Here is a 144,179-nt window from a genome sequence, read left to right as displayed (position 1 = left end):
CAGATTCATTTAGTCGGCTACAAGCTGATCTTAAAAACTTTCAATCCTGGTGCCAGTTTAATCTACTAAATCTTAACACTAAGATAATGACTTTTTTTCGTAACTCTCCTCAACTGGTCACTTATTTTCTAAACAATAGCCCTTTAGAACGTCTAAATAATATGAATGATTTGGGCGTACTTATGGACCATAAGTTAAATTTTAACATCCATATTTCCACCACGGTCGCAAAGGCCATGAGTGTCCTGGGTTTCATTAACAGATGGTCAAAAGACAACTAAAGTTCTTTTTTCTTCGCTTGTCCGTCCTATTTTAGAGTATGGATCTTGCATTTGGTCACCTCAATTTGAGTCGCACCAGATTAGACTTGAATCCGTTCAAAAGCTGTTTTTGCTATTTGCTCTTCGTGACTTAAGCTGGGATCGCAATGTTAATTTGCCTTCGTATTCTAGTAGACTTCTCTTGATTAACCTTCCGTCCCTAACTAACCGTAAAATTATGCTTGGTGTCATTTTTACGCACAAGCTCCTAATTGGTGATATCGACTAGCCTGAGTTATTAGCTCAGGTAAATCTGTCGATACCATGTAGACGGAGTAGACATCCATTGATACCTTTATCCCTTAGTCGTTGTTCTTCTAACTATGCCATGCATGAACCTTTTAGGGTCCTCTGCTCTGATTACAACCTTCTAATCCCTGTAATCCGCCTAGAGTTTTCTATTAATATGCTTAAAACATCTATCCTATCCCATTTAGTTAATAGATAGCTATAGTATTATTTGTTTGTCTGTTTTGTCTATTGTGTATTTGTCCACGCGATTCGTGTCGTGCGTTATACGTCTGCACCCCTCGGTCGGTCGGGTGGGAGGTGGGCAGTTATCTGCTTGGGCTCGCGAGTAACAGGCTTTGTCCTGGTGTCGTATTTTTTTTATTTTTTCTCAAAAATAAAAATCATTAAATTATTTTTATTTATAATTATTATTATTGATTTTTTTAGATTTATCTTATAACAGTTACGGTCCCTGGAATATATATATATATTATTTAAATTTTTTTTACTCAATTTCGTGTCTTTTTCCTTTTTTTTTTTTTTGTTTAAAAAAATTTTATGTTTTTCTAGTCGATCAACACAGTGATTTTCTAGCTACATTGCCTCTTATATTCTGGGATAGATGTTGGAACAGGAGGAGTTACTGGTGTGTATATATTTTTAATCTGGCGGTAGGTGCAGGAAGGCTTTTGTTTTTTATTTATTAATTGCACTTGTTGTGCTTCACGAAACGAGCGCATTTCTTGTATGGAAACAGAATCGTTCCATGCTGGCGGGTTATCTTGATTGTTCAAGATTTTGCTGAGACGGTCAATTTACGACCTCAGTCTTTGTTTAACACCGCCGCACTTTTTATGTCGTTTTTGATTTTTATCCATCCACACTCTACTCACTCAGATATTAATTTGTTTTTGTCTCCCCACAACTATCCCTCCATCGCTGCTGTCTTAGTTTTTCTTTTGTAATTGTCTCGTTGCTGGAAATTTTGTTGCAGCTGCTGTTGCCATGGTTGTTGGAATGCCTGTTGCTGGTGATGGTTTTGATTCATTTGTTCCTCACAGTCACGGTCGGCATGTAGAAATTAAAAAGATTTGTTTGTTGTCTTCGGAATTGACGGATTCAGAATGAATCGTCTCTCTTTATTTAATAATGGACTTAGCCTAAAGTACATAAAGAGGTTTGGAGTTCTGTCGCCCAGAGTAGCGGCAGAAAGGGAGTATATAGCATGCCATATGTATTTGTATATATGCATATATATGTACGGATGGTACATACTCAAGAAGTGCTTACGGTAGCGTTCTCACGCTGCGGCCAGTCCGCATAAGTGGCGGATCCTATTACTGCACTTATGTATATTTGTTATTGTATAAACATAGCAACAAAGTGTCGTTATGTTATGAGGTGTTACTCTTACTTTATAGTTGGGCATATGACCACTTGTTATGTTGTATACTCTACAATACAGTGGGCATATGCTCATTTTGCATACAACATACTACAGTAGAGCTCTCAGTCGCCTCAGAGAAGCCTATTCGCAAGCATATTGCATAACGGTGAAACCACACGATGCGTATGTTTGCGATTTGGCACGCGTCACGATCTCCGTCTCTCTCCCTCGCCTGCAAGTTCTGTGCTTTTCCTTTTGCTTTTCCGATGCTGCGAGATTGCATTCTCAGCGACGCGTCGCTCCGCCGCTGCTATGCTAAATGGGTAACGAGAAAGAGTAAGGCGTAGACCATGAATACTGGCTCTCAGAGAGAAACTACAGTTAACTTGATATTGAATTGTTTCAGTGTACCCTCCATGGCCGTAGAAAAAATTCAAAAGGGGGTGCCCTACATGGGAGTAATTTAAATTGAATCCCACAACATGCCAGCTCATGTCCTATGCTGTCCTCACTAGCAACAGCTACAGAAGTATTGACCTGCCTCAAGCCGACAACACCAAGCCACCCAGAGTCAGCCACAACAATAAACTCAACGCCGTTTGTCCAAACTGGAATGGATAGATATATTAAAATAACTAAGCGGAAGCTAAGCCTGCAAAAAAAAAGAAGTGAAATCAGCTGAAAATAACAAAACCAAAAAAAAGCAAAGTACCCCTTAGCGGGAATCGATTTAAAATTTCATGCCGATCACCAAGGACAGAAATAACGTTGCAACAAGACTATGCAGTAACTGTGGAGTTAATCATACTGCCAAATCAAGGGGAATTCCTGCCTTTAAGGACCTTATATTATAATACCTTATTGTGGTAGTTTTTGCGACCTTTGTGTTGTTATCTTAAGATGTTATCAGGCTTCAGGTCATTTGTTCCAAATAAAAATAAAAAACGTAGTTTTTAATTTATTTTTTCTCCGATATATTACGGTTGCGCGGCGGCAACCGTCTTCAGGGCAACTACAATAAAATACAAGAACATTTAACAATTATGTGACATTTAACAATCTTGTAACATACATTATTTGACACGTCAGCACCGTTCGACATGGAGTTAATAACTAATTCTTGTCAAGTATATGTCTGTATATGTGACCGCAGTTCTCGGTATCAGTCTTAAAGTTAAGTCGTGTGGCGCTCGGAGTATTGATGATATGTAGCATCTCCATGGAAAACCTTTTGTTGTAGTGCCGCTTTTCATCTAATATTGTTGTCTCTTCGAAATTCGGTGCATGGCCACTAGTTGGACAGTGTGTCATTTGTGCTGTTTTTGGTGTGTCTGAATAATGTCTCATTTTATAGTCAGATTGGTGTTGGGAAATCCTAGTTTTTAATTTCGATTTGGTCGTCCCTATGTATATCTTATTGCACGGTGTGTTTCCTTTCCTGAAATTTTGTATATTACATTACCTCTATTTGTCATCTCTATCTTGGATTTTGTTTTGTTAAATATATGTTTAAGGGTATTGTCAGGTTTGTGTGCTACTTTTATTTGATCTTTGTCATAACATACCGAATGTGATAGTCTTTCTGATAATTTAGGTACATAAGTGACAGATAAGTAGGTTTTCTCATTTTTGGTTTCGTCAATGGGGGATTTATGTTTTCTGAATAATGTCTCGATTACGTTATCCGGAAAATCGTTGTCGTTTAAAATATTTATTATTTCCTTCTTCGTTTCTTCATGGTATATTTTATCCGAAAGGTTTAGCATCCGTTGGATACAACTCCTTGCTGTATTTATTATCATCGTCTTAGGGTGTTTTGAGTTGAAATTGATGATTCGTTCTGATGCGGTTGGCTTCCTGTACCATTTTAGTTTTAATTCTTTTCCACGTCTGATGACCATAGAGTCCAAATACGCCAGTTTTCCATTGTCTTCCAGCTCCATAGTGAATTTTATATTATGGATGCAGAATTTTACTATTTCCATAAATAATGCTTTTGGTATCCTTGTGTGTTCCAGTATTTTGGTCCATTTGTTCCTGATTGTGTCCAATGCTAAATCCGTTGGTATGCTTGGAAATAATGATACCACGTCAAAAGAAATTAATTGCTCATCGTCACAAATGTAAGTGTTATTCATGCGTTGTTTGAATTAAGTTGCGTTTTTTATGTTATATTTCGAGTCCAATGTTATATTCCTTAAAACTTGTATAATGTATTTACAAAGTCCATAGGATGGTGAGCCAATTGACACACAAATTGGTCTCAATGGTGTCCCTTCTTTGTGTATTGTTGCTAGGCCATATTTACTTGGAGAGATCGCCGTAGTTGTCATCATTCTGTTCTTTTCAATCTTTGAAATAAAACCCATCGTATGAAGTTTGTCCACCAGATTGTTGTTCTTTGTCTGTAATCGTGTTGTTGGGTCTTCCTGAGGATTCTATAGGTGTTTAGATCCGACAATATGTCCATCATTCTGTGGTCATAATCAGTCTTTTTCATTGCTTCCGTTTTATTTCCTTTGTCAGATGTTAATATTAATATATCGTCATGTTGTTTAAGAAATTTGTATGTCCGTTAAGTTATATTTAAAATTGCACGATCTGTTATATTTATGTATTTCATCGCTGTAGGCTCTTTAACCATTAAAGAGAACGCAGTACGCGCTGCCTATTGTTTCCCTTTTTCCTTAATCGTCTGAACTATTTCCTCTCCATCGGCAATGTATTTAATGAGAAGGAGCTTCTGGAGTTCTATGGGAAGAGCAAACTTTGGACCCTTTGCTAGTAATGATTTTATATCCGGCGGGAACTCGACTTCTGTCTCACTTACAAACCAATTGAAGAGAGCAAAGTTCCGTTGGTCTTTAGTTTCTCATGTTTTATCCCATGATGTTCCTGCAATGTTTTTGTTAGTCTTTTTACTGCGTTTTGTTCTCTCTCCAAAAATGCTCTGCTCTGTTCGTCCAGCTGTTTTCCAAGAGTTTTTGTTGCCTCAACTAATTTGTTGTTGAGTCTTTTAAAAGTGTTAAGTTTATGTTTTATAAGAAGGTTTAATATTTTTGTGTGAAAGAAATACGTTTTTTATTTTTATTTAGAACCAATGACCTGAAGCCTGATAACATCTTAAGATATAATACCTTATTAATAATAAATAATGGCTTCCCTAACTCTATGTCTTTGGAATGCTAAATGCATCTTCAAGCACAAAAAGAACTGGGGACTACAACGCCAAACATACGCCTAGTAAATTCCAAAGGCAAGAGTTGTGCAACACAATAATCAACCCACTCAATAAGATGTATTGCGTCTCACCGGGTAGCACTATATACTGAAACGTACATGAGTGCCCAAATTGACTATTCGCCGAAACTGGATGTTGCAGAGGACATTGACATGTGAGTCACTGCACTTGAGTCAATGCTCGGAGCTGTAACGCAACTAGTAACGGTAAAACGACGTCTGAGAAGAAAATGTTAGAGTACTCAATCACCAGCAGCAAAAGTTCGCCTAAGGCATGCCAATCGCACCCTCTCCAAGGCGTTATGACAAGAAGAAACTAGACCTAAAGGAAATACATAGAAAACCTCAGTCCAACCAGCACTAAACATCCTCTTTGGAAAGCTCACCCAACTTTGAGCGCTTCTAAAGAGATAGTTTTCAGTGGATGGTTCCTTAGTGACGAAGAAAGGGCATCCGAGTTTTCCACACATCCTAAAAAGGTTTTCCACGAGACAATTGAACAAGTCAATCGCATAACTACCGAAATACGAACAGCATTCGAACTAAAAGAATACTGTTGCGCTGTTTTTCTTTCGATAGAGTTTGGCTGAAGGGTCTGATGTTCAAAATCCGACAAAAACTCCCATAGTACACCCACAAGCTTATGGAATCTTACCTTTACAATAGGAAATTTGTTGTTAGATTTAATGGCTCCGTGTCGGCTGACTTTGAAATCAAAGCTGGTGTACCGCAAGGCTTTCCATTTGCCGAGACGACTTTACATTTGCCGATGACACTGCCTCAGCAGATCCAAATGCCCAATAGAGCATCTGCAAAATTAGAACTCCTAAAGGTGGTAAAGGAATGGCTACCAACCTGTCGTATCCGGGTCAACGAACAGAAATGCAAACATGTTACATTTACGCATAACAGAAGAAACTGTCCAGCTCTAATGCTAAACAACGTACCAGTTCATCAAGACAATGATTTCACTTACCTTGGCATCCAACTAGACAGAAGGCTAACTTGGCACAAGCACATCAAAGCAAATAAATGATAGATAAAACTGAAATAGCTTACATTGGATCATCAATGCTCGCTCCCATCTACGTCTGGAGTATAAGTCCTCCTATACAACTCCGTACTGCAGCCCATCTGGACTTACGATGCCGTACTGTGTGGTAATGCGAGTACCAGCAATATCGACATCATACAAAGAGCGCAGTCGAAGATTTTGAGAACAATCACGGGGGCTCCGTGGTACATACGGAACGACAACATTCAAAATGATGTAAATATACCAAGCGTAAAATGTGTAATAGGTATTCAGCAACTAAAGTATATTGCAAAACTGGATGCACAATTAAATACTCTTGCCACTCCTCCTACGCGAAATAATAATAGAACTCGTCTTAAAAGAAATGACAGACCAAACCAATAATAAGTGACTAGGGCCGCATGCAGTATACCCAGGATTTAGCTTAACCCTTTCGAACCCCAGCGTTGCCTGTGAGCAACATCAGCTATTTAAGAGCGTACGGTTTGCTCTTCTTTTGTTTTTGTCCGCTCTTTCGCAGTGATAACGCTACTTTAAAGTATGTACGCAAAATATGTGAAAAAAAAATACATTTGAAGATTATTTGGAAAAGTTATTTTCAATAAGCTGCACGTACATCGAAGAAAAATTGCATATGAAAATTATTAGTTTTTAAACTAACGGCTTTACATATCTTAAACATATATAATGTACAAAGTATACATATGTGCAATATATTTAGGTATAGACTTAAATTGACGGATCTGAAGTTAGATTTGATAATCATAAATAAATAATTAGGTGAGTAATTTTTAAAGTTTAATGTTGCTTGTGGGCAACGTTGGACCATTGTGGTCATTTGGTTATTATGTTATTTAGTTATGAGACCTAAAGAGAAAGGATTGTCGGATGATCATATTACGAGAATTATTTACTTCGATTGGAATGCATCGACTGACGAAGAAAGTGATAATGATATGGATGACATTTCTCAAGTGCAAGAGAAGAACTTGGAAGAAATGGTGGAAAGAGGGGAAACTGTAGAGATTGACCTTCTTGAAAATTTGAGTACGGAAGAATGTGAGCCGAAATCTTGTGTTGTCGTGGATAATTGCTTTGAAAAAGTTGACCCTAAGATAATAGTTGAAAAGACAATGCTGAGAAAGTCGCCGATTTGATGACGCCAGAAGCATATTTCTCCACATTTTTTTTATGTATAAGTTATCGATTTGGTCGCAAATCAAACAGATTTGTTTGCAATGCAAGAACACGGCTCAGAGCTGAAATGCACTGGTAATGATATCGAACGCTATATTGCTATTTTGTTGTACTTGGGCATTCTAAAATTACCGTGAAATTAAGAATATTCTTGTATCTGTCAAATGGTTTGACAACAAGCCAGTTCAAGTAGTATCTTTTTGTGCAAACCATGATTCCGTTGGAATATGCAAAAGTTGGAATCCAAAAGAAAAAGCTTATATTGATGTTCCTAGACCTGCGATTGTTCCTTTTTACTATAAGGGTATGGAAGGAGTAGATTTAGCCTATATGCTAATGGAGCTTTACAAGGTCAACCATCGTTCAAGCAAGTGGTACATAAGAATTTTTTATTGGTGTACATAAAGCATCTAAAATTGGCCAATCCGAGGCAAAAGCATATTCCACCACTTAAATTTCAATGTTTCGAATGTTGACCGGGCTAGCTCTGATGCAACCTTGAGCTCCACATCAAGCGACGTGTCTTCCCAACAGTCTAAAAGGTTCAAGTTCCGAATCCTCTCCCAGCGTTATGATAATATAGTAATAATGCACGACAGCGACAACAATGTCCAAATGCAGTAAATGTAAAGTCCACCTTTGTTGTATTAACAACAAAAACTGTTTTTTGACTTTTCATACCTAATTATTTGAAATAAATAAAAATAATTTAAAGTTGTTGAAAGAAAAAATTTTTTTGTTGTGTATACCACAATGGCCCATCGTTGCTCACAAGAAACTTTCTGTAGCCCCCAAACCAGTGGGCGTGGCGACTTAGCTTTTTGACCTAAATTTTTCTAAAATTAATATAAAAAAATTAAGAGTGTTCTTTTATTTCCTGCAGACTATATGAGTTTTTTTTGCGAACAAAAATTGGAAATGATAATCACTCCAAGTTTTAAAGTCCACCGAGAAACATTTTACAACAACAAAAAATATAATAATTATTATCATAAACAACATGCAACTAATCGGCCAAGATGGAGGCGTAGCGCATGGTGTCGACACTGTGGAACGATGCCATCCCACTAGTGGCATCACGCTTTGGGTCCTAGGATGAATCCATCCTTGGTAGAAGCAATCCGGATGGTGGAGGAGCGCAGGAACAAGGTGAATGGCGAGCTAGTGGAGGATGAGTGTACCCGTACCAGCCCAGCCGAGTACAAACCCGCTCCAAGGGTCTGTAATATCGACAAGGAGATCTAAGCAATAAAGGAGGAGGGGTGGTCGTCGGACATGGAGCTTTCAGAGAGAGAGTATGCGCCATGGGCCCAGGAGGAGGAAACCCCAAAGTATTAGAGGAAAAAATGGCATAGAACTGAATATAGCAAGGTATATTAGGTGGGCCAAATAAAAATAAAATGGGAACCAAAACAACACACAAATATATAATATAACAAAGGAATCAAAAATTGTAAAGATGCCCTAGTCTGGCAAAAATTAAGAAAAGACACTCAGATACTTGCCTTCACGATAAGCACACAAAGCACATAATAAACAAGGAACAAAGAGAGCGGGTCACAAGAAAATCTCATACAAAAAGAAAATAGTAATGCAAGGTACAAGAGACAGGGAAGGTCAAATCCCTCCCGAAAAAGGGGGAAATGTGATCAATCAATGTTCCAAACAAAAACCAAAACAAGCAACAGAATTAAAGGTAAATGCTTAAATGCAATAGAAACCAGTTGAGTCACAAACGACTGGCATGAGCGAAGACACAAATCACCGGTGTTGCTGCAATTTGAAAACCCAATATAATCTGGCACAACATGTTCGCTTGAAACCACCTGAAACCGCAAGGGAATTTTTCACATGGGGATGGGGATGGGAAACACGGAGCATAAGAATGGCGGCCTATGAGCGGGCGTGCAAGCGCGAAGGAGCATGAGCGTATGCATACAGGTATGCATGCTCACAACAAATAAGCATTAGACTGTGCATGAATAGCAAATTGGTTGATGAAAGGGCCTTCACGAAATAAAGTGAGGGATAGTGGGGGACGTTATGCACATGCAAAGCAAGGCAAATATGGGAAAACACATAGGAGCGTACTTGGGCAGCTGAGTATACCATCAAGACCACGGTCATATACTGGTTTGACGGAACTGAACACCCTGAAAACTGATTTCAAGTCAAAATCGAAGAGGAATAAGTTGTTTTGAAAAAATCAGGAAATATATCGGCCGTAGACTGATCAGTGTCAGCTTTATTGTTTTCGAAAAACAAGTAAGACGGGTGCGCTGATGTCTTACGTTTTGCGTTAACAAAGAAAAAAAATTGCTTAGGATAGCGAGAAAACACAAGTTTACATCGCTGAAGATAATCCTTATAGCATTGTGAATTCAGCACCACAAAATTTGATCGAGCGACTATATAAAGGGAACAATCGGATGCTTTACCCGATTTCGGTGGTTTATATAGCATATCAATTTTAAGTTCTTCAAGTTATATAACTCAGGAGGTCTATCAGACCATCCTTGGGTCCCTCACTATAGGGATATTTCAAAACTGTCCGCTATACCGAAAGCTTTCAGAAAATTATAGCATCGAAAGTACAATATTTTTGCAGCTCTATTATTTTGCCATCCCAACATGGTTTTGTGAAACGTAGATCTATAAACAACAAACTTTTTACAATTTGCATCTTTGACAATCAATGGATGCAAAAATCCTAAACAAACTGATAACATATACACTGGCTTCAGCAAGGCTTTTGATGCTGTTAAACTGAACGACATTGGGTTTCCACCTCTCTTCCATTAGTGGGTTCAAGAATATCTAACAAATAGAATACAGGAGGTACTTAATAAGTCTTCTTATTCCAATTCCATTCTTGTGACATCGGGGTGCTCTCTGCTCTCCACGATATTCAATGCTCACGATGTTAAGCCGTGTCTCACTTAAAAAAAACTGGTGGCAGTTTAGTCTATTAAATCTTAACACTTGCATATGTAAGGTAATGACTTTTCACCGTAACTCTCTTCAACTGATCAATGGTACACGATGAAATGGTACATTAAAATCGCCAAATTGAGACACAAAATTTGGTACGGGTACTGGCTTAGTACGAACTCAGATATTGTTTGTTTGTTTTTGTCTTTGTTTTGTCACGCCTGATTCCGCCCCTGCAAATTAAATAAAACTGATTTTCGAAAACTAACAAATTAAAGTCATCAAATTGGGTATGTAGACATGTTTAGTATGACCTTAGATTATGATTATTAAATCTATTGCCACGCCCACGCCCCACCATTATTTAGAAAAAACGATTGCCTTCCTCAATTTTTTGGCTATCGTAATCAAATTCGGCAGGCCTATACTTTTATTCTACCAACCTACCAAATTTTATTGAAATCGGACAAGAAACATAAAAAATATACTTATAAACGTGTTTTACAAGGTCCATAAGGCCAGAGTTGCCCGTAGGCTAGTGGCGGCGCTAGAGGGTTTGTGTGTTGGTAAGCGTGAGGGAGATAGCAAACACTAAGGCATAAATTGAAATTTTTAATAGCTTTTTACCTGGTGCATGGTAAACCGAAGTCGGCGAGACGACTTACTTTATTTCATGTGTGTTCTCTAAACAAAGCGATATATGTAGATCTGCTTGCATAAAAATGCTGTGTGAAACTGAAATCAACCCTTACGCTGTTGATTTTTTGTGTGAGATCTTCGGCATATGTATAAGGGATATGATTGTCGTGTGCCCTGCTTTAAAACGTTTGTTTCTGCGGCCAGGCAAACATTGGCATTAGTTGATTGACAAAAAGAATTATTTGCACACATTAAATTACTCCAGTCCTGAAATAGAATCATACTTATAGCTACAAATGCTTAATAATTGCTAAAACGTACTGTTGTAATTTAATAATATAACAGTAAATTTTTTACTTCACAGCTTTTTCCCAATATCTATAAATGGCGAATAAATTAACCGATTAAAAGTTTCGCCCTTTTTGAAAGAATTTTAAGTTATTAACTTCTTTTATAGTATGTATATATTTGCGTATTTGCCTTTTTTCAAGTATGTATATATGCCTAATCTTAAGTAGCACCTACGGTAGTTGCAGGACCAACGCCACAACTACTATTAATGGTGTTTTCTTCATCGGACGATATATCAATCATGCTTTCCACTCGCGATGGTGACATTACGTAAACAAAGTGCTCAGTAGATCCTTCTGTTGCCCCATGGGGCGGTGCTATTATAATTGCCGATCCATCTTGTATTGGAGGTGGCGGGGTATCCATGCTTCTAAAATATTTCAAATTTAACGAACCGTCGCTAGCTACGGTGCAATCATCCTGTGGTGGAGCACCATCATTACAGTGAAAGTTTTCCAACTCCAACTCAAGGTCGCTAACAATTCGCATGCATCGCATTTTAGCTAACGACTGAAATTTCATGGGCATTGCATTCACCTGGCGAGCCAGACTTAGAAAAAATAGGGTATTGGCATCAAGATCCCGATTCGCTTGTAACACTGCTGAAACATCCCATTCGCGTAAATCGGTAACTTTACGCTGCTTGCTTGGTAAAGGTTGGTGATAAGAGCTAGAATTGCCACTTGTGCAACTTAAGTTAATAGCTGTTGTTTGTGGCGATGGTTGCACTCTTCTTACTTTAGAATTTGGTGGCGCCGTTAATGATGTAGGTGGTGGGTCACCTTGTGAAAGAACTGGAATGATGGCGTTCATATTATTGCAGGTATTAAGACGGTTATTGATACTAATGGCTGACTGATTAGCCAAATTTTGAAAGAGTCCCAATGGGGCATTGGCAGCAGCTGCTGCACTTAACTCCTTTTTAAAATTATCAGCAGCCGCCAGAAGATGTGGTTCTATGATAAGACAACCCATATTGTTGCTATTGTTGCTGCCAGGAAGTGCCACACTAGTTGGTAGAGGCAATCCCGCAGCTGCGGCTGCTGCTTTCAGAGTTGCAAGAGGAAACATCTGATTTGTAAGACTACCCACACCTAAACCTATCTGTGGTATGTGACCAAAAGTATTGGCATTTATCTTTGAAACTGCTGTTGCTGTAGGAAGAGGCAGAACCACCGCACTGTTGCTGCTGCTATTACTGGTAGATGGTGGTGTCTGTGAACTAAGAGGAGCAACTGCAGCGCAATTACTATTTAAACTACTATTACTGTTGGTATTGAGAATCTGAGGTCCAAGCGGAACTGCCGTAATAGGATTGCTCGGTGAGATGACATTTGGTACCATACTTTTAGCGATACTGGGCGTTAATATAGGTGTACTATTTGATGACGTCGTATAAGTGTTGGCTGTATGAGTGATTAGAACTGAATCGCTTGAAGCCGTTGATATGGTAATCTTAAGATCATCCTCTACACTATTACTTGCAGCTTTGGAAAGCACTTGATAGCCAAAATCACATTCAGTATCATCTTCGTCATTGGATTTTGCATTGCCATTCGCGGAATTTCTGAAATAATTTACGAAATAAATAACCATGTGATTGAAATATAATTGATACTTACCTGCCTGGTCCCTGGAAGGGTTTTAGAAATTCCATATGATCTGCATGTGCCCAATACTGATATTTTTTTGATGTTTTTGTACCCACGCGGAAGGACCGTAAGTATTTGGTATAACTGTCTCGAAGATTTTTCCATTTTCTTTTGGAGGCCTCTGAAGAAAAAAAAAATATATATGCATATATGTAGTGCATATGTACATACAAATCGCTATTAGAGACGATATGAAAAAATGTAAACGTTACTCGCTTTCAACCTACAAACATAACATACGAACGGGTGAGGGCATCGAAATCTAAATACGATCCCGGATACCATTTGCATTTGCCGGTGCTGTGTGCAGTACAGTGTTTGCAAACAAAATGAAGTAAGTAAGTCGACTCGCCGACTTGGGTATACCATGCACCAGGTGAAACAAATGTTTTAAATTTCGAAAACCAAATGTACATATGTCTATTAAATTGTTTTTACATGCCTCATACCATATGCTATCTCGCTCACTCTACAATCACACGAGACCTCTAGCGCCGCCATTAGCCAAAGGCCAACTCTGCCTGTGACTTTAGCTTTGTTAGTTTTTGAGAAAATCAGTTTTATTTCATTTGCAGGGGCGGAAGTGGGCGTTTCAAAATGTTTATATAATTTATATCTAGGCGTCTATTGCTTAATAGTTTACATACCATATTTAATGTCGGTAGCTTTCATAGTTTTTAAGAAAATTTCTTTTTTTTTAAATTCCGGGGGCGGAAGAGGGCGTGGCAAAAAGTTGTAAACGAGTATATAAACCAATTTTGATGTCTCTAGCTGTTATAATTTTTAAGAAAAACAGTTTCATGTAAATTCTGGAGGCGTAAGGGGGCGTGGCCAAAATTCCAATTAACACTATGTATGTATATATTTACATACTACACGGGAATACCTACCAAATTTGGTGGCTCTAGCTCTTATAGTCTCCGTGATCTGCGTATTCGGACGGACGGCAGACAGACGGACCATGGCTAGATCGACTCGGCTGTTGATCCTGATCAAGAATATATATACTTTATGGGGTCGAAGAAGCTTCCTTCTACCTGTTTCATACTTTTTGGCAACTTTAATATACCATTCCACCCTATGGGTGCATGGTATAATGATTTGTTAGTATTAGTATTAGTATTAGTATTAGTATTAGTATTAGTATTAGTATTAGTATTAGTATTAGTATTAGTATTAGTATTAGTATTAGTATTAGTATTAGTATTAGTATTAGTATTAGTATTAGTATTAGTATTAGTATTAGTATTAGTATTAGTATTAGTATTAGTATTAGTATTAGTATTAGTATTAGTATTAGTATTAGTATTAGTATTAGTATTAGTATTAGTATTAGTATTAGTATTAGTATTAGTATTAGTATTAGTATTAGTATTAGTATTAGTATTAGTATTAGTATTAGTATTAGTATTAGTATTAGTATTAGTATAGTATTAGTATTAGTATTAGTATTAGTATTAGTATTAGTATTAGTATTAGTATTAGTATAGTATTAGTATTAGTATTAGTATTAGTATTAGTATTAGTATTAGTATTAGTATTAGTATTAGTATTAGTATTAGTATTAGTATTAGTATTAGTATTAGTATTAGTATTAGTATTAGTATTAAAGTATAGGATATACATACATAGTTGTAAACTATCAACCTAACTGTTATTTTTTAACATTGACCCCAAATTAGAGTTATTTTTATTTTTATACCCTTGCAGAGGGCTCCGATTTCAAGATTAGCAAGACTAATGAGTGGGCTGAAGTTGATTTCGGTAGTTAAAACTCTGCGATCGGTTTTACCTAAATTATGGAGGCGGAAGTGGGCGTGGGAAAAATGTTTAAATAATAAAAATAATATCACGACTTTGACTTTGTTAGAAATTAAACAAATAAAATCTACTAAAACAGTATACATACATACTAAATTTAATGACTTTAGCTAGTCTTTGAGGAAATCTAATTTGCAGGACTGGAAATGGGCATGGCAAAAATTTTAAATATACTTCATCACTGTACATACTTTTCGAGTCTACATTCCAAGGATCCAGGCTCTATAGTCTCTATAGATATATAAAGTCCGTATAGGTGTTATACGGACATGGATAGATCGACTCGGCTGATCAAGAATATATACATTATTGGGGTGGAAAAGCTTCTTTTAAGGTTTTCTTCTTATTTACATATTTATCAAAATTCAAGATGGCACCTGTATCTTAGGAACTAGAACTGATGCGAAAAAACAGAGTGCATGTGCTCGTGCGGATCTCTAATACCTGTATTTGTAGATTTACCCATATATTATTATTCAATATTATTTCGCTCGAATGTGCTCGTGCGGATCTCTAATACCTGTATTTGTATATTTGAAAACATATTACATATTATTAAATTCTATTTTAAGGGGATTGATACCTACAAAATTTTACTTTGTAAATCGAATTTAAACCTTAAGTAGAATAGCATTTTTTGAAACTACTGTTTTTAACTGGTCAATATTTTGAAAACGACTTGTCCGATCGTTTTGAAACTTTTAATATCAAAGAAGCTAACTTTGGCTATGCCGAAGTTAAAATACCCTTGCAGTCCTTGGCCATAATTTTTTTACATTTTGTAAAAAATTTGTTTCCTTGCAACTCAATTCATCAGTACACAAACAAAACATTCAAATTCTTACTCTTTTTGCTTCAATTTTTTCTTCTTCTTCCATCATTCCCTAAGCAAAGCACGGCACGCATACACATACAGTTCATAAGGCGTTGCGTCTGTGCGTGTATGCGTGTGCTCTGTTGATTTGATGATGACGTAGTAGGCAGCAAGCAGTGCTGCCGGCAGCGTTTGAACCGATTTATTTTGACTGTACCTTGTGTTTTATTTATCCGATCAGATTCAAATTTTGAAATCTGGGTTTTTATGTCCAATACTATCACAGTAGTAAATTTTATGGGGATACTCCAATTTTTATGAAAATATTTCTTCTAGAGCTATATGATATAGTGGTCCGATTTCATACTTTATCTTACCCGGGTAATAAAAAGCGTCGGACGGACGGACAGATGGACATGGCTATATCAACTCAGCTTCTCATGCTGATCAAAAATACATATATATACTTTATAGGGTGGGAAACGTCTACTTCTCTGTAGTACCATTTACAAACATCTGACCAATTTTATAATACCAATTTTATAATCTGCAAGGGTATAATGATATGTTTAGCTCGTGAATGGCTATGAGCTGAACTAGGAGCCAAAAAGTTTTTTATAAAATATTGTTCAAATATTATTGTAAAATAAAGTTCAAGTATTGACAGTAACCTGTGTCCTATATGTATATCCGACCTTTTCTTCGGATATTATGTTTTACATTAAAAACTATAGCATTAGTAAATTTTGTAGAGATACTTTCATTGATGATATAGTGGTCCGAACTTCACGATTTTCATACTTCATCGTCACAAATGTGTGTTGTTTACTTACTTTATGGGGTCAAAAACGTCTCCTTCTGTGTGTTGCAAACATCTTACCAATTTTACAAAACCCTCTGCAAGGGTATAAAAATGCAACAGAATTTAAACGAATAAACAACACACATTTGTGACGATGAAATATGTATGTAGGGGAGAGTGGGGCTAATCGGCGCATTTTTTTTAACCCTTCATATATTCTGATCGGGAGCTTGTATCCTCTCATATGAGCACTTAAATGAAAGGTTCATTCATTTTCCAACTATTGATCAAAGATACGTTTCGATATAATTTACCGTCACAAAGCTATAGCGGTTTTTTGAACATACCCCAAATTGGCGTTGTCAAAAATAGTGGGGCAATGAGGCGCATCGGCGTTTTACAAGTTTTTTATATAAAAAATAAGGGATTTAAAAAAAAAACTAATATAGTTTAATATTAAAATACTTGTTTTATAAAAAAACTTGTTTTTTCACCAACAATGTTGATTGGTTTAAACTTTCAATTATGATTGTTAATTTCATCGTTTGTATGGCAGCTATATGATATAGTATTCTGATCCGTTTAATTCTGGCAAATGTACTGTTTTTTATCAATAACTAGTTTATATATCGGACTTTTATTCAAATATAGTTATGATTTCAAAAACGCCATATTTAAATTTCAACTATTGCGCCACTTTGCCCCACCCTTAGTTTTAGCATTTAAAACTAAATATTTTAAAAACGTGTGAATGAAAAAAAAAAAAAAAAAAAAGAAGTGCACACCATAAGTTAATACATGTCGGAACCTGTTTTAGTTAACATCTATCAAATTAAAAATTTATTCAATGTTTTTAAAACTAAAAAAAAAGAAAAAAACGAAAAAAAAAAATGGATTTTCGAGGTTAAAAATTACATAATCCAAAAAATTTCTGATACTTCGAATTGGATACGTCTAAGTTTATGATCCAATTATAGCCTACCAAAATGCGATCTTAGGACACTTATCACTTTTTGGATCATGCTATTATATTTCAAGATAATTTGACTGCGCCGGATTGCCCCATGCGCCGATTAGCCCCACTTTCCCCTATGTATGAATTTCCTTTGAACACCTTGAATTCCTTTGAAGGAATTGCTACATTGGATAATCAGACGAGAAAACTTATTTAAACTTAAATAATACATAAAGCCCACAGCATGAGAACGAATTATTTATTATTATTTTTTAATAAAGGATAAATTTTAAAGCTTTCAATCTACATAATTATATTTTACAACCACCGCCAACTATCGACATCGGCTTAGATGCTTATCACAGGCTCTGTACACTACCCTGCGATTCGACAAATCATCTACCGAGGACTTCAGTAAATAAATAATTTGCATTTTAATTACATAAAAATTTAATTTATAATTCTATTAGGACATGGTCGTTATTGAAGAAACTCTCTATTTTGTAGTAGTTAACGTAAAGTGGCAATGCAGTGCTTTTTTGTATTAAAAGCTTTTATCTTAGCTTTTACAAGTGTTGTAAAATTTTGCACTTGCATCACTGGTTTATATTTTTTTGGGTACCAGTATGTTTTCATTACTTCCCCTTTTTGATATTCGCTGCGCTTTGACGACTGCGACAGTGGTTTACCCGCAACCGCCTACATGTGTACATACATATGTACATATGTAAATATACCTAAGCACATGTAAACATACATATGTATGTATGTAACTACATTTATACAACCATTTAAAATGCCTTGCAAATTTAACGATTGTACATACATACATACATACATACATACATATGTATGTATCTAACTAAACATAGAATTTGAGTTTTATAAATCTAAACTTACCTACTGATAAACCAATCTCGTCAGCGATTTGCGCCCACACCTTCATCTTTACCTCAACGTTTTTGTAATCAGGATTATGATTATTATACACAACGTCATATTTTTTGACAATATCGATAAAATCAGAAGTGTTGTCGGATGTTGTAGAAGATTCACTTATTGCGCGCGACACTTTCATTTCTTTCATAATAACTATCTTTAACAGGCGTTATAAGTTTTTGTATCTCTAACTAACTAACTAAATAATTTTGCATGTACCTTTGTATATATTTATACATGTACACATGCATATGTGTGTATAAAGCTGTGAGATTATTTTTTAATTGACGAGCCGTGTCCTCGTCATCCCAGACACATATATGTGTATGTACATACACACTAAGAGGAACCGAATATGTCGAACGTAGACTGCCGCCGTTTTTTTCGTATCTGACCGCTTCGACAAAAGTTGGACACTTGAATGAGCGAGCTAAAATGCATACAAAACCTAACAGCAGCGGTAGCGACAGCCGTCAAGCAAGGCAGAGGCTGTAGCAGAGACGACCGCAGTTAGCAGCAGCGACGCGAACGCGACCCCACCAGCAGCAAAAACAATAACAGCAACAACATAAAGCCGGAAAGCTTCGAGGATGTTTAAAGGAAAACATATGTATGTATGTATGTATGTATGTATGTATGTATATTCATAAATATATATACAACAGTCAACAGTGTATTCTCCTCGCTATTTTGTTAACACGACGCGACACATTTTAAACGCGATGGCCCTTACTAGCATCGGCCCAACTTTTAACGCTTTGTATAAAAACTGTTGCACCTCTATGTAGTATGTTCACGTGCACATTTGTCGCCATGAAGTTCAAGGTCGATTATGGTGTTCTGATTAATATCTCCTTTAAGTAAATACATATACATATGTACATACATATCTGTCTTTTGAAACAACATTCGGCCGCAATAAAGCTGTACTCAAGACACTCCTGTCATTGCAGAGCGGTTGTGTTTCCTTTTTGTAATTTTTTGTGGATGCCGTTAATGTTGTTTTTGTTTCCCCCATTTGGATGCAGCCAGCACATGCTTGTCGAGCGAAATTACGACCAGTTTCTCTACTCATCTCTTTTTTTTTTGCTTCAAGTATTGTGCCTGATGCTATGTTTCTCCACATGCGCGAAACCTTCCACTTTAGTTACTCATACATACATACATATTCATATATATTTATGTATATACATACATACTCATATATATGTATGTATATACATACATAGTCATATATATGTATGTATATACATACATACTCATATATATGTATGTATATATATAAATGCAAGTACAAACATATGCATATGTATGTTTGTATGTAGATATGTTCAGAAATATATACATACATATGTATGTATATTTGTATGATAGTAAATTTTGTATACATACATACATATATACACATATGTATGTATAAATTGCGTATGTATTAGATTTTCATTATTTCATTTCAGTTTTATTTGCCATTACGATGGTTACAGCTAAGGCAACATCAGCTGCTACTTCGTTTCCGATGGTAACAGCTCAAATACATATGTACATACATACATGTGTATGTACATACATACATGTTCAGATACATACATAAATATGTTTGTACATTCTTTATTATGTATTTACACATGTATGTATGTACATATGTATGTACATGTATTTATGTATCTTCACCCCCTACTGTTCCACGACCATGTGTAGCCTATGTACATACACATGTACATGTATTTATGAATGTATCCACTTTTGCCTGTTCTCCACAAATACAAATGTGTATGAATGTATGTATGTATGTATGTACATGTACATTCATATATAGACATCTATGTACAATGTACATATCGCAAACTGAAGACAGTACCATCAACAGCTTAGCAAAAAAAACCATAAAAAGGTTGTAAGAGGAACAGGAAACGGGATTTTTCTTTTCTATCATTGTGTTGAAAGCCTAAAATCAGCAAGTGGCTTTTGCCATTGCGTTTGCTGTACAACATTTGTTCTTGCATTTTTCAAATCGATAGACGATGTACGGCTGTCCAGTGTGTAGAAAATTTTTTTATACACAGAACATACGCAAATATTTATGTTCGAATATTTATACCCTTGCAAAAAGGGTATATTAATTTTGGTCAACAGTGTGCAACGCATAGAAGGAAGCATTTCCGACCATATAAAGTATATATATCAGCATGACGAGACAAGTTCATATAGCCATGTCCGTCCGTCCGTCTGTCCGTCCGTCTGAATCAACGCAAACTCCTCCTAGACCCTTAGAGCTACAGAGTTGGAATTTTGCATGTAGGCTTGTATATACTTCAGGGGTTGTATATTTCGGATTCAGCCGGATCGGACCACTACAGTCTTAGTCTAAGGGCATTGTTAGGTTTGTGTGTTATTATACCCTTGCAAAAAGGGTATATTAATTTCGGTCAAAAGTGTGCAACGCATAGAAGGAAGCATCTCCGACCATATAAAGTATATATATTCTTGATCAGCACGACGAGACGAGTTCAAATAGCCATGTCCGTCCGTCCGTCTGGATCAACGCAAACTCCTCCTAGACCGAAAGAGCTACAGAGCTGAAATTTTGCATGTAGGCTTGTATATACTGCAGACGTTGTATATCTCGGATTCAGCCGGATCGGATCACTATATCATATAGCTCCCATACAAATGCCAAAGTCACGAACAGTGACTTTTCTCAATAACTTCGTTATTTTTTTTAGCTATTGTCGTGAAATATTAATATTAGAGAGTTTATTACGCCTGTAAGCGACTGTGCCAAATTTGATCAAGATCGGGTGACTATATCATATAGCTCCCATAGGAACGATCGGTCGAAAACAGTGACTTTTGTCAATAACTTCGTCACTTTTGAAGCAATTGTCATAAAAATTTATATTTCTCAGTTTAGCATTTAATCACTGTGCCAAATTTGATTAAGATCGGGCGACTATATCATATAGCTTCCATAGGAACCATCGGTGGTGAACAGTGACTTTTATCAATATCTTCGTTATTTCCTAAGCCGTTCTTTCGCAAATATTAGACCTTTTACACAAAAAACTTGCAAGGGTATACAAACTTTGACGCGTCAAAGTTAGCCCCGGCCCTCTGGTTTAGTGTTAGTTTATGTTAAGATATGAATAATCTGTACATTCATATGTACATCTTGTTTAAACACATTTAATTCTTTGAATTCTATATATGTACTTATATATGTATGTAAGTATGTATTCTGATCCGGGGCAGCTCTGAGCGTCTATGAAAAAAAAGGGTTTGCGGTGAGCACGATCCTGGGTTACAGGATCATCAGAACGAACAAAATTACACTGTTTCTAAAAGCTATTAGATATCAGCTGGTAATGACGAAGGGTCACGAACTGCGACTTTTCTCAATAACTTCGCTATGGTCAAAAAATTTAATATTGGTGAGTGTATTACATCTATAAGCGACTGTGCCAAATTTAATCAAGATCAGGTGACTATATCATATAGCTTTCATAGGAACGATCCGTAGAAAATAAGTGACTTTTGTCAATAACTTCGTTACTTTCTACGCAAATGTCATACAAATTTATAGTTGTCAGTTTAACATAGCTATTAATGACTGTGCTAAAATTGAAATAGATCGGGTGACCATATCATATAGCTCCCATAGGAACCATTGTTTGTAAACAGTGACTTTAATTAATGACTTTATTATTTCCTATACTAAGATTGTAGGCCATTCTTTAGCAAACATTATACTTTTTAAATAAAACGTTTTTTCACTTTGACGGTCGAAATGAACAGAGCAGCAGACCACATGTGTATGCATGCCGCGTTTTGGTTAGGGAATGATGGAAGAGGAAGATAAAATTTTAGTAAAAAGAGTAATAGGTAACTGCAAGGGTATATAAACTTCGCCATAGCCGAAGTTAGATTCTTTGATATTTATACCCTTGCAAAAAGGTCAGAAGTGTGCAACGCATAGAAGGAAGCATCTCCGACCATATATAGTATATATATTCTTGATCAGCATGACGAGACGAGTTCATTTAGCCATGTCCGTCCGTCCGTCCGTCTGTCCGTCTGACCGTCTGTCCGTTCGTCTGGATCAACGCAAACTCCTCCTAGACCGTAAGAGCTACAGAGTTGAAATTTGCATGTAGGCTTGTATATACTGCAGGCGTTGTATATCTCGGATTCAGCCGGATCGGACCACTATATCGTATAGCTCCCATACAAATGGTAAAGTCACGAACAGTGACTTTTCTTAATAACTTCGTTATTTTCTGAGCTATTGTCATGAAATTTTATATTGGTGAGTTAATTACGCATATAAACGACTATGCCAAATTTGATCAAGATCGGGTGACTATATCATATAGCTCCCATAGGAACGATCTTTCGAAAACAGTGACTTTTGTCAATAACTTCGTTACTTTTGACGCGATTGCTTTCAAATTAAACATTTGTTAGTTTAATATATCTGTTAATGACTGTGCCAAATTTGATAAGGATCGGGTAACTATATCATATAGCTTCCATAGGAACGATCGGTGGAAAACAGTGACTTTGACCAATATCTTCGTTATTTCCTATGCTAAGATTGTAGGTCGTTCTTTCGGAAACATTAGCCTTTTTAGTTTAAACGTTTTTCCACTTTGATGGCTATAGGTAAGGGAAGAGTTACCAAAAATGTTGCAAGGGTATACAAACTTTGACGCGGTCAAAGTTAGCCCCGGCCCTCTGGTTTTAATTTGAAGTTAATATTTCAAAAGTGGTGCTGTTTTTAGTTTCGGGTATCTTTTGAGTATTTCAAGAAGTTCCTTCAAAAATTTGGAAACATTGGATATTATTATAAATTTTTTCCTTCCATTAGTAGTAAATATTTTGAGTTCAAAAACATATTCAATAAATCTATGAATCCTTTGAACACATTTTCTAAGCAAGTGGTGCTATTTTTCAGACCCAGTACGCAGACTTTTGAGTTGTGGTACTTTTGGTCGATTTTTTTTTTTATGAATTTTAAAAGGAAGACATAGAAATGGTAATAAATAAGCAATAAATTAAATAAAAAAGGAGCATAGTCATAGTACATGTGGCAACCATAGTTAAGCTTTTATATAATAAATTGAGCTCACTCTCATCTAAAAAAACGAACAGATTCTAGGCCTCAGTGATAAGTGTATTCACTAAAAAATGGTCAAGATTTGTGTATTTTTTCTTGGCATAACAGACTTTGCAAGAAAAATGAGTTCGATGTATAATATTGAAACGTTGGAAGACGCCAACTGTGACACGTGGTGAGAAGCATGTTGGTACATCAAGATTTGTGGTCAGTGGTTTCAGGTGAACTGGTGGAACCCAAAACTGACTTTGTCGTGCCAACGGAAGAATAAAGAGGGGCAACCATCTTTTGCTGGTGTTGCCACTAACAATCGGATGGATATCGATAATTTGGTTATCGATAGTGGCGCCACATCACACATGTGTGCGCACCGTGAGTTAATTAATCAACTTGTTGTAAAAAAATAAAAAAAAATAAAAATAATGAAATTATTGAGTTGGCAGGAAATTATTCTATGACGTCACAAGGCAGAGGAACTGTGATTGTGCACAGCAAACTTGGGTACACAATAACGCTCAGAGACGTTTTATTTGTACCAGGCTTGCAATGCAATTTCATATCGCTGGGAAAAGCGGTTTCAAATGGACGCACCGTACTTTTCAATTCGGGAACTCCCAAAGTTAATGATGATAAGGGCATCAATATATTAATAGTTAAAAAGTTCTGTGGATTGTTCCTGTGTAAAACTAAAAATCAAGAGAGACTGTGTGTTTCTAAAGCCTCCGATGAGCTCTAAAATTGGCATATGTGATATGGTCATTTAAATGTGCAAAGTTTGCGTTGGAGGTTTGACATCAAGCATTACTGGAGAAATCTAGATTGCATAGATTGCATGAAAAACAAGTGTCATGTAAAGCCGTTTGAAAAATCGCAATCTAGAGCTACGAAGTTGCTGAAATTTATTCATAGTGATGTATGTGGGCCTATGAATAGCGAATCAAATGGTGGGGCCAAATATTTTATGACAATGATCGATGATTTGAGTCGATATATTCATGTCTATTCCATGAAGTAAAAGTCAGATGTGGCCAAAATAATTAAAGAACAAGTTACCATGGTGGAGCGTCAGACAGGCCGGAAAGTGAAATCCATAAGGAGTGATAATGGGACGGAGTAAGTCAATAAACAGTTAGATGATTATATGAAGTCCAATGGCATAAAGAGATAGCTCACAATTCCCTACACTCCACAACAAAATGGGATAGCAGAACGCTCAACCGAACACTCGTGGAAATGGCAAGAGTAATGCTGAATAGTGCAAGTTTAAAAGCTTCTGGGCAGAGGCAATAGTTTGTGCTACATATCTAAGAAATAGATCTGATTTGACGTGTTTACTGGACACAAGCCTGTGGTTAAGCACTTAAAAGTATTTGGATGCGTCGTAGTTGCACTAGAAAAGGGACCAAGGAAAAAATTTCAACAAAAGGGAAGAGAGTATATTATGGTCGGATAATCGAAATCTTCAAAAGCGTATCGTTTATACTATAAGAAAACTGGCGATGTCAAAATAAGCAGAGATGTTTATTTCATTGAGAACTGTCAGCCAAGGATTAGAGAAAACTCTGAAGCTACAATGGTACTGGATGAATTAATATATGAACCTTAAAATATCGTGGAAGTTCAAGATGTTTCAACAGAAGCCATTAGTTCCGAGGGTACAGGTAAAGGTAATCTGACAAATTGTGTAGGCGATGAGGCTGCAGATAAGGATGTTTTGATTTATAAGGCACCAAAAAGAGCACCAGGCAGACCAACAATATTCAGAATGGGCCTACGAGGACGACCAACTAAAAAATATAATGTTCTGAATGTTGTAATGTTGGCAACTAACATAAGCAATGCAAGATGAATATGATCTCTTGCTACGCCACAATAAATTAAATTAACAGCTAGTGTGAAGCTCATTGGAGGTAAATGGATATTTACCCTAAAGGAGAATACAGCTGGGGAAATCGAACGATACAAGGCAAGGCTGGTGTCAAAACAGTGCAGCCAGAAATATTGAGGTGAGGTAGTGTGTTACGCTACAATCCGCATGATTCTTGCAATTACAGCGGAATATGTACTACACGTTCATTAAATTGATGACTCAACGGCATTCTTAAATGGAGATCTTGGAGACGAGGTCTAATGCAGCAACCGGAGTTCACGATGATAATCTGGCGGTGTGCTGAAAATGAAAAAGTCGTTATATCGTTATCTCTTCTGAATTTCAGTTTGTCGAGAAAAGACCGGTTACACACTTCCTAGGTCTCGAAATGCAACGTGATGGTGATGAAGGGGCTATACGTATAAGCCCTTTGGCTTGCATATCATGGGCCTGATGAAAAAACTGGCATGGAAATTTGCCGGTATCCACCCCGTTAGAAGCTAATTTCCAGGTTAAGTGCAAACGCATCGAAGTAACGGAGTATCATTCCGTAATAGGCTATTTGATGTATATTGCGCTATGCTCACGACTAGCCGTTTTGCACTCGGTTTGCAAATTATCACAGAGGAATACAGATCCCTCCCTATCTCTATCAGCGAAACAAGTGCTGAGATATCTGAACCAGACGGCAGATATGGCAATAACATACAAGAAGACCGGCGCTGCAATGACAGGCTATACAGACACAGATTGGGAGGTGACTCAACTGATAGGAATTCCTACACTGGATACACATTTATGTGGGGCGGCTCAGTAATCTCATGAACATCAAGAAAGCAAAAATCTGTGGCTCTAAGTAGTATAGTATATATGGCGCTTTCCGATGCAGTAAAAGAGGCCATTTATATAAGCAAACTGAGATGAAATTGTATTTTAAGCTTGATTGTATAACCCTACATGGTGATTGCTTTAAATCTTGTAAAAAACTCTGTTTATTGTGCTAGAAGCAAACATATTGATGTGAAGTACCACCATATAAGAAAATCATTTGAAGAGAATTTGATTAAGCTAGAATACTGACCAACAACCGAAATGATTGCTGATATTCTAACTAAGATCATTTTCATTTAAGATGTACGGAGTTGCTTGGACTAAATAAGTAGTAGAACCCTGAATTGAAGGGAAGTGCTGATATGGCAATTCTGTGCTGCATCTGTCAACCCGATACATGTGTCAGCCCTGGTTAGCTTCTGTTATAATAGCAGAGTTTACTGCGGTGGAGACACAGTCCGGAAGCTTATCGCTTATGAATAAGTCTCTCCAGTCCTTGGGGTGTATCTCTCGTGCACCATCTAATCCCAATTTACAGCAATTGAATCGTTTAAGAGCCTAGTGGTGAATTCTGTCAGTGAGGTATTACAGGTATCACCTAATAATAATTTCTCAAAAACGGTGACAATTGTAGTGTCCGATTTGTCCGGGCAATTACTCATTCCAATGGAAATTGATAGTTCCAATAGTATCGAGGGCCCCGTGAATAAGTTGACTGCTGCAGGGAGTGACACGTCCAACGTAACTGCTGCGGCTGACGCTTCGGGGCCGCAGCCTCTCGTTACCATACCACCAAAGAAACATACATTTGTTTCTAGGCTAGACCCTGTTGTCACATCTGATGTCACATCTTGAATCTCCAAAGACGAAACAAATGAGATCGACAAACGAGTACTCCCGGGAATGGAAATATGTACATATGTAATTGTGCATGCATTGATTTAAATTGATAAATATTCCTTCGTTGAAGTTTCTAAAAAATTAGGTTTAAATCAAATCTTGTTTTTATTTTTATTTCTCAATACTGTAAATATTTTTATGAAATCAGTTAATTTTCAGATGTTGCATATCAAACGAAGTATATGTACAGTCCCTTGCCATATTATTAGACTCAAGCTGCAAATCTACTTTTACTTTACATTTCTTGTTGTTATTATGAACAAGAATGTAGATATGTTTGTAGAACTTGAGTTTTTGAACATCGCGGGTACTTTTATCGTTTTGGCAACACTGATCATGTTGGTCAAATCGATTATCGCGAAATAGACATATAACCTAAAAAACAGATTTTCACTTTCTCAGTACAATTCAACAATTTAACGTGTTTCAATAGCGATTTCATAGATTTGATTTTCATGTAAATTTCTAATTTTCCATGTCACATTTTTTGTATCTATATATATAAAAGAAAGTCGGATTTGTTCAACCACTTATAACTTGAGATCTGCTGAATCAATCTTCATGGTTTTTGATTTGTTGGATTTGTCTCCGCCCCGAATATCAGAATACATCTTAAAAACAATAAATAATTGCCCGAAAACAGCTTAAAACAGCCCTTTTCTTTTCCCTATGCAAACGTTTTCTAATAGTCAATTTAAATAAAGTGCACTGTTGTTTTAATGTCATTGTAAAAATTCGAATATCACTGCACAAAACAGCAGTGTTTAGTAACCCATATTATCGAACCAAACCAATTAGCAATCTAATCATTATGCCACGTCCTAGAAGATCTAATCTTTTCCCAGCGGAGCCGTAATGCAATTAGGCTACGGAATATCGCGAGTCAATTATCCGATGAACAAGAAGAAATTATACAAGAAGAGCGCCGCGTTAGTATTTAACAAAGAAGGGCAATAATTCGTGCTTCTCAAACACAAGAGCATTGTGCATTGTGGCTCATTAAAGTTTGCTGGTAAAACGACTGGTTTGTGCTGCGTTAGTGGTAAAGTTAAATTGTTATTATTGGTCCCGCCACCAGAGCCATTGTGTTTCCTGCTTTATGGCGAAACACTAGAATTATGACATTTTCTAGCGAACACTTAAAAATACAATGTCTGCTTCCAAGTGACTTCGTTTGGGCTGAAATTATCGAAGAACACGATATAATCCATTTAAGGTTATTTACGTTAAAAAAAAAGTGTTTGTAAATCTAAATATACCTATGGCTTTTAATTTAAAGATTCAAGGCCAGATTTGCCATCGCATTGGATCATTGCAATCTATTAAAGATGCACAGCATAAATTCTTGCAAATATACTTTATGGGCAATACGGAAGAACAACTTAACCGGCGTCAACACAACTACGAAAATAACAATTCTCCAAGATCTGCAGCAAATTCTTTAGAGCGCATGCCAAGTGATAATGTAAAGTTACGATCAAAACAGATAAAAAAATAGCTGGAACACATGAACGCACATTTAATGACCCAACAATAGATGAAGTGGCAATGGTGACGTTCATATGACGCGTTTAAATACGGTGACGATGAATATAACTTTAATATTGTTTAAGATTAAACATCGTGTTCATGGCTTCACCAAATCAGATGCACCAAGAAATATACAAAACGAAACAAAAACATAATACAAAAATAAGGTTCCCGGGTTCATCAATATATCTAGTATTTTAAGTTTCGATTATTTCAATGTATTCTCAGCTTAGCAAGATTAGTAAGATATTCCCTATCGATTGCATATATCATTTTTGCCAAACGCGATCATGAAAAAACTGATTTTTTCAAGGCTATCCGAGCAGAGGCCCAACTGTGCGTCGTTAATATTACAAAGTTCAGTTGAATATTGCCCACATTGGTTCCTGAGTAATGGTTGAATTGAATTTATTGTATTTTTAAAATATGGGTTATTGTTTTGTTGGTTTTTTATATTTTGGGGGCGTGATGAATATGGTGTTATTTATGCTTTAATATTCCGGCTAGTATTTGGTTTTTGCGAATAGAAAGTTTTTTCTACGCGGCAGTATTCATAGGCTTCCTTACTATATTGAGGATTTCTTGATTTTTCTAAAGGTTTAGCTTTTTTAGTTGAATATTGGTTACCGTTTTGTAAAATGTGCGTTGGTTGAGATCTTTTTTTTTAAATACCATAAAAAAGTTGACCTAAAGATAAGCTATTAGAAAAGATTTGCAAATCGTGAATAAGTACAACATTACTTTTATTTGTTACCATAATGTTGAATCAGAGTAGCCTTGATGTCGTTCCAGGTAGGTCCAGTGTCGGACTGTTTTAATGTGTCGTTAGCTCTTTCTACAATTTTATTCCTGATGGCCCTAAGTAGAAGAGAACCGTATGGAGTCTGGTCGGTTCCTTGAATCAATGTGATAACTTCTTCCACATGAACGATGAAGTCTTAAAAATAATTTTAAAAAAATGAAGCAAGATGTCGCTCGCCGACTTAGGTATACCATACCAAATTGCGGGAGATAATCGAGTTTATTCAAATTACGGGGGCGGAAAGTGACGTGGCAAAATCTTTACACATAAAAAAGGTGCGCACTTACTAAGCAAATATACATACCAAATTTGGTGCCTCTAGTTAGTATAATGGTTAAGAAAATCGGTTTATTTAATTTGCAGGGTCGGTAGGGGGCGTGATTTGAGAATTTGAAACAAACTCAGCAACTGCAACTGTATGGTATAAAAACTGGTTGTGCGCGATCAAACTTTATGCATACGAACAATGAAATCGGTTGATTAGTTCTGCAAGTCTGAGTAAAAACACTTATTTTGCGAATCGGTCGACAGTAATTTGCGGGCTATGATGGTTGGTATCGTTTGCCGCAACGGCACGTGTTTCTGTTAAAATTTGTATACTTAAATTATAAATTAGATTAATTTCAGCATCTAATTCACTTAAATTAGATTTATTTCTGAATCGCTACCATCGCTTTAAGGATTGCTATTGCAATTATTTTAGTTCGGGGTCCTTCTATGAGCTCTAAAACTGCTAGACAAAAACTGCTAAAAACAGCGCTAGAAAGAAACAAATCCCATGAATCAAAAGAACTCTTAAAAAACATCTGTCAATTAGTTTATTCTCGTTTTTTAAAACTAGTTTATAGGACTTGTTTCTCGCTTCTGATGCCGTTCCTTCTAGACTTTCAACAAACATATCTGACTCAGTGGCGGATCTACGGGGGGTGAAATAGGGGAAATTTCCAATATATAGTTAACATAAACAGAGACCAAAACATTCTAGATAGCCAGTTGAGAGCTTGATGGGTGCTAAATTGCTGTCACTGAAGCACATGGTAAAAAAGATAGTCGTATGCGCGCTAATGTATTGAATAATCGATCATCGTTTTAACTCAGCTGTGCGTATACTGACAGATTTATCCACAAGTTAGATCACATCATAGTGAAAGAGCTTTTGTTTTTCGAGTTCATTTCAATTTATATTTAAACTAATTGTAAGTACTGTGCAATCGATTTATGCAATAGTATAGCTATTGTTTGTCGCTAGTGAGTGCTGAAGCGTACAATGTACTTCTTGGCACATGAAACGATCTAGAAAATGGTGAGTATAAACATATGCGTTTTTCTGGGATGGCCATAGTGGTTTTGAAAAATTATCCCTAATGAGTGATTAGAAAAAATGTAGAGTTGATTAATTTCAGTCTCGCCAGCAGCCTTCGATTGCCACTTTTTTTCAACCTCTCAAAAAATAAAAGTTAGAAGGCCACGCTTCAGATGAAACGTATCATGTTGACGAACATCAAGTTTCGGATACTACTTCCGAAAATAATACTACATTGACACAAGGAACTCAGAATTTGTCGAGAATTGACTCACTAGGCGCTTGTTCATCGTTTATGAGAGACGCAAATGAAAACCGAGCTTCTATGGTTATGCCAGAATTCTTTAGCGACATAGGTCATTTTATCGGCAAGAAGGTAAGCGATAGGGTTAAAGGAGAACTTTTGGAAAACCCTTGGATACCATCGAAGAATTATAAATTTCCTTTCTCCAGCAGAACTGTTTGCGAAAAAGAGATAAGGCACAATACATTTAGTTGATCACAACGAATGGTTGGTTTTTTCTGATGTCAAAAAGGGGCTCTATTGCAAATACTGTCCCTGGTTCACAACAATCAATTTAGGAGGTTACAAAAAAAATACACCTTTAGGTATACTAGTCACGCAACCGTTGGTTAACTTCAAGAATCTAGCCGGCAAGTTAGGACATCTGGAAAGCCATTCTCAACTCCTTTACCACAAGAATGCAGTTGTTGCAGCCAAAGATTTTCTGAAGAATTACCACTGTTTAAGATTAAACATCGTGTTCATCTAAAATGGCTTCACCAAATCAGATGCACCAAGAAATATACAAAACGACACAAAAACATAACACAAAAATAAGTTATAAAGATTCATATGACAATTATTGCTTAAAACCAAACAAAACATGCACTCTGTGGAAAACACTTAAGATTATACCAGCGGCGCGGTATCAAGTAGCCAACGCTGAGCATGAAATATAAACAATTGTCAACCCCCGAAAACGTGGGTCATTAGAATAAGTATTTTTAAGAACAATTGTCGCCTAGAGTCTAAGAGTTCATTTATATACACAACACTTTTGTTCATATTTTGAATTCAACAAATGAAGATTGGGTTATTTTCCTTCTCCCGGGAATCCCTATTCAAATATCAAAATGAAAAATTTATTGAATGGTAAAATCAATGTCGTTAAAGTATTAGGGGTTCTACAATACAATTTTGTTTCAGGTTAGGAAACTACCAAGAAGGTTAGGTCGATGAACAGTAGTTCATCATCGTTTGCTGATTCGTTAAAATTATGACTTCAACAATATTGCGTTGACATGTCGAAACAATACGTAGCACCTTACTTTTATTCGGTTAAATTAAGCTAAATTGCGTTCGGAAGTGTATATTCATTTCAGAAAATGTTGTTCGAATTTCACCGGCGACATACATAGTAATTTTAAGCTCTTGGATGTGCCGGGTTTACAACTGAAGGTTGGCTTGGTAATCATAATGCTTAGAAATTTAAACCAACCAAAACTGTGCAGTGAATAAGAAAACTGATGACCAATGTGATTCACGCGTCAATACTTAAAGAAAAATTTAACGATGAGGAAAATCTTATTTCAAGGATTCCGATGATCCCAACGGATATGCTTCTCTGACTTTAAACAAATTCAATTTCCGATTCGTCTTGCCATCGCCATGACGATCAACAAATCACAGAGCCAATCCTTGAATATTTGTGGCCTTGATCTAAAAAATTCATGTTTTTCTTATGGTCAATACTATGTTACATGCGTGTCGGCAAACCATCCGCTTTATTTGATCTTGCGCGTGACCAAAAAACAAAGAATTTCGTTTTGCCGTAAATGAAAATTTTGTTTAACTTTTCAAATATAAAACAAGAAAAAAATTGTTTCTTCATTTTTTAATCCCCAAACGAAATGTTAATAACTAAGCCGTCAGGAGTTTAAACGAAGTTCGCCGGGTTTGCTAGTTTATAATAAATTTTGATTTTTGATCATGAAATAGCTTTGTTAATGTCTACTGACATGTTATAAGAGAGGAAATCTTAATTTTTAAGCATGAGTCTAATAATATTGCAAGGAACTGTAGCGTTGCGTCTGTGTGTGTATGCTCTGATAATTCAACTTATATTGCATATAACTTGTGTTCTATTTATCCTGATGATTTTCATGCTTTACCTTACCCGGTATATACATAAGTAGCTTAAATATAAAGTATGTATGTACAATGTACATATTGGCATTTCCGAAATCACACACACGACTTTCAAAAGCAGAATAAAATTTTATACGTGAAATAAATCAAAGAAATTAAATTTTGTAGTTTATCACTAATAATTTTGTTAAGTATTTTTAAAGTACTATCGAACGTAAAGAACATCATTGCTAACAATCGGCAAACTCTTCGAATTGTGTGAGAATTTTAAACTTTGAATATTTTTAGCATAAATTAGAAATCTGGTTAGAGATTACGACCTATTGAAATTAAAATCGAATTTAGCCGGCTCGAGGTCAATCTTACAAAAGAAGATTATTTCAAAGGCAACACACAAAAAGGTGAGCAGGTTGTCTGTATAGCTACTTCAAGAACTACCAAGAGGCATAACATTCTAGTAGTAGTAGAGAGAGCAGGACATAAGATTATTATATTGTTGTTGAGAGAGAGCTTGTTAAAGAGGCCGTAAATCATTCGCAAAGAGACTGTCAACTGAGTCGCACGTCAAGGTCCATAAGCAGTCCAGTGTTATTTCTATAAGTATGTTTAAATCTTAACAATATAATGAACTCGATTGTCAACAAACAATTCAATTCGAAAAAGCTTCTGCTCTCTGACTTGACGGTCGTGTTTTTGCATAGCTCCTGAGTTTTTATTAATATTTATTGTTTTCTTTCAGTTTTTAATTGTGCTTAGTTTGTTTACGCTTTCACTGGTGTTCTTTGCTTGACACCCTTGTGTTTTATTTCCATAATTCGCCAAATTAAATAGTTTAAAAAGTTTTTCTGTTTCGTGATTCGTGTTTGGTGCATTTAATTTGTTTTCTTTTTATTTTTTTCTCTCTCGTCATTGCTTCTGCAGTTGCTCCCCTCATCGCCCCCATCATACCATCAGTGCTATCTGTTTTGTACTTGTGCTCGGCTTCTCTTTCGCGTAATCACTTTTGTAAGCCCGCCTCTCAAAGCTCGGCTTATAACTGTTCTTGCACTCTCTCTTGTGCTGTGCACTCTAGCTGTTCTCTTTGTTTTATTTGTAATTATTGATTTCTTATCAATAATTATCTTTGTGCTGTGTATTTAAATTTTTCTATTTATTCTTATATATATAAATTTATTTATTTTTTTTTTTTTTTTGCCTTGTGTTTCTTGTGTTTCTTGTTGTCTACCTACTTGCAAGCATTCTGATCGTTTTGATGATCAGTATAGAGCAATATCTTGTTGGCTTTGCGATAATCTTATTCACTTAAAATGTGCTGGCCTCAATGGCCGCGACTACGACAAATTTTCTGGTTTGTCTGTGTCTAAGCCTGAGCTTGGCTTAATGCGCTGGACTTGCCCATCTTGTGCCAGCCAGCAGCTTGATTTTAGCCGTATGTATAGGGATATTTGTTTAAAGTTTCTTTCTTTAAACAAACTGGCCAAACAGCTGTCTAACGAGTGTGACTCTATCGTACATTTTTTGTCGCAATTCAAGTTTGTTTCACCTTCTGAGAAGTCGCCCAAGAAATGTACCCTTGAGTTGCCACGCAAGCAGTCGCCAGCACTCTCTATTACATCGTCTCCCATTTTACTTTCGCCTACACCATCTTTTTGCCCCTTTTTATGCTCTTCTTTTCAGATTGAAGTACCCATTACAAGCCCTGGTGTACCTCGTTCTATCCCTCACGGGAACTCTGATCAATCACAGGATCATGCTAGCTCTCAATCACTTGCGGATCCCAATGCTCCTCCGCCTCCACTAACTGTAGTGCCTCATCGCAAACAATTATTTATCTCTAGTCTTGCTCCTGATACTTCTGAGTCGTCTGTGGCAGCTTACATTAGTAATATATGCCCTGCTAAAGTTTTAATTCAAAAGTTTAAGTTTTCTAGGCCTCGCGAAATCTCTTTTAAAATTACAGTACCTAATGAGTATTTCTCAGCTATGGTTGACACTAATTTCTGGCCAGAGGGCCTAGTTGTACACGAGTTTGCGCCCAATAAGCGCTCCCGTCCTTTGCCTGTCCACCTTCCTAATTTATCTTCTGCTTTCATTCAAAATGTAAGAGGACTTCTTACCAAGCTCTCGAACCTGTTCTGTGATTGCCAAACCTTTTCGGCTGACATATTAGCTTTCACTGAAACTTGGCTTAACTCCTCTGTTTTGGATAAAGAAATTCTTTCTAATGACTTTATTTCTTATAGGCTTGATCGTGTTGGTCGTCGTGGCGGTGGAGTATTCATTGCTGTCAACTCGAATCTGTGTTCAGATGTTGTGACGATTGATCTGCCCTTAGGTGTTAAGCTTATTTGCGTTAAAGTTACATGTTCCAACTTTATCTTAAATATTTCTTGTTCATATATTCCTCCAGCTTCTGATATAACGACCTATATGCACAATGCTAATGCTTTGCAAACTATTTTTAATCGTCTTAAAGATCGCGATTTCCTTATAGTTTTAGGTGATTTCAACTTGCCTAATATTTCTTGGCTTGTTGATGATAATCTATCTTTCTTAATTCCTTCATCTCAACATTATTTTCTTGATAGCCTACTTGAATGTCCGCTATATCAGTTGAATTCTTTCCTTAACTCTTCTAAAAGAATCCTTGATCTTGTTTTTGTCTCTGATCCCACTGTTAGTGCTGTATCCCGAACACAGCCCCTAGTGAAACCTGAAGATCCCTATCACCCTAGCATTGAACTTACTATTTCTTACAATTCCGTTACTAATTCATTTAATAACATCGCAAATTCTCGTCGTAGATGTTTTCGTAAAACAAATTTAAATCTTCTTAATAGCCTTATTTTCTCTTTTGATTGGTCATTTCTATTTGAGTGTTGCGATATAGATCGTGCAGTGAAGTTTTTCTACTCTGCTTTTAATTCTCCAATTAATAAATGCGTTCCTTATGTGAATGTCTCTACTGTCTCCAGCGCACCAGTCTGGTTCACACGTAGGCTCTCTAATCTCCGTAACATTAAATCGACATATTTTAATAGATTTAAAAAAACTGGTTCGCGACTTGACTATGCAAATTACTGTATAGCCAAATCTTCAATTTTATAAGAACCCCAAGAGATTTTACAACTTTGTTAATTCCAAAAGACGCTCTAATGTACTACCCTCCACCTTCAGACTTAATGACCAGACTGCTAATAATGATTCAGATATTGCAGATCTGTTTGCTAAATTTTTTCAGTCGACTTATTCTACTACTGTTTCGGAACCCACACCCTATCCCTTTTCAATCCCACATTTAAATTGTATGTTTTTTCCTAGTATTACTGAAGACTGTATTATCTCTAGCTTGTCATCAATGACGTCTTCCTTCGTTTCCGGTCCTGATAATATACCTAGTTGCATCCTTAAAGTGTGTTCGAATTCCCTATCTAAGCCTTTATCTCGGTTATTCTTTATATCGAGTGAGACTTGTAGCTTTCCCGATATTTGGAAGGAGTCTTTTATTATTCCGCTTTTTAAAAAGGGTAGCCAATCGGATGTTTCTAACTACCGTGGCATTGCCAAACTTCCGGCAATACCAAAGCTGTTTGAGAAAATTATTACGTCTTCCCTTCAACACCTATCCAGATCCACTATTTTTCCTTGTCAGCATGGATTCATGAAAGGTCGTTCGTCGCTTACCAACCTTTTAGAATTGACTACCCTTGTACACCATGGCTTCCGTAAAAAGTGTCAAACTGATGTTATTTATACCGACTTTAGTAAGGCTTTCGATACGGTTGATCATTCTATGCTTCTCGCGAAACTTAACATAATGGGTTTTTCCCCAAAACTATTGGCTTGGTTAAAGTCGTATCTTATTGGCAGAACCCAAAAGGTGTCTTTTCGTTCCTCGAAATCCAAAACTGTTCGAGTTACGTCAGGTGTACCCCAAGGCAGTCATCTGGGCCCACTGTTATTTACACTGTTTATAAATGATTTGCCTTTGGCCTTGGCTCATTCACGCGTGCTTATGTTTGCGGATGACGTCAAGATTTGTTATTCCTATGATGATCCTTCTTTCCAACATAATAAATTACACCTTAATGCCTCTAAGTGTTCTTTTATGACTTTCAGTCGTTTGTCTCCGTTCCTAGCTCATTACTCTGTTAAGTCTGTTCTGTTAGATTGTGTACCATCGTTCAAAGACTTGGGCGTTATGTTTGACCCAAAACTTTCATTTAATGTTCATATTTCTTCTATTGTCAATAGAGCATGAAGCCTTCTTGGTTTCATTAAACGTTGGGCCAAAGAATTTGATGATCCCTATGTAACAAAGGTTTTATACACTTCGTTAGTTCGCCCTACTCTAGAATATTGCTCGCCAGTGTGGAATCCGCAATATGATGTTCACCAGCGTAGTATTGAATCGGTACAGAAGCAATTCCTTAAGTTTGCGTTACGCGGTCTTAATTGGGACCCGAGTCTTCGCCTACCTTCTTATTCTGGCAGACTTCTTCTTATTAATCTTCCTTCACTTTACAACCGTAGGCTCGTTTTTGGCATTCTGTTTCTCCATAAACTAGTCAACGGCGAAATCATTTCTTCTAATTTACTAGATACGCTATATTTTTGTGTTCCCTCATTTTGGAAACTTTTATCCTATTCACCTTAGTAGATGTCTGACTAACTACTCTCTTCACGAACCTTTTCTTGTTCGTGTTCTTTGCCAATCTTTTAACAACCTTTCTCACCTAATTTTTCCTCATCTTTCTGTCACTTCTCTTCGCGCTATACTTTTTAATCATCTACAGCGAAACCAATAATAATACTCTGGACTTGGATTGGCTGCATCTCATCCTTGACCACATTGGCTGTGAATCGGGGCATAGCTGGCACCTTATGCAAATAAAACACCTCCACCGGGTCGGGGATGTTTAGTTGTGTATATAGCTAAGCTTTCATTTTCAATTAATTACTATCTGTAACTTAAGCTTTTTCGTCGACTGCTGTGTTAGTTGCTTAAATAAAGAAATAAATAAATAAATATTAATAAATTAATAAATATAGTAACGATCATGAAATCAACGCTACGTTTTTGGGGGCTCGCCCGAAATATTGTTTAATGAAATTAAACACTGCGTACATATAACACTGCGTGAGTGAAAGAGGCAACAATTAAAGTTCTTCGAAGTGACAAAGCAAAAACTTTTTGTGTCGGCATCATTGTGTAAGAGCAAGCGAGATAGGCTGTGCTAGATTTGTTCCATAAAATCGTTGATGCCCAAATACGTTACGGCGCAGACACTATACGCACGAGCATGTTTGGTAACGGACGGCGATCAGTGAATCTTTCTAGAACAGTCTAGAAATATTTGGAAAGAGCGAATCAAGACGGAGAGCGTTGGCAGTGACGAAACGTCAGCAGAGGCAGAGGCAACCAGTTGGCAGAGGCAAAGCTGGACGTAGCGCGAGGCAAAACGACGGCATGGGCAGAGGCAACCCGTTGGAAGAGGCAAAGCTGGACGTAGCGCAAGGCAAAACATCGGCAGAGGCAACCCTTTGGCAGAGGCAAAGGTGGACGTAGCGCGAGGCAAAACGTCGGCAGAGGCAGAGGCAACCCGTTGGCAGAGGCAAAACTGGACGTAGCGCGAGGCAAAACGTCGGCAGAGGCAGAGGCAAAGGTGGACGTAGCGCGAGGCAAAACGTCAGCAGAGGCAGAGCCAACCCGATGGCAGAGGCAAAGCTGGACGTAGCGCGAGGCAAAACGTCAGCAGAGGCAGAGGCAACCCGTTGGCAGAGGCAGAAGCTGGACGCGGCAAAAGACAAAACGTTAGAAGAGGCCAGACATCCCGCTGGCAGAAATTAAACGAAGACTTCGTGGGACATGAGCTGACTTGGGTAAATTTTTGGGGACTATAGATAGATCTAACCTTAATTGAATTTACTAAAACAAACCTTAGCATTAATTATTATCAGCGAACAAAAGAAAATATTGTAATATGGATTGACGAGGTTATGGCATTGCGAGTCGCAGATTTGCGAAATAAGTTGGCCGAATTGGACCTAAGCACAGTGGGAAGAAAACGCGATTTACGGAAAAGACTTCTTACTTATTACAATAATAGCGAGGAAGAAGAAGTAGAATCTGTAGTTACAGTTACAGGCGAATTGCCTACAAATAATTTTAGTCGATCTTGGTACACCTTAAAAGATGTCGAGGGCAGTGTATCCTATTTTTCCGGCTCAGGTAGTCCCGACATTGATTCGTGGGTGCAAGAGATAGAAGAGTGTGCTATTACAGTACAATGGGACAAGTTACAGACCTTTATATAAGCCAAACAGTTGTTAGTGGCGGCAGCTAAATCATTTATTCGGAGTCAAAATGGTATACACAATTGGGAGATATTAAAAGCAGCATTGCGCAAAGAATTTGGTTCGAAACGATCAGCTGCTGAGATTCATAGAATATTATCGCAACGTTCCCAGAAAAGACGTTCTTGGTGGAGGAGACTTTACATGAATATTTGTATGCTGTAATGTAAATTGCCAAACCAGTGAATTTGGACGATGAGAGCTCGATAGAATACTTTGTAAAGGGCATTCCAGATTCACAAGTAAATAAAGCTATTCTATTTCAAGCCAGGAATCCAGAAGAACTGAAATTTCAAATAGAAACGTATTAGAAAGTTCGTGATTTACACAAGTCGTTAAACAAGTTTGAGGCTGTCAGGAGGAAGGATTAATCAGGGTAAAATAATTGATACATCTAAGAATCGGAAGTGCTATTGTTGCGGTGATACATCACATATCAGACGAAACTGCCCAAAGAACGATCAAAAGTGTTTCAAATGTGGTAAAGTAGAACATCGAATGGCACAGTGCAAACCAGAAAATATAATTAAATACGAGAGAAATACAAACGTGGTAGAAAATGAAAATGTAACAATACAGCCGTCAAGCGAATTTACTCCGTCAGGGTTAGAACTTAAAGACATCGTATATTCTAACGTTATATTTAAAGGACTCGTAGATACTGGCGCTGGTTTATGTCTTATGCGAAGAAATATTTATTTTATGATTGGATCGAAACCGTTATTGGGAGAAGCCAGACACTTAACAGGAATTGGCGACAGTAAAGTATTGACTTTCGGTAGTTTTATAATACCAGTGAAAGTGGATGGTCTAGTTATGAACATAGAATTCCATGTAGTGCCAGATCAGGACATAACTTTTGATGCTATACTGGGTCGAACGATATTAAACACTGTCAATACAAATGTAACAGCAAATGGATCTAAGTTTGCTATGGGCAACGATATAGAAGTGTGTCACACCCATAGTATGCCAAAGAAAGAACAAAATGAGTCAGATATTCAGTGGGCAGGAGAGATTGAAAATATCTTCATCACAAATATTAAAGAGGAGGATAAGAGTCTAGACATCTTTCGCATTTGAACCATATGATAAAAGGGGAAGTAGAGAAATTAATTCGAAACTACCAGCCAAAAAGAAATGCAAACGCACCAGTAGGCATGCAAATTATATTGAGCGACGAAATACCTGTGTATCAGCACCCGAGACGTTTAGCCCTTTGTGATCAGGAAATCGTTGATAAACAAATTCAAGAATAGCTAGCAGAGAAAATAATTAAAACCAGTACTTCTGAGTACGCGTCTCCAGTTGTCTTAGTCGAAAAAGAAAGTATTAAAGACTTCTATATAGAAAACGAGATTCTGTTTAAAGACCCTAATTGTGAGTTGATTGTAGTGCATTCGTCAATGGAACATAATATTATTAGACTTGCACATACCCAGGGTCATTTTTTGGTCAAGAAAACGCAAGATTTTTTTTTTTTTTTTTTTTTTTTAACGTTTAATATATATTTGTTGAATCTACTCTTAAATTAGAGCCTAACAACAAGTTTGAGATATTTTTCTTAGACTAGTACTTAAGAAAAATCCTAGGGATATTGCAGGCGGCCCTAATCACTTGTTATTGGGTTGGTCTGTCATTTCTTTTAAGACGAGTTCTATTATTAGTTCGCGTAAGGGAATTGGCAAGAACATTTGGGTGTGCATCCAGTTTCGCAGAATACTTTAGTTGTTGAGTACCTATTTCAGATTTTACGCTAGATATATTTAGATCATTTTGAATGTTGTCGTTTCGTATATACCACGGGGCCCCCGTGATTGATCTTAAAATCTTCGACTGCGCTCTTTGTATAATATCGACATTGCCGGAACTTGCATTTCCCCATAGTACGGCCCCGTAAGTCCAGATGGGTGTCAGTACGGAGTTGTATAGGAGGACTTTATACTCCAGACGTGGAGGGGACCGAGCATTGATGATCCAATGTAGGCTACTCGCTTTCAGTTTAAGCTGTGACTTTTTTGCTTCGATGTGCTTGCGCCAAGTTAGTCTTCTGTCTAGGGGGATGCCAAGGTAAGTGACATCCACGGCTTGAGGAACTGGTACGTTGTTTAGCATTAGAGCTGGACAGTTTCTTCTGTTAAGCGTAAATGTAACATGTTTGCATTTCTGCTCGTTGACCCGGATACGCCAGGTTGCTAGCCATTCCTCTACCACCTTAAGGTGGGTGTGCATCCAGTTTTGCAGAATACTTTAGTTGTTGAGTACCTATTTCAGATTTTACGCTAGGTATATTTAGATCATTTTGAATGTTGTCGTTTCGTATATACCACGGGGCCCCCGTGATTGATCTTAAAATCTTCGACTGCGCTCTTTGTATAATATCGACATTGCTGGAACTTGCATTTCCCCATAGTACGGCTCCGTAAGTCCAGATGGGTGTCAGTACGAAGTTGTATAGGAGGACTTATACTCCAGACGTAGATGGGAGCGAGCATTGATGATCCAATGTAAGCTATTTCAGTTTTATCTATCATTTATTTGCTTCGATGTGCTTGCGCCAAGTTAGTCTTCTGTCTAGGTGGATGCCAAGGTAAGTGACATCCACGGCTTGAGGAACTGGTACGTTGTTTAGCATTAGAGCTGGACAGTTTCTTCTGTTAAGCGTAAATGTAATATGTTTGCATTTCTGCTCGTTGACCCGGATACGCCAGGTTGCTAGCCATTCCTCTACCACCTTGAGGTGTTCCTCTAATTTTGCAGAGGCTTGTATTGGGCATTTGGATCTGCTGAGGATTGCCGTGTCATCGGCAAAAGTGGACGTTGTAAGTCCTAAACTCGTTGGTAAGTCTGCAGTGTACAGCAGGTAGAGCAATGGGCCGAGTACACTGCCTTGCGGTACACCAGCTTTGATTTCAAATTCAGCCGAGACGGAGCCATTACATCTTACAGCGAATTTCCTATTGTAAAGGTAAGATTCCATGAGTTTGTGGGTGTACTGTGGCAGTTTTTGCCGGATTTTGAACATCAGACCCTCCAGCCAAACTCTATCGAAAGCCTGGGCAACGTCGAGAAAGACAGCAGCACAGTATTCTTTTAGTTCGAATGCTGTTCGTATTTCGGATGTTATGCGATTGACTTGTTCAATTGTACCATGTTTTTCGCGGAAGCCAAACTGGTGTGAAGGGATTGTGTTTTCCGATGCCAGAAATGAGTTTAGGCGGATCTGCAGGACCTTTTCAAAAAGCTTCGAAAGACATGGCAGCAAACTAATTGGCCTATAGGATGATGGCTGGGTTTTGTCAAATTCCTCTTTAGGAATCATGATGATAGTGGACTTTTTCCATGTTCTTGGGAAGTAGCCAATTTTTATTATAGCGTTGAACAGTTTGCAGATATATTGTATTGCAATGATAGGGAGTTCTAGGATCATTTTCGGTGTGATTAGGTCATGGCTACGGGCTTTTTTCGGCTTTATGTGGTTTTTAATAACTGCAGTGATCTCGTCCGATTGGAGTTCCGAGTACTCACTATCCGTTAATGTGTTCGAAGGGGGAAGTACAGATGAGTTTGATGTTGGATTTGGCTGGAAAACCATTTTAAGATGTGTGGCAAATACGGATGCCCTCTCTTCGTCACTGCGGGCCCATCCACCGGTTGGACTCCTTATCGGTGAAATTGTCTCTGTAGGAGCGCTTAAAGTTGGGTGGGCTTTCCACAGAGGATGTTTAATGCTGGTTGGACTGAGCTTTTCTATGTATTTCCTTTGAGCCCAGCTTTCCTCTTGTCTTAACACCTTGGAGAGGTTGCGATTAGCTTGCCTTAGGCGAAGTTTTGCTGCTGGTGATCGAGTAATCTGCCATTCTCTTCTTAGACGTCGTTTTTCCGTTACTAATTGTTCTATCCGCCGGTTCGTAGGCCTGTCAACAGGTTTGGTGTAAGAAGAGGCATGTGGAGTAGATACTCTTGCTGCAGCTCCCATCATCGACTCAAGTGCAGAGACGCACATATCAATGTCCTCTGCAGCATCCAGTTTCGGCGAACAGTCAATGTGGGCACTCATGTACATTTTAAATTTAAGCCAATTTGTTTTGTTGTTTGTAAGCCTATATGGGCGATCAAGTACTTAAGGTCTTGTTAATAATGTGAATAGCACTGGAGAGTGATCGGAAGTTAAATCTAGTAGTGTTTCCGCAGTGATCCGATTACGTGGAATCCTCTTGGTTACTGCGAAATCAATCAAGTCAGGCACTTTCTGTGGATCTGTGGGACAATAAGTAGGCCTACCCGGTGAGACGCAATCCATCTTATTGAGAGGGTTGACTATTGTGTTGTACAACTGCTTTTCTTTAGGATTTACCAGGCGAGATCCCCAGTGCGTATGTTTGGCGTTATAGTCCCCTGCTGCAATGAAGCGATCTCCGAGTGTGTTAAAGAAATCGGTAAATTCCTTTTCAGAGATTGAGAAGCGTGGTGGGCAGTACAGGGCAGCCAATGTAGTGTTGCCGCAGCTGGTTTGGACGGTTATAGCAGTTGCTTGTAGGTGCTGTGTTTCAAATCTGTTGAGGAACGAGTGTTTTATACGGTTTTTGATTAGGATACCGGTCCCGCCTTGAGCTTTTCCGTCTGGATGGTTTGTTGCGTAGAAGGTATATTTTGGTATTTGAAAATTATTTTTTGATGTTAAATGTGTTTCCGAAATCAGCAAAACGTCGATTTCACTTGAGTCTAGGAATAGTTGCAGTTCATTTTTGTGCTTGGAGATGCCGTTAGCATTCCAAAGACATAGACGTAGGGAAGCCATTATTTATTCTCGATAAGCTTCTGGATAAGCAGGTTTTGATTCCGCATCAGTTCGTGCATACAGTTTTGCATGAACGTCATAAAAGTGGTCATGTTTTGATTGAGTGAGATCAATAGGGCCTCTTGACCACTTGGAGTTTGCTGGCCAAGCTCTGGTGCGCTAGGTTGCGGATTCTGTAGATGGCGGAGTGACGGGGTCTCTTTCGCGGGCTCCGTCTGTCCAGTTCGGAGCACACTAGCGAAGGATACACTAGGACTGGTTGTAGCAGTCATGTTGGATGATCTAACAGCCTTGGCGAAGAAAACCTCCGGTGTATTTTTGGAGGCGTTGAAGATGATTTTTGGTCCAGCTGGGGGTTTGCACCCGTTTAGGTGTGATTTAAGATCCTTAAAGACAGGACATCCTCTGTAGTTGGCCGTGTGGTTCCCTCCACAGTTGCTGCATAGTCTTAGTGCGACGTTGTTTCTGTCCTTGGTGCAAATTCCATCTTCATGATGTTCGCCGCAGCCAACACACACTGACCTAAGATTGCAATTGTTAGAGGTGTGGTTGTATTCCTGGCAGTTTTTACACTGCGGTGGTTGGCGTCTCTTATGGGGCTCCTCTACGGTGATTCTTCTGTGCAATAGAAGCTGTAGGTTGTAGATCGGGTGCACTTCATTTGGCTTCGACCGCTTTGCATCTGGTTGGAGCTCGATTTTAAAGAGCGGCTGTGCGACTTTGTTCCTGTTGATGATGTTGACAACGAACTTGACCGCAAACCCTTTTTCGACCAACGCGTCTGCTATTTCTTGAGTAGGGACCGATGGCTCAATCCCCTTTAACACAACCTGGAGCCCTTTACTGCTTTTTAGTTGGTAGGTATAGAAGTTGATGTTAGCATTACGGAGGTACTTTTCGATGATGCGGAAATTGTCCTCAGTTTGGGCTTGACATTTAATTTGTTTAATGTTACCCCTATTGAGAGGGGTTACAACAAAGTTCTTTGCCCCTACTGTTTCTACTAGCTTCGAAATCAGGGCGCTGCAGTTGGCTCCACGGATGTATAAAGGGGGTGGCCTAGCCGATTTAACTTTATCTACAGCGCCGGCTTGATCGTCTTGCTGATCGGCAAGAATTTTAAAACGATTCCCGCTAAGGGGTGCTACTCGTTCATTTGGTTTCGTTATTTTCGGCGCATTGACACTTTTTTTCTTTTGCGGGCTTAGCTTCCGCTTAGTTATTTTAATATATCTGTCCATTCTAGTTTGGACAGAAGTCGTTGGGTTTACTATTGTGGCTGACTCAGGGCGACTTGTCGTTGACGTTGACGTTGACGTTGACTGTCAACGAGCTGACGGTGCTGGTTGCTGTCAACGAGCTGGCGGTGCTGGTTGGTGCAATCGGTGACCCAGTTATCGATATTGATGGAGAAGCACACTGCTCTCTCCACGGTAAGTTGCTGTTAATTGCTGAGTGGCTGGCACTTTCGGTGTTATTGCTTACGTTAGCATTCGGTGGGGTCGGCGACACCACCGAAAAGTACGCGTTGTTGCGTTGGACCGAGAGTCGACGCTCACGTTGTTGTTGTGCAATTAGTTCTTGTAGCTGTTGCTGGTGGGGATCGAGAGAGCTTGGGCCCGAATTGATGGACATGGCTTTTGTAAAAATTACGCCCTTTGTTGTTGCAACTTAGTATTTATTGCTATTAGATTGCTCTATTATATTGCTTTAGATTAGATTTTACAAAAGCCGTGTCCACCAATTCGGGCCCAAGCTCTCCCGATCCCCACCAGCAACATATGATTGTAAATAGGCGTCTCTGAGGCGACTGAGAGCCCTACACAACTTTTTGCAAACGCAGACTTTTTTTTTTTTTTACACTCAATTTTTGCGGAGTGCATTAAAAAACACGTCTGCACACGGCGGCAGTTGAATTGGAAGACGCAAGATTTGATCGAGAAATCATACTATATTCCCGAATTGAGAGATAAGGTTATTCGTGTGGTACATAGTTGTGTGGAGTGTATTGTTGTTAACGCAAAGGCTGACAAAAGAGAGGGATATCTAACGTCGATAGAAAAGGGTGACAAACCACTATGTTCTTACCATATTGATTACGTCGGACCAATGGAACTAACGAACAAACGGTATAATTACTTGTTGGTTATTATAGATGGTTTTTCTAAGTACTTCTGGTTGTATCCCACTAGGAGCACAGGCGTAGATGAAGTGATACGGTGTTTAGACGTTCAAGCGACCAATTTTGGGAACCCAGTACGATTGACATCTGATAGGGGCGTGGCTTTTACATCGCACATCTTAAAAAAGTATTGCGAGGATCACGTGCATTTATTGATTACCACCGGAGTACCCCGAGGAAATGGGCAGGTTGAAAGGATTCACAAGATTTTTATTCCAATGTTAGCTAAAATGAGTTTAGATAATCCAGCTTCATGGTATAAATACGTAGGAAAAGTTCAGCAAATCATCAACGATACGGCAGCTAGACGTACTAAGATAGCTCCTTTTAAGATCCTAACCGGTATTGACTTGCGTAGATCAGGGGATGTAAAAATTAAAGAACTACTCGATGATCTTCTAATCGAAGAACTAGCAGAACATAGGAAGAAAATACGAATGGAGGCAGTTGAAAATATAAAAAAAATTCAGGAGGAGAACAAGAAGTCAGCGAATCTAAAGAGAAAAGAGGGAAAACGATTCAAAATAAATGATTTGGTTGCTATTAAGCATAACCAATATGGTGTTGGTCTGAAACTTAAAGAAAAGTATTTAGCACCCTATAAAGTAACGGCAATTAAAAACATCAACTGTATCGGAATCGGTACGACAGGACGGCCGAATGTGGGAAATGGCATTGCGAGAGAGCAATCCAAAGTGATAGAAGAGAAGAGAGAAACACGTAGTGGCCGAACATTCTAGTAGTTGTAGAGAGAGCAGGACATAAGATCATTATATAAGTTGAGCTTGTTAAAGATGCCGTAAATCATTCGCAAAGAGACTGTCAACTGAGTCGCACGTCAAGGTCCATAAGTAGTCCATTGTTATTTTTATACCCTTGCAAAAAGGGTATATTAATTTTGGTCAAAAGTGTGCAACGCATAGAAGGAAGCATCTCCGACCATATAAAGTATATATATTCTTGATCAGCCCGACGAGACGAGTTCAAATCGCCATGTCCGTCCGTCCGTCCGTCTGGATCAACGCAAACTCCTCCTAGACCGTTGGAGCTACAGAGCTGAAATTTTGCATGTAGGCTTGTATATACTGCAGGCGTTGTATATCTCGGATTCAGCCGGATCGGACCACTATATCATATAGCTCCCATACAAATGCCAAAGTCACGAACAGTGACTTTTCTCAATAACTTCGTTATTTTTTGAGCTATTGTCGTGAAATTTAATATTGGTGAGTTAATTACATATATAAACGACTGTGCCACATTCGATCAAGATCGGATGACTATATCATATAGCTCCCATAGGAACGATCTTTCGAAAACAGTGACTTTTGTCAATAACTTCGTTACTTTTGACGCGATTGCTTTCAAATTAAACATTTGTTAGTTTAATATATCTGTTAATGACTGTGCCGAATTTGATAAAGATCGGGTTACTATATCATATAGCTTCCATAGGAACGATCGGTGGAAAACAGTGACTTTGATCAATATCTTCGTTATTTCCTATGCTAAGATTGTAGGCTTTCTTTCGCATAGATTAGCCTTTTTGGATAAAACGTTTTTCTATTTTGACGGCTATAGGTGAGGAAAGAGTTACCAAAAAAGTTGCAAGGGTATACAAACTTTGACGCGGTCGAAGTTAACCCCGGCCCTCTGGTTATAAGTATGTTTAAATCTTAACAATATATTGAACTCGATTGTCATCAAACAATTCAAATATTAATAAATAAATAAATATAGTGTAAGATTCCAATTATTTAAAGTCTGTTAAATACTCATGCATATATCGATTGTTAGTAATAAGTATCGATTGTTAGTAATAAGTATCGATTGTTAGAAATAAGTATCGATTGTTAGTAATAAGTATCGATTGTGAGCGATAAGTCCTCGATAGGTTGAGAGACGGCGTCTCTCTTCTCTTCCGGCGATGCAACGAGCAAGTTGCATCTGCGCAAAAAACCCAAAGATTGAATCCGACCAATACAAACTAATCTTTATCATTTTTACTTAATAAATAGGTGTTTACAACTCAGAAGTGGGATGACCACCCGAAAGGATACATATTTCGGGCCAACTGCCGCCACACTCGCCCCTGCCGGGCCAACTGCTGAGATACTCGCCTCTGCCGGGCCCGCTGCTGCTGGGCCAACTGCCGCCATACGAGCCCCTGCCGGGCTAACTGATGCCACATTCGCCCGTGCCGGGCCAACTGCCGCTACACTCGCCCCTGCCGGGCCAACTGCCGCCACACTCGCCCCTGCCGGGCCAACTGCTGATATACTCGCCCCTGCCGGGCCCACCGCTGCTGGGCCAACTGCTGATATACTCGCCTCTGCCGGGCCCGCTGCTGCTGGGCCAACTGCCGCCATACGAGCCCCTGCCGGGCTAACTGATGCCACATTCGCCCCTGCCGGGCCAACTGCCGCTACACTCGCCCCTGCCGGGCCAACTGCCGCCACACTCGCCCCTGCCGGCCCAACTGCTGATATACTCGCCCCTGCCGGGCCCACCGCTGCTGGGCCAACTGCTGATATACTCGCCTCTGCCGGGCCCGCTACTGCTGGGCCAACTGCCGCCATACGAGCCCCTGCCGGGCTAACTGATGCCACATTCGCCCCTGCCGGGCCAACTGCCGCCACACTCGCCCCTGCCGGGCCAACTGCTGAGATACTCGCCTCTGCCGGGCCCGCTGCTGCTGGGCCAACTGCCGCCATACGAGCCCCTGCCGGGCTAACTGATGCCACATTCGCCCCTGCCGGGCCAACTGCCGCCACACTCGCCCCTGCCGGGCCAACTGCTGATATACTCGCCCCTGCCGGGCCCACCGCTGCTGGGCCAACTGCTGATATACTCGCCTCTGCCGGGCCCGCTGCTGCTGGGCCAACTGCCGCCATACGAGCCCCTGCCGGGCTAACTGATGCCACATTCGCCCCTGCCGGGCCCGCCGCTGGTGGGCCAACCGCTGACATACTCGCCCCTGCCGAGCCCGCCGACGCTGGGCCAACTGCTGATATACTCGCCCCTGCCGGGCCCGCCGCCGCTGGGTCAACTGCTGATATACTCGCCTCTGCCGGGCCCGCCGCTGCTGGGCCAACTGCCGCCATACGAGCCCCTGCTGGGCTAACTGATACCACATTCGCCCCTGCCGGGCCCGCCGCCGCTGGGCCAACTGCTGCCATACTCGCTCCTGCTGTGCCAACTGCCGTCATACTCGCCCCTGCCGGCCCCGCTGCGGCTATATTCGCCACTGCTGTACCCGCTGCCACTGCTGTACCCGCTGCCACTGCTGTACCCACCACCGCTGCCACTGCTGTACCCGCCGCCGCTGCCACTGCTGTACCCGCTGCCACTGCTGTACCCACCACCGCTGCCACTGCTGTACCCGCCGCCGCTGCCACTGCTGTACCCGCCGCCGCTGCTGTCGCATCCACTGCTGTACCCACCGCCGCTGCACCCGCTGCCACTGCTGTACCCACCGCCGCTGCCACCGCTGTACCCGCCGCCGCTGCTGTCGCATCCATTACGGTACCTGCCGCCGCTGCCACTGCTGCACCCGCTGCCACTGCTGTACCCACCGCCGCTGCACCCGCTGCCACTGCTGTAACCACCGCCGCTGCACCCGCTGCCACTGCTGTACCCGCTGCCACCACCGCTGCCGCCGTTGCACCCGCTGCCACTGCTGTACCCGCCGACTATATGTCTGCCATGCGGGCTGCGGCCTCTCTCGCCGCCCCCGCCACTGGTCCCGACGCGGACCCATGGGAAGAGATGCCCGCTTTAGTGCCCTCCGTATCGACTGCCGCGGCCGCCATCACACCGGCCACTTCCGCCTCCCCCAGCCACTTAAGATTCTTATTTACCCCCCCTCCGTTGTTACCAATTGGAATCGAGGTCGATTCCTCGTCAGGACGGCCGAGTTGTAAGATTCCAATTATTTAAAGTCTGTTAAATACTCATGCATATATCGATTGTTAGTAATAAGTATCGATTGTTAGTAATAAGTATCGATTGTTAGAAATAAGTATCGATTGTTAGTAATAAGTATCGATTGTGAGCGATAAGTCCTCGATAGGTTGAGAGACGGCGTCTCTCTTCTCTTCCGGCGATGCAACGAGCAAGTTGCATCTGCGCAAAAAACCCAAAGATTGAATCCGACCAATACAAACTAATCTTTATCATTTTTACTTAATAAATAGGTGTTTACAATAGTTACGATCATTAAGTCAACGCCACAAGAATGTAATATATTATTGATCGTTTATTAATGGTATTATAAATCGTGTACATGCGTATAATGATCAAATATTCAACTTAAATCTCGGGTTCTGTATACTGCTATTATATCGGCTTCACTTCTTACTGCTGCTTACGATTGCCGACTGGTGATACTTCTGACTGCTGAACATCGATTGCTGACTTCATACGACAGCTGCTGCGTTGCCAATCTGCATAAGGGAGTTGCCACCCGGCTGCAACTACCTTATCCCATCTCACATGTGTTGTATATATGTTATCTGATATTCGATTTGTATCGGCGGTTCGCGCTATTTCTATTTTGTTTTCAGTGAAATGATTTGTCTTGATGCCAACGATATTCTTGGCTGCTTCCCATTTTGGGTTCATTTTTTTTTTGATGTTTTACTATGTCGTCTGATCAACAAAAACACAGGTTAACCAGTGGCTTATGTTGTTCCGTGCACATTCATAAAAGGAAAAGTCACTGACAAGAGCATCCTTAATAGTTTTTTGTATCTGTCACAATTTTTTTTTCAAAAACGGCACTTACTTTGCCATCGCTTCAAGCAGCCGCTGAGACTCTCTTGGTCCGGAGTACCCTGGTGCGGCAGTGCCCTCAGCGGTCCTCCTCCGAGTGGCCTGGAGTTTAATGTGGCCTCGACTGCCACTAGCACCGTCTCCATCTCCTCTGCTGTTAAGTTGGCGTTGGCTACCTCACGTAGAAGTAGGTGCTGTGCAGATTTGACACCTGCCTCCCAAAGACCCCCGAAGTGCAGCGCTCTTGGCGGTATGAACGCAAATTCACATCCGCATTTTGATTCGAATTCTCGAACTGCGTCCACCTCGCCTTCGATCTTGCGACGAAGATCCAGCAGCTCCTTGCTTGTTCCGACAAAATTCGTCGCGTTGTCGCAGTGGACCACTCGGGGTACTCCTCTCCGGCCGATGAACCTTTGGAAAGCCATAAGAAATGTGCACTTAAATCAGACACTAATTCCAAATGAACCGCTTTAGAAGAAAAGCAAACGAAAAGTGCAATATAAGCTTTGTATGGAGGCCTTGCTCGAATTCTCAATGTTATTTGTACTGGACCACAAAAAAACTACGCCACAAATGCTCAATGGGCGGAGCTTTCTAACTCTGTCTGCCGGCAAATTTCCCATTACTTGCGTTATAAGACGTGGCTTGTATTTGAAACATAATACACAAGATCTCCCTGACTGATGGCAGACTTCTAAAGCGTTAACAACCCGTAGCTGTTCACGCGAGTGGTCACTAAAGCTCTTGGGTCAACATGACAATTCGATAAATGGAGATGACGGACATAGTTTCGAACAAATTTGATAGCGTTTTCTTCTCGAAGTTCTTTATATTGCAATATTTTAATAATTTTTTGAAATGCCTCTTTTCGCTCTGATGGTGATGGAATCATATCATCAAACGCGGTCGATTTGTTTTTACATCTACGGATAAAACGGCACACATAACAAAACATCCTTATTAATTTGCCAAGTGACGAATAGGACTCGATGATCTCAACTAGAGGGTTCTCGTCAACCCTAAGAGTCAGCATGACAGCTGATTTTTTCACCTCCAAACTTCGCTTTTTGTCCGAGAGTTGTACATGTTGGTTGGTAGGCCACATACATTGAGATTTACTAAGAAACTCTGGACCTTTTAACCAAATCGAGTCAACTAATTCATTAACATCACCACATCGTGATACTGTGTCAGCTGGGTTTTGATTTTTTGACACATGACGCCAAACTACGTTCTCTGACCACTTTTGAGTTTCAGTCACCCTGTTCGACACGAACGTAGCCAGTGTCGATGATATCTCTATCGGTGATTGAGGTTTTGTATGGACGAATCTTGGAATTTTTATTTTCTTTACATTTACTATAAATGCTTTTAGATTGTTCCATGCTGTCTCTAAATTCATTGGAATTGATTCGTCCAATTCAAGTCCCTTGAGCCACAGTTCTTGCATTAAGTTTTTTCCTCTAATAATTAGGCGACTCAGAAAACCTAACAGATCAATTAAACGAGAAATTCTCCCGAGAGAATGTTCCGTTTTGTCGCTCGGAGGCTCATAAGCGAGTCATCGATTTGGAATTGGAATACGTCTTCCCCAGGTAACGAAACAACACCAGGTGCCTTGGTTGAATCTGGTTCTAAAATTGTTATCGGCGTTTCTATGCTATGGGAATCGGAGGCTACAGAACTGTTTGAGAACCATTTGGTTCAAAGCCTGCTTTGAACAATGACTGTGACACCTTAGACTTGATAGTCCTCATAACTTTAGCAGCTTTTGGATGTGACAATTAAACCATCTCACCCAGCTTTGTCAAACACCGTATTTCCAGAAACATTAAATACTCATGCATATATCGATTGTTAGTAATAAGTATCGATTGTTAGTAATAAGTATCGATTGTTAGAAATAAGTATCGATTGTTAGTAATAAGTATCGATTGTGAGCGATAAGTCCTCGATAGGTTGAGAGACGGCGTCTCTCTTCTCTTCCGGCGATGCAACGAGCAAGTTGCATCTGCGCAAAAAACCCAAAGATTGAATCCGACCAATACAAACTAATCTTTATCATTTTTACTTAATAAATAGGTGTTTACAATAGTTACGATCATTAAGTCAACGCCACAAGAATGTAATATATTATTGATCGTTTATTAATGGTATTATAAATCGTGTACATGCGTATAATGATCAAATATTCAACTTAAATCTCGGGTTCTGTATACTGCTATTATATCGGCTTCACTTCTTACTGCTGCTTACGATTGCCGACTGGTGATACTTCTGACTGCTGAACATCGATTGCTGACTTCATACGACAGCTGCTGCGTTGCCAATCTGCATAAGGGAGTTGCCACCCGGCTGCAACTACCTTATCCCATCTCACATGTGTTGTATATATGTTATCTGATATTCGATTTGTATCGGCGGTTCGCGCTATTTCTATTTTGTTTTCAGTGAAATGATTTGTCTTGATGCCAACGATATTCTTGGCTGCTTCCCATTTTGGGTTCATTTTTTTTTTGATGTTTTACTATGTCGTCTGATCAACAAAAACACAGGTTAACCAGTGGCTTATGTTGTTCCGTGCACATTCATAAAAGGAAAAGTCACTGACAAGAGCATCCTTAATAGTTTTTTGTATCTGTCACAATTTTTTTTTCAAAAACGGCACTTACTTTGCCATCGCTTCAAGCAGCCGCTGAGACTCTCTTGGTCCGGAGTACCCTGGTGCGGCAGTGCCCTCAGCGGTCCTCCTCCGAGTGGCCTGGAGTTTAATGTGGCCTCGACTGCCACTAGCACCGTCTCCATCTCCTCTGCTGTTAAGTTGGCGTTGGCTACCTCACGTAGAAGTAGGTGCTGTGCAGATTTGACACCTGCCTCCCAAAGACCCCCGAAGTGCAGCGCTCTTGGCGGTATGAACGCAAATTCACATCCGCATTTTGATTCGAATTCTCGAACTGCGTCCACCTCGCCTTCGATCTTGCGACGAAGATCCAGCAGCTCCTTGCTTGTTCCGACAAAATTCGTCGCGTTGTCGCAGTGGACCACTCGGGGTACTCCTCTCCGGCCGATGAACCTTTGGAAAGCCATAAGAAATGTGCACTTAAATCAGACACTAATTCCAAATGAACCGCTTTAGAAGAAAAGCAAACGAAAAGTGCAATATAAGCTTTGTATGGAGGCCTTGCTCGAATTCTCAATGTTATTTGTACTGGACCACAAAAAAACTACGCCACAAATGCTCAATGGGCGGAGCTTTCTAACTCTGTCTGCCGGCAAATTTCCCATTACTTGCGTTATAAGACGTGGCTTGTATTTGAAACATAATACACAAGATCTCCCTGACTGATGGCAGACTTCTAAAGCGTTAACAACCCGTAGCTGTTCACGCGAGTGGTCACTAAAGCTCTTGGGTCAACATGACAATTCGATAAATGGAGATGACGGACATAGTTTCGAACAAATTTGATAGCGTTTTCTTCTCGAAGTTCTTTATATTGCAATATTTTAATAATTTTTTGAAATGCCTCTTTTCGCTCTGATGGTGATGGAATCATATCATCAAACGCGGTCGATTTGTTTTTACATCTACGGATAAAACGGCACACATAACAAAACATCCTTATTAATTTGCCAAGTGACGAATAGGACTCGATGATCTCAACTAGAGGGTTCTCGTCAACCCTAAGAGTCAGCATGACAGCTGATTTTTTCACCTCCAAACTTCGCTTTTTGTCCGAGAGTTGTACATGTTGGTTGGTAGGCCACATACATTGAGATTTACTAAGAAACTCTGGACCTTTTAACCAAATCGAGTCAACTAATTCATTAACATCACCACATCGTGATACTGTGTCAGCTGGGTTTTGATTTTTTGACACATGACGCCAAACTACGTTCTCTGACCACTTTTGAGTTTCAGTCACCCTGTTCGACACGAACGTAGCCAGTGTCGATGATATCTCTATCGGTGATTGAGGTTTTGTATGGACGAATCTTGGAATTTTTATTTTCTTTACATTTACTATAAATGCTTTTAGATTGTTCCATGCTGTCTCTAAATTCATTGGAATTGATTCGTCCAATTCAAGTCCCTTGAGCCACAGTTCTTGCATTAAGTTTTTTCCTCTAATAATTAGGCGACTCAGAAAACCTAACAGATCAATTAAACGAGAAATTCTCCCGAGAGAATGTTCCGTTTTGTCGCTCGGAGGCTCATAAGCGAGTCATCGATTTGGAATTGGAATACGTCTTCCCCAGGTAACGAAACAACACCAGGTGCCTTGGTTGAATCTGGTTCTAAAATTGTTATCGGCGTTTCTATGCTATGGGAATCGGAGGCTACAGAACTGTTTGAGAACCATTTGGTTCAAAGCCTGCTTTGAACAATGACTGTGACACCTTAGACTTGATAGTCCTCATAACTTTAGCAGCTTTTGGATGTGACAATTAAACCATCTCACCCAGCTTTGTCAAACACCGTATTTCCAGAAACCGAGCTGGCGCCGCACCATACGTAACAGTGTTGAACCTGAGCACTTTCATAGAATCAACTGAGTTGTTTCTCCACAATATGAGCTGTAAATCTCGATCTGCTTCATGTACCATTACTTGACGATACATTTTCTTGACGTCAGCGGTCAAGGCATACTTATGCAAACGAAATCGAAGCAAAGTCGAGTACAGCTCCTTTTGAATGGTGGTTTGAATGGTCGGTCCGACCATCAAGATGTCATTCAACGATGTTTGAGACGAAGTTTTGCATTAAACGGCAGCTTCACCTGAAAACGACCCGACGGTAAAATTTTCAAATTATCAGCGAAATGTTTTTCGCGCAGCTGATGCGCTGGACATAGAATTTTGATGGGGGAAGGCAAATTTTCAATTGTCCAAAAATTTGTGCAAGAGACTTCGTTTGGATAGCTCAAATTGACCGTCCTCTTCTGAACTGATCCCACGTCAGAAGAGTACCGCCGGGATACCACCTATCCGAAGATGGTCTTTTGAAGGGTTGGAAGTCCTGGACCTTGTTTTACTTGACCTATTGATAGAAGGTCGTAAAAGGAATCTGCTCCAATGAGCATGTCTATTTTATGCGGCTTATAAAACTGTGGGTCAGCTAATTGCAGATTTGAAGTGGCTGATATGACGAAATGGACTTCAGAATTCCGAAATCCCAGGATACCTCACTGCGATTCATTCTCGACTTCACCACAGTGTGTAATAATTTCTTGACTTTTACATTGGACTCAGCGATCCCAAGCAAATCGATTAGACACTCTTCTATAGGTAACTGCAATCGTTCGGCCATTTCTTCGGTTATCAAGTTGGTCATAGAACAACTATCGAGTAAAGTTTTGGCCAGCTTGAAATCACCAGCTTTTGTTTTAACGCCAACAAGTGCAGTAGCAAGAATCACGTTCTTCGGAGTCGTAACATGCATAACATGTGAGGTGGAAGGTTGTTCGTCTTGTGAAGGTGATGGTAACACTCGACCACTGTTGACTGTGTATATGTGCAGCAACGTATGATGCGAATCGTTGCATACACGGTACTTTCTTCTCGGGGACTTTGAATGCCTTAACAGTTCCTAGAACTTCACCGGAGAGACACGAGATCAAATAATTAAATTTCTCTTGAGAATTGACCCGTCATTATGAACAAGGGTTTCAAACAACGAGATAAAATTTTTAAACTCTGAGTACTTCCCACTAAACTTTGGCAGTTGTAAATTCGGAAGACGATATCGAGCTCATGCCCTTTGGTATCGGGTGAATTGCTTAATGCCTAAGTTGTGATTTCGCCGAAATACACAACTCTTTTAACTCTGACCTATACTCATCATCGGAGTCAAATGTCTCCACTCGAGTTTGATATCTCAGCGCAGACTCGATATTGGTATTCAACATTTCCAATCTGCATTCCAAGTCTATTGCTTGAAACGAAATACTCCTATAATGAGCTCGTCGCTTCCTTGCCTCATCGTAATCTTTGGGAATTGTCCCAGATGGAGAAGCCATTGTTGCAAGATGAATAATTTAATAGAACAAACTCGAACCGATTTTAAATTTATTTACTTAGAACAAAACAAACTTGCTGAGCAACTATGAGCCGAATCGAATTTCATCGCTAACGAACAGAAATTTTTTCTTTCTATGTATATATGTGTATATATTTTTTTCTTTTTTTCCGTTAGGTGTTCTGGCTTTTTTTTTGTTTTTAAGTTGAGATTTGTTTCCAATTTAAAATTTTTTATTATAGCAATTATTTGTTTTATTAAGTGCTTTTATCAATGTTACCTAGTATTACTATTTTTATTTTTGATTTAAATAAAATATATTGCTCAAATATTGAATAAAATTTTTGATTGACAATCAGCAACTATGATGTCAACCGAGAATATATTTAGGGTATTTTTGATCAATAAAATCAAGAATGTATATACCCTACCAATTTGGCCGAACTATCCAACATTTCCATTCCATTTTATCCAAACGAAACGAAAAGTGTGAAATTGGCAGAAATATAGGATATTCGATCAAACGAAATAAAAAAAGTATATACCTTATTAGTTTGTTGGTTTCTAGGGTAGCGCGTCACCAGCTGTAAGCGCGCCAACGATGCAAGCACAACAACACTACGACAAAAAGAAATGGAACATCAAATCTCTGTAAGAAATTTTTCTGCAAACACCGACGAATAATTTTTATGGTAGTATCTTAACCAAAAAAAAATTGGAATCTAACGATTCGAAAATGCGCTTCTTAACAATGCAAAGGTAAAATCGACCACAAATTAGGTAAAGCGGTTCATTTGTTAGTAATTATTTATATAAATATGTGCATGCATTTGTTATTGTAAAGCTCAACTATGTATGTATTTTCTTTGCTAGAAATTGAAACCCTGCGCTCAAGATAGTCAGCACAATTACCAAAGAGAATTTCTCGTTTTGGGCTCTGGGTTTGGAATTAACTTTCCTTATCTCCTTGTTCGACATCGAATCTTTCGTAGAATTAAACAAGGGTATGAACTGCAACAGATAAGACAATTTATTTCACGGCAGAGGCGGGAATTTATTTATTGGTTTTAATTGCACTCCTACTCGACGCACTCAAATAATTAAATTGGCAATAGACTTATTACCAAATTTACTCACAACAGTGACCGTTATTTACTTTATGTATCAATGTATGTATAACCTTATTTTTTCATATATATATATACATGTATGTATGTTTATGTATCACCACCAAAAAAAAATATAAAAAAAATAACGGGTCACTTTTATATTCGATTTGCACTGTTTTAATTTTCACTGTCACTTAACTAGTCCCATAAGAGTTTTTATGATTAGTTATTTAGTTATACATATGTGTATAACTTGAAATGAAAATTTTGAGAGAGCATAAAGCACAGATGCGTTCGCTTTCATACATATATAACTTTCGACTCTATTCTTCATATTGTTCTTTCTACTAACGAGGCGGAGCGGGCGGATTCCCTTTATGCGACTCCCACGCTCTCGGGTCGCCGCCATCTCCAACATCAAACATTACATGACGACACGAAAAATACACTTGCGCTCATCTGCGCTAACAGAGACTTTTAGTTTTATAATAAATCCCGTAGTTTTCATGTATTTTGCAAAAAATGCAATGTTTGACTTTAAAAAAAAATATTTCTCTGTAACTGTCAAACATTTCATATTATTGTCGAGTGCCCAAAATATAATGGTAGGACTTCCATGTAGACGAAAAACAGCCACCGACAGGATGCCATTTTTGAATATTTTTGTCTTCCAGCAAGATGACCTGTTCAAATTTTGACGTTGTGACGCGTTTTTAACCTTAATTCAGCGGTCTCTGCAATTGAACGACCAGAGATTGCTAGTTATTTTTATAATTTACCTTTCTTTCTCTAAGGAATGCGTTCCGCGACCCATACATATAATGTTATTAAATTTTATGGACTTTTAACTCTTCAAATATTTTTGATTGAAAATATTTTTTGGAAAAATGATTCCAAAATAAATAATGCCGTTTCTATTATTTATTCCAACTCTGTACATTTATTTATTAAATTTTTGTTACATGCTTAATAAAAAGCATGTGCTAGCTAGCTCACTCTTACAAACACACGAGCGCTCCAGGGCGGTTAGCTGCCTACGGCCAACTAAATTTGCCAATATGGTATTGTCCGACGTTATTATTTCCGAGAATGTCGACCAAATCGCACTGCGATCTTTGCGTTTGCTGGACAAAGTAAAGGTTCCATTTTCTATTTGCTCTGTTATAAATTTTGAATTATTTTCCTCCATTTTTTCTGTTTTGGTGATGACAAAAATTCGATAAATATTGGCACGAGCCACTCAATCACACAAAATCGAAAAGTGTGATTGTGAGCAAACCGACGATAACTATTTCGGAACATTTCATACAGAATGAAGTACTAGCAATACATTCATTCAATAACAAGGACCGTATCGAACAAAAGTAAACTCAATGAATGAGTGAACCGTAAAATTTATTACTCATTGCAGTTCTCTGATACATACATACATACATACATATGTATGTATGTACATATTTTCAAAAATATGTATGAATGTGTTCAAATGAAAATAAACTTTGGAAAAGCATTGGGACTCAAAGAAAATGTTTTTTAATTATTTTTTTTTTTTTTATAAATTAACGGCTTGATGTGTTATAGGGTCCAAAGGCTTTATTATTTCCACTTCTTGATTCAAAATAATTTGTTCATTTATTTGCAGTTGCTGAAATAGTAATTGGACGAGAATAATCACGTAATTCGCTATGCCATTGTACACCTATAATAAAAAATTTACAAATTTATTAATAAAACAGAACCTGTTAAAGTTACCATTAACAGTTACTATGTAGATCATATAAATGTTACAGGGCAGTGTGCTTCCAATGATGGCCCTTATATGATTATTGTGAAGTTGCCAGTGTTGGATAATTTCCGCGTGACTGCGTACCAAAAGGTTTTGTTCAAAGTTTATATCAAGTTGGCTCAAAAGATGCATACAGTTGGCTTTCTATAATGGATGGACGATTAGAGTTAATAATAATAATTAAAATAATAATAATTATACTTACCTCCCGCTTAAGTAAATAACCATAAGCGCACGCTACTATGACTTTGTATGAGTGTAAAGACAAATGTAAAATCATAAGAGCGTATTCTGCATCCCAGAACTGCTTTGCAATAATCTTTTGGCAGACCACATAGACAAAACATATCATTAGAGTAAACTCATAGAATATGCCAGCTGCTGCTACAAAACTAAAAACTTCGTTTAATTTGATTACCAAATCGGAAACCCCTTGATTGAATTTCATCAAAATTAATATTTTAAAATGCGTATCGGTTGCAGTCTTATTCGTATGCGCTTGGTACGTTTGTTTGATTAATTTCTGGGCAAGACGAAACCGCAGGCGTAAATAATCCATAATGGCTATGTGAACGATTCCCAATAACCCCAAAGAACTGGTAATAAGACTATAACACGTTGCTATTAGTAAAGTGGATAAAACTCCACACGAACATTTAGTCAAATCAAATATCAACGATATAGACAAGGTGAAGTAGCATATTCCCACTAAGATAGTGCCGTACCAATACTTTAATTGAGTCCTCTGATAGTTCCATTTCACTTGGGGGAACTCCTGAAAGATTGGCAAATCTAATTCTTGAAGTTTGTGTACAAACTTAATATGTCTATGGTGTCGAAAGTCCATCGATAAGCAATATTCAACGTAGGTTATTATACAGCTCAGATACTCCCATGAAAATATCACTTTGACCACAGGCGAGATATCATTAAACATAGCGTAAGACATTTCCGGATCCAAGCGTTTGATTAACACACCACTTAGAAAGCCGGAAATTAATAGACAACGTATGCTCCATGCTAAAATTGAACGTTTTGAAGTTGTATTGGTGTTCTGTTGTGTGGTTTTAAGTCCAAACGAAATTACGCCCCAGTAAGACAGTATTTTGTAAAGATTATCAAAACAATACGTCAGACCGTCGACCTCCATGACTTGCGAATGATTACTTACTTAGTTACAGTCCTTAATTGCGTTATGGTCTAATCGAAAAATTTTGGTTTGGTCATATAACAAAGTCGATATTTTCCCGAGTTTTTTTATTTGCTTTTTTCATTTAATTGCTCAAACAAACGTATATTGACGTGTCTTACTTCTAGAGTTCATATTAGTACTGCTGCTACTGCTTAGGTTTCCATGTAAACTAATGTTGCCATGGGAATTAATGCGTCCTAGAGCCTTTTGCAGGACATGAGCATCCGCCGGTTCAATTCGTTTATAGTAATGCTCCTTAGTATCGACAATTTCAAAGCCAAACTTTTTATAAAATTCGATTGCGCCATCGTTGTTCACTTGCACATGCCTGAGAACGAAATAATATTTTAATCTGTAAAAACTGTGAAGACATTGTAACGACAAATAGGCCAAGTATGACTTACAGAAAAATGCTATCAAAATTGCCATCGTTTTTGACATAATCTAGAATATGTTCAAACATTACAGTACCAATGCCTAAACGACGATATGGCGACAAGCAACCCAAGGTCATGATATAAAGGCGGCGCTGATTTTCAGTTGTGTCTATTCGACAGCAAACAGCTCCCACAACTATATCGTTATAATACGCCAACTTAGCCAATTCGCCAGCTTCTAAAACATCCACGTAAAATTTATCATTGTATGAAACTGGAAATACTACAGTATTGAGCTTTTTTAACTGTTTTATGTTGTGCGGCGTAACATCGCCCAATTCAATGCTCGATCTAAATTTGCAAATATACGTTATGTAGGTCAAGCCAGAAAAATAAACAGTATTATCTAAAATATCCTCACCTAGTCATTATAATTATCAATAATTATCTATAATAGTTGCAATTATTTTTCATGTAAAACTTGATTGCTGTTTTTCGTATTTGGGATGGAAAATAGTCGATAACTTATCACGTGTTGTAATTTAGGTGGCAATGTCTATCAATTTAACGACGGTAGGTTAGAGTGAAACAACCAAACATGGCACATTTTTTGTATGCCTCATAATAAAACAGCGATTCCCACAAGCAACATCCAACATCACTTAACAGCTGATTTTACAGCTGCCATAAGCAGACTTGTTGCAAAGTGCAGAGTCAAAAATAAAAACCTTTTAATTTCTGCAATTGGTAGTGGCAAGTAAAAAATATCAATATTTTACATATAGGGTAGAGTGGGACTAATCGGCGCATTTTTTTTTAACCCTTCATATATCCTTATTGGAAGCTCGTATTCTCTTATATGGGCACTTAAATGAAAGGTTAATTCATTATCATACTCATACTTAAAGATACGTTTCGATATAATTTACCGTCACAAAGCTATAGCGGTTTTTCGAACATACCCCAAATTGGCGTTGTCAAAAATAGCGGGGCAATGTGGCGCATCGGCGTTTTACAAGTTTTTTATATAAAAAATAAGGGATTTAAAAAAAAAACTAAATATAGTCTAATATTAAAAAATTTGTTTTATAAAAAAACTTTTTTTTTCACCAACAATGTTAATTGGTTTAAACTTTCAATTATAATTGTTAATTTCCTCGTTTGTATGGCAGTTATATGATATAGTATTCTGATCCGTCTGATTCTGGGAAATGTACTGTTTTAATGAATAAGTAGTTTATATAACGAACTTTTTTTCAAATATAGTTATGATTTTGAAACGCCATATTTAAATTTCAACTAATGCGCCACTTTCCTCCACCCTTAGTTTTAGCATTTTAAACTAAATATTTTAAAACTGTGTAAATTAAAAAAAAAAACGAAGTGCCTACCATAAGTTAATACATGTCGGAACCTGTTTTAGTTAACATCTATCAAAATTAAACATTTATTGAATGAATTTAAAACAAAACAAAACGAAAAAAAATGTAAAAAAAATTGATTTTTGAGGTTAAAAATTACATAATCCCAAAAATTTCGGATACTTCGAATTGGATACGTCTAAGTTTATGATCCAATTATAGCCAAAATGCGATCTTAGGACACTTATCACTTTTTGGATCTTCTTTTTAGAAAGTATGTACACACACATTGGTCTATAAGCATCTGTTCAGTAGTGTTTCAACTAAATTGAACATGTACTTGTCGGCGCGGGCAGTTCGGGCTGTGTGTGAGTGTGAGGCATTTCGCAGGAATGTTATTTCATCATAATGTGAAAATTGCATCAGCCTTTAATTGAGTTGCGATTGGCTGATGGCATTTTGTAGTTTTGGTACCGTTTTAGCGCGGCGACAGCGCCACGACGCATACTCCGATTTTTATGAAAATGTTTCTTTTAGTTCTTCTAGAGCTATATGATATAGTGGTCCGATCCTTATGAATTTCATACTTTATTTTTCCCGGGTAATAAAAAACCCCGAACAAAAATTTCAGCCCGATAGCTTTTAAGACGGCTGAGTAAAACGCATACGCACAGACGGACGGACAGACGGACAGACGGACATGGCTATATCGACTCAGCTTCTCATGCTGATCAAGAATATATATAGTTTATGGGGCCGGAAACGTCTCCTTCTGTGCGTTACAAACATCTGACCAATTTTATAATACCCTCTGCAAGGGTATAAAAATTACATAATTATTGGTCGAGAAATATTGTCGCCTGGATTTAATGTCATAATTTCACCAGGGAAATTTGAAATTGTTAAAACAAAAACTGTTAATAATTGTGTTAACGAAGATAAATTTTATGACTTATTGTTAGACACAGGTATTGTTGGTGAAGACTGTGATGAATTAAAAAGTTTGTTGGAAAATTATTCAAAATATTTTATCAATGGGATTCCTTTGTCTAGAGTTAGTTCGGGTAAAATGAAAATTAAACTAAATGACCCAAGAAAAATTGTCCAAAGGAGACCATACAGGCTCAGTCCAAGTGAAAGGGAATTGGTTCGAAATAAGATTAGGGAGTTATTGGAATGCAAAGTAATAAAGCCGAGTTGCTCACCCTTCGCAAGTACCATAATGCTGGTAAACAAAAAAGACGGCTCCCATCGCTTGTGTGTAGATTACTGGGAATTAAATGGTAATACCGTTGCAGATAGATACCCTTTGCCCCTTATATCAGACCAGATAGCCAGGCTTCATGGAGCAAAATATTTCACATGCCTAGATATGGCAAGTGGATATTATCAAATACCCATGCATGAAGACTCAGTAGAGTGTACAGCGTTCGTCACTCCAGACGGACAATATGAATTTTTAGCAATGCCGTTTGGGCTTAAAAATGCGCCTTCAGTTTTTCAGCGTACCGTTATACAAGCCCTGGGAGATCTTGCTAATACATTTGTGGTCGTTTATATGGACGACGTAATGGTGGCTGCTTCAACGAAAACTGAGGCTTTAGAAAGATTAAAGATTACTCTTGACTGTCTTACGTGTGCCGGATTTTCCTTTAATATAAAAAAATGTTCTTTTCTTAAGTCAACAGTACAATATTTGGGATACGAAGTGAGTGCAGGTGAAATTCGTTCAAATCCGCTTAAAATTGCTGCGTTAACTGCATTACCACCTCCTCAGTCGGTCCCAGCTTCAAGACAATTTATAGGGCTGGCGTCTTATTTTAGGCAATTTATGCAAGGATTTTCTTGTTTTATGAAGCCTTTATGTTGACCTCAGGGAAGAACGAGTTTGTTTGGGAACCAGAACATGTCTTGGTAATTTTCGATCCGCAGTATCCAGTCGAGTTGCATACTGATGCAACTTCTCGTGGATACGGTGCCATATTGTTACATAAAATTAACAACAAGTCGCATGTCATTGAATATTTCAGTAAAGCTGCTTCACCTGCAGAGTCTCGGTACCATTCTTACGAATTGGAGACTCTTGCTGTTGTTTTGTCCATAAAACATTTTCGCCATTATTTACTGGGTAGAAATTTTGTTGTTTTCACTGACTGTAATTCCCTTAAGGCATCAAGGACTAAACATGATCTGTCTCCTAGGGCGCAAAGATGGTGGGCTTACTTACAATCGTTTACGTTTGAATTACAGTATAGAGAAGGTAAACGAATGGCTCAAGCTGATTTCTTTTCAAGAAATTTAACAACAACTAAGTTGCTGGCCACAAATTGTAAAACTTCTGAAAAACGAGTTTGCTTGGCAGAAATTTCCAGTAATTGGCTTTTGGCTGAACAACGTCAAGATTCCGAAATAGTTAGCATCGTAAAGAAATTAAAAGACAATTCTCTTTCCATAGACGTTGCAAAAACTTATGAGTTGAGAGCAGGAATACTTTATAGAAAAATTCAGCGTAATGGTAGAACTCGATCCTTATCAATTATTCCTCGAGTGTTTAGATGGTCCGTGATAAACCAAATTCATGAATCAATTATGCATTTAGGATGGGAAAAGACGCTAGACAAGGCCTATGACTATTATTGGTTCGATAAAATGTCCAAATATATTCGAAAATTTGTTGAAAATTGTATCACCTGCAAAATGTCAAAGTTCTCTTCTGGTAAAATTCAAGCTAGTCTTCATCCAATACCAAAAGCAAGCACACCTTGGCATACTATTCACATGGATATAAGTGGGAAGTTGATAGGGAAGTTGAGTGGGAAGTCTGATCAAAAAGAGTATATCATCGTTCAAGTAGATGCCTTTACTAAATTCGTTTTGTTAACTCACACCCTTAAAATAGATGCTGAAAATTGCATAGATGCTGTGACGGCGGCAATATCTTTATTTGGAGTATCAAATCGTATAATAGCAGATCAGGGTAGGCGTTTTGCCAGCACAAGATTCAGTGAGTTTTGTGCACAACAAAAGATAAATTTGCATTTGATTGCAACCGGTGCAAGCAGAGCAAATGGGCATGTTGAACGCACTATGGGTACTTTGAAAAATTTATTAACCGCAGTCGAAACTAGCAGCAGGTCTTGGCAAGATGCATTGAGAGAAATCCAGTTGGCCTTAAACTGTACGGTGAGTCGAGTGACAAAGGCAAGTCCTTTAGAATTATTTATTGGTAAAGTTGCTCGACCATTGGGGTTACTTCCACTCTGCGACACGGTTGATGAGATTGATTTGCCAGCAGTACGAGCTCAAGCAACTGAAAATATTTCGGCTTCAGCAACATATAGCAAGACACAATTTGATAAAAACAAAGCTAGAGTTGTGGAATGCAAAGTTGGCGATTTCGTATTATTAAAAAATGAGGAGAGGCATCAAACAAAGCTTGACCCAAAGTTTAGAGGCCCTTTTGAAATAACCGAATTATTAGACGGGAATGTGCTGAGGTCATTGACAAACAATAGGAAATATAAATATGCTCATGACGATGTGCGGAAAATGCCAGATGGTTATGTACATGTTGAATATGAAAATGTTGAAAATAAAACTGTTGAAACAGACAGTAGTCAAAATGTTGGAAATGAAACTGTTGAAACAGACAGTAGTCAAAATGTTGAAAGTGAAACTGTTGAAACAGACAGTAGTCAAAATGTTGAAAGTGAAACTGTTGAAACAGACAGTAGTCAAAATATTAAAAGTTAAACTGTTGAAACAGACAGCACAGGTGCCTGAAGGGCTAGAAATGAAATGCAAGCACAACTGCAAAACAGTTGTTTTGATCATGGCGTGTAGAGCATAAGATGATGTTTAAAAATTTTTTAAGTTATTGATAATGAAAATATATGAATTATGTTAAAATAAAATGTTTGTTTAAGAATGAAAAAAAAAAATAATAATAATGAATGAATTTGAAGATTACGTTTGTCAATGTTTAGTAGCGGTTTTGTAAGAAAACTTATCTTTGTTAAACTGAAATTTTTATAATGTGTTAATAAAAATGTTTTATGTACAGTGGCTCACAGCTTATTCGACCCACCTCATATTTCAAACTTTAAAGCAACATAACTTTTTTTCCAGTGGTGATATTAACAAAAATTAAATGCAGTTATGATTGTTAATGTTTAAACTTAAGAAAACAATTTTCATTTGTTATATATTATTTCAATTTTACGATAGGGTTAACAAAAACTAGAAAAGTAGAACAATTCTATGTCACAGCTTATTCGACCCAACTAATTTAAAGAGTCACTATTCTAGATGTAAGTCATATTTTTAATATTTCAATATTTGGTGTGGCCTCCCTTCTGTTCTACAACAGCTTTCAGCCGGTTTGGAACTCATGCAACCAGTTTTCGGGTAATTTCCGAGCCAATTTTGGCCCATTCCTCAATAAGGGCAGTTTTTAGCTCATTTTTGTTTTTTATTTGCCGCTTTCGGATATTATTGTATAGTATATACAAAATATACAAAAGTATATTATGGAAGTATTGCACGAGGTCGTGTAATGGTCAGGATGGCCGTGTCGGCGCGGGCAGTTCGTGCTGTGTGTGAGTGTGCCTTTAATTGAGTTGCGATTGGCTGATGGCATTTTGTAGTTTTGGAAAGTACCGTTTTAGCGCGAGCGTGGTTCGATGGTAGGCACAAAAGAATAAGTGTGCGACGCAAGTAGGTTCTATGCTAGACTTCGGCCATCGCTGCGCGATTAGAATATGCATCAGTTTAATGACGCGTCTATATACTCATATGAAATATTGTATGCATGTATGTCCATAGGTATACACATAAAAGTAAAACTAAATATATGTAAACAATTCAAATTATTTCTTGCTTTCGAACCAAAAATAAATACATACATATATTTTTATGTTTGAAAGTTCGATGCCACTGAAAATGTGAGACAAAATCGATATTTGCAAATCAAGTATACTAATGCCCACATTTGGCAGACATTTTTAACCCGTTGCAAAGTTATTTTATTTTATTTTTTATTTTTTCCTTCAAAGTCGCTATACAGACAACCTGCTCAACTTTTGTGCTGCCTATAATTTAAATTCTTATAAATTAGTAAGATCGATTGACCTCAAGCCGGCTAAAACACAGTTTTCATTAACTTCAAAAATTTCGAAATCTGGACAAACATAGCTTATTATATTTCTTTGATATTTGAAGTTTCGTGTGATATTTGGAATGTCTTTTTGGACAATTTTTCATGATCACGGTTGGCAAAAATTATTTATGCAATCGATAGAAAATACTTCAGAGATTATGAATCCAAAAAATTTTTTAAATCGGTTGATATTCATGGTATAAATAAATGATACCTTTTATAAAAAATCGCAACTTTAAAACTGAATATTGGGCGGTTTCAAAATTTTCTTGGATTTTTATCTGAAAAGTATGTTCTTTATTAATAGCATGTTTCATAAATTTAAATAATTACTTAAATCGTAATTGATCTAGAAGCGTTTAAAAATACACTAAATATTTGTTTTTTTTTAACTTTGGTGGAACAGAACTAACCGGGATCAACTAGTATCAATACCGCACTACATACATAAGGTAGGTGAAATATTTACTTTTCAGATGTGTATGGACCCAATATGCTGAGACCTGCGACACCGATGCATTAGCCATAAAACTATGGCAACCTTGCTTAAAAATGCGCTGCAGGTATAAGGAATAAGAGCGCATGCGTATTTGCCTGTAGCTTCTTTGTACTTAAATTATAACATTGCGTGATGCTGCTTTAACCTGTTTATATACATGCTTTTCTACAATGTTAGATTGCTAATTACCTGCTTTGGAAAAACTGTCAAAACAGGTAAATGTTATTTAAGTTGATGAAAAATTGGTCCTTGTTGTAGGTTGGTCCTTTTTATTTCCGTATACCTAATTGGATGCAAATATTAAGTTTTTTACATAATTTACAAAAAGTGTAATACCGATTTTGCGTTTTGCCTAGTTAATTGAAAGAATATAATATAAAGTGCTAAATATTCATCATGGTTGCGACAGTTTATTTTTAACTTCATAAGTAGAAACACCTTAAATCCGGACTGAATAGTATTCGTCAATATTGTAACGTATACGGCCTGGGTGGCAACTCACACAGTGGGCAAAGAGAAAGCGAGGAGAAGAGAAGGAGAGAAAGAAGCAGGGCTTGAAAAGTTTTCGGCGCCACCGAAAATTGAATCGAATTGAATAAACAAAAGAAAATAGCCATCTCGGTTTTTTTGCGATTCTGCTCAATTAACTGCGGCCTGACGATCGGACGCCAGACCGTAAACCAACCGCTCGGCCACGGGTGGCCGACAAACAAAGGCAGACACGTTACAATATAATTCAATACAGTTTTATTTATAAGTGCAAAAATGTTCTTAAAGAATGAAAGGATTTTTGAAGTTTTCCATGTCTGTAAAAAACCAAATGATTTTGAAATGGGATGGCTGAAGGTGATGGGCGTTTCGTTTGAAAACGCTAGTACGGAGCTTAACGTAAAGATCAAATATACACACTCTAACTTGGGGCGAAAATGGATCGTAAGCGGCAGAAATCGGCCACATATTGAATGTTATAAGATGCAAGGAAATGGTAAATGGTAAAACATTAAAAAAAATGAATTGTATCCGCAAAAAAAAACGTACCCCAACGGTACATAGGATTTTGGTTCACGGAAAGAATTTAATAGAACATCAGTGAACATCAGAACATCATCCAAAGAAGCACAGAAATGTAAAAAGGGACTACAAAAGGTTCAGATACACTAATACATTAAAAACTTCTTAACATGCTGGAAGCCTCTTCGGACCCACTTATTGCATCACTGAGACACGTGTGATCACGAAAGGATGGAAAATAGCATAGATATTGATATTGATAGATATTGATGTAAATATTGAAAATTATTTTGTAAAAAATCAGCCATCAATAGCAAATTTTCCAAATTAACCTAAAAGAAATATAAAAAATTTGTATTTTTTACTTTTTGTAGTTATGTTAGAAAATCAAATTAAAACATAAAAAGATGTTACATAGTCGTTTAAAACAATTAAAAATTCCGTTTGTGATTGAAAATAAGGGTTTCACTCCATTTTTAACAGAAAAACATGATTGAAAATATTTTCTGACTTTGACCGTGAATCATTTTGAAGCTCAAGGTATTATTTTTCATAAACATTTTAAATTTTTAAAATCGCTTTATCGGTTTAGAAGCTATGATTTTTGCAATATAAAATGCCAAAAGACCCCTCTGTGCGACGCAAGGATTGCATGATGACTTCTGCCATGTGGCTAACAGCTAGCCAATTGTTTTACGAGCTAAGTAGGGTATCCATAAAGTCGATGGCAATAAATGTCCTCCCAATGCCTAGGCTTAGCTCTTCCCGTTCAGCAGAAAAAAAATGAAGTACCTCTATCTGATGTGATATGGCTGCCCAAAAATACCAAGCGTTTGTAAATACCAAACATCACCAATATGCAAATATTTCAGATCTTGGTTTTCGGAAATGGTCCAATATGATGGATATTTATTGTCCGGAATGGTATCGGTATTACGTCTTGTACGTGCATTTCTCCATCTGGTTTTCCTTCTTTTACTACATTTCTCCATCTGGTTTTCCTTCTTTTACTTTAATGATACAACATTCGGGATATGAGTCTATGTATGACTTAATAAATCTACTCATCCAAAAATAACGACCAATTCGTTCAATTGTTTTGTGCCTACCGTAATGCCCTACACCATCATGGTTGCTTTTAGTAATTCTCCAACGAATTGCTTGAGGAACTACTAATTTATCGCCTTTATCGGCCTTTCATAGTAATCAGCACTTATCTTTCATTTTAAATATTTCAAAAATTTTCATTAGCTTTGAATCCTGCTTTTGCATGGTATACTTGAATGACTTTAAAAATTCTGTCTGTTTCCATAATTCTGCTTTGTTTTTTAAGTACTAACTTTTTCTCTCATTTCATATACAAGTGCTAGATCTAAGCCCGGTCGGTGCATACATATGAAGTCCAATTCTTGGAGTCTGAGCCACCATAGCACAATAGGCAGCTGAAGAGCGGTTGAGTTCTTTAATGTTGCTACAGCGTTGCAATTCGTTATTACCGAAGTGAGATCCAAGAGGATATACCCGGCATCCAATTATTCCAATTATTCAGCTATGGCTAAAACCTCCAAGGCATGGCTTCAATACCGACTTTCAGAATCCGTGCAAAGTCTACTGAAGTATAATACGGACTTGGTATCCTCGTCTTCTTGTTCTTGTTTGGGTAGTATAGCGTTAAGACTGGTTCTGTTGTAACAGCTTCTATTAAACTGTTGAAAGCCTCTTTTTGATCAACTGGTTGAATTCCCTTACCAGTTAAAATATAACCTAGAAATTTGACTTCTTTTTGCATGAACCTGCCCTTTGATAGACGTGGTATTAATCCCTCGGACTTAACTGCTTCTAAAAATTCACTTAGGATGACTACTATTTCGTAAATTGTTTTATTATTTTTATTATTGGGTTTTAGCCTGGTTGAGGATAATAAATCTTACTACTTACTTTATAAGATTTTTAATCATATGCAGCACAAAGGGTGAGCAGGTTGTCTGTATAGCTATTTCAAGAACCACCATATCATCAACGCTAAAAAAATTTGGGAATTCAAACTACATGAAGCGAAAAAAAACGGTAAAGTTTGCAACTGCAGTTTGCACCTTTTTAATTCCCAACCATTCTCAGCGTTGAAGATATGGTATGGCCATTACAACTATGGATTTTTTTAGCGAAGTCTGCTGATGATAAAATTTGGTGGTTCTTGAACTAGCTATACAGACAACTTGCTCAACGTTTGTGCTGCCTATGATTTAAATTCTTATAAATTGGTAAGATTGATTGACCTTAAGCCGTCTAAAACGGGAGTTCATCTACTACTGTTCGTAATGCATCTCTTTTCGCAAATGGGACTTGATATCGCCGGCCCACAATTGGATTTGCGGTTGTTACTTTGATATCCATCTTTGTTAATTTGCATATGACAATATATGAAAAATTTTCGGCAAATCATTCCGTATAAGCTTTAAATAGATCACTTACCTGTTTGATGTCAAACTCGCATTTTACCAAATCGGAGTTTAAGTTGAATTCGTTTCGACCTTTGTCTTCCCATTTGCATGTAAAACATCCCTTCCTAAAAGGACTTCATGGTTAAGTTCCTTATTTTAAACTACGTAGACGCATACATCTATCCGGCTGTTATTCATCACGATCTCCGTTAACAGGAATTCCTTTGATTCAATAATTTCTCCTCCAAACCCCTGTAGAACTGAATCCTTTAGTACCTGAGACTTTTGCATGAATTGTCTCGTATTCGTGAAGTCCAATAAGTATTTTCTTCAAGATTGGAGGCCGTTTTTTATCCTTTATGCTAATAACTTGCGACACCGTTGATATTTTAAGTCCACAATATTTTCCATCATGTCCTATCTTAGACCAAATCGAACTACTTCGCCTTTTCGATTCAACCCGACAATTGGCAGCGATGTGTCCAATATTTTTACAATTAAGGCATCTTGGACCCTTTGCCTTATTATCCCTCTTCACTTTCATGGTTTTTGCGGTATCTGAAGACGCATATTCCGTCGTACGGTATGACACCATAGTGATGAAGAATTCATTTTCTCCAGTGCACTATGGGTAAAAAGGCCGAATTTTTGGCATTAATTGTCCCTTAAGAGATAGAAGCCTGAAATTTTTTATGTATATTAGTATGTGTTTTTAGTAATTTCGGATTTTGAAATTGGCCACGCCGACACCCCCGCCCTTTTTTAAAAATTTATTTTAATATTAAAATTAATATTGTTGCTTACATATTCGTTGTGTATATGCTATGTGTGGGAACCAGCACCGAGATGCTAAGCGGCAATCGACGCTTACAACTCTAACTCTCTCTCTCTCTCTCTCTCTATGATCCATTATTACCTCTCTCTCTTGGTTCTAATTAGTATATATGTATTTAGTATATTTGTGACAATCAAAGCAGCCGCATCGAAGCGGGAGAATATACCTGTGTTTATGAATTTGGAAGTAACGTGTTTTTATTGGAAAGTACCGGGTTATTACACTATGTTAATTATATTATAACCTATATATATTATATATATATTTTATTAAACATTTAATATATTTATGTACTTAGATGTCTACATTAATGCTAGTTTTGATTCATTTAGATTGGTAGAAAAAACAAAATAGATTAGCATAGGTCAATCAAATATTTTTTCAATTTGCTTTTCTTACCTGGTCAAATGCTTCAACTTATTCATCATCTTCTTTTTCTGATTCTTCAATTAACTTCAGTGTCTTCATCACTGTCTTCATCATCCTGGGAATCATATTCCTCTTCTTGGCTTTCTGAAGTATACAGGTGTCCATTATTTGATGACCATGCACCAAAATTTTGTGTATAGTTGGAGGCATTGGATACCAAAAATATTTGCCTAAATACATGTTAAATGTCTTCTCACATAGATCCTTAAACTTTCTGGAGTTCACTTCATACTCGCAAGAGATAGCAATTAATATTATATAAAAGTTTTTAAGAATTTCCTTATCAAAACTTAAAATGCTTGAGAAAGTATTAACATTTTCAAAAGCTCTTCGTGCTGTATTGCCATCATTTGTATTCCCACCTCCATTTTGTTTGGGACTGCCCACATTTAGACCCATTTCATTCCAAAGCCTTTTTTTGGATGTACTGTTTTCGTTGACTTATTTCTTCCTTTTCAGATCCCTTAACAAGCCTTTTTTTTATTTCTAGTCTGTATGATATTTTCAATACAAACTCCAGAAAGCTAATCCATGCATGTAGAGGGCTAATTCCATATTGTAGACTTTTGGAATTAACAGCAAATATTCCTGATTTGAAGTCGAAGGTCTTTAGCACTTGACTTTGCTTTGCTCCACAAAATGGGCACACTTGGCATGAATTCGTACCAGCTAACACGTTTAAAATCAACGAGGATCCTTTTTTCTTTGAAAATATACAAATGACTGAAGATTTTTTATCTGTCCATCCAAATTAGATTTTTCTTGTAGTATGAGTTCGGTTGTTTCCTTAATAAACTGAAGTTTTAATGGCCGACAAAATCTTACAGATTGTGGAGTAGAATTACGCCAAATGACTTCATTGAACTCATCAACTAATTGTAATGGGATCATCGTTGTAACAAATAGTGAATGGTCTAATCCGATAAGGTCATTTTCCTGAAATTTCTGTTTGTAAATGCCTTGTCCAGTAGAACCATCGAAGCCGTAGCTTAACATCAATGTACAACGTGAAGAATTGGATATTTCAAGAACGTCTTGCTGCATCTCCAGAATACGATCCACTGTGTGGTTTAATAAATTTTGAAACGGGACTTCCACTTTAGTTTCGTAGTACATGATTTCTTCAGGTCTACATTTCAGCTCACTTTCTCTCACTTTTGCGTAAGGTGGATAAATGTCACATCCTTGCTGTTTGTTAAGGGCCTTGATGCTCAGGTATTGCTGTTTAGTCAATCCGTTTTCAATCAGAAAAGCTAATGCTTCATCAACACTTAGTGGCAATGGGTCACGTTTCTCCAGTTTTTTTTTTTCTCACTTAAATTCTCGTTGCTTATGGCTTTTTTCAGAACAAAGGATGTATCTGTCTCTTTTAATTTTTTTGACGAAAGCAATGCGGCATGTATTAAAATAGGAGTCGAGTTGTCGTCTTGTGAAGCAAGTTCAGATGCTAATTTCCGTTTTAAACGAGGACCTGCATCGTTATAGTTTAAATGCTTTCGACCTGCTCTTTCAAGTGTTCTATCACTCGAAGTAACTTTGATACTTGACTCTAGCCAACGTGTGTGCTTTGTTTTAAAGCGTTCCACCATCCGATTGCATTTTGGCAAATTAAATTTGATGAATTTGACGAATTGTTTCACTTTCAGCTTAATTACATTTTGTTGATCCACCGATAGATTTTCCTGACCTATTTGCTGCACAATATAGTTTTGAACAGCGTTTTCTTCGCGACTGTTGCTGTTCCACACTTCCAACAAAATGAAATGGCAGAACTCGTGTGTAACTGCAACATGTCGATTATTTCGAAAAGGGGCAAATATGAGCAAGAAGTCTTTTCAGTATTGGATTAGTCGAAGATTAGTGTACAACCTGTTATTTATACATTTTCTAACCTTTTCTCGCTTCAAAAGTTAGGCCTGACGAAACACACAAACAAGTTTTAGTTTTGATCTACAAATACACATAGCAACACATTGGACAACTGGACAATAAATAACAAAAACTACAAAATCTACACAAACATCTCATTTTACATACCTTCGTGGATTTTTTCTTTTTCACAAATGCAAATACTTTTGTTTTGTTTACTTTGAAAGTCAAAGAAGCTTTCCCGCGTTTTTTTTCAATAACCAATGCAACCGTAAAACAGCTGACTTTGAATAAGCGTAAAACATTAAGGGCAATCCCTAAAAATTTTTAAAAATTATTTTTACACTTATTGGAATGTTTTTAATTAGAAAGAAATAAAAAAAATCAGATTTTCCAAAAAAAAATTTTGTAATTTATGCCAAAATTTTGGGAATTTTATCCAATGTGCAGTGTAAGGCTTTTGTTGATTCTTGCTGATTTAATACATTGATAATATATGAGTTGATGGATCTATCGTCTATATTAGCTTTTTGACCTATCGCCATTATTTATTCAATCAAAGTTTCGTTGTTTTTTCTCTTGCGGCGCGTCATTTGCGAGATATATTAATTACACTTGGAAAATCTTTTAGTAGAGCATCCTTAAATTGACCCCAAATCTGCTATATCCAGCCAGTCTTTAGTTACACCTCCTAGCTTGTGCTGTACAGCAAACAAAATGTTGGCATCTCTAAACTCATATAAGAAATAGGTGTGAGCCTCAGGATTCGTGAACTGCCTATTTTTAAATTATGTGGCACGTTCTACGATTGGAAAACCGATGCTTAATGATTAGTGGTAGTATCATGAAGTAAAATAAGTCAGTAATAATTACCAGCCTTAAAAAAAATAATTTGACCATAATTCGTAATATACCAACTTTTTTAATTGGCCAAATCTAGTGTTAATTTGAAACTGTAACTATGGTCCAATACTTGATTGAATTTACTGAACACATTTAGAATTGTGAATACTGACAATTATTCTTGTTAAGTTGTTCGATATTCGTGGGCCCAGACGACTCTGTTTACCTGCAGGACTCTACACAGGTGTTGCACCCTGTATTTCCGTTTTTTTCGTAAAAATTGTGTGCTGTTAAAAGTTCTTACTAAAATTAAGGTCCAAAGTTTTATTTTTCCACTCAAGGTACCAAGTTGTCAGGGTGTTTATCTTAGAAGCTTGTTAAAAAATGTTACCCAGTTAAAATCTTCATCAAAAAGATGAATTACGGTTTTCAATAAAATCTTTCACAGAAATTTGCCTAATTTTGGAAATACGAATGAGTCAAACAAATTTCTTGGTATGGAAAACCACTGGACTGCCAAACCACTAGACTGCCGATTCGCATACCCGAACTCAATTTCTTGGGCTTCCCCTTTTTCACACCGCAAAAAGTTCCAACTAAACCTTTTTTTTCAATATTATCCCCTTAAAAAAGTAGCATTTGGGAAAAATTACCTTTTTTATTACATTTTTTTCATCATGTCTAAAATATACCTATTATTGTGACCAGGCCGTTTTTGGGTTAACCGATTCGAATAGCCCACATTTTTTTAAAGCGTTTCTTTTATACTTGGGACTTACTTATTTTACTTCATGATAGTATTAAGAATATTTAAGAATCAGTTATATGAACTTGTCATATATTTTTTTTGTATGGACATTTGGAAAGCCCCGCTCACACCTATTTTTTTGTAGGTGTATAGTAAGCTAATTTGCATTCCATGTTCCTCCGATCTCTAAAATTTTCAACTTTTCTCTACTTATGTGAGAGGTAAAGAAAAGAAACAGTAAACAAGCTTGAGTCGCGTTGCCGGCCGTTTAGTCTAGTTTGATATATTCTAGTCGAGTTTGATATAGTTGTCGAAACAAGTTGTAGTTGGAACCCTACTGCAAGGATCCCTATAAGACATACACATATGTACATATGTAAGTATAAATGTATTTGTATGTGTGTATTGACATACCTAGGCATAGGCCTACAGTTATATAAAGTCTTTAAATTAATAAAACTACTGCAGAACTTTAAAAATTTTTATTTTTCGTGTAGCGCTTTGCAACAAGTCTGCCTGTGGCAGCCGTAAAATCAGCTGTTAAGAGATGGGATTCACTATTTAACATTCACCGTTTATTCCAACTGTTCCCGGAGATGTAGTTAGTGGGAATCGGGCCTAAATACAAAACAATTTCGATATTTAACCTTCAGAAAGGTTCCGATTTGGTATGACCAGTTTCATCGATAGTGTCATCGATAGAAATCCCAGCTCTAAAGGTAATGCCTGTGGACATATTTTAATATTCCTTGTATTTGGAAATGTTTATATTCATATGTATTATATTCATACATAATATCATTTCTTGATAAAAGTACACGACGTACATAGATACATATGTATGTATGGATGTGTGTATGTTCATACATACATAGGTAATATTTAAAATTACATAACGAATTCCTTTACCCAAACTGTCTACGCGTAAAAGGTGCCTCTGAAGAGACAGTGTGTGTTAATGATAAAGCACATATTGGCAATTTTAAATTCGAAGAGATGGATGTGGGCTGCAAGTTTCGTACACGGCCCATGTTTTAAAATAAAACCCAACCCCCTACTGTATGAGCATCTTTCATATTAAGACAAAATTTTTATACCATCCACCTTTAGGGTGAAATATACCTATTAAAGTCGGCAAAATGTATGTAACAGGCAGAAGGAAGCCTTATCGACTCCTTAAAGTATATATATTCTTGATCATCTCTTGCTATTTTCCCCATATACCGGTAGATCGGTAAGAAGTGCGTCCAAAAGAGGTCGGTTATGACCCGTCATAAAACGAGAGACACTAGAGATAAATTTTTGTGTGCGTCGACTCGCAAAAGTAACCTTTTTCTATGCCCTGCCTCTGCCGGTATAGAGCCAAAAGAGCCACTACGTGGCCATCCTAAATTATGGCATATAAATTTTTTCAATTCTCAATGCAGTTTACCGGAAGAACGCAAAAACCTGGTCGTATGTAGAGTTTTGTCCGCAACCGTATGTATGTACATATGTTCATACATCCACTGCGCTCGGTGAGTTGATTTCAATGTATTTTTTTTCCTTACTAAAACGCGTTGTTGTTGATACAGGACAGACAGCTGCAAAATTAATTTTTATCTTGATTTAATCATACGGTAAAATTCTTACTCAATTCCACTCACTGGGCGTAAGTCAGCGTTAAATGAAAATCAGCTCATGCTGATGAGCATATGAATTGTTTACATACATGTATACATGTATATGCACAGCCTTCGGTACACATTTCGGTTCCATAATCGTTCCATTCGTCTCAAACGATCAAACATTCATATGTACACGAACTCACTGTTGAGTTTATTCATGCTCAATGTGCAAACCGATCATTTGGGCGTACGTTCATTCGGCTCAACATTGATTTGAGTAAAGAATATAATTAAAAGTCAATAAATCAACGCATATGAGTTTGTTCATGTACGAAGTCAAAGAAATCAAAATACGTAATTTCACAACAGATTATATATTTTTACATATATTGAATGGCAATGACTATAACCTGTCACAATTTTTTCTCAAGTCTATTTTGCACTCATTCTTTTGTAAAATTTTCTTCGGCTGATGGCACGTCCTTATTATTTGTATTTTTTGCAATGGCCCTGATGAAAATTTAATACAATTAGTGTATTTCAATTATAGCAAGGGTAAGACAGCGCAAAATTGGCCGATATGTTTAATTTTAAACTTAGAACTGTGTATACAGCAATAGGCGGAAATTGCACAGTTCTAAGGGCACACCAAGAAAGCTTTCTTTACGAGATTGTTCCTATATTCTAAAAGTGAAGAAAAATAAAATGGATACAACCCTCCGAGAGTTGGCTAAGGATATTCAAATAGAGCTAAAAACCAGACGGCCGGGGCTAACTTCGACCGCGTCAAAGATTGTATACCCTTGCAACTTTTATGGTAACGTTCAAGCTAAAAAGGCTAATGTTTGCGAAAGAATGGCCAACAATCTTAGCATAGGAAAAAAACTAAGATATTTATCAAAGTCACTGTTTTCCACCGATCGTTCCTATGGGAGCTATATGATATAGTAACCGGATCTTGATCAAATTCGGCAGTCATTAACAGATACATATATTAAACTAACAAATGTTTAATTTGAAAGCAATCGCGTCAAAAGTAACGATGTTATTGACAAAAGTCACTGTTTTCGAAAGATCGTTCCTATGGGAGCTATATGATATAGTCACCCGATCTTGATCAAATTTGGCACAGCCGTTTATTTATTTATTTACGTCAACTAACACAGCAGTCGACGAAAAAGCTTAAGCTAAAGACAGATAGTAATTAATTGAAAAAGATAGCTTAGCTATATACACTACTAAACATCCTCGACCCGGTGGATGTGTTTTATTTGCATAAGGTGCCAGCTATGCCCCGAGTCACAGCCAATGTGGTCAGGGATGAGTTGCAGCCAATCCAAGTCCAGAATATTATTATTGGTTTCGCTGTAGATGATTAAAAAGTATAGCGCGAAGAGAAGTGACAGAAAGATGAGGAGAAATTAGGTGAGAAAGGTTGTTAAAAGATTGGCAAAGAACACGAAAAGGTTCATGAAGAGAGTAGTTAGTCAGACTTCTACTAAGGTGAATAGGAAAAAAGTTTCTGGTACGACGTGAGGGAACACAAAAATATAGCGTATCTAGTAAATTAGTAGAAATGACTTCGCCGTTGACTAGTTTATGGAGAAAGAAAATGCCAAACACGAGCCTACGGTTGTAAAGTGAAGTAAGATTAATAAGAAGAAGTCTGCTAGAATAAGAAGGTAGGCGAAGACTCGGGTCCCAATTAAGACCGAGTAACGCAAACTTAAGGAATTGCTGCTGTACCGATTCAATACGCTGGTGAACATCATATTGCGGATTCCACACTGGCGAGCAATATTCGAGAGTAGGGCGAACTAACGAAGTGTATAAAACCTTTGTTACATAGGGATCATCAAATTCTTTGGCCCAACGTTTAATGAAGCCAAGAAGGCTGCATGCTCTATTGACAATAGAAGAAATATGAACATTAAATGAAAGTTTTGGGTCAAACATAACGCCTAAGTCTTTGAACGATGGTACACAATCTAACAGAACAGACTTAACAGAGTAATGAGCTAGGAACGGAGACAAACGACTGAAAGTCATAGAAGAACACTTAGAGGCATTAAGGTGTAATTTATTAACGTGGCACCAATCACAGAACGCATCGAGATCTGATTGCAAGTACTGTTGGAAAGAAGGATCATTATAGGAATAACAAATCTTGACGTCATCCGCAAACATGAGAACGCGTGAATGAGCCAAGGCCAAAGGCAAATCATTTATAAACAGTGTAAATAACAGTGGGCCCAGATGACTGCCTTGGGGTACACCTGACGTAACTCGAACAGTTTTAGATATCGAGGAACGAAAAGACACCTCTTGGGTTCTGCCAATAAGATACGACTTTAACCAAGCCAATAGTTTTGCGGAAAAACCCATTATGTTAAGTTTCGCGAGAAGCATAGAATGATCCGTATCGAAAGCCTTACTAAAGTCAGTATAAATAACATCAGTTTGACACTTTTTACGGAAGCCATGGTGTACAAGGGTAGTCAAATTGTAAAGTGGTTTAATGCCATCTATTCTATTAATTTGTTTTAACAAATTTGAAGTTTTACCAAATACTAACTCATATGGACAATAGTAATTTGCCATAGAGGGTGTTGTGTTAAAGCAATATGCGAAGTATTGTAGCCATACATCCCAATCTGTTTTATCGACTGATATGTATAAACGTATAAACTCATTAAGTGTTCCGACGCTTCGCTCCACGGTACCTACAGTCTGGTGATGATGTGCGGTTGATGTTATGTTTTTAATTTGCAGATTTTTACATAAATCTTCAATTATGGAATTTGCATATTCTGTTCGCATGTCTTTAATGAATGTCTTCATTGGACCGTACTTCAGAATAAAATCTTCAAATATCGATTTTGCTATTTTTTTTCGCACTTTTGTCTCTAGATGGTATTGCTACAAGGTGTTTAGTTAAATCGCAGATTAACAATACTGCATATTCATTTCCTTGTTAATCAGTTAAGGTAGTGGACCGATCGTATCCACAATTACCCTGTCAAAAGCCATTTGTGGCGTTTCGGTAATGAATAATGGAGTTTTTGTGTGTTTAGTTGTTTTTGCTTTTTGACTTTTTTTTCCATGTTTTAGTTTACATAGAGTATCTGTAATTCGCAAGGTCAGTACTTTTCGTACCTGGCTGACATTACAATGACTTCGTATATGTTGGGCTGAGAAGCATTTAGAGTTTGCTTATGCAAATCTCTCCTGCGCAGGAGTTTAACTGTTTACTTTGAATTCTGGTAGTGACTTTTACAATTTTATTATTTAGTTGTATGTTTTGTAAGTCCTTGATTGTAATTGTCAATAGGGCATCAGCTACGTAGTTGTCCTTACTCTTTACTACGTAGTAAACTCTACTGTGAAATTGTATACCTGTAATTCAAGTCTCATTCGCGTCAGTTTGGAACTGGAGCTTACCATTGAAAATAGATAGGTAAGTGCTCTGTGGTCTACCATAAATATATGGTCTGAAATGTGTCATTACCCAATGAATAGCTTCTAATGTTCTGTTGTGCTTTTGTTGCTTTAATCTTCTGTGAATGCTCTTGATGCGTATGCCACTGGGAGTTGGAGTCAGTTTTTATTTTTAGTTAGGTTGTACCATATGCTTGCTTACTTGCATCTGTGATTATGCAAAATTCTTTGCTGAAATCTGGGTATTGTAAAAGAGTGGGATTCATTAGTGCCCATCTTAGATGCTCGAAGGCGTTTTGACAGTCAAGTGTCCATTCGAATTTTATATATTTTTTACATAATCTTGTTATGTGACGAGAATATTCGCCTAAATTCTTTATGAATCTTCTGTAATTGTTGCAAAATGCAACAAATATTCTAGCGCTATCCGCATCGTGTGGGACCGGATAATTTTGAATAGCGTCATATTTGGTGTCGTTGAGCAAGATTTCTTTGTCAGTGCATTTATGTCCTAGAAAAGTGACTACACGCATGAAAAATGAACATTTTGAGTTTTTGAGCATATGATTTTGGGAACAACCAATGACTACTAAGTATATATAAAGGAATGTTTGCGAAGGTTCAAGTGCAGTGAATGCTATAGTCATCGTTTTCTGAATTGAATTTGGCGCTATTGTTAAACCAAATGGTAATCGCGTGAAGCGATACGAACCATTGTTTGTTGAAAAAGACGTAACATCTCTTGATTCTTCTTTAAGTTCAATTTGCTGGAAACCTGACATTAATTCCAGGCTTGAAAAATATTTTGCTACCTAGTTGATCCAAGATGTCGTCAATTATAGGAAGTGGAAATTTATCGACAACAGTTTTTTTTATAATTCTGGCGATAGTCAATTACTAATCGCCTTTTTTTTTTTTTGGAATTTGGAAGCGACTTTTTTGTTACCAGCAAAAGTGGACTTGTTTTTGGATTTCGTCTTTTTGACTTTGAGGATGTCCAATGAGCTCAATTTATTACAGAAGCTTTACTAGTGTTGCCACATGTATCGGGTTGACAGATGCAGCACAGAATTGCGAAATCATTTATCTTTATCATCCGTATATCTTTAATGATTAACTTTACATAGATTCTTATTTAGAATATCAGCAATCATTTCGGTTGTTGGACAGTATTCTAGATTAATCAAATTCTCTTCAAATGAGTTTCTTATATGGTGGTACTTCACATCAATATGTTTGCTTCTAGCATAATAAACAGGGGTTTTTACAAGATTTTAAGCAATCGCCATATCAGGTTATACAATCAAGCTTAAAATACAATTTCATCTCAGTTTTCTTATATAAATAGCCTCTTTTGCAGCATCGGATGTATATATTCTGCATCGGTATTACTTAGAACCACAGATTTTTGCTTCCTTGATGTCCATGAGAGACTTAGCCGACTGACTGAATGTGTATCCAGTGTAGGATTTTCTATCAGTTGAGTCATCTCCCAATCTGCGTCTACATAGCCTGTGATTGCGACACCCCTCTTCTTGTATGTTATGGCCATATCTGCCGTCTGGTTCAGATATCTCAGCATGTGTTTCGCTGCTGCGAAATGCTATCCATGGGGATCCGTATTCCTCTGTGATAATTTGCAAACCGAGTGCAAAACGTCTGGTCGTGATTATAGCTTAATATACATCAAAGAGCATAGTATGGATTGATACTCCGTTACATCGATGCGTTTGCACGACTTGTTGTCGCACTTAACCTGGAAATTAGCTTCTAACGAGGTGGATACTGTGCGGCAAATCTCCGTGCCCAGTTCCTTCATCAGGCCCATGATATGCATTCTTTGGCTTAGACGTATAGCCCCTTTGTCACCATCACTTTTGATTTCGAGACCCAGGAAGTGTGTAAGCGGTCCTTTGTCGACAACCTAAAATTTAGAAGAGATAGCCTGTTTAGCTAACATATTACTCTTGTCTAAACACGCAAGCAGCAATTTATCAATATATACGGCGATTACGTCAATCGTCTTATTCGGTGTACATCTTGTGTACAGGTATGGCTGCGTCCAACGTTGTGTTTCAAACTCGGCCAGCTTGTGTTAGACCGTATATCGATTTTTTCGGCTTCAGCGCACCGCCAGATTTGTCATCGGTAAACTCCGGTTGCTATATATAGACCCCTTCTCCAAAATCTCCATTCGAGTACGCCGTCGATACATCAATTTGATGAACGTATAGTTCATATTCCGCTGCCATTGCAAGGATCATCCGTATTGTAGCATAGTGCACCACCGGTGAATAAGTTTCATTATAATCTATTCCATATTTCTGGCTGCACCCTTTTGCCACGAGCCTTGCTTTGTATCGTTCGATTTCTCCAGCTGCATTCTCTTGCAGGGTAATTATCCATTTGCATCCAATGGGTTTCACACCAGCTGGTGATTAAACTTGTTCCCATGTATTGTTTCGCATTAAGGCTTGAACATTATATTGTTTAGTTGGTCGTCCCGTTATATGTTTCAAAATCATGTATTTATTAAGTAAGTTGTAATGGATAAAACAAGCTTTTTAGCATTTTTTGGTAGCAAACGATTACGCTTTTCATTGTAAATTTTACCTTTCACTATTCACGCTACTTCCAGGAGAAGAAAGATAAACTTTAACGAATTTTGAGAGATTTGGTTTATATTTTTTATTGACTAACCACTGCTTGTAAGGCTCGGCCTTCCTATTTGTGCGAACTGTTTTCAAACAAAAAATATCAAAGAAGCTAACATCGGCTATGCCGAAGTTTATATAACCTTGCAGTCCTTGGTAATAATAATTTTACATGTTTGTTTTCTGCAACTCAATTCATCAATATACAAACAAAACAATTTTACTTTCTATTTTACAATTTGTTCTTCTTCTTCCCTCATTCCCAAAGCAAAGCAACGCACGCATACACATACAGTTTATGTAGCGTTGCGTCTGTGTGTGTATGCATGTACTCTGTTGATGACAAAAGACGTAGTAGACAGCAAGCAGCGCTGCCGGCAGAGCTGGGAGCAGAGCCGATTATTATATTGACTGTAACTTGTGTTATATTCATCCGATTACATTCAAATTTTGGGATCTGGGGTTTTATATCACATATGTAAATTTCATAGCATACAATTTTTATGAAAATGTTTCTTCTAGTTCTTCTAGAGCTATATGATATAGTGGTCCGATCCTGATGGTTTTCATACTTTATTTTTCCCGTAATAAAAAACCCCGAAAATAAGACGGCTGAGTAAAACGCAAACGCACAGACGTACGGACGGACGGGCAGACGGACAGACGGACATGGCTATATCAACTCAGCTTATCATGCTGATCAAGAATATATATACTTTATGGGGTCGGAAACGTCTCCTTCTGTGCGTTACAAACATCTGACCAATTTTATAATACCCTCTGCAAGGGTATAATAAAAAACCCCTTTGCTACAGTATTTTTCTCTACGTCCTCCTCAAATCAGTTCCAGAAACTGCGTGTATTCCAATAGTTCTATCATTTTCATTCTTCTTTTACCAATTGTAGAAGAGCTTGTAGAAGAATTTTTTGTTTTGCTCCTAATCCTAGGAAACTGGTTTTGAAGCGAGGATCCAGAAAACTAGCTACCAGATATTTTTTTCTCATCGAAGCTGCATCGTCTTTTAAGTTCGGCATGCTGCGATAATCTCATTGTTTTTTGCTTTCCCAAGACACTTTAATAAAGTTACTGCATGTGAGCTGGTTATTGTTTATCTCTCCAAATGGTTTGACGAATTTGATACATTGTTCCAATAGTTCCCATTGCGTATGCGTCAGACTTATTAAAGTTTAATGATCTGTTATATACAAGGATATAGCTCGCTTGGATTGTGGCTCCATTAAATAATACGTAGAATTTCAGCCTGTGCTTACATCTTGTACTAGTTGGTGGTTGGGCACGTTAAGTTCTTCTTGAATGAATTATGTTTCTACTCTGCTAAGCGTGATTGAAATGGGTAACAATTTGTCTCCCAGCAACTATCATCTGTAGTTGAGATTTTAGCGACTCCTCTATAGCTCTTTGCAGTGAATGAATAAAGCACCTGCCTGAATCATTTTCTGCCACTATCATGGACAAGTTATTGGATCTTTGATTGAGGACTATTTGATCTTACTGTAATATCAATGATTTCATAGGTAAAACGTCATGTTTCACAATGATATCCAATGATATGCGCAGTTAAGATCAGAAAGCTCCCGTCATTGTGCTGGTATGTCGATATATCAGATGTTACTGATAATGATGCTGTTGAATATATGAAGAACAGTTTTCTCAGTCATGTAAGTGCGATTAGGTACTTTATAATGCCATAAGCCTGGTTCGTTATCTTAAGCAATCATTTCGCCAATGAAGTAATGATATTTTATTGATTTGGGATCCTTTCAGGGTTAGCTGCCGTTCATTTGACCTGGACGTTCCAGAAACTGCTGCCACTTAGCGATGGAACATTAATTCTTTAATTAATTCTGCTTTTAGCGTATTGGTCAGCATGTTTGATTTTAAGATGGTTTTTTTAGTACTCGGCACTTCAGCCGACAGCGTTGTCAAATATACCGTATTTGGTCAATTTACTATTCGTGGCAACTTTAATTGATACGTGTCTATAAAGTCTTGAAACTCATGACTGGTATTTGGCAAAGAGCTTTCAATATGCGAATAAACAAGTACACACATAAGTATGTATGTATGTGAATATTTTTCCATGTTGATTATTGCTTTGTGTTCTGTAACATTCATTGCATCAGATTAACGGTTGCGCTCGTTTTCTTGATTTTAACACAAAATTGTTTCTGTTTTCATTTTGCGCAGTGTAATGCAACATACGCACACAAGCAAGTGCACACATATATTAACAATTATTTTGGGCTCCCTTTGTGCCGAACTTTGATCAGTGATATACCAAAAATAGGCAAATGAATTGGAGTATCCAAATCAGGAAAAGGACAAGGCTAGTTCGGCTCGGCTGTTGATGCTGATCAAGAATATATATACCTATATGTATGTACATGGTCCTATCTTAGTGTAAGGATCTTGCATATGGCCAAAATAAAATTAAATCTGTTCAAAGGCAATTTCTGTTTTTGCCCTTCGCGATCTAAATTGGGAACGCAAATCATACTTCAATATGCTTCTTTTAATCAATCTTCCTTATTTAATTAATCGTAGAGTAATGCTTGGTGCTATCTTTATACACAAACTTGTAATAGGTGAATGAGACTTTCCTGAGCTATTGAACCAGTTAAATCTATCTACCGTAGACATACAAGAAATTTTATTCCTCTATCTATAACTATGCATGAACCTTTTCGAGTCCTTTGCTCTGATTACAATCTTCTGTATCCCGAAATCAGTTCAGAAGCCTCTCTTTCTTTTCTAAAAACCTCTATTTTATCACACTTAGCTCGTAATTAGCTGTAGTTAATCATATTTTATTTTTTTGTCCGTTTATTTTGAATTTGTCTACGCGATCGTGACGTCCGATATACGGCTGCGCCTCACGGTCGGTCAGGCGCGAGATGGACAGCCTTCTACTCTGCCTCACGCAAAACAGGTCAGGCCCATGTCCTGATGTCGTATGGGCTTCTTGTACGTACTTCGCATTGTACGCGTCAACGTCCAGTCAAAAAAGCCTCCAGAGGTCGACAAGATTCCTTCTGCCTGTTACATACATATTGGCGACTTAAATATACCACTTTACCCTATAGGTGCATGGAGAGTTATGTAAATTCTGGGAACGGAAGAGGGCGTGGCATTAATTTTAAACAATTAATATCTGCGCGCTAACTAAAAGAGTGTACATATATATGTACATATAGTATATACTACACTTGATGTCTCTATCTGTTATTGTTTAAAAAAAAATAAGTCTTATGTAAATTCTGGGGGAAGCTTTTCCGACCCAATAAAGTATAAAAATTTTTGATCAGAATCAACAGCTGAGTTGGTCTATCCATGTCGAATACCGAACTCTATATATTTACATAGATGTAGACTCGTGTATACATACCAAACTTGGTGACTCTATCTTTTATAGTCTGCGAGACCTAGGTGTTCGTACAATCGGAGTGGAGATCCCAAAGATTTAATCCGATCGGACCAATAGACCGCATGTTACAGTCAATATAAGTCGGCTCTGTTCAAACGGCAGCGGTGCCCGGTCTACTACGTAATTGTTTGAATCAGCAGAGCACATGCTTACTCAGACATACAGACGCTACATAAACTATGTGTGTGTGCGTGCCGGAAAAAAATTGCGAGTATAACGAAATAATGTCCAGGTGAATATTTTAAATTTCAACGTAAGTATGCACTTTTAAATCTGTTTCATAGCATTCGTTATCTCGCTCACTTTTACCAACACACTAGCACTCTAGTTACTAACTCCTCTACACTCTAGTAGCTAGCTCACGTATATTTTCCATGTTTTTTTTCCGATTTTAATCAAATTTGGTAAGCTGTTAGAAATTTAAAAGACAAATTAGTGTGCTCAATTTTATATCGATAGGCAAAAATTTGCGAAATCCAATTTTTTGAAGTGAAAACTTCTTTAGAATCGTTGGGAGTGATTTCAGACTCGATGAAACGAAAAAGCGACACTAAACAGAGACACATATAGATCTTATAGTATTTAGCCTGCGAGAGAATGAGATGCAAATATATAAAAAGCATTATAAATAAAAAGCATTATGAAAAAACTTCGACCAAGCTGGGAGTCGAACCCCGGCCGCCCGATCGCCAAGCGAGCACACTAACAACAGAGAGCCACGTCGACACTTTGTAAATTGCCGTCGAGTTCTGTAGTTAGTGTGCTCGCTGCGAGAGAATGAGATGCAAATATATAAAAAGCATTATGAATAAAAAGCATTACGAAAAACTTCGACCAAGCTGGGAGTCGAACCCCGGCCGCCCGATCGCCAAGCGAGCACACTAACAACAGAGCCACGTCGACACTTTGTAAATTGCCGTCGAGTTCTGTAGTTAGTGTGCTCGCTGCGAGAGAATGAGATGCAAATATTTTTATTCATAATGCTTTTTATATGTTTATATATTTTTTTGTGATACATTTTTATTTACTTTTTATTTACTTTTTATACCCTTGCAGAGAGTATTGTAAAATTGGTCAGATGTTCGTAACGCACAGAAGGAGGCGTTTACGACCCCATAAAGTATATAAATTCTTGATCAGCATGAGAAGCTGAGTTGATATAGCCATGTCCGCAAAATGTTTTCTTCTAGACCTATATGATATAGTGGTCCGATCCTAAGGATTTTCATACTTTATCTTACCCGGGTAATAAAAAACCCCAAAAAAAGATTTCATCCCGATAGCTCTTAAGACGGCTGAGTAAAACGCATACGCACAGACGGACGGACAGATGGACATGGCTATATCAACTCAGCTTCTCAAGTCGTAAACGCCTCCTTCTGTGCGTTACGAACATCTGACCAATTTTACAATACCCTCTGCAAGGGTATAAAAAGTAAATAAAAATGTATCACAAAATATATAATGAATGAATGCACAGCAACTAGAATCACTGTCTGTTCAGCTCTCTAAAGTGGGAGAAATATGTGCATGCGAAACCAGATTGAGCAATGGAAAAACTGTTTTAATTGTGGCAATTTATATTTCACCCAATCAATCAATAAATAGCATCACGGAATTCATTCATGAAAATTTAATAAAGTATACACCAGAAGTATCGCGGATACTTAGAAAAGATTACGATAAAGTTCCAATGATTTTAAGTGGCGATTTTAACGTAAATTTTGCATTGGACACAGCGGTTCCTTTAATTGACTTTCTCAATACAACATTCACTTTAAAAATGTGTAACAATCGCACTGAATCAACAACACGATCAAAAACAACAATTGACGCGGTATTTCAAAGATATGTTGACAACATCGAAACCAAAGCATTTGTATCATATTTTAGCTATCATAAGCCACTCGTATCATTTGTTGAAATTGAAAACATTGAGGATGAATAATAATAAAATGAAGAAAATAAAACATGACCTTTATAGCAATATTATAATGAACCTATAATTATCCCGCTCCTAATGCTGCTTTCGTCTCATTCTCTCTCAGTTTGTTTTACGGAAGGTTTCACTTCTATCGTGTCTAACCGTTAGACGCCTTCTTTTTTTTTTTCTAAATTAACTTTAAATTTGTTCATTTTTGAGAAAATCAGTTTTATTTAATTTGCAGGGGCGGAATTCGGGGTGGCAAACTACTACTACACGAGTCTACATACGAAATTTGGTCTAGCTTTTACAGTCTCTGCCAGTTACATACATTTTTTCGACTTTAATATACCATTTCGCACAATGGGTGCATAAAAGGGAATTTGAAGGTTTTGTTTTGTGCTCTGATAAGTTAATTTATGGAAAAAAAAGTAAATTTATAGTTTATATATATAAACTTAGCTTCTTTGATTTTTTTACACGCTTGTGCTTTTTATTATTATTTTTTTTTTTAATCTGTAACATTTTAAGAATGTTCTATGAATTTGAAGTAAATTCGTGGAAAACTGTCAAAGCTATAGCATTTAACAATTATTAAGTACTGCCAATCTATATGAACCATTTGATTATTGTTCAATCGAACAGGCACTGAAATAACTCTGTGGAGGAAAAAGTGGTATTTTTGCATTTATAATTAGTTTTCTGTCTATAAAAAGACCTTTGCTTGCAACAGAGTATATATTTTTTTAACTCAGTACCTGTTCTTTTACCTGGTAGCATACTTCGGACAACTTGTCCTTCATTTTTCTTTTTTCCAACTTTATCTATCTTGGTTTTAATATGTTAGGGTTTAGCCTACCATGGTTAATGTCTATCAAAAGATTTATAATTCCTGTCTGAATTTTTTTACATTTATCATCCACGGAATTCAATTGCCTTACAATCATGAAGAACTAAATGGATTCTCTATATACGTAATAGCTTTCTTTTAGTAATTCTGTCATATTTTTAATTTGGTTTTTCATGTTGCGTTAATTATTATACTTACATAGTTGCCTTCAGAATGTTTGTCGTGGGTCGATGTTTGCTTTTCTTCTAGGTGTTTCAAAATTTGGCGATTTGTCAATAAACTTCTTATGTTTTCTTCCACCTGTACTCTGTCATCCGCATCCATGATCCCAAATAATATATGGTACAGTGAACCCATAAATTCAAACGGTGCTTGCTTGCTTCTAGGCTTATTTTTACTCATAAACAATCTATTATTTTCTTCGAATTCCGTAATTTGTTTTACCGTGTTCGTTAATAAGAAATGACACTGGTCTTCGAAATTATATAACTTTGGACAAGAATCCCTCATTATAGGGATCGACATGTCAACCTGTTCCCAAAAAGCTCCAAAGTGAGGTCCTGCCGGGGGGCTAAAATGCCAGCTTATCATTTTTTGCTGTAGGACAGGAGCAATTTGGACGTTATCTTGATCAGCTTTTTTAACTCTTCTACGAGCCTTCTAGCCGCTTCCACTAAAATCGTCATACTATCGGAATATATATTAGCGCATTTAACCTGCTGCTAGGAAGTTGTCAAGTAACTAACAACTTATAAATGAATTGCCTTAGTTGATAATACTGCTATATAACCTTTGTAAGTTTTTTGACCTCGGTTTTTCGAGCACCTTATATGATATGGGCCGGCAAAATATACCCTTGTGTTCTGAAAAAGAGACGATACCGTTACTCTGTTTTTGGGTAGGTTACCCTTAATTTTTTCCGTAGTTACTTGACGATATCTGGCACATGTAACACATTCCCTCAGGTATTTCTTAAGGGCGTTTCTTAAACCGAAAATCCAAAATTTGCTTTGAATCTTGCCCTAAGCGTAATATTCAATCGTTCTCCAAAAATGTACTTAAGCTTAGAGTTTTGCTTTTCATGTCAATTTGCTTGTTCTGCGTAGGACATGATATCCCTCTGCTATGTTGGTATGGCTGTTGGTGTTTAATAATACAATTTTTAGCATTCTTGAGCTCATTGACGGTTAAATATGATGGATACACCTAGCTCAATAAATCTTAATACATACCTATATCGTAATTCTGAACAGCTTATTCATACAGGAATACTTTTCACTTAGCTCCTGCATACTACTATTTACTGTATTAGACAAGGCGGTATTTACTATAACCTCGAAATAATCTGTTTTTTCTCTAGGCCATTTTTGTTTTCACTCACCAAGCCATTTTGGCCCATTCCACCATATTTCACAACTTTTTAATTTAATTGAATAAATTCCCCTTGAAGCTACGTTAGGGTTATCCTCAGATTTTTTGATTTAATTTTATTTTCTTTTACATACTTTTAAGATATCTTCTATTGTCTGGACGTTGACGCGTACAATGCGAAGTACGTTCAAGTGGCCCATACGACACCAGGACATAGCCTGTTTCGCGAGAGCCCAAGCAGAGCGCTGTCCACCTCCCGCCCGACCGACCGTGGGGCGCAGCCGCATATCGGACGGCACGATCACGTGAACAAATAAAAATAAAACGGACAAACAATTAAAAATATGATTAACTACAGCTAATTACGAGCTAAATGTGCTAAAATAGGAGTTTTCACAAGGGAAAGAGAGGCTTCTGATCTAATTACGGGATACAGAAGATTGTAATCAGAACATAGGACTCAAAAAGGTTCATGCAAAGAATAGTTAGAACTACAGTGTTTTAAGGATAGAGGAATAAAATTTCTAATAGGTCTACGGGGTACAGATAGGTTTAACTGGTTCAATAGCTCAGGAGAGTCTATTTCACCTATTAAAAGTTTATGAATAAAGATAGCACCAAGCATTACTCTACGATTAATTAAAGAAGGAAGATCGATTAAAAGAAGCCTACTGGAGTATGATGGCAAATTGACATTGCGATCCCAATTTAGACCGCGAAGTGCAAAAAGCAGAAATTGTTTTTGAACAGATTCAATTTTACTTTGGTGCGTCTCATATTGAGGTGACCATATGCAAGATCCGTACTCTAAGATAGGACGGATTAAAGATGTATACAGAATTTTGGTTGTGTACGGATCGTCAAACTCTTTTGACCATCGTTTCACAAACCCAAGAACATTCATAGCTTTACTAACTGTAGCAGAAATATGAGGATTAAAAGTTAATTTATGGTCCATAAGAACACCTAAGTCATTAATAATATCTAACCGCTCTAAGGCAGTGCCGTTAAGATAATAAGTTGCTAAGTATGGAGTGCATCTATAAAAAGACATAACTTTACATTTAGAGCCGTTAAGGTTTAATAGGTTTGTTTCACACCAACTCTGAAGATCATTAAGATCCGATTGAAGTAGGCAAGAAGACGATTTGTCTTTAAAACTAAGGTAAAGCTTGACATCATCCGCGTACATAAGCACCCGAGAATGTGACACTACCAATGGAAGACAATTTAGAAATACCCCTATAATTGGAGGCTTCGGACTTCTTCCCCTTTTTATGAAGAGGAATAATTTATGATTCCTTGCAGATAGGCGGGAAGGCGGAAGATGTGACGGACAGTGTAAACAACTTAAGTATTGGCTTAGGGCCTCCGCGTAAAACCTTAATGCGCAGCCTGGTATTCCATCAGGGCCAGTTGCATATATTGGTTTGACGGAACTGAGCACGCTAAGAACCGAACTTTCATCAAACACAGGGTCTAAAATGCAATTAGACGATTGCAAGTGATGAGGATAAGGAGGATTTGCTTGATAAATCGAAGAGGAATAAGTTGTTTTGAAAAAATCAGCAAACATGTCAGCAAACATGTGGGCTTTATTGTTTTCGAAAGACAAGTAAGACGGGTGCACCGATGTCTTACGTTTAACATTTACAAATTTATAAAATTGCTTAGGATCGCGAGAAAACCTAAGTTTACATCGCTGAAGATAATCCTTATAGCAATGTGAATTCAGCACCATAAAATTTGATCGAGCAACTACATATAGGGAAAAATCCGATGCTTTACCGGATTTTTTAAATCTTTTTTAAAAACGTTCTATCAGACCATCCTAGAGTCACACGCGGGACACAAACATCAAAGAACGTCTCAAGGGTTTTATAGAAGACAGAAATGACAGAGTCCATATCCGTGCAAGTATACAGATATGTCCAATCATTAGTTAACAAGAGTTTTTTAAGTTTAGTAAAGTTTGTCTTGCGAAAACATCGGGTTGGAGGCATCGAAATATTATGTCGAGACAGCACACCAAAAGGAAGGTCAATGGTTACATCCAGAGTTGGATGAAAGTTGTCTTCGGGGATAACTAAGGGATCAGTCCTGGAAACATCGCAGTTGGAAGAATCCAACACAAATACCAGATCTAGTGATCTGTTACGACTATTCCGGACAGGATTTATTTGAGTTAGGGACAACGCAAGCAGACCATCTATGAAACAATGTGACAAGGAGGGTAACAGTAATAAAGAGTCAAATGAAAGGGTCCAGGCAATCTCCCAGAACAACGAGCAAGTCTTTGTCGGAGAGATATGAGGAAATAAGTTGAATAGCTTCCAAATGGTGAGTGTATACTGCCAAGTCGGACTGTGGTGGAATATACGAACAAGTAATATAGACAGAAAAAGAATTAAAAGAAATTTTAACACAAACAAATTCAATCTCCTGATTTTAGGACTGGACAATTTCAGACGAGAACGCCGAGTCAACAGCGATCAAAACGCCACCACCATTACGGATAGTCCGATCATGTCTATATGTTAAATATTTTTAGGGGAAAATTGAAGCATCGGCAATATCAGGCTTCAGCCAAGTCTCAGTAAAGGCAAGAATATGAAAGTCAAAAGCTAGACTATCTACATAGAGTTTAGACAGTTTAGACTTTAGTCCCCGTACGTTCTGATAGGCCAGAGTTAGGGACGAAATTAGTTTTTTGACTCGCCAACAGGTGCAGACGAGCCGAAAGGAACGTTATTTACAGAGGCAGGTAGCAAGCTAATCGGAGGCCGATTCTTCTTTTTAATTGTATACTCTTTTACAACAAGGTGTTCCGGCCAAAAATCTTTATGAAAGAAAAGATCTGGGGAGACACCTATTTTAAAGGACGAAATGTCCCGAGTATATGAAAAACGGAACTTTTCCACAGCAATGTTTGGTGCTTGAACTTTGCCCAGTATGTAGGCTATGACTTCTTCAGAAGTAGTATTGGGATCAAGCCTCGAAATAAAAATTTGCTTTTTGGGTGGAACTACAACAAGGGAACTAGGAATACTAGGCACAGCAGTAGCGGCTACAGCAGACGCAGCAGCAGCTGAAGCAGCCAGCACTTTACTAGCTTCTCTTGTAACTACTTTATTGGCAATATTCCTGGAAACGGATGTTTGCCCGGACGGTTCCGAAACTACAACCGATATCGTGTTAGTAGGTGGGATACTCTCTCCAGGGGAAATGGGAAGAGACTCCACACCTGCCAAAGCCGGACTCCTAAACGATATCAGCAGCTGTACATTTGGTGACATAGGGTCAATGTTGAAAGCCGGAACTGGTAGAGACGAATGTGCCGACGGACTGAGGGACGCGCCCTGAAACCTGGCCCTCTTTCGCGTCGGAGATTCAATCAAAAGTTTAGAACTTCTGAATTGGACCTCCATCGCCAAAAGCTCCTCTTGGAGCTTATGAACGCCAGCTGAAAGGGTTTTAAATGCATCCCCAGTCCGTTTCATAAAACTTCGCATCTCGAGCTCCAAGCCACGACACGAAACACAGCCCCATTTAAGGCCGCCACCCTGTTCAATACTATCCCGCACCTTGACTGTGTAACCAGCACATTTAAAGTGCATTACATAGTCACACAGCCAACAGTAAAGAAAATCTTCACTGGTCTTGCTGGGATTATTGCAATTATATTTGCAACAGACAGACATTATTAAATAATTGATTTATACAAAAACAAATTATAAATCAATATGTAAATAAAAAGGGAAAAATGTATATATATGTTAAGAGAGACGTATACAAAGCAAGGCAAAAGCTAACTGCAATATGCAAATTAGAAAGAGAAAAGAAAAAGAGAGAATATTTGTACTTATCTGTATTAAAACACACAACAACAAAAACTTGTCACCAGCGCGAAGTTAACGGCCGCGAGCGCGATCAAAAGAGAAAACAAAAGAATAGAGAGCACCAACACCACACAAACAAAAACAAACTATGACAGGGCCCGGCACAAAGAGAGCGCTAAAAAACTTTAGTTGTATGTGTGCACTTGCTTGTGTGCGTATGTTGCTTTACACTGCGCAAAATTAAACTTCATCGAATTCTGCCTCAAATCAAGAAAACGAGTGCAACAAATAATCTTATGCAAGAAAAAGATAGAGAAAACAAAGCAGCGATCAATTTTTTCATGTGTGTTCTCTCAACAAAGCGACATAGATCTGCTTGCGTCGAAATGCTGAGGGAAACTAAAACCCACCCTCTCGCTCATGATAATTTTGTGTGAGGACTTTGGCAGCCGTTCGGTTACACGCATACGAGGTGCCGAACAAGTTCGTCCCCCGGGGGATATGAGTGCCGGGCTCTGAGCTATGAACTGTAAATTAAGAGCGCGGGTGGGATCAAAAAATAGAACGAAATCAAAAACTAAGCAGCGCAACAACAAAATTATATTTGCGTTTGTTAAAGTTTTGATTATAAATTTATATAAATGTTTGTAATTTACAAACAAATTTGTAATTTACAACGCAAACTTCGCGATGAGTATAGCAATTTATTAAGAATTAGTAAGACAATGAATTTAAATTGAATATTATAAATTAGCTTCAAGAAAAAATGAAAGACAAAAATTAAGCGAGAGCGCAAAAAAACACGACCGACTTCGATGAGTGACAATAATAACTTCTATGCTAGGCCTTACGAATTTTTTCTTACTAGCACCGTTTTTTGTCGAGCACAGTTGCTTTACAGTCGCTTTATGCTTTAGAGTCGCTCCAAGCATATATATCAGCTGAAACAGCAATAGATTGCTGGACTCTTTGTAGCAATTTCGAAACCAAGGGTGCTGCACATAATTCCAATTACGGAATAGTCTTCCTTTTTTTTTATAGGATTAAATTTGCTCTTACTGGTAACTGCCGCACCTATTTGCATATACCATCGCTGCATGTGCCTTTTCTGAGTGGATCATAAATCTTGGCTAGTGAGGATAGCACCACCCTTTTATTCACTTTTTTGTTCTCGTCACAGTGTACCTTAAACTTAAATTCGTCTTTAAATGGTTCCCACTGTAACTCCAAAGTTTTAATTGCTTCGTTCTGATCTATTTTTAACACCTCATTATCGCCTGTATCAATAACCTTTAACAATTTCGGATCTATTCGAATGCAATTTTCTCAAATTCATGCCTGCCTTTTCCAGCTCTTCAGAAACCTGCTCGACTTTGTACTTTGATACTTGCAAGGTCATTAAATCATCCATGTAAAATTCAATCACTCAAAAATTTAATCACTTTACCTGACATCTGTTTGCTATCTCCGTTAGTACCCTTGTAGCTAAGTAAGGTGCTGATGCAGTACCCTACGTAACCATTACCATATCATCCCTACCAGGCTAATTGAAGGTGTCTTCATTTCAACATTTATTTTATACTTGAAGGTTTTAGTTTTCGTTGAAGATATGCCACTTATTTCCGTTTGTTGCTTGATCTTCGGTAATTTTAACATTTGAACAGCTTCTTCAGATAAGATAGTGCTCTGAGAACCACTTTCAATCAAAGCTCTTAATGTTTCATATTCTCCATTTATTTTCTTAACTTGAATTAGGGCTGTAGGCAACAGTGTTGGTTGTGCCGTTACACAAGTATTTACCCTCTTCTCTTGTGCCCCAAAATGGAGAGGGGTATGGTGTACCTTGTTGCACAATGAGTAGCCCATTTCATTAGTGTACTTCATATTGCTTGAATGCTTAAAGCATCTGGTCACATTCTCCACACTTCTTTAGGTATTAGCGCTTTAAACTTGTAGCAGTAAAGTGTGTTATGCCAGGGAACTTTGCAAATCGGACAATTATCTCTAAACACCGCAACCGACGTTTTTTGTAATGGTTTTTTCTCTTCCTTTCTCATCGAGCAATATCTTTGCTCCAAGTATTCCATGACATCAGACAACAGTTGTATCTGCCTGGTTTTTTTAAACTGACTCTCGAATAATTGCAGAACCTCTCTGTCAAATGTCCTTAGCAGCAGTTGAGCGAATAGTACGTCAACTTCATCGGACAAATTTGCTTTAATTTTAATTAAGTGTATTGACTCATTAATCAATGTCAATCACTCCCTTTACACTAGAATCAAATTAACCTTAAGAGTAAGACTTAGATCCTCTCTTTTTTGAATCAATTTCGCAAATAATTCTACAAACAGGTCCCATTTTCTCGGATCTCCGGAAAATGTGGGTACCTGAATTTTCAGCAACACCGGTAGTTCGCCTTTCATAGTAACATTCTCAATTTTACTTTCCTAATTGTATATTTTCATTTCTAACACTGACAAAAAATTCTAAATCGTCCATAGTATTCTTAAATCTTTCTCCCATAAATAATTTATTTTATTAATATATATTATCCATGTCCCATTGCCTGTATAAGTTATGATGTTGAATATTTCCACTGGTTCCTGTTAGGGGTTGCCGTTGGTGGGATCCAGCTTATGGATTGATTTATGTTGATTAGGATGAGATTCGATTAGGTATCTGAATCACCGTCCTTGTGGATCTGCAATATATTAGATATGATAAATTGTGATTCGGCTAAGTGCCGGAGTTATGCTTCTTTATTGTTAAAGGGTTATACAAAAACTGAATATATTGAAGGAAATAAAAGAGAACTAAACCTAAGTACATAAATTGGAATATGAATCTAAAGCTAAATACATAAGAAGTAAATATGTAAGGCGTATGGTCATGCTATGAGCTCTTGGTCAGACGCTGTGTCAGCGTATTTATGCTTATGTGGAATTCGTCACATCGACGTTGCAGCTGCACAGATTCTTCTAAGACTTAGTGCAGGGGCAGTTCGCTAGATTGTTTGTTAACTTATATTCGAACTCTACTACCTCTAAATATTGCAGGAGTTTTCGGACTATCCATAATTATCTCCTGATTATTATTAAAGTTCTCATTACTGGAGGTCGCATGTCCGCGCGACTCTCGGTTGCTGTCTTCACCCCTCTATCATAGTTGCATCTGCCTTCCGAATCACCAGCCACGCCTACTTGGCTCTTCTTTGGCTATTAATTTGGCTGCTTTATTTAAACCTTCCTCATATTTTCCATCTGTGAAATAGTCGTGGTCGGTTACTTCACTCTTTAGCATTTGGTTATGGTAACTAACCATTGCTTCGGTATCCCACTTGCTTCTCTAAGAATCGTGCTAGTTAGCTTACTAGTTTCTTATCTAACTTCCTTAACTTTTTATGCAACTCGTGCTGATCGCTAACAATTTTTCAGTCTTATTAGGGAACATTTTTTATGGTGTATGCATATGATATAAGCAATAGATTGATTTTTCTTTACATGTATTTAAATTTATTTAGAAATATATATTATCTGATGATTATATTGTTAACACAGTCCGCTGCTGCTTGTCCGCTAATTGTTACAGCTCGTTAGCTCGCTGATAGGTTGTCGTCCCTTTAAACTCGCCTCGCCTCCGCTTGGCTTTGCTTATTCCGATTGCGGGCACATGCCACCGTCCTTCTTTCGTCTCTGCAACTATCTTGTTGCCTTGCTGCTTCTTTGCAACTGTCTCTTTGCTCTGCTGGTGTTTCTTGTTGCTGACGTGCAACTACATATAGTGTATATATAATTATATATCTGGTCTTTCCAGATAGGAAAAAAAAATATATTGTTTTTGTTGAGTTGAAAGACGGGACTTTATTCAATGAATGAATACTCAAAACTAAAGTACAAAGATGTCTTAGAGTAATATTTATAGGCTAAACTTGTGAGCTCCACTAAAGGGCTCGTGATCGATATTGGTGTGATTTGATTGGCCCGAATTTTAATGCTTAATTAGCGTTCTCACGCTTTTGACTTTTAGGGGGACAATTGTTATTGCAAGTGTCCAATTGTTTATTATAAAAAATGGATGTTTACTTTAAAGTTTGATTTTAGGGGGCGAAAAGTTTATAAGGTTTTGTGTATTGAAGTTAGATATATGACTCCCCCATCCTAAAAAAAATAGGCGGATACATAGGGATATAGCGAGGGGTTTTTCTCAGCTGTAAATATTGGAGTATCAATTTCGTTTATAATTTGGGACTCAATTTTTTCAACAATTGGGGTTTCGATTATTTCTGTGGGACCACGATTGTTATTTGATTATTAATTCTTGTGGCATTGCCTTAAACTTATAGATTAAGTATGTAATCAAACTTATTATAGTAAGCTTAAAAGTGGTTAATGTAATAGTTTGAAATGCAGTATAATATTTCGTATATTCTTTAATTATCTCTTTTGTTTGGATAAAGGAAATAGGTTCTAGCCTGGTGATATTGTTTGTTATATAAAATCATCAGAAGCTTCTGCTCTCTGACGTGACGGTCGTGTTTTTGCATAGCTCCTGAGTTTTTATTAATATTTATTGTTTTCTCTCAGTTTTTAATTGTGCTTAGTTTGTTTACGCTTTCACTGGTGTTCTTTGCTTGACACCCTTGTGTTTTATTTCCATAATTCGCCAAATTAAATAGTTTAAACAGTTTTTCTGTTTCGTGATTAGTTGTTGGTGCATTTAATTTTTTTTTCTTTTTATTTTTTCTCTCTCGTCATTGCTTCTGCAGTTGCTCCCCTCATCGCCCCCATCATACCATCAGTGCTAGTGGCTTTGTTGTTCTATCTGCTTTGTGCTTGTGCTCAGCTTCTCTCCCGCGTAATCACTTTTGTAAGGCCGCCTCTCAAAGCTCGGCTTATAACTGTTCTTGCACTCTCTCTTGTGCTGTGCACTCTAGCTGTTCTCTTTGTTTTATTTGTAATTATTGATTTCTTATCGATAATTATTATTGTGCTGTGTATTTAAATTTTACTATTTATTCTTATATATATAAATTTATTTTTTTTTTTTTTTTTGCCTTGTGTTTCTTTTGGCTTTATAATGGCTTGTTGTCTACCTACTTGCAAGCATTCTGATCGTTTTGATGATCAGTATAGAGCAATATCTTGTTGGCTTTGCGATAATCTTATTCACTTAAAATGTGCTGGCCTCAATGGCCGCGACTACGACCAATTTTCTGGTTTGTCTGTGTCTAAGCCTGAGCTTGGCTTAATGCGCTGGACTTGCCCATCTTGTGCCAGCCAGCAGCTTGATTTTAGCCGTATGTATAGGGATATTCGTTTAAAGTTTCTTTCTTTAAACAAACTGGCCAAACAGCTGTCTAACGAGTGTGACTCTAGCGTACATTTATTGTCGCAATTCAAGTTTGTTCCACTTTGTGAGAAGTCGCCCAAGAAATGTACCCTTGAGTTGCCTCGCAAGCAGTCGCCAGCACTCTCTATTACATCGTCTCCCATTTTACTTTCGCCTACACCATCTTCTTGTCCCTCTTTATGCTCTTCTTTTGAGATTGAAGTACCCATTACAAGCCCTGGTGTACCTCATTCTATCCCTCACGGGAACTCTGATCAATCACAGGATCATGCTAGCTCTCAATCACTTGCGGATCCCAATGCTCCTCCGCCTCCACTAACTGTTCGCAAACAATTATTTATCTCTAGGCTTGCTCCTGATACTTCTGAGTCGTCTGTGGCAGCTTACATTCGTAATATATGCCCTGCTAAAGTTTTAATTCAAAAGTTTAAGTTTTCTAGGACTCGCGAAATCTCCTCTTTTAAAATTACAGTACCAAATGAGTACTTCTCAGCTATGGTTGACCCTAATTTTTGGCCAGAGGGCCTAGTTGTACACGAGTTTGCGCCCAATAAGCGCTCCCGACCGTTGCCTGTCCACCTTCCTAATTTATCTTCTGCTTCAAAAAACTAATAACGTCTAGTCTTTGCATTCATTATCAAAATGTAAGAGGACTTCTTACCAAGCTCTCGAACCTGTTCTGTGATAGCCAAACCTTTTCGGCTGACATATTAGCTTTCTCTGAAACTTGGCTTAACTCCTCTGTTTTGGATAATGAAATTCTTTCTAATAACTTTATTTCTTATAGGCTTGATCGTGTTGGTCGTCGTGGCGGTGGAGTACTTATTGCTGTCAACTCGAATCTGTGTTCAAGTGTTGTGCCGATTGATCTGCCCTTAGGTGTTGACTTTATTTGCGTCGAAATTACATGTTCCAACTTTAGCTTATATATTTCTTGTTCATATATTCCTCCAGCTTCTGATATAACGACCTATATGCATCATGCTGATGCTTTGTAAACTATTTTTAATCGTCTTAAAGATCGCGATTTCCTTATAGTTTTAGGTGATTTCGACTTGCCTAATATTTCTTGGCTTGTTGATAATAATCTTTCTTTCTTAATTCCTTCATCTCAACATGTTTTTCTTGATAGCCTACTTGAATGTCCGCTATATCAGTTGAATTCTTTCCTTAACTCTTCTAAAAGAATCCTTGATCTTGTTTTTGTCTCTGTTCCCACTGTTAGTGCTGTATCCCGAACACAGCCCCTAGTGAAACCTGAAGATCCCTATCACCCTACCATTAAAGTTACTATTTCTTACAATTCCGTTACTAATTCATTTAATAACATCGCAAATTCTCGTCGTAGATGTTTTCGTAAAACAAATTTCAATCTTCTTAATAGCCTTATTTTCTCTTTTGATTGGTCATTTCTATTTGAGTGCTGCGATATAGATCGTGCAGTGAAGTTTTTCTACGCTGCTCTTAATTCTCTAATTGATAAATGCGTTCCTTATGTGAATGTCTCTACCGTCTCCAGCTCGCCAGTCTGGTTCACACGTAGGCTCTCTAAACTCCGTAACATTAAATCGAGATATTCGCTAATAATGATTCAGATATTGCAGATCTGCTTGCTAAATTCTTTCAGTCGACTTATTCTACTACTGTTTCGGAACCCACACCCTATCCCTTTTCAATCCCACATTTAAATTGTATGTTTTTTCCTAGTATTACTGAAGACTGTATTATCTCTAGCTTGTCATCTATGACGTCTTCCTTCGTTCCCGGTTCTGATAATATACCTAGTTGCATCCTTAAAATGTGTTCGAATTCCCTATCTAAGCCTTTATCTCGGTTATTCTTTATATCGAGTGAGACTTGTACCTTTCCCGATATTTGGAAGGAGTCTTTTATTATTCCGCTTTTTAAAAAGGGTAGCAAATCGGATGTTTCTAACTACCGTGGCATTGCCAAACTTTCGGCAATACCAAAGCTGTTTGAGAAAATTATTACATCTTCCCTTCAACACCTATCCAGATCCACTATTTCTCCTTGTCAGCATGGATTCATGAAAGGTCGTTCGTCGCTTACTAACCTTTTAGAATTGACTACCCTTTTACACCATGGCTTCCGTAAAAAGTGTCAAACTGATGTTATTTATACAGACTTTAGTAAGGCTTTCGATACGGTTGATCATTCTATGCTTCTCGCGAAACTTAACATAATGGGTTTTTCCCCAAAACTGTTGGCTTGGTTAAAGTCGTATCTTATTGGCAGAACCCAAAAGGTGTCTTTTCGTTCCTCGATATCTAAAACTGTTCGAGTTACGTCAGGTGTACCCCAAGGCAGTCATCTGGGCCCACTATTATTTACATTGTTTATAAATGATTTGCCTTTGGCCTTGGCGCATTCACGCGTGCTCATGTTTGCGGATGACGTCAAGATTTGTTATTCCTATAATGATCCTTCTTTCCAACAGTACTTCCAATCAGATCTCGATGCGTTCTGTGATTGGTGCCACGTTAATAAATTACACCTTAATGCCTCTAAATGTTCTTTTATGACTTTCAGTCGTTTGTCTCCGTTCCTAGCTCATTACTCTGTTAAGTCTGTTCTGTTAGATTGTGTACCATCGTTCAAAGACTTAGGCGTGATGTTTGACCCAAAACTTTCATTTAATGTTCATATTTCTTCTATTGTCAATAGAGCATGCAGCCTTCTTGGCTTCATTAAACGTTGGGCCAAAGAATTTGATGATCCCTATGTAACAAAGGTTTTATACACTTCGTTAGTTCGCCCTACTCTAGAATATTGCTCGCCAGTGTGGAATCCGCAATATGATGTTCACCAGCGTATTGAATCGGTACAGCAGCAATTCCTTAAGTTTGCGTTACTCGGTCTTAATTGGGACCCGAGTCTTCGCCTACCTTCTTATTCTAGCAGACTTCTTCTTATTAATCTTACTTCACTTTACAACCGTAGGCTCGTGTTTGGCATTTTCTTTCTCCATAAACTAGTCAACGGCGAAGTCATTTCTACTAATTTACTAGATACGCTATATTTTTGTGTTCCCTCACGTCGTACCAGAAACTTTTTTCCTATTCACCTTAGTAGAAGTCTGACTAACTACTCTCTTCATGAACCTTTTCGTGTTCTTTGCCAATCTTTTAACAACCTTTCTCACCTAATTTCTCCTCATCTTTCTGTCACTTCTCTTCGCGCTATACTTTTTAATCATCTACAGCGAAACCAATAATAATATTCTGGACTTGGATTGGCTGCAACTCATCCCTGACCATACTGGCTGTGAATCGGGGCATAGCTGGCACCTTATGCAAATAAAACACCTCCACCGGGTCGGGGATGTTTAGTTGTGTATAAAGCTAAGCTATCTTTTTCAATTAGTTACTATCTGTCTTTAGCTTAAGCTTTTTCGTCGACTGCTGTGTTAGTTGACGTAAATAAATAAATAAATAAATAAATAAATAAATGCTATGGTTATAGTCAAGCAATGAATTTATTATTGATATTTCGTTTAGTTGTAAGGCACAATCGTAAATTTTTAATATGTTATTGCCTTCTATTATTAATTCGTTGCTTACGCAATTTTGATTAAGTTTAGTTTTTGGTAAATTCCATGTTACAATTATGTTTGGTTCAATGTAATTAGTTTGAAAATTCTTATATGCCTTAGTGTATTTACAAGTGGTTGGAATTTGATTTAAAACGCCTATTATACATTCGTTAGTTTCTATTTGTTTTGTATTTTTATTGAACAAAGTGTTGTTGTTAAAATAGTATTTAAGTGATTATGTTTTAAAAGTTTTGGGTTGAAAATTCCTAGTCTAGTGAGCTGCATGCCCATTTCTATGTCTTCAATGTATTCTGTGAAATGCTCAAAATTAACGATTAGAACTTCTAATTTTACTGATTTTTCGTTTTCTTTCTTGAGGTTGTTTAGTACTTCTAAACCTTTATTAATAGTATCTATTACGTAATTTAGTTCGTTTGCTTGTACGCTATTGCTTTCCAGATTATTTATTTTTTCTTCTAATTCGTCTTTATCGTCTTGATCAAGAGTACCAAAAAGATATTTGTATATTGAACCAATTCCGTTATTTAATCCTCGTTTGTTACGTTTTACAATTTGTATTCCATTAATTTTCCTACTTAGTTTTTCTGTTAGGTATTGAATATGAATTATGTCTTTAAATTCCTGTGCTGGTTGCTTTAAATTATTATAGGTAATGTCTTTTAGTGTTAAATTTACTTTTAAATAATGATATTCAAAGTTTGTCGGTAAGTCCATGGTTCCTGTTTTAAATATTAAGTAACCGTTCGGTGCTTTTACTGGGTTTATGTCAATGGATTGACTGCATGTTGATTTTAATGTTAAGAATAGCATGATGCACAAAAAAGTCATCTTGAGTAATGTATCAATTGTCGTATTTGCTTTTATTAACTTTCTTTTTCTTTTTGAATTTTGATTTGTAGTGTGTGACCTTTTGTCCTCTATTTTTTTCTTCAAAATGTTTCTCATCTAACTGATTTATTTCTCCTGTCTTTTTGAATGGATTTGTTGTTTTTGACTTTACTAATGGTGCTTGTTTAAATCTAGTATCGACTTCGAAGTCGTGTCTATCTTTAATTAAATTGTTTAATTTATGTATTTTATTCGTTTTGGTATTATAGTCGGGTGATCCTGCAGATAAAAATGTCCGCTGGTGTTCGGTTAGTTGTTTTATGTCTCGTCTTATGGTTGTATATGTAGAGAATTTTTTCAAATTTAAGTAATTTAATCAAAAAAATTTGTTTGAGCGGGGCTTCAGGTCAATCTTACTGATTTATTTGTAAGATTTTAAATCATAGGCAGCACAAAAGGTGAGCAGGTTGTCTGTATAGCTATTTCAAGAACCACCAAGTTCTATCATCAGCAGACTTCGCTAAAGAATCCACAATTGTAATGGCCATACCATATCTTCAACGCTAAAACTAGTTGGGAATTACATTGCCAACTAAATGAAGCGAAAAAAGAACGGCAAAGCTTGCAACTGCAGATTCCACCTTTTTTGTGTGCATACCCAAGGGCGCCAGCTGAATTAGTGTAAAGGGCTTCGCCCTAACCAACTAATCGTCGCGCCCAAATATTTTATAATAGTATATTGTACTATATGCAAAAAAGAGGGTTTTTTACAGCAAGTGTAAAACGGCGGGCCTTCCGTTTTTGGTATTTGTCTAGATTTCGACCTTATTGAAGTTAATCAAAAAAATTTGTTTGATCGGGGTCGATTTTTTTTTGATTAACTTCAATAAGGTCGAAATCTAGACAAATATTTAAGTAATTTATTTATTTAGAATTCTGAGTTTTTCATTTACTGTTTTATGGAGCCAATTTTTTAGTGCTATACACAGAAATGCTGAATCTTTGTCTGATTTTATTTTTATTATTTTTTTTTTTTTTCTCTGACATTAAAAGTTTCTGGTGTTATTTCAAAAGTTAGTTTTGTATTTCTATTTTCTGCCATTGCGATATTGCATACTGAGCATTCGTTAATAATGTTTTGAATCAGGTTTTGAAAATCGGGGAAATAATATTTTTCTTTAAACAAATTAATCGTTTTTTCGATTCCTGGATGTAATAATTCTTTATGTTGTTTTAGGATTATTTCTTTGAATTGTGCAAACGTTTGAACGTTTTAACTTAATGCTTGATTTCTAGGTTTTTGTATTTGCGTTCGATCGTATTATTTCAATAAAGGCTTGTTGAAATATGGGATAATCTTGTTCATTATGAAAATACAGTACAGTTTTCTTACCGCAAAGATATCTTTTAATTATATCCCTTGCGTAACCATTGGTCATTTCTTTGTATGTTATTTTTATGTTTGATTTATAAAAATAGGTTGATGTTTCTGCTTTGTCTTCTGAACCTCTAATGTATTCTATTTGCCTGTTAAAATAATTAATGGGTTTTTCTACTATTGGAATGTAATTTCCATTATCCTCATGAGCACTATGTATTGAAGCTGCGGTGCTGTCTGTTGATCCTAAAAAGTTTTCATCTGTTTTAATTCTGGAAAGGGCATCTGCTACGTGATTTTCTTTGCCGGGTAAATATTTTATTTTATAATCAAACTCTTTAGTTTTATTCTCCATCGTTGATGTTTCATATTTGGTTCTTTTATATTGCTGAGCCATACTAAAGGCTTATGGTCGCTTAGAATTTCGAACTTTCTACTGAAAAGGTATGGTCTGAAATACTTCGTTGCCCAAACTATTGCTAGTAATTCTTTTTCTATAGCTGAATAATTGATCTCATGGTCGTTCATCGTTCTGCTTGCGTAAGAAATAGGTCTATGGTCCTGTGAGATGAACGCACCTAAAGCTATATTGCTAGCATCTGTGGTTAGGAAAAATGGTTTTTTAAAATCGGGGTATGCAAGTATGGGGTCGTTATAAGAAGATATTTTAATTTTTCAAAGGATGGAATATAATGTGGGTCGTCTATGTTAATTTTAGCTCCTTTCTTTAATCCAAGAGTTAAAGGTTTTGCAATATGTGCGAAGTTTGGTATAATCTTCGGAAGAATCCGCATAATCCTAAGAATGATTTTATTTTTTTTGGGGTTTTAGGGATCGGAAAATTTTGAATTGCTTTGACTTTATTTATTATATGACCAAGGAATTCTGTTTCTTTTTTCATAAATTCGCATTTGTCGAGTTGGAGTTTAAGATCAGCTTCTCTTAGTTTGTTAAATACCTTTCTGAGTGATAGTATGTGTTCCTCCAATGAAGTGGAGTACACTATAATGTCATCCAGATAAACAAGACAATCCTTATAAATAAGGTCTTCCAAAAGATTATTCATGCATCTTTGGAAAGTTGCAGGATCATTTTGAAGAACAAATGGCATACGTGTGTATTCGTAATGGCCATGTTTAGTTGAGAAAGCTGTTTTTGCAATAGATTCAGGATCCATTTGAATTTGATGAAATCCCTTAGCTAAATCAATGGTGGTAAAGTACTAACATTTTCCCAGTTTGTCAAGAGTTTCATCCATGACTGGAATTGGGAATTTGTCATCTATTGTGATTTCATTTAAATTTCGGTAGTCAATGACTAATCTGAATTTTTGTTTCTTGGAAGCATCTCCTTTTTTTGGAACGATCCAAATGGGTGAACAGTGGGGTGAGTTCGATTTTCGAATGATACCCTGTTCGATCATTTCATTTATTTGTTTGTTGATTTCTATATCAAATGCTTGGGGATATTTGTATGGACGTTTATAAATTGAGTCCTCATGTTTTGTACAAATAGAGTGCTTTATAGTACTCGTGAAAGTCAACTTTTTATGGATATAAAATTTTTGTTCTGTCGGACAAAGTTTGCTGGATGCAAGAAAAATGATTTCTTTTAATTCTACTGCTCCTTCAATCATGTGTATTTTGGAATCTCCTAAATGGGTTTTGAAACTAAAAAAGTTTTAAGAAGAAGATCCTGAGTCGACTACACATCTTTATCGTTCATTGTTATTCTGATGAAGGACTTGTGTCTATCCCTTCTTCCGATTCTTCCGAGGCATTCTGATGAAAACTTTCTGAAGTGTCAATTTTGTTAATTCCACTATTACTTTCTCTTTGCCTTTTTGTAGGCTGGTTTGCTACATTATTTTTTGGATAGTTATTTTGCTGTTGATTATTCATTGGATTTTGAGCCCTGTCAATATTTAATTTTTGTTGAAATTCTTGGAAAAGTTTTTGGCTTTTTGTTGTATCTGATTGTTTTGTTTGTGACGGAGTTGTACTATTGGGTACAAAAGATTTTCCACTTTTTTGGTTTTGATTTTGGCTTTGATTTGATTTTCTGATTTCTGTTATACTATCCTCGTATAACCCTTCTCTTTGAGCTACTTGTTTCAGCTTGCTAACTGTGGTTATATCATATCTAGCTAACGTCATAAATATTCTATCGGGTAATTTTTTGTTGATTACATCTTTTATAGTGTTATTTAAAGCATTTGTATAACGAGTAGTGTTATTTGCATCGTTTTCAAGACTAAGCTTGTTTGTGATAATATAGGATTTATATTCTAATTCTGTTACAAACTTACGAAGGTTTCCCGTATAGTTGGTGTTGTAGAGGCGTCGAAGAAGTTCCTCACATGGGGTCTGCATCTTCAATTCATTGATGAGGAATATTCTTAGTTCCGGCCAGGTGTTGGCTTGTCCGATTTGCGAAAGTCGTTGTGCTTCTCTAGTGAGCTGCATCTCGATTGCGCTGACCAATATGTTATGTTGCCTTATGTCATGGGTTGGATATAGGTGCATGATGAAATCTATCCTCCTTATGAATGATGTCAGATTCTCTGGAGCTCCATCATAGTTTGCCACCTGTCTTAACGAAGACAGTGCTTGATTGAGGTGGGCTTCGGTGAGTTCTACGGCCATTTTTGTTTTTAGTGGTTTTTTATTTTGTTCGCACAGAAGTTGGCGTTTTGTTCCACAATTGGAGTTTTATGGTTGTAACACACACACAGTTGATATTTCCGCACACAGTTGGCGTTTTTGTTCCACAATTGGAATTTTATGGCTGTAACACACACAGTTGGCGTTTTTGTTGCACAATTGGAATTTTTTGGTTGCAACACACAGTTGATATTTCCGCGCAAAGTTGGCGTAAATTTTTTCACTGTTGTAGACTTTTGAGCGTTCCCGTAAGTTCTTGATGTCGGATCGGAGTTTTATAGTGATTATTCACTAATTCTATGTAACGCACGGATAATAATTCTATGTGTCACACGGATAGAATAACAAGTTCACTTTTACCGATCCTACCGACTGCGCCAATTATATATCTGGTCTTTCCAGATAGGAAAAAAAAAAAGATATTGTTTTTGTTGAGTTGAAAGACGGGACTTTATTCAATGAATGAATACTTAAAACTAAAGTACAAAGATGTCTTAGAGTAATATTTATAGGCTAAACTTGTGAGCCCTTTAGTGGCGTGATCGATATTGGTGTGATTTGATTGGCCCGAATTTTAATGCTGAATTAGCATTCTCACGCTTTTGACTTTTAGGGGGACAATTATTATTGCAAGTGTTTAATTAAACGGATTTGACTGGCCCGAATTTTAATGCTTAATTAGAGTTCTCACGCTTTTGACTTTTAGGGGGACAATTGTTACTGCAAGTGTCCAATTGTTTATTATAAAAAACGGATGTTTACTTTAAAGTTTGATTATAGGGGGCGAAAAGTTTATAAGGTTTTGTGTATTGAAGTTGGATATATGACTATATACACTAGTTAACTTTTTTTTTACTTTCGACATTAGGGCTTCGAATACGCCATACACAGAAACACTTCCGCCGCCGAAATTACTACAGTTGCTCCACTATCCAAGCTGCCTTTAAAATCGGACGCACGCACTTTATTATTTATTAAGCAATACTCTGTCTCTTACCTTATCACTGGTGGGGGAATGTATGTATCTCTGAGTTTCTTACTGATGGTGGGGGAAAACTGCAGAGTTTTTTTTCTCGAAGGACCAAAAATGATTCTAGAGAATCTTCATTCGTTAAATTCAAAATATTAACTGATTTTATTTAAAAAAAGTATGGAGTGTATACAGGGAATCTTAGGCTCTAGCGGATGACAATTGTTCTTAGAAGATCTTATTCTAGTGAGATTCGAACCCACGGGTTGAAAATTATTATTATATTGGGCACGGCGTCGACCATTTGACATCCTGTCATTGTGATAATTTGGTTGGTTTAGAATTACAATTGTTTTTCCACAACGTGTGTGGCTGATTGTAATGCTAATTACACATATTGTTTTTAATTTTGTTTTATTAAATATATGTCTGAGGTATCCTGACAATTTGGGCGCTATTTTTTTTTTTTTTTTGGCATGACATTGCAAATGCGATGTCCTTTCTGATAATTTTGGTACATATGTATGTGACAGTTAAGTAAGTTTTTCCATTATCAGGTTTGTCAATTTTTGATTTTTGAGTACTGTCTTAATTATGTTATCCGGAAAATCGTTGTCCTTCAATCGTCTTTGAGTGTTTGTAATTTAAATTAATGATTTGTTCTGATGATGTATGTGGGCTGTATGTGTCATTCAAGTTTTAATTAGTTTCCTCGTCTGATGGTCATAGAATCCAAATAAGCCAGTTCTAAATTTTCTTCCATCTCCATAGTTAATTAAATATTTCGCTCAAAAGAATCCAAGGTGTCCAGTGTGCTGTCGATGTTGTGTTGTGTGCTCCTATATCTTACAATTAGTCAATTCCTGATTGTATCCAAGGCCAGATCCGTTGGTGTGCTCGTAAATAAAGATTCCACGCCAAAAGACATTAATTTTGGCGTCACAAATGTATGTGTTCTTTGATGCAGGGGGTATTATAAAATTGGTCAGATATTTTTAGCGCACAGAAGAAGACGTCTTTGACGCTATCGATATAGCCAAGTCCGTCTGCCCGTTCGTCCGTCGGTGCAAATCAACTTCACACCGCCATCTTAAGAGCTATTGAGATGGAAATTGATATTTGAGCTACTTAAAAACCGGGTAAGATAAAGTATGAAAATTGTCAGGTTTGGGCCACTATATCATACGAAAAATCTATGAAGGAGTGGAAGTATCTATATCAAATTTATTCATGAGGTAATAATAGTTTTGTACGTAACATATCATATCCCACAATTTTAATAAGCTCGGATAAATGGAACATAAGTTACAATCGATATAAATCGGCTCTGCTCAAACGCTGCACTACACTACAGCGCTTCCAGCAGCGCGATCTACCTTTTGAGAAGAACGGACGTGCATCGACAGCGTGGAGTACATACAAACCAACAAAACAAAAGTGTAGTAAAGAACTACCGCTAACCGCGAGTAATTGCCTCCCACGCTCGTTCTTACGAGTGAATGCCTACTTGAACGCTTTAAGCACTCAGGTTTCTTAGACAGAAAGCTATAAAGCATTGAAAAGAAAGAGAGAGAAGAAAAAAAAAACTAAGCTTGCATTGGCGGTGACCCGCCTAGTGGTACGGTTAAAGGTATAGTCAAATAAAAAACAAGCAAATAAAAATGAGTACCAGTAAAACATATAAACAAATGTATAGCTGCGAACTTAAAAATAGCACCTCTTGCTGAGGTTATGTGTTCAAGGAACATGTGAATACAAAAAAATTTATAATAATGTCCAACGTTTTCAAAAGTTTTTCAAGGATTTTCTCGAAATACTCAAAAAATACCCGAAACAAAAAATAGCACCACTTTTTAAATATTTACTTAACATTCAAGGAAAAAAGAAAAAAACAAATTTAATTTATAATTTATGATTAGCTATTAAAAATAAATATTAACAAATTAAAAACTCAATACTTTGTTGCGTTGCACTTAGGGTCAAAATCCGCTACACAACGTCTTGGCATTAAGTCAACCAGGTCTTGACAGCGTTTGACCGGAATTTTCTTCCAGGACTCCGGGATTACTTCCCAAAACATCCTATTTTTTTATTGGTTTTGCAACAGCAACTGCTTTTATAATGTCAGCCCAAAGATGTTTCAGGGTGCATTTGAAGTTCTGTGAACGCCAGACGTATACTCTAGAGCCTTTTCCACCATACATGACAACATTACTTTCATCAGTTCATAGCACGGGTCTCCACTTTTGGACAGGCCAATTCTCATGGTTCCTCATGGCAAACTTAAGGCGATGTGTTAAGTCGAGATGTTCAAGTCCTTTTCCAGATTTGTACAGCCTTAAAAGGATCCCTATTGCTCACTCGCTGCTTCTTGCTGCTTCAGTTTTGGCTTTCGTATGCGAGTTTCAGACTTCTGTTTGAAATTGATCGCATTTCGAATCATTTATTTGGAAATACCAACCAATTTTCAACCTTAGCGATACGATTATCCCTCAAAAATCTGGTTTTGGAGTTTTCGATTTTCCACAAAGCAGTGTTTCCCCAACCTATTATATTTAAAAGTTTTAGATATTTTTGTGCTAGTGCTTTTAAAATTGACTTCGATCCAGGGTATTTTAAACACGTGTTTTTTTTAAATGTAATCCTGCGCAATATGACGGTACTTTGCAAAATACTGCCAGTGCAAGCTATTTTTTGAGTATTTGAGTTGGATATTATTAAAATTTTTGTTTTGCTTCCATTAGTAGTAAATATTTTGCGTTGAAAAACGTATTCACATGTTCCTTGAACCTTAAATTAAAGCTAAGAATCCTTTGAACACATAACCTCAGCAAGTGGTGCTATTTTTAAGTTCGCAACTGTACGATGAAATGTTTCCGCCCATGGATGATGATGCAAAACCCATACCTTGCAGCCCTCAACTACTAATTCATCCGACGATGAAAATTTTGAAGATGACGTAGGGCCCTCAACAAGTAAGGCGTCCCTAAAAAACATACGAAAATTAGTGCAAACTACTGGTAAATATACGCGGTCAACTTCACGAACTTGGTCATGAAGCCAGAAACATACATATACATATAATCCTAAGACTAAAGTTGATCAAACTCCGTTGAACCTATTCTTTGTAGACCTTGAGCCCAAATCAAACAATAAGGAGGCAATTCAAATAAAAGGACTCTGTAGACAACGCATTACGATTGCACTGCCTGCCTAGACGCTTCAACGACCTTGTCCAGTGCCATCAATGTCAGGACTTTAAGCATACGGCGAATAGCTGTAATCGCAAGTTCAAATGTGTAAAATGCTTTCCGAAGCATCCGTCAACAGAATGCCCAAAAAAGAAAGACGAAACTCCAAAATGCGCTAACTGCAAGGGCAACCACACATCTAACTACAAATGCTGTGAGAGATACCAACTGCTCTATAAGTCCAGTCTCCCGCAAAAACTAAAGTCAATTCTCATACCAGTTGGCTAGAACAAATGGAACACAGGACTCTCGTACTCTAAAGTCACTAGTGGATTAACCCAGAATCAGTCTCATCATTTCAGAGCATCCGAGTGATCCAACTAACGCCCAAAGCGAAGTTATTAAGCAACTTCAAGCCATACAGCAGCAGCAAAGAAATGGCATGATGGAATTTATGAGAGAAATGCGTAATAGCTTTAATATGATGCTACAGCTGCTTCAACAGCAACTGATGCTTCACCGTAAATAATGTTAAAAATAAAAATTGTTTTTCGAACGCCTTGCTCAGCAAACATCAAGAGCTAGCTTCTTCTGAAGCTAGAGCTGAACTGGTTAAAAAACTGCTTGAAGACGCAGATGTTACTAGCGGCGCTTCCTAGTGCAGTTGGAAAGCTCGAAAACTCGAAAACGAAAATTCTTAAGAGGCAAGCTCCACTACGACACCCTATAAAGGGAGCGGTTGGCCGTTGACTCTCCTCCAGGAAGGATAAGGCTGAAGCCTTTTCTCTTCATCTGGAACAGACATTTCGGCCACTTAACACAATACCTTCCTCTGTCGCGGAAAACAGAACTGGATCCACAAGTACAGCTACATCAACTAGAGCCACCAACATCGAAGAAGTCACAGCAACTATCAAAGCCCTAAAGCCTAAGAAATCCCCGGGATTGGACAAAATCGACAGCAGGACTTCAAGGGCTCTTCTAGAAAAATGTATAAAGTTTTTAGTTAAACTCTACAATGCCATGCCAAATCTGTCGTATTTCGCAAAATCCTGGAAGCACGGTGCAATTAAAATGATCCCAAAACCAGGTAAACCTGTCGATTGAATCACAATGCCCATCAGTCTTATGTCAGTCCTCTCTAAAATATTCGAAAGAATACTTTTAACAAGGATATTGGCGGAGCTGGATAGCCAAGACATGTTACCAAACCATCAATTTGGTTTTAGAGGTCAGTACGGTACTCCAGAGCAACATATTGTGGAAGCTTATGAAGAAAAACAATACTGCCTAGCTTGTGTTATTGGACCGGCATTCGACCGCGTGTAATATACGGGACTCCTCACAAAACTCCAGTCAATTCTCTCCTAGCGACTCTTCAAAACTATCGAGTCCTTTCTTGTGAATCGAACCTTCCAGGTGTCAATTGATGAAATCTTATCATTGACATGCAGTGTGAGTATCGCTGTTCCGCAGGGAAGTGTTCTTGGGCCGGTCTTATACACCATCTACACAGCTGACATGCCTAACCACTACGATGAACTTAGTACAGTCGAAACAGACATGCTCTTGGCAACATTTGATGACAATGCTGTGTTGGTAAGATCGCAGTGCCCATATCACTGCACTGCCAAGCTGCTAGAATTTCTGAATAAGTTCCAAGAATGGGCCAGAAATTGGAGAATCGGAATTAACACAAATAAATCCCAAAGCGTTACATTTACGCTATGTAGAGAAAACTGCCCCGAAGTATTTTACGAAGGACTCCCCATTCCACAAACAAGGCAAGCGATATATCTGGGAATGACCCTTAATAGAAGACTAACTTCAAAACCCCACATATCTACACAACTACAGAGTGAACAAACTAAACTGATGTCTGTATTATAAAGGCGGCTTAAGCCTGAGATGCAAATTGGCCCTGTATAAGGAAGTAATTGTACCCACATGGTGCTATGGTATACAAATATGGGGGACACACAGCCAAATAAAACGACTCCAAGTCAAGCAAAATACGGCCTTGCGCACTATGACAGGCGCACCCTGGTTCGTACGAGGAAGCACAATACACTGCGATCTGGACATTCCTTACATTGCTTCGACTGCCAGCAAAATGGCAGAGAAACACCGTGACAAGTTACTACAACACTCTAAAAAGACTCCATCCATCAGATATTCAAAGAAGACAATGGAACCGTATGCTCCATCCTCCGTGAAGTACCTGTTTTCAATTAGACCTATGTGCTCTTATATCAATACCATCATAATATCATCTATTACTATGCTCAAAAAAAAAGCAGTCTACTACGTCATTGCTCGAATCAGCAGAGCACACGAATACACTCACACACACTGCAAGTGTATATTCTTTGATATTTAGAGTCCAATGTTAAATTTTTAAAATTTGTATAATGTATTTGCAAAGTCCATACAATGGTAGGCAATGACGAAGAAATTGATCTCAATGGTGTCTCTTTATGTATTTTCTGCATATTCTTTGTGTGTTGGCAGTAGGTGTCATTCTGTTCTTTTTATAATGTATGTAACAGGCAGACGGAATCTTTTCCGACCCCATAAAGTATATATATTCATGATCAGCATTAACAGCCGAGGCGATCTAGTCATGTCCGTCTGTCCGTATGAACACCTAGATCTCGGAGACTGTAAAAGCTAGAGCCACCAAATTTGGTATGTAGACTCGTGTAGTGTGTAAAGTCATCAAGTTTATTTCAAATTTTTGCCACGCCACTTTCCGCCCTTGCAATTTAAAAAAAAACCTTTATCTCAAAAATTATTCCAGCAAGAGACACCATAATCAAAATCGGAATAAAAATAGCAAAGCTATGCATATAAACGTTTTTCCATAAGGCCGGAGTTAGGGGGCGCTAGGGTGCTCGTATGCTTGAGTGAGCGAGATACTAAAATATGCTTGTAAAAAGCATGTGAAAATGCATTTGTTTAATAAATTGGAAATATATGCTTTACTGGAGTATGGTATAACTTACTCGGTGAGACGACTTACTTACTTCATTTGTAAAGAAATTGCTTAAGTTTTAATAATACAATAAATGACTTTTCTTTCACAGAATGTGTGTTTAATGTCGGCAAGACGACTTACTTACTGCATTAATCTTTAATATAAAACGCGTTTTATGTAGTTTGTCCACCAGACTGTTGTTACTTGTCTGTAATCGGGTCTTTTCTTAGAAGCCTATAAGTGTTTAGATCTGATAGTATGTCCTTCATTCTTTGGTCATAATCAGTATTTTCATTGATGGCGTCTTAAAGATGCCGTGTTTAAGAAATTTGTATGTCCGATCAGTTGTATCTAATATTGCATTGAATCTGTTGAATCTATGTTTTTTATCGATCTATGCTCTTTACCCATTAAAGAAACCGCAGTGCGCGCTCCTTCTTGTTTATCTTTTTCCTCAATTGTCTGTTATATCCGGCGGGAAACAAATTCTGACTCATTGTTTGTCTTGTTATTAAAGAGAGCAAAGTTCAATTTGTTGCTTAGTTTCTCATGTTTCAACTTATGATATATATATTTCTATATATTTCTTTCTCTCTCCAAAAGTGCGCTCAGGCTTTCTTCGATCAGCTGCTCTGCAAGAGTTTTTGTTGTTTCAGCTAATTTGTTATTGAATCTTTAGAGTGTTATGTTTAAATATATTTTTGCCAAAAAGGTGTTTCTGCCCAATGTTCTGTTAATGTGTAGAAATGTGTTGTTGTCAAACCCAAAAATATTTTCACATCGTGTTGTATTTTTTTAATAAAATTAGGAATTAGTTTTTCTTTTTGCCCTGAATACGGTTCCCGATATACAACCGAAAAGTATCGGATTAGAAAATAAATTATTATAGTTATTAAAAAAACTGGTTTTTATTTTATTACATTTTTAATGACCTAAAGCCTCAAAAAAAAACACAAGTATAACAAAACAAAAGTCGCTAAAATAATCACAGCTTATTTACAGATTTAATTTTTTAATTATTCTTTTAGATACGTGAAAATATGATTTTTGAAGATCTATTGTCAAATCTATCCACGAACCCATATTTTGGGGCTGGATTTGGATTGTTTGGAATTGGTGCTGGTGCTGCAATACTAAGAAAAGGATTACAGGGCAGTCTAATTCTCTTTCGCCGTCACTTAATGATAACATTAGAAGTTCCGTGTAGGGATAAATCGTATCAATGGCTTCTAAAATGGATATCAATAAAGGGAGCTCGAAAAACACAACACTTAAGTGTTGAGACGTCTTTTACGCAAAACGACAACGGTCAAATAAAAACTAGCTATGCATTTATTCCAAGTGTCGGAAAACATGTATTCCAGTATAAAGGTAATTGGATTCAAATTGAACGGACTAGAGAGCAACAAACATTAGACCTTCACATGGGTATACCTTGGGAGTCAGTGACTTTAACGGCTTTTGGAAACAATAAACATATATACTACGATATATTGGAAGAAGCACGCCAACTTGCACTACAATCTACTGAAGGAAAAACTATAATGTACACAGCAATCGGTGCCGAATGGAGACCTTTTGGGCATCCTCGACGACGGCGTCCCATATCTTCAGTTATTTTAGATGAAGGAATCTCCGAAAGAATTATTGTTGACTGCAATGATTTCATTCACAATTCAATTTGGTATACACAGCGCGGAATTCCTTATCGAAGAGGTTATTTGCTATATGGACCACCGGGATGCGGTAAATCCAGCTTTATAACAGCACTGGCGGGTGAGCTTGAATACAGTGTTTGCTTGTTAAATTTGTCTGATAAGGGTCTTACTGATGATAGACTGAATCATCTTTTGAATGTGGCTCCTGAACAAACAATAATTCTACTTGAGGATATTGATGCGGCTTTTGCTTCTCGAGAATCCACTTCCCATCAAAAATCTGCATATGAAGGAATGAATCGAATTACATTTAGTGGATTATTAAATTGTTTAGATGGTGTCGCATCAACAGAAGCTAGAATAGTTTTCATGACAACAAATTATCTAGACCGATTGGACCCTGCCCTAATTCGTCCTGGCAGAATAGATGTAAAAGAATATGTTGGCCATTGCACCGATCATCAGCTGAAAGAAATGTTTAAAAAGTTTTTTGAAAATAGCGACGACGTGGAAGTTTCTAAATTTGTAAAGGGAGTAAAGTCCTTACATCGCTCCGTTAGTCCAGCTCAAATACAAGGATTTTTTATGAAACATAAGTCGTCTACACCTCTAACGGTTATTAATTCTTGTAATGATATCTTCGATAATGGTTTAAATTGATATATAACAGCAATAAAATGAGAAACTAAAAAGCAAAAACAGAGACTCCTACCTTCATTACTCCTTCAAGGTAACAATTTCCCGAACAAATAAATCAAATTGAAATTACACTAATTTTATTGTTTTTTTTAATTATCAATTTTGCCTCCTACACCTGAAATAAAGACCCAACCATAAGCAAATATTTTGTCAAATCTTATAGTTGTTTATGCATATACATTTAAACGAAATTTGAAATTAGGAGATTTTGTTTGTATCGTTGCACGGACGGTGAACGGTGCTGTGTGGAAATGGGGGCAAAAATACTTTGCATGGAAATTTCAATTACGAATTTTAAAAATAGCTTTATTTAGTGCCTTTAAAAATTTAAAAGCCAACAAATGTCATGCTGTACCAACTCTAGGACCCTCCTTATCTAGTAAATAAAAAATTAGCGTTGTAAAGGGTTACAATTATGTAGCGCAATTTTTAATTATACTTTTTTCAATGCCTGCTATTTCGGCAGATTAATTATCATTATTAAAAACTGTGTCTCTTCACTGCACTCTGCTATTCTGCTGTCTGCTGTACTCTCTGTTGTTCTGCTGTTAAACTCTGCTGTTCGTGATCATCTGTCCGCTTGCTGCTGTTAAACCTCTGTAACTCTCCATCGTACCTTACATTTATTTATTAATTTATTTATTACGTCAACTAACACAGCAATCGACCAAAAAGCTTAAACTAAAGAACAGATAACAATTAATTAAAGAAAGTAAGCTTAGCCTTATACACAACTCAACATCAACGACGCGGTGGAGGTGTTTTATTTTTTTCTATTAGCGGACGTTGACGATACTAAGCGCATGGGTGCAGCCGTATAACGCACGGCACGAATCGCGTGGACAAATACACAATAGAAAAAACAGACATACAATTAATACTATAGCTATAGCGATCCCAGCTTAAGCCACGAAGAGCAAATAGCAAGAACTGCTCTTGAACGAATTCAAGTCTAGTCTGGTACGACTCATATTGAGGTGACCAAACGCAAGATCCATACTCTAAAATAGGACGGACAAGCGAAGTAAAAGGAACTTTAGTTGTATAGGGGTCGTCAAATTCTTTTGACCATCTTTTAAGGAAACCCAGAACACACATGGCCTTTGCGACCGTGGTGGAAATATGGGTGTTCAAATTTAACTTACTTACGTATTTATGGACCATAAGTACGCCCAAATCATTCATATAATTTAGACGTTCTAAAGGACTATTACACAGTGGATCCGCTTATATGGAGCCGCGGCCAAAAATACTTTTAGTGGTGGTAATATGTTAAAATTTTCACGTCTTAGAAAAAATGTTTAAATTTAGTGGCAAAAAGACGGAGGTGATTTATTGGAGCGCACGCCAGCTAAGCCCCATATACCAACCATTACCAAATAAATAAATTAATCAAAAAAGAGAAAAATTTAGTTCTATGAAATTGAAGCAAAACTTATAATTATTATTAAAAATATTTATAACGAATCCTCTAATAAGCTATATACAGAGTGAAATAACTTTGAGTTATCTTTTTTTGGAACATTTCTCTGACCGGTTATAAATGGGTCGGACCGTAAAAGGAGTGAATGCATTATATCTGTGTTTGTAATAACGCGTGATTAAGTCTACATTTTTTAATTCTTTGTTATTTGATTCTGCAGCTTCCTCCGAAAGCTCTCCAATAGAAACAATTGCGTTTTCTATTATTGCAGATCCATGAATAAGAACTTTATGCACCGTAGCTGGCATATAGTACCACGGATACTCTTTGATGAGATCCTTGGCAGTATCGAGGGCATATGCGTTAAATTTGTCGGCATTAATTTTATACCCCGATGATAGAGCTTGAAGTATAGTGGCACAACGATAGATGAGATTCTCATTTATTCCTGTTATTTCGGAAGCCAACCTTGGATTGGCAAAAAATGTTCTTGCAGTATTTTCGTCGTTCGATGAGCCTCTACCTCCATCTCTGGGCTTGTCTACAATTAAACCCAGTTTTTCAAGAAAATCCTTTTGAATTTTGATTTTTCTTTCCATGACTTTTTGTTTTTGTTCATTTCCTCTAGCTTGCCACATTTTAATGACGGACTTATAGGATATATGCAAAAAGTATTCAAAAAAACGTATTTTTGCATGAAGAGGCGAAAGACCAAAAATATTTCTCCAAAACGACTTTATTTAAGCAAACGGCCAAGTTATTCATCTGTGTTGGATTGGCACCACATATATAGCACTTGGCAGAAGACGACTCGCTTAAAGCATTGCAGACCTGTCCATCCACCATTGTCAGTTGTAAACTATGCTTAACGTTAATATTTCTTTTGTTGATAGATAGTTTCAACTGTTGAAATGAGTTGCAAAGGTACATATGAGGTAACAAATAAGCTTTTGTCCTCTAAGCCGTCATTGGAACACTGTTGCTTATATTCGCTATGACCTACAGGTCATACAGGTCATGGAAGTACACTTCCATCAAATCCCCACCTTCCAATTAATATAAAATTATCAACCGAACCCTCACAGGCTGTTTTGACAACATCAGTTTGAAGTTCCAGTATGCTCGATGCTGTGTTGTCCAAAAGATTTTGCAACTCGACTTCGGCGTAAGATTCGTCCACAGAAATATTGTCCGGATATTTCTTTTTTTTTCGCAGTGACTATACTTTGATAGCTTGGAAAAAAATCAAAGGATATTTTGTTATTAACGAAGTCCCTTATCAGCAAATATTGGTTTTTTGACATGCCGGTCTCCATTAAAAGCGAAATAACTTCGATAGGATCTGCTGGCAATAAATTTTGCGTTTGATTATCATTGCGCAAAGCAGAAACAGCAGATTCATCGACCTCGTTCAGCTGAGCTATACGTCGTCGCTTTGTTCTCGCTGAAGAGCACTTTCCGTTGTTTGCTTAGATGAATTTACTAAAATTGACACATTTTCATTCAACCAAGCGCATTTATATTGGAGAACGGATGATTTTTTGCGGTTGTAATAAGTAATAAAACGTTTCAAGCTTCTTGCATATGAAACCAATTGATTTTATTAATTGGCTTAAGTCAGCTTTGTAGCCCTCCTTCTCAATTTCAAGTTGCACAGAACTGATTAATTGTTGTTGTTTTTCCGTTTTTAGTACCTATTTTTGTGCACCATAAATGAAATACATGCAGGCGTGTAATCAAACAGTAATTCGTATCGCCTTCCAAAATAAAAAATTAAGAACATATATTAAAAAATAATTGGAATTATTTAAAAATAATTAGAGTTATTTAAACAACATAAATTAAATGACCATTGAAAATTGTAGACAAACACGATAGATGTAACAAAACACAGCAACACAATAACAAGACGTCAGAGAGGCTTCGCTTATATGGAGCCGCGGACAAAAATACTTCTAGTGGTGGTAATATGTTAAAATTTTCACGTCTTAGAAAAAATATTTAAATTTAGTGGCAAAAAGACGGAGGTGATTTATTGGAGCGCACGCCAGCTAAGCCCCATATACCACCCATTACCAAATAAATAAATTAATCAAAAAAGAGAAAAATTTAGTTCTATGAAATTGAAGCAAAACTTATAATTATTATTAAAAATATTTATAACGAATCCTCTAATAAGCTATATACAGAGTGAAATAACTTTGAGTTATCTTTTTTTGGAACATTTCTTTGACCGGTTATAAATGGGTCGGACCGTAAAAGGAGTGAATGCATTATATCTGTGTTTGTAATAACGCGTGACATTTTCCGGCTGTGATTAAGACTACATTTTTTAATTCTTTGTTATTTGATTCTGCAGCTTCCTCCGAAAGCTCTCCAATAGAAACAATTGCGTGTTCTATTATTGCAGATCCATGAATAAGAACTTTATGCACCGTAGCTGGCATATAGTACCACGGATACTCTTTGATGAGATCCTTGGCAGTATCGAGGGCATATGCGTTAAATTTGTCGGCATTAATTTTATACCCCGATGATAGAGCTTGAAGTATAGTGGCACAACGATAGATGAGATTCTCATTTATTCCTGTTATTTCGGAAGCCAACCTTGGATTGGCAAAAAATGTTCTTGCAGTATTTTCGTCGTTCGATGAGCCTCTACCTCCATCTCTGGGCTTGTCTACAATTAAACCCAGTTTTTCAAGAAAATCCTTTTGAATTTTGATTTTTCTTTCCATGACTTTTTGTTTTTGTTCATTTCCTCTAGCTTGCCACATTTTAATGACGGACTTATAGGATATATGCAAAAAGTATTCAAAAAAACGTATTTTTGCATGAAGAGGCGAAAGACCAAAAATATTTCTCCAAAGCGACTTTATTTAAGCAAACGGCCAAGTTATTCATCTGTGTTGGATTGGCACCACATATATAGCACTTGGCAGAAGACGACTCGCTTAAAGCATTGCAGACCTTTCCATCCACCATTGTCAGTTGTAAACTATGCTTAACGTTAATATTTCTTTTGTTGATAGATAGTTCCGTCGGCTTTAAAAGTTTGATTTTATCCTTAAAATATTTTTCTTCTGCCAGTGACACCTCGCTCGTTTCTTTTTTAAACTGGAGTCGAACTGGCCTGCAGTAACGTGTTGACGAAGGCCGGGGGTTTTTCCAAAAAATTTTTGGTCAACTGTTGAAATGAGTTGCAAAGGTACATATGAGGTAACAAATAAGCTTTTGTCCTCTAAGCCGTCATTGGAACACTTTTGCTTATATTCGCTATGACCTACAGGTCATACAGGTCATGGAAGTACACTTCCATCAAATCCCCACCTTCCAATTAATATAAAATTATCAACCGAACCCTCACAGGCTGTTTTGACAACATCAGTTTGAAGTTCCAGTATGCTCGATGCTGTGTTGTCCAAAAGATTTTGCAACTCGACTTCGGCGTAAGATTCGTCCACAGAAATATTGTCCGGATATCTCTTTTTTTTCGCAGTGACTATACTTTGATAGCTTGGAAAAAAATCAAAGGATATTTTGTTATTAACGAAGTCCCTTATCAGCAAATATTGGTTTTTTGACATGCCGGTCTCCATTAAAAGCGAAATAACTTCGATAGGATCTGCTGGCAATAAATTTTGCGTTTGATTATCATTGCGCAAAGCAGAAACAGCAGATTCATCGACCTCGTTCAGCTGAGCTATACGTCGTCGCTTTGTTCTCGCTGAAGAGCACTTTCCGTTGTTTGCTTAGATGAATTTACTAAAATTGCCACATTTTCATTCAACCAAGCGCATTTATATTGGAGAACGGATGATTTTTTGCGGTTGTAATAAGTAATAAAACGCTTCAAGCTTCTTGCATATGAAACCAATTGATTTCATTAATTGGCTTAAGTCAGCTTTGTAGCCCTCCTTCTCAATTTCAAGTTGCACAGAACTGATTAATTGTTGTTGTTTTTCCGTTTTTAGTACCTATTTTTGTGCACCATAAATGAAATACATGCAGGCGTGTAATCACACAGTAATTCGTATCGCCTTCCAAAATAAAAAATTAAGAACATATATTAAAAAATAATTGGAATTATTTAAAAATAATTAGAGTTATTTAAACAACATAAATTAAATGACCATTGAAAATTGTAGACAAACACGATAGATGTAACAAAACACAGCAACACAATAACAAGACGACACAGAGGCGTCGCTTATATGGAGCCGCGGCCAAAAATACTTCTAGTGGTGGTAATATGTTAAAATTTTCACGTCTTAGAAAAAATATTTAAATTTAGTGGCAAAAAGACGGAGGTGATTTATTGGAGCGCACGCCAGCTAAGCCCCATATACCACCCATTACCAAATAAATAAATTAATCAAAAAAGAGAAAAATTTAGTTCTATGAAATTGAAGCAAAACTTATAATTATTATTAAAAATATTTATAACGAATCCTCTAATAAGCTATATACAGAGTGAAATAACTTTGAGTTATCTTTTTTTGGAACATTTCTCTGACCGGTAAATGGGTCGGACCGTAACAGGAGTGAATGCATTATATCTGTGTTTGTAATAACGCGTGACATTTTCCGGCTGTGACTAAGTCTACATTTTTTAATTCTTTGTTATTTGATTCTGCAGCTTCCTCCGAAAGCTCTCCAATAGAAACAATTGCGTGTTCTATTATTGCAGATCCATGAAAAAGAACTTTATGCACCGTAGCTGGCATATAGTACCACGGATACTCTTTGATGAGATCCTTGGCAGTATCGAGGGCATATGCGTTAAATTTGTCGGCATTAATTTTATACCCCGATGATAGAGCTTGAAGTATAGTGGCACAACGATAGATGAGATTCTCATTTATTCCTGTTATTTCGGAAGCCAACCTTGGATTGGCAAAAAATGTTCTTGCAGTATTTTCGTCGTTCGATGAGCCTCTACCTCCATCTCTGGGCTTGTCTACAATTAAACCCAGTTTTTCAAGAAAATCCTTTTGAATTTTGATTTTTCTTTCCATGACTTTTTGTTTTTGTTCATTTCCTCTAGCTTGCCACATTTTAATGACGGACTTATAGGATATATGCAAAAAGTATTCAAAAAAACGTATTTTTGCATGAAGAGGCGAAAGACCAAAAATATTTCTCCAAAACGACTTTATTTAAGCAAACGGCCAAGTTATTCATCTGTGTTGGATTGGCACCACATATATAGCACTTGGCAGAAGACGACTCGCTTAAAGCATTGCAGACCTGTCCATCCACCATTGTCAGTTGTAAACTATGCTTAACGTTAATATTTCTTTTGTTGATAGATAGTTTCAACTGTTGAAATGAGTTGCAAAGGTACATATGAGGTAACAAATAAGCTTTTGTCCTCTAAGCCGTCATTGGAACACTGTTGCTTATATTCGCTATGACCTACAGGTCATACAGGTCATGGAAGTACACTTCCATCAAATCCCCACCTTCCAATTAATATAAAATTATCAACCGAACCCTCACAGGCTGTTTTGACAACATCAGTTTGAAGTTCCAGTATGCTCGATGCTGTGTTGTCCAAAAGATTTTGCAACTCGACTTCGGCGTAAGATTCGTCCACAGAAATATTGTCCGGATATCTCTTTTTTTTCGCAGTGACTATACTTTGATAGCTTGGAAAAAAATCAAAGGATATTTTGTTATTAACGAAGTCCCTTATCAGCAAATATTGGTTTTTTGACATGCCGGTCTCCATTAAAAGCGAAATAACTTCGATAGGATCTGCTGGCAATAAATTTTGCGTTTGATTATCATTGCGCAAAGCAGAAACAGCAGATTCATCGACCTCGTTCAGCTGAGCTATACGTCGTCGCTTTGTTCTCGCTGAAGAGCACTTTCCGTTGTTTGCTTAGATGAATTTACTAAAATTGACACATTTTCATTCAACCAAGCGCATTTATATTGGAGAACGGATGATTTTTTGCGGTTGTAATAAGTAATAAAACGTTTCAAGCTTCTTGCATATGAAACCAATTGATTTCATTAATTGGCTTAAGTCAGCTTTGTAGCCCTCCTTCTCAATTTCAAGTTGCACAGAACTGATTAATTGTTGTTGTTTTTCCGTTTTTAGTACCTATTTTTGTGCACCATAAATGAAATACATGCAGGCGTGTAATCAAACAGTAATTCGTATCGCCTTCCAAAATAAAAAATTAAGAACATATATTAAAAAATAATTGGAATTATTTAAAAATAATTAGAGTTATTTAAACAACATAAATTAAATGACCATTGAAAATTGTAGACAAACACGATAGATGTAACAAAACACAGCAACACAATAACAAGACGTCACAGAGGCTTCGCTTATATGGAGCCGCGGCCAAAAATACTTCTAGTGGTGGTAATATGTTAAAATTTTCACGTCTTAGAAAAAATATTTAAATTTAGTGGCAAAAAGACGGAGGTGATTTATTGGAGCGCACGCCAGCTAAGCCCCATATACCACCCATTACCAAATAAATAAATTAATCAAAAAAGAGAAAAATTTAGTTCTATGAAATTGAAGCAAAACTTATAATTATTATTAAAAATATTTATAACGAATCCTCTAATAAGCTATATACAGAGTGAAATAACTTTGAGTTATCTTTTTTTGGAACATTTCTTTGACCGGTTATAAATGGGTCGGACCGTAAAAGGAGTGAATGCATTATATCTGTGTTTGTAATAACGCGTGACATTTTCCGGCTGTGATTAAGACTACATTTTTTAATTCTTTGTTATTTGATTCTGCAGCTTCCTCCGAAAGCTCTCCAATAGAAACAATTGCGTGTTCTATTATTGCAGATCCATGAATAAGAACTTTATGCACCGTAGCTGGCATATAGTACCACGGATACTCTTTGATGAGATCCTTGGCAGTATCGAGGGCATATGCGTTAAATTTGTCGGCATTAATTTTATACCCCGATGATAGAGCTTGAAGTATAGTGGCACAACGATAGATGAGATTCTCATTTATTCCTGTTATTTCGGAAGCCAACCTTGGATTGGCAAAAAATGTTCTTGCAGTATTTTCGTCGTTCGATGAGCCTCTACCTCCATCTCTGGGCTTGTCTACAATTAAACCCAGTTTTTCAAGAAAATCCTTTTGAATTTTGATTTTTCTTTCCATGACTTTTTGTTTTTGTTCATTTCCTCTAGCTTGCCACATTTTAATGACGGACTTATAGGATATATGCAAAAAGTATTCAAAAAAACGTATTTTTGCATGAAGAGGCGAAAGACCAAAAATATTTATCCAAAGCGACTTTATTTAAGCAAACGGCCAAGTTATTCATCTGTGTTGGATTGGCACCACATATATAGCACTTGGCAGAAGACGACTCGCTTAAAGCATTGCAGACCTTTCCATCCACCATTGTCAGTTGTAAACTATGCTTAACGTTAATATTTCTTTTGTTGATAGATAGTTCCGTCGGCTTTAAAAGTTTGATTTTATCCTTAAAATATTTTTCTTCTGCCAGTGACACCTCGCTCGTTTCTTTTTTAAACTGGAGTCGAACTGGCCTGCAGTAACGTGTTGACCAAGGCCGGGGGTTTTTCCAAAAAATTTTTTGGTCAACTGTTGAAATGAGTTGCAAAGGTACATATGAGGTAACAAATAAGCTTTTGTCCTCTAAGCCGTCATTGGAACACTTTTGCTTATATTCGCTATGACCTACAGGTCATACAGGTCATGGAAGTACACTTCCATCAAATCCCCACCTTCCAATTAATATAAAATTATCAACCGAACCCTCACAGGCTGTTTTGACAACATCAGTTTGAAGTTCCAGTATGCTCGATGCTGTGTTGTCCAAAAGATTTTGCAACTCGACTTCGGCGTAAGATTCGTCCACAGAAATATTGTCCGGATATCTCTTTTTTTTCGCAGTGACTATACTTTGATAGCTTGGAAAAAAATCAAAGGATATTTTGTTATTAACGAAGTCCCTTATCAGCAAATATTGGTTTTTTGACATGCCGGTCTCCATTAAAAGCGAAATACCTTCGATAGGATCTGCTGGCAATAAATTTTGCGTTTGATTATCATTGCGCAAAGCAGAAACAGCAGATTCATCGACCTCGTTCAGCTGAGCTATACGTCGTCGCTTTGTTCTCGCTGAAGAGCACTTTCCGTTGTTTGCTTAGATGAATTTACTAAAATTGACACATTTTCATTCAACCAAGCGCATTTATATTGGAGAACGGATGATTTTTTGCGGTTGTAATAAGTAATAAAACGCTTCAAGCTTCTTGAATATGAAACCAATTGATTTCATTAATTGGCTTAAGTCAGCTTTGTAGCCCTCCTTCTCAATTTCAAGTTGCACAGAACTGATTAATTGTTGTTGTTTTTCCGTTTTTAGTACCTATTTTTGTGCACCATAAATGAAATACATGCAGGCGTGTAATCACACAGTAATTCGTATCGCCTTCCAAAATAAAAAATTAAGAACATATATTAAAAAATAATTGGAATTATTTAAAAATAATTAGAGTTATTTAAACAACATAAATTAAATGACCATTGAAAATTGTAGACAAACACGATAGATGTAACAAAACACAGCAACACAATAACAAGACGACACAGAGGCTTCGCTTATATGGAGCCGCGGCCAAAAATACTTCTAGTGGTGGTAATATGTTTATTATTATTAAAAATATTTATAACGAATCCTCTAATAAGCTATATACAGAGTGAAATAACTTTGAGTTATCTTTTTTTGGAACATTTCTCTGACCGGTAAATGGGTCGGACCGTAACAGGAGTGAATGCATTATATCTGTGTTTGTAATAACGCGTGACATTTTCCGGCTGTGATTAAGTCTACATTTTTTAATTCTTTGTTATTTGATTCTGCAGCTTCCTCCGAAAGCGCTTGGAAGCCAACCTTGGATTGGCAAAAAATGTTCTTGCAGTATTTTCGTCGTTCGATGAGCCTCTACCTCCATCTCTGGGCTTGTCTACAATTAAACCCAGTTTTTCAAGAAAATCCTTTTGAATTTTGATTTTTCTTTCCATGACTTTTTGTTTTTGTTCATTTCCTCTAGCTTGCCACATTTTAATGACGGACTTATAGGATATATGCAAAAAGTATTCAAAAAAACGTATTTTTGCATGAAGAGGCGAAAGACCAAAAATATTTCTCCAAAGCGACTTTATTTAAGCAAACGGCTAAGTTATTCATCTGTGTTGGATTGGCACCACATATATAGCACTTGGCAGAAGACGACTCGCTTAAAGCATTGCAGACCTGTCCATCCACCATTGTCAGTTGTAAACTATGCTTAACGTTAATATTTCTTTTGTTGATAGATAGTTTCAACTGTTGAAATGAGTTGCAAAGGTACATATGAGGTAACAAATAAGCTTTTGTCCTCTAAGCCGTCATTGGAACACTGTTGCTTATATTCGCTATGACCTACAGGTCATACAGGTCATGGAAGTACACTTCCATCAAATCCCCACCTTCCAATTAATATAAAATTATCAACCGAACCCTCACAGGCTGTTTTGACAACATCAGTTTGAAGTTCCAGTATGCTCGATGCTGTGTTGTCCAAAAGATTTTGCAACTCGACTTCGGCGTAAGATTCGTCCACAGAAATATTGTCCGGATATTTCTTTTTTTTCGCAGTGACTATACTTTGATAGCTTGGAAAAAAATCAAAGGATATTTTGTTATTAACGAAGTCCCTTATCAGCAAATATTGGTTTTTTGACATGCCGGTCTCCATTAAAAGCGAAATAACTTCGATAGGATCTGCTGGCAATAAATTTTGCGTTTGATTATCATTGCGCAAAGCAGAAACAGCAGATTCATCGACCTCGTTCAGCTGAGCTATACGTCGTCGCTTTGTTCTCGCTGAAGAGCACTTTCCGTTGTTTGCTTAGATGAATTTACTATAATTGACACATTTTCATTCAACCAAGCGCATTTATATTGGAGAACGGATGATTTTTTGCGGTTGTAATAAGTAATAAAACGCTTCAAGCTTCTTGCATATGAAACCAATTGATTTCATTAATTGGCTTAAGTCAGCTTTGTAGCCCTCCTTCTCAATTTCAAGTTGCACAGAACTGATTAATTGTTGTTGTTTTTCCGTTTTTAGTACCTATTTTTGTGCACCATAAATGAAATACATGCAGGCGTGTAATCAAACAGTAATTCGTATCGCCTTCCAAAATAAAAAATTAAGAACATATATTAAAAAATAATTGGAATTATTTAAAAATAATTAGAGTTATTTAAACAACATAAATTAAATGACCATTGAAAATTGTAGACAAACACGATAGATGTAACAAAACACAGCAACACAATAACAAGACGTCACAGAGGCTTCGCTTATATGGAGCCGCGGCCAAAAATACTTCTAGTGGTGGTAATATGTTAAAATTTTCACGTCTTAGAAAAAATATTTAAATTTAGTGGCAAAAAGACGGAGGTGATTTATTGGAGCGCACGCCAGCTAAGCCCCATATACCACCCATTACCAAATAAATAAATTAATCAAAAAAGAGAAAAATTTAGTTCTATGAAATTGAAGCAAAACTTATAATTATTATTAAAAATATTTATAACGAATCCTCTAATAAGCTATATACAGAGTGAAATAACTTTGAGTTATCTTTTTTTGGAACATTTCTTTGACCGGTTATAAATGGGTCGGACCGTAAAAGGAGTGAATGCATTATATCTGTGTTTGTAATAACGCGTGACATTTTCCGGCTGTGATTAAGACTACATTTTTTAATTCTTTGTTATTTGATTCTGCAGCTTCCTCCGAAAGCTCTCCAATAGAAACAATTGCGTGTTCTATTATTGCAGATCCATGAATAAGAACTTTATGCACCGTAGCTGGCATATATTACCACGGATACTCTTTGATGAGCTCCTTGGCAGTATCGAGGGCATATGCGTTAAATTTGTCGGCATTAATTTTATACCCCGATGATAGAGCTTGAAGTATAGTGGCACAACGATAAATGAGATTCTCATTTATTCCTGTTATTTCGGAAGCCAACCTTGGATTGGCGAAAAATGTTCTTGCCGTACTTATTTTCGTCGTTCGATGAGCCTCTACCTCCATCTCTGGGCTTGTCTACAATTAAACCCAGTTTTTCACGAAAATCCTTTTGAATTTTGATTTTTCTTTCCATGACTTTTTGTTTGTGTTCATTTCCTCTAGCTTGCCACATTTTAATGACGGACTTATAGGATATATGCAAAAAGTATTCAAAAAAACGTATTTTTGCATGAAGAGGCGAAAGACCAAAAATATTTCTCCAAAGCGACTTTATTTAAGCAAACGGCCAAGTTATTCATCTGTGTTGGATTGGCACCACATATATAGCACTTGGCAGAAGACGACTCGCTTAAAGCATTGCAGACCTTTCCATCCACCATTGTCAGTTGTAAACTATGCTTAACGTTAATATTTCTTTTGTTGATAGATAGTTCCGTCGGCTTTAAAAGTTTGATTTTATCCTTAAAATATTTTTCTTCTGCCAGTGACACCTCGCTCGTTTCTTTTTTAAACTGGAGTCGAACTGGCCTGCAGTAACGTGTTGACCAAGGCCGGGGGTTTTTCCAAAAAATTTTTTGGTCAACTGTTGAAATGAGTTGCAAAGGTACATATGAGGTAACAAATAAGCTTTTGTCCTCTAAGCCGTCATTGGAACACTTTTGCTTATATTCGCTATGACCTACAGGTCATACAGGTCATGGAAGTACACTTCCATCAAATCCCCACCTTCCAATTAATATAAAATTATCAACCGAACCCTCACAGGCTGTTTTGACAACATCAGTTTGAAGTTCCAGTATGCTTGATGCTGTGTTGTCCAAAAGATTTTGCAACTCGACTTCGGCGTAAGATTCGTCCACAGAAATATTGTCCGGATATCTCTTTTTTTTCGCAGTGACTATACTTTGATAGCTTGGAAAAAAATCAAAGGATATTTTGTTATTAACGAAGTCCCTTATCAGCAAATATTGGTTTTTTGACATGCCGGTCTCCATTAAAAGCGAAATAACTTCGATAGGATCTGCTGGCAATAAATTTTGCGTTTGATTATCATTGCGCAAAGCAGAAACAGCAGATTCATCGACCTCGTTCAGCTGAGCTATACGTCGTCGCTTTGTTCTCGCTGAAGAGCACTTTCCGTTGTTTGCTTAGATGAATTTACTAAAATTGACACATTTTCATTCAACCTAGCGCATTTATATTGGAGAACGGATGATTTTTTGCGGTTGTAATAAGTAATAAAACGCTTCAAGCTTCTTGCATATGAAACCAATTGATTTCATTAATTGGCTTAAGTCAGCTTTGTAGCCCTCCTTCTCAATTTCAAGTTGCACAGAACTGATTAATTGTTGTTGTTTTTCCGTTTTTAGTACCTATTTTTGTGCACCATAAATGAAATACATGCAGGCGTGTAATCACACAGTAATTCGTATCGCCTTCCAAAATAAAAAATTAAGAACATATATTAAAAAATAATTGGAATTATTTAAAAATAATTAGAGTTATTTAAACAACATAAATTAAATGACCATTGAAAATTGTAGACAAACACGATAGATGTAACAAAACACAGCAACACAATAACAAGACGACACAGAGGCTTCGCTTATATGGAGCCGCGGCCAAAAATACTTCTAGTGGTGGTAATATGTTAAAATTTTCACGTCTTAGAAAAAATATTTAAATTTAGTGGCAAAAAGACGGAGGTGATTTATTGGAGCGCACGCCAGCTAAGCCCCATATACCACCCATTACCAAATAAATAAATTAATCAAAAAAGAGAAAAATTTAGTTCTATGAAATTGAAGCAAAACTTATAATTATTATTAAAAATATTTATAACGAATCCTCTAATAAGCTATATACAGAGTGAAATAACTTTGAGTTATCTTTTTTTGGAACATTTCTCTGACCGGTAAATGGGTCGGACCGTAACAGGAGTGAATGCATTATATCTGTGTTTGTAATAACGCGTGACATTTTCCTGCTGTGATTAAGTCTACATTTTTTAATTCTTTGTTATTTGATTCTGCAGCTTCCTCCGAAAGCTCTCCAATAGAAACAATTGCGTGTTCTATTATTGCAGATCCATGAATAAGAACTTTATGCACCGTAGCTGGCATATAGTACCACGGATACTCTTTGATGAGATCCTTGGCAGTATCGAGGGCATATGCGTTAAATTTGTCGGCATTAATTTTATACCCCGATGATAGAGCTTGAAGTATAGTGGCACAACGATAGATGAGATTCTCATTTATTCCTGTTATTTCGGAAGCCAACCTTGGATTGGCAAAAAATGTTCTTGCAGTATTTTCGTCGTTCGATGAGCCTCTACCTCCATCTCTGGGCTTGTCTACAATTAAACCCAGTTTTTCAAGAAAATCCTTTTGAATTTTGATTTTTCTTTCCATGACTTTTTGTTTTTGTTCATTTCCTCTAGCTTGCCACATTTTAATGACGGACTTATAGGATATATGCAAAAAGTATTCAAAAAAACGTATTTTTGCATGAAGAGGCGAAAGACCAAAAATATTTCTCCAAAGCGACTTTATTTAAGCAAACGGCCAAGTTATTCATCTGTGTTGGATTGGCACCACATATATAGCACTTGGCAGAAGACGACTCGCTTAAAGCATTGCAGACCTTTCCATCCACCATTGTCAGTTGTAAACTATGCTTAACGTTAATATTTCTTTTGTTGATAGATAGTTCCGTCGGCTTTAAAAGTTTGATTTTATCCTTAAAATATTTTTCTTCTGCCAGTGACACCTCGCTCGTTTCTTTTTTAAATTGGAGTCGAACTGGCCTGCAGTAACGTGTTGACGAAGGCCGGGGGTTTTTCCAACAAATTTTTTGGTCAACTGTTGAAATGAGTTGCGAAGGTACATATGAGGTAACAAATAAGCTTTTGTCCTCTAAGCTGTCATTGGAACACTGTTGCTTATATTCGCTATGACCTACAGGTCATACAGGTCATGGAAGTACACTTCCATCAAATCCCCACCTTCCAATTAATATAAAATTATCAACCGAACCCTCACAGGCTGTTTTGACAACATCAGTTTGAAGTTCCAGTATGCTCGATGCTGTGTTGTCCAAAAGATTTTGCAACTCGACTTCGGCGTAAGATTCGTCCACAGAAATATTGTCCGGATATCTCTTTTTTTTCGCAGTGACTATACTTTGCTTGGAAAAAAATCAAAGGATATTTTGTTATTAACGAAGTCCCTTATCAGCAAATATTGGTATAAAAGCGAAATAACTTCGATAGGATCTGCTGGCAATAAATTTTGCGTTTGATTATCATTGCGCAAAGCAGAAACAGCAGATTCATCGACCTCGTTCAGCTGAGCTATACGTCGTCGCTTTGTTCTCGCTGAAGAGCACTTTCCGTTGTTTGCTTAGATGAATTTACTAAAATTGCCACATTTTCATTCAACCAAGCGCATGTAATAAAACGCTTCAAGCTTCTTGCATATGAAACCAATTGATTTCATTAATTGGCTTAAGTCAGCTTTGTAGCCCTCCTTCTCAATTTCAAGTTGCACAGAACTGATTAATTGTTGTTGTTTTTCCGTTTTTAGTACCTATTTTTGTGCACCATAAATGAAATACATGCAGGCGTGTAATCACACAGTAATTCGTATCGCCTTCCAAAATAAAAAATTAAGAACATATATTAAAAAATAATTGGAATTATTTAAAAATAATTAGAGTTATTTAAACAACATAAATTAAATGACCATTGAAAATTGTAGACAAACACGATAGATGTAACAAAACACAGCAACACAATAACAAGACGACACAGAGGCTTCGCTGGGCAAATTTAACCTTAAAAAACAAGACGATGATGAGTTAGTATATTAAAGATTGCAAGCACATCCGCCAATTTCCGCAAGTAACTTTAACACTTTTATTATCTTAAAACACAGATAAATAATGTGAAATAGAAGACTTTTTGGGGTTAATTGTGGAACACAACTAAAAGTTTAAGTAAGGAGCACTAAATCGTTTACCACACAAATTGCAAGTTCACTTTGCTACAGATTCATGCCGTTAAGCGTGCAGCTGTGCGTAAAATATGAACACGTGTTCAAGCTTTTGGTTCTATTTTTAGAAAGAACCGTTAGAATTTCAGCAAAAACCAGTTTTCATTAGTTGAGAATGGACATTTATGAGATAAATAGTGTGCATTTTTTTTCAATACTTTGTGATGATGTTTTCGAATTTTGGCCTATGGGCGGAACCACTGTGTATTGTTTAGAAAATAAGTGACCAGTTGAGGAGAGTTACGAAAATAGTCATTACCTTACATTTGTTAGTGTTACGATTTAATAGATTAAACTGGCACCAGGATTGAAAGTTTTTAAGGTCAGCTTGTAGCCGACTAAATGAATCTCTGGAATGGAATCGGAAAAAGAAGACTTAAAAAGTACCTTCTCTTTTTTATTTGTTAAATATTCTCTTAGAAAGTTATAGAGTATGATTAACAGAATTAAAGGCTTTGCTGAAGTCAGTGTGTCATGTTAGGATGGCGAAATAATATAGCTGCAAAAATGTTGCAAGTGCGAAGTTATAATTTTTTCAAAAGCTTTCGGGATAGCGGACAATTTTGAGATATCCCTATAGTTAGAGGCTTCGGACTTTTTGCCATTTTTATGCCGAGGAATGATATACGACTTCTTCCAAATAGATGGAAAAGAGAAAGATTCGACAAACAATAAAAACAATTTTAAAATGGGTTTACATAATGCGTTTGCACAGAACCTGAGTACACATCCAGGGGGACCTTCTGGCCCCTGTAATAGTGGAATTAGCAAAATGTACACATCAGAAAATTTTCATCAAAACGCCTCGGAACTATCGAAGACGAGATAGGGCAAGTTCTTCATCAGAATAATAATGAACAATAAACCTTTGAAATGTGTAGTCTACTCAGGATCTTCAATAAACATAATGTCCGAAAACTTTTTTCATTTCAAAACCCATTTAGGAGATTCCAAAATACACATGATTGAAGGAGCAGCAGAATTAAAAGAAATCATTTTTCTTGCATCCAGCAAACTTTGTCCGACAGAACAAACATTTTATATCCATAAATTTTCAAATAAATATGACATGTTGATAGGCAGAACTTTCCTAAAAGCATGTAAAGCCCAAATAAATTGCGAAGAAGAATACGCAAAACTAGGAAATTATACATTTTATTTCAGAGATAATGAAGAAACAGAAGAAGAAGAACATAACATAGAATGTTTGGACCCACCTAGAGAGAGGGACCCAGACACAAATATTGCGATTGAAAATGAAATAATAGAAAGCAATGAGTATAGACTCGACCATTTAAACAACGACGAAGCACAAAAACTTAAAAAAGTCTTGTACGAATTCAGTGACATTCAGTACCGCGAAGGTGAAAATTTGACTTTCACGAGTATTATAAAGCACTCTATTTGTACAAAACATGAGGACTCAATTTATAAACGTCCATACAAATATCCCCAAACATTTGATATAGAAATCAACAAACAAATAAATGAAATGATCGCACGGGGTATCATTTGAAAATCGAACTCACCTTACTGTTGTTCACCCATTTCAATCGTTCCATAAAAGAAAAGGCTTCCAACAAACAAAAGTTCAGATTAGTCATTGACTACCGAAATTTAAATGAAGTCACAATAGATGACAAATTCCCAATTCCAGTCATGGATGAAATTCTCGACAAACTGGGAAAATACTTCACCACCATTGACTTAGCTAAGGGATTCCATCAAATTCATATGGATCCTGAATCTATTGCAAAAACAGCTTTCTAAACTAAACATGGCCATTACGAATACACACGTATGCCATTTGGTCTTAAAAATGCCCAGGCAACATTCCAAAGATGCATGAATAATCTTTTGGAAGACCTTATTTATAAGGATTGTCTTGTTTATCTGGATGACATTATAGTGTACTCCACTTCATTGGAGGAACACATACTATCACTCAGAAAGGTATTTAACAAACTACGAGAAGCTAATTTATTTATTTATTTACGTCAACTAACACAGCAGTCGACGAAAAAGCTTAAGCTAAAGACAGAAAATAATTAATTGAAGAAGGTAGCTTAGCTTTATACACAACTAAACATCCCCGACCCGGTGGAGGTTTTTATTTGCACAAGGTTTCAGCTATGCCCCGATTCACAGCCAATGTGGTCAGGGATGAGTTGCAGCCAATCCAAGTCCAGAATATTTGCAGTGGTTTCGCTGTAGATGATTAAAAAGTATAGCGAGAAAAGAAATGACAGAAAGATGAGGAGAAATAAGGTGAGAAAGGTTGTTAAAAGATTGGCAAAGAACACTAAAAGGTTTGTGAAGAGAGTAGTTAGTCAGGCATCAAGTTTCTGGTCCGACGTGAGGGAACACAAAAATTTAGCGTATCTAGTAAATTAGTAGAAATGACTTCGCCGTTGACTAGTTTATGGAGAAAGAGAATGCCAAATACAAGCCTACGGTCGTAAAGTGAAGGAAGATTAATAAGAAGAATTGCTTCTGAACCGATTCAATACTACGCTGGTGAACATCATATTGCGGATTTCACACTGGCGAGCAATATTCTAGAGTAGGGCGAACTAACGAAGTGTATACAACCTTTGTTACGTAGTGGTCATCAAATTTTTTGTCCCAACGTTTTATGAAGCCAAGAAGGCTGCATGCTCTATTGACAATTGAAGATATATGAAAATCAAATGAAAGTTTTGGGTCAAAAATAAGGCCTAAGTCTTTGAATGATGGTACACAATCTAACAGATCACACTTAATGAGCTAGGAACGGAGACAAACGACTGAATGTCATAAAAGGGCACTTTGAGGCATTAAGGTGTAATTTATTAACGTGACACCAATCACAGAATGCATCGAATGTCATAAAAGGGCACTTTGAGGCATTAAGGTGTAATTTATTAACGTGACACCAATCACAGAATGCATCGAAATCTGATTGCAAGTACTGTTGCAATAACAAATCTTGACGTCATCCGCAAACATGAGCACGCGTGAATGAGCCAAGGCCAAAGGCAAATCATTTATAAACAAGGTAAATAACATTGGGCCAAGATGACTGCCTTGGGGGACACATGAGGTAATTCGAACAGTTTTAGATATTGCGGAACGAAAAGACACTTTTTCGGTTCTACCAATAAGATACGATTTGAACCAAGCCAATAGTTTCCGGGAAAAGCCTATAATGTTAAGTTTCGTAAGAAGCTTAAAAGCCTTACTAAAGTCGGTATAAACAACATCAGTTTGACACTTTTTTTTAGTCAATTCTAAAAGGTTGGTAAGCGGCGAACGACCTTTCATGAAGCCATGCTGACAAGGAGAAAAGTGCATCTGGATAGTTGTTGAAGGGAAGAGGATATTTCGCGAGGCCTAGAAAACTTAAACTTTTGAATTAAAAGCTTAGCAGGGCATGTATTACCAATGTAATCTTGTACAGGCGTTTTAGAAGTATTTGGAGGAAGCACTACAGTTAGTGAAGGCGGAGGAGCATTGGAATCCACATGATCCTGTAATTGATCAGAGTTTCCGAGAGGGATAGATTGAGGTACACCAGGGCTTGTACAGGTTACTTCAATCTGAAAAGAAGAGCGTAAAGAGGGGCAAGAACATGGTGTAGGCTGATATAGTTAAATGGGATAAGATGTAATAGAGAGGGCTGGCGACTGCCTTTGAGGGAACTCAAGGGTACATTTCTTGGGCAACTTCTCAGAAGGCGGAACGAACTTTAATTGCGACAATAAATGTACGCTAAAGTCACACTCATTAGACAGCATTTGGACCAGATTGTTTAAAGAAAGAAACTTTAAACGAAGATCTCTGTACATACGGATAAAATCTAGCTGCTGGATGACACAAGATGGGCAGGTCCAGCTCATTAAGCCAAGCTCATGCTCAGACACTGACAAACCAGAAAATTTGTCATAGTCGCGGCCGTTAAGGCATCCACATTTTAAGCGAATAAGATTATCGCAGAGGCAACAAGATATTGCTTTATACTGATCATCAAAACTATCAGAATGCTTGCAAAGTAGGTAGACAACAAGCCACTGAAAAGCAAAAATAAACTTAAGGCAAAAAAATCAATAATTACAAATAAAACAAGGAGACAGCTAGAGTGCACAGCTCAAGAAAGATTGCACGAACAGTTATAAGCCAAGCTTTGAGAGGCGGCGTTACAAAAGTGATTACGCTGGAGAGAAGCTGACCACAAGCACAAAGAAGAGAGAACAACAAAAATGAAAAAAAAAACACTAGGACTGATGGTATGATGGGGCGATGACGGAAGCAACTGCAGATGCAATGACGAGAGAGAAAAATAAAAAGAAACAAAAAATTAAATGCACCGAACACTAATCACGAAAAAAAAACAAATTAATTTGGAAAATTATGCAAAAAAAAAACTCAAGGGTGTCAAGCAAACCACACCAGCGAAAGCATAAACAAACATAGCACAATTAAAAATTAAGAGAAATCATAAATATTGATAATAAAAACTCAGGAGCTATGAAAAACACGACCGTCACGTCAGAAAGCAGTAGCCTTAGAGTCCAATGTTATATATTTAAAATTTGTATAATATATGTGCAAAATGCATACAATGGTAAGCAATGACGAAAAAATTGATCTCAATGGTGTCTCTTCTTTATGTATTTTCGGCATATTCTTTGTGTGTTGGCAGTAGTTGTCGTCATTCTGTTCTTTTTATAATGTATGTAACAGGCAGACGGAATCTTTTCCGACCCCATAAAGTATATATATTCATGATCAGCATTAACAGCCGAGGCGATCTAGTCATGTCCGTCTGTCCGTATGAACACCTAGATCTCGGAGACTGTAAAAGCTAGAGCCACCAAATTTGGTATGTAGACTCGTGTAGTGTGTAAAGTGATCAAGTTTATTTCAAATTTTTGCCACGCCCCTTTCCGCCTTTGCAATTTAAAAAAAAACCTTTATCTCAAAAACTATTCCAGCTAGAGACACCATATTTGGTATGTATATGTGCTAGTAAATGCGCTCATTTTGTATGTATAAAGATTTTGCACGCCCATTTTCGTCCCCGTAATTTGAAACACTCGATTATCTCCCGTAATTTTCTACCTTATGCAATCAAATTTGGCACATTTAAATTTGATACTAATATCCAAAATTCCAAATTTGTTCCAAATCGGAATAAAAATAACCAAGCTACGCATATAAACGTTTTTCCATAAGGCCGGAGTTGACCGTTGGCTGGTGGGGGCGCTAGGGTGCTCGTATGCTTGAGTGAGCGAGATACTGAAATATGTTTGTAAAAAGCATGTGAAAATGCATTTGTTTAATAAATTGGAAATATTTACTTTACTGGTGTATGGTTTAACTTAGTCGGTGAGACGACTTACTTACTTCATTTGTAAAGAAATTGCTTAAGTTTTAATAATACAATAAATGTATTTTCTTTCACAGAATGTGTGTTTAATGTCGGCGTTTTATGTAGTTTGTCTACCAGACTGTTGTTACTTGTCTGTAATCGTGTTGTTGGGTCTTTTCTTAGAAGCCTATAAGTGTTTAGATCTGATAGTATGTCCTTCATTCTTTGGTCATAATCAGTATTTTCATTGATGCCGTCTTATTTCCTTTGTCAGATGTTAATATCAAGATATCGTCATATTGTTTAAGAAATTTGTATGTCCGATCAGTTGTATCTAATATTGCATTGAATCTGTTGAATCTATGTTTTTTATCGCTCTATGCTCTTTACCTATTAAAGAAACCGCAGTGCGCGCTCCTTCTTGTTTATATTTTTCCTCAATTGTCTGTTATATCCGGCGGGAAACAAAATCTGACTCATTTACAAACTAATCGTCATTTGTCTTGTTATTAAAGAGAGCAAAGTTCAATTTATTGCTTAGTTTCTCATGTTTGAACTCATGATGTGCCTGCAATGCTGCTGTTAGTTTTTCTGCTTTATTTCTTTCTCTCTCCAAAAGTGCGCTCAGGCTCTCTTCGATCAGCTGCTTTGTAAGAGTTTTTGTTGTTTCAGCTAATTTGTTATTCAATCTTTAGAGTGTTATGCTTAAATATATTTTTGACAAAAAAGGTGTATCTGTCGAATGTTCTGTTTATGTGTAGAAATGTGTTGTTGTGAAACCTGCAATTTTTTTCACATTGATTCAAATTCAACGAACGAAAGGGCAAAAAATGTTAGACCTTCAAATGGGTATACCTTGGGAGTCAGTAACTTAACGGTTTTTGGAAACAATAAACATATACTACGATATGTTGGATGGAGCACGCCAACTTTCACTACAATCTATTGATAGAAAAACTATAATGTACACAGCAATCGGTGACGAATGGAGACCTTTTGGGCATCCTCGACGACGGCGTCCCATATCTTCAGTTGTTTTAGATGAAGGAATCTCCGAAGTAATTATTGTTGACTGCAATGATTTCATTCACAATTCAATTTGGTATACACAGCGCGGAATTCCTTACCCTTGCAGTGGGTATTATAAAATTAGTCAGATGTTTGTAAGAAGCAGAAGCAGACTTTTCCGACCATAAAGTATATACCTATATTCTTGACCAGCATGAAAAGCTGAGTCGATATAGCCACAGAATGTCCAAAAAAGAAAGAGGAAACTCCAAAATGCGCTAACTGCAAAGGCTGTAAAAGATACCAACTGCTCTATAAGTCCAGTCTCCCGCAAAAACCAAAGCCAATACTCCTACCAGTTGGCGAGAACAAACGAAACACAGGACTCTCGTACTCTCAAGTTACTAATGGATTAACCCAGAATCAGTCTCATCATTCAGAACAGCCGAGTGATCCAACTAACGCCCAAAGCGAAGTTATTAAGCAACTTCTTGCCATACAGCAGCAGCAAAGAAATGGCATGATGGAATTTATAAGAGAACTGATGCTTCACCGTAAATAATGTTCAAAATTGTTTTTTGGAATGCCTTGCTCAGCAAACATCAAGAGCTAGCTTCTTCTGAAGCTAGAGCTGAACACTTTGAAAAACTCCTTGAAGACGCAGATGTTACTAGCAACGCTTCCTACTACAGTTGGAAGGCAAGCTCCACTACGACACCCTATAAAGGGAGGAAGGATAAGGCCGAAGCATTTTCTTTTCATCTGGAACAGACATTTCGGCCACTTAACACAATACCTTCTGTCGCGGAAAACAGAACTGGATCCACAAGTACAGCTAGATCAACTAGAGCCACCAACATCTAAGAAGTCACAGCAACTATCAAAGCCCTAAAGCCTAAGATATTCCCGGGATTGGACAAAATCGACAGAAGGAATTCAAGGGCACTTCTAGAAAAATGTATAAAGTTTTAGTTAAACTCTACAATGCCATGCCAAATCTGTCGTATTTCACAAAATCCTGGTAAACCTGTCGATTGAATCACAATGCCCATCAGTCTTCTGCCAGTCCTCTCTAAAATATTCGAAAGAATACTTTTAACAAGGATATTGGCGGAGCTGGATAGCCAAGACATGTTACCAAACCATCAATTTGGTATTAGAGGTCAGTACGGTACTCCAGAGCAACATGTTGTGGGAGCTTATGAAGAAAAACAATACTGTCTAGCTTGGGTTTTTGGATGTGAAACAGGCATTCGACCGCGTGTAGCATACGGGACTCCTCACAAAATTCCAGTCAATTCTCTCCTACCACTTATCAAAACTATCGAGTCCTTTCTTGAGAATCGAACCTTCCAGGTGTCAATTGATGAAATCTTATCATTGACATGCAGTGTGAGTCCCGCTGTTCCGCAGGGAAGTGTTCTTGGGCCGGTCTTATACACCATCTACACAGCTGACATGACTAAGCACAACGATGAACTTAGTACAATCGAAACATACATGCTCTTGGCAACATTTGATGACACCGCTGTGTTGGTATGATCGCAGTGCCCATATCACTGCACTGCCAAGCTTCCAGATTATCTAAATAAGTTCCCAGAATGGGCCAGAAATTGGAGAATCGGAATTAACACAAATAAATCCCAAGCGTTACATTTACGCTACGTAGAGAAAACGGCCCGAAGTATTTTACGAAGGACTCCCCATTCCACAAACAAGGCAAGCGATATATCTGGGAATGACCCTTAATAGAAGACTAACTTCAAAACCCCTCATATCTACACAACTACAGAGTGAACAAACTAAACTGGTGTCTGTATTATAAAAGCGGCTTAAGCCTGAGATGGCTTATTGGCCCTGTATAAGGAAGTAATTGTACCCACATGGCGCTATGGTATACAAATATGGGGGACTACGACAGGCGCACCCTGGTTCGTACGAGGAAGCACAATACACTGCGATCTGGACATTCCTTACATTGCTTCGACTGCCATCAAAATGGCAGAGAGACACCATAACAAGTTACTACAACACTCTAAAAAGACTCTTTTATTTCCTTCAATATATTCAGTTTTTGTATAACCCTTTAACAATAAAGAAGCATAACTCCGGCACTTAGCCGAAACATAATTTATCATATCTAATATATTGCTGATCCACAAGGACGGTGATTCAGATACCTAATCGTATCTCATCCTAATCAACATAAATCAATCGATAAACTGGATCCCACCAACGGCAACCCCTAACAGGAACCAGT

At 37.3% G+C, this 144,179-nt stretch overlaps 4 protein-coding genes across 4 annotated transcripts; 1 reads left to right on the top strand and 3 right to left on the bottom strand.

Moving 5' to 3' along the window:
* Positions 1 to 11,422: 11,422 nt before the first annotated feature.
* On the bottom strand, positions 11,423 to 18,942 carry LOC6652324. Its single transcript, XM_002074508.4, has 3 exons — positions 18,277 to 18,942; positions 12,955 to 13,105; positions 11,423 to 12,899 (listed from the first exon to the last, which is right to left on the bottom strand). Exons 1-3 carry the CDS (start codon positions 18,461 to 18,463, stop codon positions 11,492 to 11,494), a joined length of 1,746 nt encoding a protein of 581 aa, XP_002074544.2. The 5' UTR covers positions 18,464 to 18,942; the 3' UTR covers positions 11,423 to 11,491.
* Positions 18,943 to 59,544: 40,602 nt separating this feature from the next.
* Positions 59,545 to 61,032, bottom strand: LOC6652326 (putative gustatory receptor 47b). The gene is made up of 3 exons (XM_002074510.2): positions 60,049 to 61,032; positions 59,823 to 59,987; positions 59,545 to 59,756 (listed from the first exon to the last, which is right to left on the bottom strand). The coding sequence occupies exons 1-3, from the start codon at positions 60,991 to 60,993 to the stop codon at positions 59,610 to 59,612; spliced, it is 1,257 nt and encodes a 418-aa protein (XP_002074546.1). The 5' UTR covers positions 60,994 to 61,032; the 3' UTR covers positions 59,545 to 59,609.
* A 51-nt stretch (positions 61,033 to 61,083) lies between these two features.
* Positions 61,084 to 61,937, bottom strand: LOC6652327 (probable N-acetyltransferase san). Its single transcript, XM_002074511.4, has 3 exons — positions 61,834 to 61,937; positions 61,440 to 61,763; positions 61,084 to 61,363 (listed from the first exon to the last, which is right to left on the bottom strand). The coding sequence occupies exons 1-3, from the start codon at positions 61,839 to 61,841 to the stop codon at positions 61,126 to 61,128; spliced, it is 570 nt and encodes a 189-aa protein (XP_002074547.2). The 5' UTR covers positions 61,842 to 61,937; the 3' UTR covers positions 61,084 to 61,125.
* A 15,364-nt stretch (positions 61,938 to 77,301) lies between these two features.
* LOC26528938 (mitochondrial chaperone BCS1) lies at positions 77,302 to 119,097 on the top strand. Its single transcript, XM_015176497.3, has 2 exons — positions 77,302 to 77,325; positions 117,694 to 119,097. Exon 2 carries the CDS (start codon positions 117,706 to 117,708, stop codon positions 118,981 to 118,983), a length of 1,278 nt encoding a protein of 425 aa, XP_015031983.1. The 5' UTR covers positions 77,302 to 77,325; positions 117,694 to 117,705; the 3' UTR covers positions 118,984 to 119,097.
* The last annotated feature ends 25,082 nt before the right edge of the window (positions 119,098 to 144,179 follow it).

This window comes from Drosophila willistoni (assembly GCF_018902025.1).
Source record: "Drosophila willistoni isolate 14030-0811.24 chromosome 2L unlocalized genomic scaffold, UCI_dwil_1.1 Seg168, whole genome shotgun sequence".
Classification (NCBI taxonomy): domain Eukaryota; kingdom Metazoa; phylum Arthropoda; class Insecta; order Diptera; family Drosophilidae; genus Drosophila; species Drosophila willistoni.
The sequence above is the reverse complement of the archived record's forward strand: the minus strand, read 5'-3'. Positions and strand labels throughout refer to the sequence as shown.

Excerpts from the sequence above, each read along its gene's own strand:
- LOC6652324 (XM_002074508.4), bottom strand. The coding sequence starts at position 18,463 with ATGAAAGAAATGAAAGTGTCGCGCGCAATAAGTGAATCTTCTACAACA. Across the intron at positions 13,106-18,276 it reads CGAGATTGGTTTATCAGTAG|AGGCCTCCAAAAGAAAATGG; the intron begins GTAAGTTTAGAT and ends TTTTTTCTTCAG. Across the intron at positions 12,900-12,954 it reads CCCTTCCAGGGACCAGGCAG|AAATTCCGCGAATGGCAATG; the intron begins GTAAGTATCAAT and ends AAATTATTTCAG.
- LOC6652326 (XM_002074510.2), bottom strand. The coding sequence starts at position 60,993 with ATGGAGGTCGACGGTCTGACGTATTGTTTTGATAATCTTTACAAAATA. Across the intron at positions 59,988-60,048 it reads GTTATTTACTTAAGCGGGAG|AAAGCCAACTGTATGCATCT; the intron begins GTAAGTATAATT and ends CATCCATTATAG. Across the intron at positions 59,757-59,822 it reads ACATTTATATGATCTACATA|GTGTACAATGGCATAGCGAA; the intron begins GTAACTGTTAAT and ends TTTTTATTATAG.
- LOC6652327 (XM_002074511.4), bottom strand. Across the intron at positions 61,364-61,439 it reads AATTTTGATAGCATTTTTCT|GCATGTGCAAGTGAACAACG; the intron begins GTAAGTCATACT and ends TTTCGTTCTCAG.
- LOC26528938 (XM_015176497.3), top strand. The coding sequence starts at position 117,706 with ATGATTTTTGAAGATCTATTGTCAAATCTATCCACGAACCCATATTTT.